Raw genomic sequence first — 144,157 nt, 5'->3', positions numbered from 1 at the left:
CGATAGGTTGAGGATGACACTGCCACAGCAAGTAATGCATGAAATTTTGTTGCATATCACCCTATGCTTGTGTCGTTGTTAACTTTGCGGTATTATTGCTGCTTAAATTAATACCTGATGTTATTTCTCAGGCTACCAAGTACGTATCAACTTTTTTGTGGCAATTAACATCCATGTTCCATCATGTGTGCAGGTTGTTTATTATTATTATTATTGTTATTATTATTTGTTCAAGCAAATTTTGATAAAGTGGCTATGCTTTAACAAGAGAAAGTCAAAATTTATGCTGAAGTTTAAAAGATTAAATCATCACTAGTATGTACAATTATAGCTATTTGATTATGCATATTTGATTTTCAATTATTTTGATTATGGTATGAGGTTTCTGCCTTTTTCTCTCGCCCTGAAATCAATATATAACAAGTAAATTGATAGTGCTTTATTACAATTTTTGCTGTATACTTTCAGATGCAAAAACTGTGTAGCAGTAAGTAAAGCTGTAGAGATTGATGTGAGCAAAGACAAGGGGAAATGGCATCAGAGAAACTAGGAGAACAAGATAATGTAGATCCATCATCACAGCAAGGGTAGTTGGTGTGATCTTGTCCCTGAAGCTGTGCCACAAGTTTTCAACTGGTTGAGTCTTTACTAAGACAAGCTGCTGCGGTGTGAATAGCAATATGTACATTCAGGTTATATGTGGTAGATTTATGACAAAAGAAACCTTCATAATATACTTTAAAGGAGTTATCCTTGCGTCTATGCCTCCTCAAATGTACACAGTTACAGTGACTAGAACATTGTCTGCAAATAGTGAGGCAGTGAAGGCTGCAAGGTGCCATTGTTTTTTCAGTATTAAGAATGACAGTATCTGTTTTTTTTTTTTTTTAATTATTTTTTATTCATTTTTAATGGGAGGGAGATTCACTTTGTTCTTTCTATGCCCATTCAGTTTAGGGTTGGTGGCAATATATGGTAAATCTGTCATGTCTGTATGTAGAATTTCTCTTGCTCAGATTTCTATATTTATTGAGTGCATTATGAAGTTTCCTGACTGATTAATGAGGTTACTTGTAGAAATATCTTTCCTACACACATTTTGTGATATTTTTACTACTTTATACATATGATTATTCACATCTCAGCAGTGGTGTGTGAAAGGAACTTGGTATTTGCATTTTAGAACTGTAGATCTGTGTGCCAGCAGGGTTATATTAATGTAATATATGTTGATGTTTCTAAAAATAAGCTTCATGTATGATAATTAATTGGTTTGAAAAATAAATAGATAAATAATTCAAATAAAATCAATTCATTATATACTTCACATAGTCTGTTTTTATTATTTCTTCTAACTACAGGGTTGCTACTTAATATGGAATATATTTTATCGTTGTTATTTTTGAGTGCTGATTAATTTTTTTTTTTTTTTTGGCTTGAGTCACTTTAAAAAGTATGTCACCTGGTGATAATAACATCCAGTCTTCTGTTGTGAGATATTTTGGTCAATAATATCAAATCTGACATAAGATGCCATTCAAAAGAAAGGAACACCCCCAGAAAACCATATCAACAGTTTGATGTCAGTATTAACTTTAAGATAAGATATTAAACAAAATGATAGCATCCGGACAGTGATATGTTACACAGTCAAAGAACTCACTACAGTAAATCATGAGAAGTAAGTAATTACGGGTATGACCTCCAGCAGCCGCTTGCAGCGCCCTCATCCTACATGGCATACCCTGTGACACCTTTTTTAAAGTTTGGGTGGGGATATCATTCCACGCAGTGATATTTGCCTGTCGCAGTTCATCACTATTTACCGGCCGAGGACCATAGCTATTAAATCTTTGAGTTACTTCCGCCCACACATTTTCAATTTGGGTTCATATCTAGAGAGTTTGCAGGCCAGGGCAATTGCTGAACCCATTGGTTTTGAAGAAAAACAGAGATTCTGCGGCCTCGATGTGGGGTTGTGCAGTCGTCTTGGTACATAAAGTTGTTCCTGAAGATGACTCTTACCAATCGAAGCATTGTTTGCTGTAGAATGTCTCTGTAGGAATCCTGGATGAGATTGCCTCCTAGAAAAACCAACTGGCTCTGGGCACCGACATGAAATGCTCCCCAAACAGAGACGTTACCATCCCCTGCTTGCACCCTAGGCAGTACACAATCATCGTTTTATGCCCCTCGTACACGTCGGTGGACACGGATTCGACGTTCAACCCTAAAAAATCCATATCTGGTCTCATCACTGAAAACAACGTGATTCCAGTGTTTTGACTGCAAACGCACGTGGTCTCCTGCCCATTGCAGACGTCGCTGTATATGACCTGCTGTTAACACACGTTTGAATGACATTCTGCCTCTCTTTTCTGAGGACACTGGTTGTCTTTGTACGACCAGCACGGCGTCCTCTAAGGAGAAGGCGATCCTGTCTTCTTAGTGTGATACGCGGACACCCTGGTCGAGGTATTGGAGTAGTTGCCCCTGTTGCAGCATTTCTTTGGAGGACTTCACAAACGGTTCCTGATAAATGTTGAATTACCTGGCAATGGCTGTCCGTTTCTGGCCATATTCTCTGAGAGCAAGAATCCCATAGTTAGCTGCGTTGCTTAGCTGTCGAGCCATATCTTCACTAAAGTACCTGTCAAGTTTCAGAGCGATCCCGTTGTTGCTTCTCTTAACACACTCCAAAGATTGACCAAACTCATGCGTTTTTGTACAAGGGCAGAAATTGCCGAAAAGACCACCCCTCACATTTCTGACCACAGAACATGCAACTGCATGCATCAATTGTTTCGAGAGTTGTGTGGTACTTAGGTAACACACCTGGCTACACACGGAGTGACGCGTCAGCTTTGGATTTAAAGCAGTTAGAGAGAAATTAAATATTTTGTAGAAAATTTACCCGCCAAAAAATAATATTCCATATTAAGTGGTAACCCTGTAAGCATAACAGCTCCCATCATTATACTGTTATTGTGTAATAATATTGAAAGGTTCCAAGTTTTTATTAACAGGTTAATGCTAACGTATTACAAATAAATATAAGCATCACAGCATATTTCCCTACTGAAATATATCAAACACACCACTGGTATAATACCGGTAGAGATACAGGTAAAGATGGCAGCATTGATAACTGGGTTTACAGCGCTGTTAGTGTCAGATTGTTATCTGATAAAGTTTGCTACTAGGACCTGGGAACAAAAGGTCTGGCACTTGACAATCAAGTTGATAAAATCACAAAACGCCTGTAGAATATAGAGCATACCTGCCCAACATTGATTTGTTCAGATTCTTGACTAAGGGGTGCGTTACAGGTGTCAAGGGCCAAGACTTGAATTTAGGGGTTTGGCATGTCACTGGACATTACTCTCGATTTCTCCCCAAATCTAATAAAGCCTCAGTTGCTTAACTTTTGCCAATTTTCCAATATCTATAGATTGTGTTGTTTAATACTTGGGGTCTCTTCTCTGGCGGCGGTCAATTGGGACACCTGTGCGGCCTGTCAATGCACCTAGACCCACTTTTGCCATTGCCACATTTTCCATTGCCGAAAATATCAAATTTGTGAATAGAACAAGGAATAATGACAGTTATGATAAAATGTTTGGAAGTACCTGTCACCTTGGCCACAGTAACCATATGGGCTGTGACGCCCCCCCCCCCCTCCCACCACAAGCGACACCTTGCGGAGCAAGCGCGCGTAATCCAGGGTGCAACTGAAAATAACCTTGTGGCGCGACCCTATTAAAACCCCATTGGTGCTAATATAGAATTGAGGCATTCAACCGCGTTAAAGACCAATCGTTTTAATAAAATCAATCTAAATTTCCTATCCCTAAATGTGAATTATATTTAGATTTGTCAGATATATTTTAGCATATTTTATTGACATTATATAGTGTTTCTGTGAGCGTTAGAGTCAGTGGCGGTTAGTCAATCTGATAGTGGTCACCACATAGTCAGATATACCACGCTGTGGGGATACAAGAATATTATGTGGACTATATAAAACCAATCATTCTGTTTAATTTTTAATATTATTTTTATTATTATTCTTTCAGTTGCCGCCTGGAGCTCTTAGGCACCTTATAGCTGTTACAAAGGCGTCAACGGTTCAGATGGATGTGGGCAGCCAGGGCCGTAGCCTCCGGGGGGGGGGGGGGGGCAGGGGGGCAGCGGCCCCCCCCCCCCTGGGATTTAGAATTTTCCACACTGGTAGGGGGTCACCCCCTCCCCCCTCGGGGGCTTGGCCCCGTCGTGTTCGCTTACTGCCCCCCCTGGCATTTTGCTCAGGCTACGGCCCTGGCAGCACGGCCTAGAGGTGGCGACACGGTCTTGTAGACTTCGCGGAAAACGTGTCTCAGAAGAGCAGTGCGGAGGTGGAATTGGAGCAAACACGTCACTTGGGAAGTGCATGAAAACATGCACCAACTGTAAGTAACATGTACATGTACCGAGGAAAACAGAAAGCTTCATTATTGTATTGCTTTTGACTAATAAGCCTTGAAATTGGGGTGATGATGTGAAAAAAGAGACAGGAGAAACATTTGCAAACTCTTTGTCAGTGGTCGACAATGTATCATTTGTACTCGTATATTAATATTTCTTCATTTCTTAATATGTCAATTCAAAAAAGTTGATGTAACAATGGAGGCACCTGCGTCTTTAACGACGACGATGGACCAGTTTGCAGGTATGTAAGTCAGCTCACCAAACACAATACAGAAGAGAGAACACAAATGAAAAAAAAAAAAATATATATATATATATATATATATATATATATATATAATTAGTATATAAATTCAGTATATATACAAGCCGCTTAATTGTTTTTTTTTTTCTGTCTTTTTTTTTTTTTTGTTTTTTGTTTTTTGTTTTTTTTTTTTTTGGGTGATATCTCTTACATTTGTATAAAACTATTCATCACCGTATTTTATATTTGCTGCAGCTGTAGAAGTGGTTTCAGTGGTGAAGAGTGCATGACACGGCTGACCAATGAATGCCGTAAAAAGTGTGGCAATGGTGGCATGGCGTGATGACCTTGATTGACGACTACTGCGAGTGCCCGGATGGCTACAGGGGAAAACTTCTTGAAAAAAAAAAAGGGTAAAGACAGCAACTGGTACTTGAAATGTTTCAAGATAATGTTCGGTTCTTCTGAATTCTTCATATTGGTCATTTCAAAATGTGTGCTGGTGGTTGAATAAATAGTGACTCAGGTTTAAATCTGCTTATCACTCACCAATGCAGGGCTTTGTAATTTGTTGAAAATCGCACACGGACCTACCCATTACTTGATTCAGAACAGCAGCCCTCTAAACATGTAGCAAGTAATTTTTTTCTTATTGGATATCTGAATTTTTCCTAATTATTATTATTATTATTATTATTATTATTATTAGTAGTAGTAGTAGTATTTTTCATTATTATGCACGTTTAAGTTTATTTTCATATCAAGATCATTTTTGCGATGTGTGTTTGCTACAAAGTAGAAATTTAAAAGAATAGAGATAAATTTCTATAAAAATGAAATGTGTTTGAAAAACTTACTTTCAGTGTTTTTCTGTTTAGTTTTTAATCACTAAGCATGGGGATGAATACTGTGAAATCTGTATTTGGACACTACATTAAAGAGTTTAAAACATCCAAAAATACTACTGTAATAAATATTTCTAAGCGAGGCATTTGACAAATAATGAAAAAATCTATACTTATAATGTAGAAAACATTAGCAGTACCACATCCCATGATTATGGAATGATCTACAACATTTGTGAAAGAAACATTGGTATTTCAACTGTTTTTAATACGCGGGGAGAGGCGCATTAAGCATTCAAATGATTTCCAACAACAACGTTAACAAAGGCTTAAAGCTTTGGCTATGCAGTAAATACAGCGTGTTTACTACAAGCTTTATTATGACCACTTATTGTTGAACTCTAAATTCACAAAAATGTCCAAATACACCAGCTTTACATTTAGCTGAGTGACTAGTTTCTTGTTTTCTTCTGTATGTTCAACTGGTCAAGCTTCCTCTCGACGAGAGGCTGGCTATTCTGAAAAAACAAACAAACAAACAAACAATATATATATATATATATATATATATATATATATATATATATATATATATAGTAAAATAATAAGCCGTTGCATTTTTAATTGCTTAATTGACTGTACATTATAAAGTTTGCCTTATATTACTTTACAAAAGAATCGGAGTATCGACAATCGGATATGACAATACGCACGCACAGCTTGGTTCTCTCTTTCTCCTCGCATCTCCCTCTACCTTCCCAACATCTCTCTTTCCCCCGTCCCTCTTTCTCTCTCTCTCTCTCTCTCTCTCTCGTTTTTAACACACAAACACACACCCACTCACACTCGCACGCACGGACACCACGTCTCACCACGTCTCTCTTTCCCTCTCTAAAAGACTTTTCTGTCTTTATGTAAACTGATACCGTTGAGCAAACTGTATTTGATAGTTTAGAAAGTTTTCTGTGGTGCTGATATCCCATGTTTTTATGAGCCAGTAACTCATTCTCACAATTTCTCACAACAATATCACTCAATTGACTTGTAGAATTGACTACTCGGTTTAGCAGTCTTAGGTTAGCACAATAATCAACATCTTTATGTAGAACAGGTAGCTGGTCAGAATATGTATTAGTGAAAATACTGCCATGAAATATGTGATAACAGAACCTTTTATTTCGTGTGATCGATTGCACCACAGCGGCAGTTGGGGTACGTTCCGACGCAGTAGCAACTCCCATGGTCGCTACTACAAGTCTGACCACAGCAGTTGCACGTAGCTTCATACGCAATTTGCCCGGCTGTGTCTACATAAAAATAAAAAGAATACAAAGATAAACATGTGACTTTTCATTTTTGTGGAAGTTCTAGATTCAAATATCAGGAAAGTAAAGTAACACAATGGAAATAAAATCCAGATTCTTACCAATTTCACTTAAAAATAATGCCAGTTATTCCCGGCACAATCAATGCCCTTTCCGAACCCAAAATACATGTTTTTGGTCAAGAGTCTTCTTCATTCTTTACTGCCGTTTGTACAGGGGTTGGGGTAGGGGGGACAAAAGTAATGCACCATTTTGCTTGAAGGAGAAAAACGGCTGGGTTTGTCAGGTTTTTTTCAATTAGTATTTTGTTGAAAACCGGCTATGTGAAGTAAACTACTTGACTACAAGATTACAGACCAATGTCCTTACATAATGCATGTCATTATGGAAGTATAACTTGTTTCACTCACCTTCTATGGCAACACTGGCAAAGAGCACCAAAAGCACAAGAACGGCGCACGACATCATTTTTCTCCAATGAAGCAGTCCTAGCAAAAGATTGAAATCTCTGAAATAAGTTCTCCACTAAGAGGCTTGCTATCTTACGCAACCCAAGCCGCTATTTATACGATTCTGTGCGAACAAAGGAAACATATAAAGTAGTATCGCCATGAAATATGGTCCCAGTAAGATATTCCCTGTTTGAAAAATTTCCTGAATCATAAATAGACAGTGTTATGCAATAAAACCATTATCATTAGTCAAAGCGTCTTCCAACAGTAAAAGTGCACCCATTTTTTATTATTTTTCTCTTTTTGTAGTTTTTCAACCCAAATTACTTTGCAATCATGGTTTATCTTCATCGATGACAGGAGTCATTCAATTCTCGTTGCATTTTTAAAATTAATATTCAAAAAAGGTTTACTCGTTTGGTGAAAGCAATCTTGTTCTCTAGAAATTAACTATAAAATAAACAATTCAGAAATTTGCAAACATATCTGTAAATTATTTTTTTGAAAAGTAATTCCTGCAGCACATTTACCTTAATTCAAAACACCTACCGTATTCCCATTATTTGTTTAATTCTTTAAAAGTTCCAACTAAATATCTTAAACTGAAGTAAATGAAATGTTGGTCAAAATGCTTAGCCGACATTTCGTTTTCTCTCCATTGTTCTCAATCTTTAAATTTTTATTATCTTTTTTTATTTTTCAGATTTTTTGTCAATAATTTCATTCATTTTATTGCTTTTTTAATCTTATTAAAAGCCAGACCAAGTTTCAGCATTTTGTCTTTTAGAAAAATCTAGAAGATTCATTGCATTTGATTATTGTACATGGCGCTGTATTTGATACACACCAAGCATCAAACAAAAGACATGAATATGTCCTATCGCTAACTTTCTGCCTGATGATACATGCCTTTATCTTTAAAATATATCTAATTCACTGGAGTTTTCATTTTGAACTATTGATGTCAGCAACAGCTCATGTACTCATTTATGTACCTATTGGTTTTTCTACTCTCCTAAAGTTCGGATTTAAACAGCTTTTTTTTCTTTCAAATAGTAGTCGGCAGTGATGTAAAATAAGGATATAATACAAATCACGATGAAATATGGTCCCAGCAAGATATTTTTGTTTCAAACATTTCCTTAACCATTATATATACAGCGTCACGCAATAAAACCATCACCAATTTGTCAAAGCAACTTTATTTAACAAAACGTAGAAAATTGATCTTAACACTGAATAACGTGAAAGTTATCAGACTGGGTTGTTTTAACATCGAATCTAAAATACCCAAATAAGAGGACTATATGATATCTCGTAGCACTTATATTAAAACTGTTCATCATACTGCTTTACTTTAAGAGCAGCTGTAGAAGTGGTTTTAGTGGAAAACTGTACATGACGCAGCTGTCCAATGAATGCCGTAAAAGGTGTGTCAATGGTGGCACGTGCGTGATGACCTTGATTGACGACTACTGCAAATTCGGATGGCTACAGCGGAAAACTTTGCATGAAAAGAATTAATACGGCATCTCGTACATGGAAGCTCCAAGATAAAGCCTCAGTCACAACCGGACGCCCGAATTTCAAGACCGTACGTCCCCTACGAATTTTGGGTGCAGTGGAGGCCGTGGAGTTCCTAGAGGTAGAGAAAAATTTTCAATGAAAAGGCATACGTCTGCCCTGCGAGTCGAAGGGGCCACTTCAGATGCCCTTCCAAGCAAGAACGCTAATTTCAAGGTGAGATGACCGTAGAAATTGTACTCATTTCTTGAGTTTGTCTTGCTTCCTGCGTACGTGGAACTCACTTGTAAACATGTACAAAGATAATGCAACGCACGGCGAAAGTAGTTCCTTTTTGCGTGACTTTTGCTTCACACCTGCCTCACACGCCTGTTCTTCTCTGATTTATTCTTCCTCCCTTCTTTCTGCTCTCTAAGCTTCTACCTCTTGCTTTTTGGAACCAAATAAAACATTCATTCTTTGTTGTTGTTGTTATTCGCATGTTAAAGTGTAACATAAATTTAATATTATTTATATTCATATTATAAAAATGTTAATTGCTGCTGACTTAAAATAATTAACGGTGTCACAAACTTGGGTCTTGATGACGACATTTGTGGCGTCTTGCCACCAAATGATTGGTTTTTAAGCCTGCCGTTCGGATAAAATTGCATAATTATCATATTTTGAAATATTTATCGCCGATACTATAAACTTGTCTCGTCATGACAGCTGTACTGGAGCCATGCCACCCAGTGACTAAAGTAAACGATTTCGTAACCTGGAACGACTATCATGTCGGTGAAAATAACAACTAGCATCCTGTGAGTGATATAAATAGCGTGATGTTAATAGAATAACTCTAGCAGACTGACGAAATGAGAATGAATGAAATAATTATGACATTTAAGGTGCAATAGCCCTGCACCATCTCTAGGAAAGCTCCCATGTCTTGGTGCTACTTACAGAGAAGAATCACGCCTAAGAAGCTGCGGGAGAACCAGGGCACAGTAAGGTGAGTTTTTTACCACGATTATTATTGCTTCCCGATACTGAATTTGGATGCAGCGTTTAAACAAATATTCAGAGTTAAAAAATATTAAGAGTTAAGAAATACAAAATCGCGGTTGCTTTATAAATATGTGAAACACGTGCAAACGCCTCACATAAAGATTATTTCAGTTGCCGCCTGGAGCCCTTGGGCACCTTATACATGTAGCTGTTACAAAGGCGACAACGGTTCTGAGGGATGTGGGCAGTACGGCCTAGAGGTGGCAAAATGGTCTTGTAGGCTACGCTGAAAAGGTGTCCCAGAAAAGCAGTGCGCTGGTGGAATTGGAGCAAAAACGTCACTTGGAAAGTGCTTGAAAACATGCATCAATTGTAAGTGGAGGAATACAGAATGTTTCATTCATGTAGTGATTTTAACTAATAAGACTTGAAATTAGGATAATATGATATGTAACATCCGTATTTATTTATCTATTTATTTGTTTATTTATTGAAACTTGTTTCTTTTAATTTGCGGCTTCATCTTTCATGTTGAAAAAGATGAGAAGTTTAAGAAGAGATATCCCTGGTTAGGGGGCGGCTGTTACCTTTAATGTAACAATGGAGGCACCTGCATCTTTAACGACGATGATGAACCAGTCTGTAGGTATGTTAGTCAGTTCAATAAACATAATGCAGAAGCTGGAACACAAATAAAAATAAACGTAATTGAATATATATAAAAATATGTATACATTAAGAATCAGAATATAGAATTCCATGTGATATCTCGTAGCACTTTCATGAAAGCTGTTCATCACATTACTTTATTTTACTGCAGCTGCAGAAGTGGTTTCATTGGAGAACAGCGCATGGCGAGGCTGACCATTGAATGCCGTAAAGCGTGTGTCAACGGTGGCACGGTGGCACTTGATTGGCGACTACTGTGAGTGCCCAGATGGCTACAGCGGAAAACTTTATGAAAAAAAGAGAATAAAGACAGCAACTCGGACTTGAAATGCTACAAGTTAACATTTGGTTCTTATGAATTCTTCATGTCGGTTTTTTTCAAAATGTGTGCTGGTGGTTGAATGAGTAGTGACTCAAGTTTAAAGCCACTTTTTATCACTCACCAATACAGGGCGTGGTAATTTAGTACATATCCCCCACGGACCTACCCGTTACTTGGTTCAGAACGGCAGCCCACTAAACTTGTAGAAACTAATATTGTTTTTATTGGATATCTGAATTTTTCCTTATAATAATAATAATAATAATAATAATAATAATAATTATTATTATTATTATACACGTTCATGTTTCTATCCATATTAAGATATCATTATTTTTGCTATGTTTGTTTGCTGCAAAGAACAAATTTAAAAGAATTGATATAAATTTCTATAGTCATGAAATGTGGTTGATAAACTTACTTACAGTCTTTTTCTGTTTAGTTTTTAATCGCGAGACACTGGTATGAATACTGTGAAATTTGTCTTCGTGTTTGAGTTAAAAACAGCCAGAATTACTACTGTAATAAATATTTTTAAGCAAGGCATTTGACAAAAAATTAGAAAAGAATTATATATTCATAATACAGGAAACAAATTGATACTTTATGTGCTTTGGCAGAACCGTATTCCATGTGGAATGATCTACATTGGTCAAGAAACATTGGTATTCCAATTTTTTTTCTATTATTTTTTTTTTTATACGCTAGCAGAGGCGTAGAAAGCATTCATACCATTTCCAACAACAACAAATGTTTAAAACGTTTACTATACAGTAAATACAGCGTATTTTAATACAATTTTTATTATGACCACTTATTGTTGAACACAAAATTCACAAAAAAATCCAAATGCAGCAGCTTTACATTTAGCTGAGTAACAAGTTTCCTATTTTCCAACTGGTCATGCTTCCTCTCGACTGGAGACTATTCTGAAAACATATATATATATATATATATATATATATATATATATATATATATATATATATATATATATATATATATATATATATATATATATATTGTAAGTATAAACTGAAAAATAATAAACCGCTGCATTAAACTGACCATTTAGAATACAGATGGATTTTTTTGAATTTGCTTATTTGAATGCACATCACAAAGGTTGCATTAGATTATATCAAAAAGAATCGGAGTATCGACAATCGGAGTATATGACATGCGCACACACAACCTGGTTCTCTCCTTCTCCTCCCACCTCCCCTTACCTACACAACCCCTCTCTCTCTCTCTCTCTCTCTCTCTCTAACAAACAAACCCACACGCACTGACACATGCACGAACAGACACCATGTCTTTCTCTTTCTCTCTCTTTCCCTTTCTAAAAAAATTGAAAAGACCGTTCATCTTGTTCATCAATTGATAACTTTGAGCAAACTGTATTTGTTAGTTTAAAAATTTTTCTATGGTGCTAGTATCCCTTGTTTTTATGAGCCATTATCACTCTCACAATTTCTCACAACAATACAGATGTACCATGAAAATCTGACTCCCCTAAAATATGACTCCCCAGTCAGCTTTTCATTATGAAAATCTGACTCCCATGAAAGATTTTCATAATGAAAATGTGACTCCCCCCATGAAAATTTGACTCCCCCTCAAAAAACATTCATTAATCTAATTTTATTTGAGTAAATTACTATGATCTTGTAGTATGCATAATGGAGGATACATTGGCACTTTTTTTATAGTTTGCAGGTGTAAATTTTCATGAAAAAATAAGAAAATTAAAAATGTGCACATAATGAAAATCTGACTCCCCCGTGAACATTTGACTCCTTCCAACAAAAATGCCTAAATCTCATTTTATTTGAGTATATGACTGTGATCTTGTAGTATGTAAAATGGAGGATACATTGGCACTTTTTTGTAGTTTGCAGCTGAAAATTTTCATGAAAAAATAAGAAAATTAAAAATGTGCACACAATGAAAATCTGACTCCCCCACGAAAATTTGACTCCCCCTAATTGCAATTTACCAAGTACCACAGGTAAGGCCTGGAGCACTGGAATGCCTGTGGTCATTGCTTTATTGCAATCAACTTGAGATCACAAGGCTACTACCAAACATCTCACAGCCCTGGCAGCTACCTAATTGCAATTAACCAAGTGCCACAGGTAGGACCTTGAGCACTGAAATTATCTAATGCGAAAAAAAGAAATGTAGAAAATGTCAATCCAAATCCTACAGGTAGTAAGATGAATGCCTTTTGAAAACATTCTCAATTTTGACAAAGGTTTTCACCACCAAACTTTCAAATGTGATAGGGATGTGACATGCTTGGTGGTAGCTTATTCATATGTCGTAGCTTAAAAGAAAAAATATTCAAATATTAAATATAAACAATTGATTTGTAAGTTGGGTCGTCAAAGTCCTATGGCCGCAAGAATGCATACTTATTATCCTCTTTGCTTAATTAATCCCCATTTTTCATTCAGCTTTGGGGAAAATAATGGGAAAACAACAGCAAGTGTTTAGTTGCGTATGCTATATAAGAAGAATTAAATAAAAAGGCGATGGGCCAATTTCTTGAGTAAAAAATGTAGCGTTTTTACAGAGTGCAAAACCTACAGGAAGTAAGATGGATACTTGTTTTAAAAATATTCACCAAAATTTTCACCATCAAACTTTCAAATAAAAACAAAATATTCATCTCTATGCAAACTATGTGGAAAGCAATGGTATGTTGACTGAATATAAAATAGGTCCTTTTCTTCATGGGAGTCCAAATCTCGAGGGTATAGAAATGAAGATTTTCATGATTTCTTTTTCATTCTTTCACTCACAATTTTATCATCAAACTTTAAAATATTTGCAATATATTTTTCATAAAGTATCCTAAAAGGAAAGGTGTTGAAATGATCATCAAATATTAAATAGATAGCTTTTTCAATGGGGAGTTATTGGGTGATAAAATGCACATTTTTAATTTTCTTATTTTTCATGTTTTTTTTTTTCTTTTTCACCCAATATTTTACTATCAAACTTTTAAATATTTCCAATATAATCTTCATATAGTAAAAGTTAAGAAAAGGTGTTGAAATGATCATCAAATGTTAAATAGATAGCTTTTTCATAGGGGAGACAATGGGCGGTTAAGTGCACATTTTTAATTTTCTTATTTTTTCATGAAAATTTTCACCTGCAAACTACAAAAAAGTGCCAATGTATCCTCCATTTTACATACTACAAGATCACAGTCATATACTCAAAATAAATTAAAATTTAGGAATATTTGTGGAGGGGGAGTCAAATTTTCATGGGGGAGTCAGATTTCCATTATGTGCACATTTTTAATTTTATTTTTTCATGAAGATTTTCACCTGCAAACTACAAAAAAAAAAAAAGTGCCAATGTATCCTCCATTTTACATACTACAAGATCACAGTCATATACTCAAAATAAAATAAGATTTATGAAGTTTTGTGGAGGGGGAACCAGATTTTCATTGTGTGCACATTTTTAATTTTCTTATTTTTTCATGAAAATTTTCACCTGCAAACTACAAAAAAGTGCACTGTATCCTTCATTTTACATACTACAAGATCACAGTTCTATACTCAAAAAGAAAAATTATGAAAATCTGACTGGGGGTGTCAGATTTTCATGGGGGTCAGATTTTCATGTTACACAGGTACCACCAAATTGACTTGTAGAATTGACTTATAAGTTTAGCAGTCTCAAATTAGCACAGTATTCAACAACTTTTTGTATACAGATAGCTGGTCAGAATATGTATTATTGAAAAAACTGCCTTGAGCAATGTCATCACAGCACCTTTTATTTTGGGTGATCGATTGCACCACAGCGGCAGTTGGGGTATTTTCCGACGCAGTAGCATCTCCCATGAACGCTTCCACAAATATGACCACAGCAGTCGCACGTCACAAACGGTGTACTTTGCCCGGCTGAGTCTACATAAAATAAAAAATATAAAGATAAACATGTTACCGAAAGACCATTGGAATATTAATTTTCGTGAAAGTTCTAGATTCAAATATTTGTGAAGTAGCACAATGGAAATAAAATCCAGGTTCTTTCAATCTTCACTTAATAATGATCCTAGTTATTCCCGAAACGGCTGATGCCCCTTTCCGAACCCCATCTACATGTTCGTGATCAAGATTCTTTACCATTCTTTACAGCTGTGTGTAGGGGGGGGGGGGGATGAGGGTGGCATGAGAATGCACCATTTTGCTTGAAGGAGAAAAACGGCTGGGTTTGTCAGGTTTTTCAATAAGTATTTTTTTGAAAACCGGGTATGTCAAGTTAATAACTTCACTACAAGCTTACAGACCAATGCGTTGCCCATACATAATGCATGTTATTATGGAAGTATCACTTACCTTCTATGGCAACAGTGGCAAACAGCACCAAAAGCACAAGAACGGCGCACGACTTCATTTTCTCCAATGAAGCAGTCCTAGCAAAATATTGAAATCTCTGAAATAAGTTATCCACTAAGAGACTTACGCAACCCAAGCCGCCATTTAAGCGATTCTATTGGAACAAAGGCCATGCAATCTTCTGCAAGGAAACACACAAAATATTATCGCCATGAAATATGGTCCCAATAAGATATTTCCTGTTTCAAAAATTTCCTCAATCATTAATAGACAGTGTTATGCAATGGAATCATTATCATTTATCAAAGCGTCTTCCAACAGCACACGTGCACCCCTTTTTTTATTCTTTTTCTCTTTCTTTAGTTTTTAACACAAATTACTTTGGAATTATGGTTTTATCTTAATCGACGACAAGACAAGAGTCACTACAATATTTGTTTTTTTTTTCAATTAATATTCAAAAAAGTTTACTCGTTTGATGAAAGCAATCTTTCTCTCTAAAAACTAACTATAAAGTAAACAATTTAGAAATTTGAAAAGTAGCTCCTGCAGCTCACTAAATATTTACCTTAATGCAAAACACCTACCGTCTTAAAATCATTTGTTGAATGTTTGAGTGCCAACTAAATATCTAAAACTGAAATAAATGAAATGTTGGTCAAAAGGTTTAGGCGACATTTCGTTTTCTCTCTATTTTTTTATTCTTTAGTTTTTTTATTATTTTTTTATTACTTTTTAATTTTTTCAATAATTTTTATTCTCTATATTTCTTTTCTTATCTTATTAAAGGCCAGACCAAGTTTCAGCATTTTGTCATTTAGAAAGCTAGAAGATTATTTGCATTTGATTATTGTACATGGCGCTGCATTTGATACACACCAAATATCAAACAAAGACATGCATATGTCCTATTGCTAATTTTCTGCCTGATGATATATGCCTATATCTTCAAATAATATGTAATTTACTGGAGTTTTCATTTTGAACTATTGATATCAGCAACAGCTCATGTACTCATTTATGAATCTATTGGTCTTCTACTCTCCTAAAGATCGGATTTAAACAGCTTTTTTTTCAAATAGTAGTCGGCAGTGATGTAAAATAAGGATATAATACAAACCACGATGAAATATGGTCCCAGCAAGATATTTTTGTTTCAAACATTTCCTTAACCATTTATATACAGCGTTACGCAATAAAATCATCACCATTTGTCAAAGCAACTTTATTTAACAAAACGCTGCACATACTGTAGAAAATTGATCTTAACACTGAATAACGTGAACGTTATCAGGTTTCTTTCTTATGTTTCTGTTGTTTTTCTGATTATGCATTTCATCCCCTGCACTTCATAAAAAAAAAAAAAAAAAAACAGACACAGTCGTTGGGTTTGTCTTTTACAGACATCTAGAAGAGTCACTGCTTTTGGAAACCTGCACATGAAACTGAATTTAGCACACATCAAATATCGCTGCAAAAGGCAAGAATTTGTTATTTTGCTTATTTCCTGCCTTGTTATATGTGCCTACAATTTCGTTTACTTAAACTTTAAAACAAAGAAACATACAGAGTGAATTAAAATGAAATATGGTCCCAGTAAGGTATTTTCAGTTTCCTTAATCATTTATTAACAGCGTTACGCAATAAACCAATTATCATTTGTCAAAACGTCTTCCAAAGTCAAGCATTTTCATTGTTCTACCAAGAAACGGCCATGGTTCTCATTCCATTATCATACGACAATGCTTTCCATTTGGCTTCCTCAGAGGTCGGCTGGTATTATAGCCTGCCAAATCAGTCTGGTGTTCGCTAAGGGCCTTGTTATACGCGTTCTGATGGCAATTTACCCCTCATTCAGAAGAAATGGGCGGTCTTTTTTTAATGGCAGCAGCATTTCAGTAAGGACAGTGAGTCCTGTATCCAGGGCCCGGTTTCATCAAGGCTGGATAGGCTATCCTATGGATAACACCACCCATGGTATATATCTCTTACATGTATCATCTGGACAGTTATCCACTGTATACATTTGTGTTTCAGAAAGGCTGGAAAAACAGCATGATAGTAATCCAGTGGATAAAAATTTATCCAATACCATATTTGGAAAAAAGACATTCCCATAATGCAGTTGGTTGCTATAAACATTACAAAAGCCTTGATATTTGCTAACAAAAAAGTGATCTATACCATATTTGGAAAAAAAAATTACCCATTTTAAACAATATTTTAAGTATATTTCAAGATGGTACATTCATTAAAATAATGGGAAAAATATCTATAGGATATTTTAGTGTCAGTGTCAAAAACACATTACGTTGCATTAGTTATGCCTCACTTTGTATGTTTCTTTGCTGAAGAATGAATGGCCTTTGTTCGCACAGAATCGTATAAATAACGGCTTGGGTTGCGTAAGATAGCAAGCCTCTTAGTGGAGAACTTATTTCAGAGATTTACAGTTAAAGGGCAAAGTCGTGACATACTTTCTTACAAAATGGCTGACTTGGTACATTTGGCAGATTCAGTGTAGTATTTTTTCGTCGATTTAAAATGTATGTTTTAGTAAAATAAAATATAATTGGTCTCTCACGGAGATTGCATGGGTTCTGTTCGTAGCAGGCGCGATGTCAACTTTGATAAAGTCTGTTATGTAATCTATTGATTCTGTATCACTTAAAGCATCAACAACAAACACACATCTTCTAAAATTTTCTTTCTAATCATTCTACGCCTGTGAAATCTCAAAGGATTAACTCCCAAAGCGATCAGGTTAGCAATTTTTGATGATTTAAGAGCATGATTGCAGATTTATCCCATCTATTTCGAGCTGACAACTTTATCCTCTGGATAAGCTGATTTATTCCCTGGATAGGAGAGAACCATGCTCACCAAAACCAAGCTTTGACCAGCCCAAAGTAACACTACCCAATTAAATCACTGCATATTACGCAGTGCAGCAGGTTAAAGGCATGGTAGTCTGTTAATTGGTATCAGCACACCTGATTATACTCTTCTCCAATCACATATCTTATATGATATTTTTTATTTATTTATTTTTTTTTTGCCTAGGCATACCATTGAAACTAAAATATTCCAATTTATTTTTTGTAATATCATTTTTTTTGAAAATTTTGTTCTTTTGATTAACGATTTCATCTGTCATGAAAAATAAGATGAAAAGTTAAAGAAAAGATACTCGTGGTTAGGGGGAGACTGTTACCTTCAATGTAACAATGGAGGCACCTGTGTCTTTAACGACGATGGTGAACCAGTTTGTAGGTATGTAAGTCAGCTCACCAAACACAATGCAGAAGTTAGAACACAAATGAAAATAAATGTACATGTATATATATATATAGATAATGAGACTACTATATAAGCGCGCCGCTTTATTAAATTTTGTTTAATAGTATCATTCTATTTAATTGAGAAAACTAACTGATATCTGAAAGGGTAGCACATATAGAATAAAAAAATTAAGAATTAAAGAATAAAAACGGCAGCTCGTAGTAGTGAAGGTGCACTTGGGCCCAAACTGTTTTGAAACCATAGCAACAGCAACATAGCAACCATTTTGGGCGCAAACTGTTTAGAAACCCTAGCAATAACAACATAGCAACCATTTTGGGCGCAAACTGTTTAGAAACCATAGCAACAACAACATAGCAACCATTTTGGGCGCAAACTGTTTAGAAACAATTGCAACAACAACATAGCAACCACTTTGGGCGCAAACTATGATGAAACCATAGCAACAGTTTTAAAATTAAAAATCAAACTCTTTTATAGCAGCCTTAGTGCATCTGCACTAAGGTTGAGGGATGTAAATAGCCGGTGACAATGGAGAGTGGAATGCCACGAACAATTGGGGTACAAAGGTCACGCGTCTTATTAAAAGAGAACGAACAATGATGGCTGGCACGTAGAGTGTTATGGTACTGACCGCCCTATGGCGAAAGTTGTTTATTGTAATGTCGCACGTAGCAATGCTACGGATCAGTCTGTTTCTCGTGGCAATCCGATGCCTCAATTTGTTTATTGCATTGTCTCACGTAGCAATGCTACAGATCAGTCTGTTTCTCGTGGCAATCCTATGCCTCAATTTGTTTATTGCATTGTCTCACGTAGCAATGCTACAGATCAGTCTGTTGATCGTATTGTCTTAGCGTACGAATGATTGCTGTCTGGTGCGCAAAGAAGAGAGTATTTAAGGTTGCGTTGTTTGAGAGAGCTTCACTCGCAGCTGAAAGTTGTGAAATCTGATAAAATGGCAACTTTTATAAAGTTACAAGGTGGCAAACTTATAACAGTTTGCAAAAACTTACAAGGTAACGATTTGGTGGTCTTTAGTGATCCCACTTCTAGAAGCAAGATACGCATGTCATTGGACGCCTGGGGAAAGTTTAAAGAAGAAATTCCACGAATAGAAGAGGCGATTACTGCGAGTAGACGACAAGATGTGAGCTTCGGCGATAGATATGCGGTAAATGTGAACTTTGACGGGTTCATCAATGATTATCGCGTGGTGTTGACCTACACATCCGCCAGTGATGCTTTGTATGACATAGCATTCGACAAACTCAGTTGGGAATCTCTGTTGTCCAATACGTCAAATATAGATGACGCTTTGGACATGGATAAGAAAATGACGAAGAGGACGCGTTCCCCTTCACCGATGAGAGAGGATAAGAAGAAGAAGAAACAAATGGCTAAAGAACAAGACGCTGAAAATGTACAGTATGACATAACTGTTGTTAAGCTTATCATGATTAATTTCATTGTGCGAAAAATTTTTGATCTGCTTCGAAAGTATTGTCATGGCTGCATCATAGATCATGGCTCCCAGAAACAGCATTTTGAGGGGTGCATGGCTGATTGGACGTACGGAGTGTGTGCGTACTTCGAAAAAGCTAAAAACATAATTTCACCCAAGGTTGTGATGGACGCCTACAGAAAAGTCAAGCGAAGGTTGAACGAATCCGCAAACCCCTACATATACTCCATCATTATGTCTGTAGAACTTATGGAAGACATTCGAGACGAGGTTGAAAATTTCGATCATGACGCCGAGTTTAAGTCGGAGATTGAAAGAGCCGTCTATGACGTCTATGACATTGTTTGCGCCGAATTGTGAATACAAGGTAGCTGCACGCGTGTATTTTTGTTGGCCATTGTATACATATTTGATTGTGCGGAACTGTAAACACGTGGACGATGACAATAGAGTGCTATTATAGAGTAACTGCACTGCTGTGAATTTGATTTCATTTTGCTTTACTCCTTGTACAGAGCTGTAAATGTATGGATGACAACAAAGAGTATTTTGCTATTAAGTACTTGTATTGCTGTTTGGCTAGATGTGTATTGTGTTTGAAAAAAAAGTGAATAAATAAAAAAAAAAATTAGGTAGAAATGATGCGTTTGTTGTTTATGTGATTTTACACGTAATAGAAATTGATTGGTCAACTTTTTAATTTAATATACAACTGAGACTTTGATATAAAAGCGAGAAAGTGAAACAAAGATAGTCATTTTCAACCGATCTAACGCACAAGTGAGAATGGATGATTACGACGTTTCTGTAGACGGTGATCACGTAGATTACCTAGTACCCTTTGCAAATGAAGAACAAAGAATATTAAGCTTCATCAACTGGCCGGGTAAAGTTCTCATCAATCCTATTCCATTAGCTATCGGTGGGTTTTACAGGGACCCTGACACTGCATTCACTGACGATACCGTCAAGTGTTTTTATTGTCGTTTAAGCCTGAAAAATTGGGATCCGTTGAGAGACGCGGTAGACCCCGAGCACGAGAGACACAACCCTCACTGCACCATGAATTCTGTAGAGGGGAGATTAAAGAATCGTTTCAATGTTCCACTAACACCCGAAAAACGCAAAGAGTTTGTTAATCTCTTTGTCGTATCCAGTAATAAATCGACTTCTGTGCGCGTTCCCAGTACCGTTAAGACGCTGCTCCACAGCCTTACCGAAGCAGAGCCATGGCCGCCAGCGCCGAAGTACTATTCTCTATTTTAAAAGCCGTTTATTTGTTTTTAAACCATTTAACGTTGTGCATGCAAAGAGTTAAGATATAATGGCTGGTGTAGGTCCATCTGCTGGACTCGAATGTGGAGATATAAGATTTCTTATTGTGTGTTGTCACGGAAAAGCTGATGTTACTGTAAAATCTGACCAAGCGGATGGAATCATTGCTCCAGAAAAAGCGTCGCCATCTAATGCATTGTCGAAACTTTGGAAGCACATAAAAAACCTGCTTTGCTGTGTGAATAAAAAGAATCAGTCACGTAAATCCTCTTTGTAACCAGGATGAAAAACGAAAAGACAAAAACGTACCTAAACGAAATATATTACGATGCGAACAATCCAGCCAGCTACGGCGGCGTTTCAAAACTGTACCGTGCGGTTAAAAAAGACAACAAGAATATTGGTATCGATCAAATAAGAGATTTTTTATCCAACCAAGATACTTACACATTGCATGCCCCTGCGAGAAAACATTTTAAAACAAACCGTGTCGTTGTCAGTTACATTGATGACCAATGGCAGGCAGATTTAGTCGATTTAAGCAAATTATCAAAATACAACAAAGGAATGAAATTCATTTTGACCGTCATAGATGTGTTTTCTAAATATGCTTGGGCAGTTCCTATGAAGTCAAAGAGTACGGAAAGCGTTTTGAGGGCATTTAAGAAAGTTTTAGGCGAAGGAAGAAAACCTAATACGCTTCAAACGGATGCTGGAACAGAGTTTACCAATAGGAAATTTCAAGCTTTTCTCAGAGAACAAAAAATTCATTTTTTCAATACAAAAAGTGAAAGAAAATCGTCAGTAATAGAGAGATGGAATCGAACTTTTAAATCGAAAATGTATAGATACTTCACAGCTAATAACACATTAACGTATGTGACAGTTTTAGCCAAATTGATGAATGGTTATAATCATGCAGTACATCGTAGTATAAAAATGCGTCCTGTCGATGTAAACCCTGGAAATGCCGATATCGTATGGAATAACTTACATAGACAAGAAAAAAGAAAGATAAAGTTTAAATTCAAAGTTGGTGATACTGTGAGGTTGAGTACGTACAGGTCCCCTTTTGCCAAAGGATATGAACGGGGTTGGACACAGGAATTGTTTACCATAACACGACGTATTGATAGAACACCCCCCGTTTACAAAGTGATGGATTACAATGGGGAACAAATAGCAGGTGTTATGTACGAGCCTGAAATGATTAAAGTTTTAAAAACAGACGACGTGTATCGTATTGAGAAAATAATTAAATCTAGAGGCAAGGGTAAATCCAAACAGATTCTTGTGAAATGGGAAGGATACTCACAGGAATTTAACAGCTGGGTGAGAGCAGCGGATTTGAAAAAAGTATAAGTGATTTTTCACTTTGTCCACAGCATCATTTGAAACGATGGCGTCGTCTTTTCATGTTATCTTACCTTCCAACAGCAGCTTCAAGTATTTTCCTAACAATAGACCTGAGTCATTTCAAACAAAATTGTCATCGACTTTGCGTTTAGATGGTGACTACGAAGTCGCATTAGTCGAGCTGCAATATCCGAAAACGTGGAAAAATTTAAAAGACAGTTCCATAACTTATTTCGACGGCCACGGAACACAAACTTTACTCGTTCAAGGAGGATATTATCCTACGGTAAACGATCTTATAACGGCGATCCATGACGGCATGATTAAACTGGGTCAGTCGAACGTGACACTCGGCTATAATATCACTTTAAGAAGAGTGACGGTTCATTTACGTTCAGGTGCGAGTATTAATTTTACCGACGATATCGGAAAAATGTTAGGTTGGTTAAAGGATACTCGGGTTACATCGGACACTATAGCCCCTCACCCCCCAAACATGACGCTAGGTTTAAATGCTCTCTACGTATACGCTGATATCATACAAAACCAGTTGGTGGGAGACGCGTCTGCAAATTTACTGAGGATCGTAGGCATCAATGGTAGACAGGACGAAGTTGTAACAAAGACATTTGATTCGCCTATTTACATCCCTTTGAATCGGCGTGAGATCGATACTATTCGAATAGATATAAGTTGTGACACTGGTGAACTTGTGCATTTTGATAGCGGGAAGGCTATTGCGACACTTCATTTTCGTCGAAAAAGTTTACTGTAACCATGGATCCGGTTTACGTAGCACTATTGAAAAGATACGAGGCACAGGCAGGTGGGAGTTCTATTAACAAATTCCATGGTTCACGAACTCAGAGAGGGGGGAGTAGATTAATTCCATCCCGACACGGTGAAATACTCCAAGTAAAAAGGTCTACCAGTCCAAAGAATACACAACGATCTGTTGTAAAAAGAAAAGCTATTAAGAGACCTGCATCAAAGGCTAAATTGTATGTTAACGGTGACGTCGTGAGGAAAGCTTTAAACTCTATGGCTATAAAAAAACATAGCACACCTAAAGTGACCAGAAGCACTAAAGTAAAGAAGACAAAGCGGACGCGTCCAACAAAGACACGAAATACAAACTTTTAGACATGGGTGACCCAATCGTGAAGACAGAACTGGATTTATTCACGAATTTTAGAAATTACCAGTCAGATATTTTAGCAGACTCGGTCGAAGAAGTAAGACCGGTTACTTTTATAAATCAGGAATCCCAAGTCGTCGAATTTGTCATCAAAGGCACGCCCGACGAATATATTGATCCGTCTCATATAAACCTGTTCGTGGATGGAAAAGTCGTGAAGGCAGACGGAAGTGATATCAATATTGGTCAAAATACATGCGTCGTGAACAACACGCTTCACTCGTTATTCTCATCCGTGGACATAGAGCTGAACGATCATTTGATAACCCTGAGTCAAAACACCTATCCCTATCGAGCATATCTAGAAAATTTATTGTATTATGGGAAAAATGCTAAAGAAACGTGGATGAGGAGTGAGATGTGGTACCAAGACACGCCAGGACAAATGAACGCTACAGATGTCGACGGTGACCCCGGAAATGATGGACTGTCAGATCGCTACCGATGGTTTCAACGCAGTAGAAGCGTGGAGATGTACGGACGACTGAAATTCGATTTGGCAAACCAAGATAAACTACTCCTAAATAACATAGACATGCGAATAAAATTGAGGAGAACACCGCAGGCATTTTGTTTGATGTCGGAAACACAGGAAAAAGACGAGAAGTTTTTTATCAATAACATATCTCTATTTGTAAGGAGAGTCAAGGTGTCTGATAGGCTTAAGTTGGCCCACGAGAGTATTTTAACCAAACATGTGGCGTGTTATCCCATGGCTCGAAGAGAATTAAAAGTCATCAATTTTCCAAATGGAAACAGAAATGTAAATTTAGACAATGATTTCATCGGAAAAATGCCGAAACGCATTGTCCTTGGACTTGTTGACGATGATGCTTTTAGCGGCGATTATGAAAAAAACCCGTTTAATTTTAAAAACAATGATTTGAGACAGCTACGCTTAACGGTGGCAGGGGAGCAAATACCTTTTAAACCTTACAATCTAGATTTTAACGTAAACGGAGGCTTTGGTTGCATTAGGCCTTACTTCGACCTATTAAAATCCGTTGGTGCAGCAACCGGAGAAGAAAATGTGGGTTTTGATAGAATGGACTACTTGTACGGGTACACCCTGTTTGGCTTTGACCTGACATCAGATAAAAGTTTTGAAAATTACGTGACACCAACTAAACAAGGGAGCCTTAATATTTCCATGGAGTTTGGGAAGGCTGTTTCAAATAGTGTATTAATTGTAATGGCAGAATTCGATTCTGTCATTAAGATAGATCAACGCCGCAGCGTTTACGTCGAATATTGAAAATGAATACCAGACAGATTGAGTATATTCTTAAGGCTGACGCAAGTACAAGTACTCGTTTTCAGGGAGTGTTTGCATCGGACACGTTGCCAGAAAAAATACAGCATTTTCCCGCCTGTTTTATTTGTAATACAGATCCACATTACAAGCCCGGACAACATTGGGTCGCCTTTTACTTTGATGAAAACGGAAGTGGGGAATTTTTTGACTCCTACGGCAGTGCTCCGTATTATTATAATGACGCTTTTAAACGTTTTTTAGACAAAAACTCTAGATCTGCCTGGACATTTAACACCAGAACATTACAGAGCGAGTATACCAAAGTGTGTGGACAGTACTGTATATATTACGTAATGAACCGTTCTCGCGGGAAGAAATTAGATCAGATTCTAAGAAGTTTTACTAACGATAAGCAATTCAACGATATATTGGTGTATGATTATGTAAATACAAATTTTACCATACCCTGCATTGTAAATACGAGTTTCCAAGCGTGTCGATCAAAGAAATCACTTCGAATTATGTACTGAACACATTTATTCAACTAAAATAAAGTAATTATATTGTAACAATATGCCTTATTGTAATGTTTTCTTTCAATATATGTTGAATTTTGACTTGAAATTTTTTCCCGAACCTCTCTGGGTTTGACTGGAAGATGCGTCCCCCGTCATAAGCTGTTTACGGCGCTTTATGTTCATGATGTTACTTAACGGCACATTAATACGTTTTAAACCTTGTAAAAAGAGAGAAAGCCCAGGTGGGTTGAAACTCTTGCGCGGTACATATAAATCGTGGACCAAATCTATTACATTTGTCCCCTGAACGACTCTACCGTTGAATTTTAACTCCCCCTGTTCATTATATGACAACACATTAGGATTTTTAGACATATCTCAACACTACTTCAGCCTTCCTTCTCATCTTTTGCGGAACCGAGTCTAATATTTCTTCGTTAAGTCTGACGGGAGGTTTTTCTGTCTTGATGGTAGGGCTGAGAGGCGAGTTTTGCAGAGGGCGTGTGTCTGAAGACACTGACGAATTCTGCACCACCACGGCAACCGGGTCCTTCTTCCGTGCAATCTTCAAATATTGCACTTGCAAATCATTGTACATTTTCATTTTTTGGTCAAAAGGTATGTCACTTCTTTGCATAGTCTTTGTCATTTCATTTTGCAACTGCAGTGTCTCTTCCCGTAGAGGTGAATAATTGCTGTTTACCCTCTGTTTCAAGGCGTTTAATTCACCTTCGCTAATTAATACCATTTTTTTAAAGACTGACATGTTTTGATGCAGGGTTTAATATTGCTTTAACAGCAGAAATGTTTCGTAACAAAAGCCTTTTCTTTCTTTGTATGGAGACTCTCTTATCAGCCAGTTGAAGGATGGTGTACCTATTTCGGCGTAACAACAATTTGTCCTTCGAGTTCAGTTTAATATGCTTGTTGTACAGTAAATTAGCAGCGTAATTACATAAGATTCGAACGAGGTCGTAGGGAGAATTCTCTATGACAGCTTTTATCAATTTCTTGTCAGCTGATGAAAGCAACTTTACATGAACGTTAAATATCTTCCTGGTCTCAGCTTTCATGTTACAGCCACCGTTAACACTCACGCTAGACGCATGTAAGCGTAATGAGTTTCTCCGGGAAATATATTTGTGCGTAGACGAATCTGATCCGGGCAAGCTTGCGTGAGGTCTATTAACAAATAAGCGTGTGCATCGGATGTAACCTCTTTATAAACATTTAGAAATTCCTTAACGTCGTTCGGGTACATTTGTATTCCCAACGTTTTGACTTGCAAAGAGTCTCTAGGATTCTTGAACAAAACTAAGTAATGACAGTTCAGCGATATAGTTCTGGCATGTTTTTCCTTGGGAAATAAGTTTTGTGAAATCAGCAGAACACTGACATTACGATGATGAGAGCCCTTTGTGAAAAGGTCTCGTATTCGAGTATCATCTCCCCCCTCAGCGTACAGATCATCCAGTACAATGAGATTATTTGTTAGAGGATTAAAAAAACTTGCGTCATCTAAATCGGACGGAATGCCTTTAAGGAACGTAATCGTATCAGGGTATTCACTCTGCATTTCGGCGTACAGCGATTGCCATATGTCGTAACAATACACGATCTTCTGAGGTGGGGGAAAAATCATCGCTTGAGCATTGACCAAGAGTTTTTTTACCCATACTGTTTTACCTGATCCAGTGGGCCCCGCTACCAAAGCTGTAAAGGGATGTTTAAGTCTCAACTCATACATTTCAGACTATTAAGAAAGTAAAGTGACACATGTTGTCTGTTACACGTTCATTTATATCAACATTTTTGACTAACTTTGAAAGAAATAAAAACAAAAAAACTCGTTTGTCTTTGCTATTGTTTACATCACGTGATATATGTGCACCTTTATTGACAGATTGATCAAGTTATATCAAGACAATCCACTTCTGATTTTCCATGTTGTATTAAGCAGTAGACTGTTTCAAATTTCGGTCACCAATTTAATCAGTGAATAACGTGTATTTAATGTGGTGTAACAGCGTATTGGGTGGTATTTAAAAACTTATTGCCATTGATGTTCAAGATAAACGGCTCTTTTGAACTCTAATGAATTGAAGCGTCTAGTTGAAAGGTAGTATTTAGGCTATCAGGCACTTGGGGTTTGAACCGGATTAAAATGTTTCCCAAGTCTGCCTAACGATCATATTATTTGTCCAGCTTTCTTCGACCGAATTCTAAATTTAGGACCTGTGTCAAATTTCTCACAATGCTATAAACAAAAGGTCTCAGAATCTGAAAACGATGGACTAAGCTTAGCTTATACAGATTTATAACGAGAAATAATATTTCCCTTGGATACGGATCAAACCAAATTTAGTACTTCGATGCTCGTTCAAAGAATTTTTTCACCCACGGAACAAAACGAGGAAAAATTGCATAATATTCTTAATTTTCTGAAACGTTCGTCTTAACTTCGCTAATGCGGATTTATAACGAAAAATAATATTTTCCTTGGCTGCGGACCAAGTCAAAATTTGTACTTCGTTCTTACAAGAAAAAGGGGGTGGGTCTTACCAATTATTTTTCCGATTGGTCAAGAACAAGATCGTCCGATACTATATAACATGTAGTCCTTTGAGTTTGCTGTCACTCACAAATTTTCTTATAAAAAGAGCGATTTTACATTACTTCAGTATATTGCTTTTCCCAGGCAGCGCTGAAACTAAACTACGTTCTCCTCCAGCCGAATTTAGCAAACAGGTAAGTCATAATTTAGTGGATTCAACGAGTAAGGACAGAATTTTATTAAAATTTGCATTACAGATATCATATAGAACATTTTGACCATTTCGATTTTTTTTTTCTGTGTTTAGGGAATGTACGACGATAGCGTATGGAAAGAGAACCCGTTCCCCTTGACCGTCCTTAGTTCGGACATAGTGGTTAAAATTTTAGATCATTACAATTTAGGACAACTACTAACAATAGCATTAGATTTATCATATAGTCATTTAGAAAACGCTATATGCGATTATTTAGAAAAAAAATATCACACACTGCCTAGAAAAGAGCAAGTAGAATTATTTGAAGTGCACGGACAATATTTGTTAGATTTTTTTGCCTACCGTTTAAGTAGTAAGTATCAAGCACTGCCTAGAAAAGATCAAACACTACTATTTAGAGTGTACGGCCAGTATTTGTTAGATAAATACGCCAAACGATTAAGTAGTATTGCAGAACGTAAAAAGTGATAGATATGAATAGTAATAGCAATACTTGCAGTAGCACTAGTAGTAGTCCAAAAAGATCCCGTAGTTTAACAGAGCTTGGGGAAGATAGTGTTACCGATTCTGTTTTCTCTGACAACGACAACGGTAGCGTAAACGCTAAGCGCGCCAAATCCGATAGTGACAGTGACGTGATAGACGGTCTTTTTAGAGATTTAGACACGGAATTTCCACCCTCGAGCGAAAGTGCTTTGGATGATTTGACAGAGTTACTTAATCAGGACGAACAAACTAATGACGCTGCATGTGAAAACGGGTTGTGGGGAGAGGTTGAGCCTTTAGATCCCGACAAAAAAGCAGAAAACGGAGTCAGTGGCACCAATCTTCTTGACGACAACGTGATAGACGATCTTTTTAATAACTTAGACACGGCGCTTTTACCCCCTGACGACAGTGATTTAGACGATATTGTATCGTTTCTTAACCAAAGTAATGATGATGGTGTAGGTGAAAATGGTTTGTGGGGAGGGGGAGCCCCTACAGATAGCGAAGGAATGGTCGGTGAATTTGATGGTAATTTTAACCCAAATGATTATTATGTGATAACAAATGTGAAAGAACGTAAAAATAAAAAATTTGCCACAACTTGTACCGATTACGATCTAGCATTTCAACACCTCGAACATGCTCCGCTTAATTCTGCAATAGAACTGGTGCACAAAATATTTGATAGCATTTTTTCCGAAATCACGAGAGCTATGAGCCCGGACGATCTCATTAGAGTGGTTATGCAATCTACGTCTCTAGATCACCCCATTTCTATTCGTTTCGTTCGAGTTTCAGAGCTTACAACTTCGCTTTTTCTTCACGAATTAATGAGAGTAATCCAATCGCACGAAGAATTTCGCCTAGATTCCACAATAGTATTGACAGTGTGCCATATTCAACTTCCAGAACCGGGGTCGGGGAGGGTTCGTCGCGAATCAATGGGAATGAAACAATGGTTACAAAGAAAACGTTCCATTGTTCAAATTCATAATGGCGCGAACGATCAGCTTTGTTTAGCGAGAGCACTCGTTGTTGCAAAAGCAAAGTTAGAGAAAGTACCCAATTTAAAAACGATACTTAACCGCAACTGTTACGAACAGCTCAAATTAGCCAAAGAGTTACATAGGCTAGCAAATGTACCCGAGGGACCTTGCGGTTTACCGGAGGTAAAAGCTTTCCAAGATTTTATCACCGATTACCAAATTTTTGTGTATTCGGGAGAGCATTTTATGAGTGCAATTTTTAAAGGACCGTCCAGGCAAAAACAAATATTCCTGTTTTACTATAAACGTCATTTCGATGTCATATCGTCAGTGACTGGGTTTTTGTCGACAGCTTTTTTTTGCACGAAATGTGGAAAAGGATACAATAATAAATATTTGCACATGTGTGCAAATAGCTGTCCATATTGCAGGGGTACGTCCAAATGTGAATTGCAAAATTGGACCCCATGCAGATCGTGCAACAGATTTTTTGTCTCTGCTCACTGTTACCGCAATCACCTCGCAACGAACGAAAAGGGCATCTCAACATGCCAGTTATTTTTCGCTTGCGAAATATGCCATGCATTTGTCAACAGGCAAAACAAAAAGACGCACATTTGTTTTTCATACAAATGCGAGACTTGCAAAAGACAGGTGCGAAAAGGCCATCTGTGCTACATGCAACCCTTAAAGAAACAGTCTAAAAGTTTTCTTTTCCAAAACGTTCGTGAAAATGACGAGTCCGAGCAAGCGTCTTCGACATCCGAAGAAGAAACAGATCACCCGTCAACCTCTACACGTAAAAAGAGAAAAAAGAAAAATCTTAATAACAGTACAAGACGGCCATTTATTTTCTTTGACTTTGAAGCCATGCAGACTAACAATGGTTTGCACGAAGCTAATTTAGTTGTGGCACACAGGGTATGTCTTTACTGTTTAGATTCCGAGGTGACCTCCGAAAGCGTCTGTGAAAGATGCGGAGATCGAGAACACATTTTTAAAGGGTCCGATTGTCGTGATAATTTTTGCGAATGGCTTTTTGGTTCTGAACAAATGTTTCCGCAAGACGGACTACAAGGAGAACCTATCGATGACGGAGCCGTTGCCATTGCGCATTATAACAGCGGTTACGATTCTTATTACATCCTTGCATGGTTGCGCGATCAGGGCATAAAGCCCAAGGTGATAATGCGAGGAAGTAAAGTCCTTTCCATAAGCGTAGGCAAAATCAGTATCATTGATTCGTTCAATTTTCTTCCGATGGCACTCAGTAAGTTACCCGATGCCTTTGGATTGAATCGATCTTTATGTAAGGGGTATTTCCCTCATCTTTTTAACACACCTGAAAATCAAAATTACGTTGGAAACATGCCTCCCGCACACTACTATGGCGTTGCATCAATGTCGTCAGACGCAAGGAAAAAATTCTTTGTGTGGTACAATGAGCAGGTGACAAAAGAACATACGTTCGATTTTCAAAACGAGTTACTTATTTATTGTATCATGGACGTTGTTATACTGCGCAAAGCTTGTCTCAAATTTAGACAAATATTTATAGATATTACGGAACAAAAGGGACAAAAAATTGAGGTTTTCCATTCAGCAATTACGATAGCCGGTGCCTGTAATTTGGTATATCGAACCCTTTTTTTAAAGGCAGATACAATCGGTATAATTCCACGAGGCGGCTATGTAATAAAACACAAAACATCAGCAAAAGCACGAAAATGGTTAGGTTACGTCGCAAACCGCGATGATGTTTTCATACAACACTCGCACAACGGTGGAGAAAAACGATTTGGGATGTACAGGGTTGACGGCTGGGCCGCTGCAACAAACACAGTCTATGAGTTTCACGGTTGTTTCTATCACGGCTGCCCGCGGTGCTATTCCTCTGATTATCAAAATCCAATAAGTAAATTGTCTATGAGTGCGCTTTTCGAAAAAACGGTGCGAAAACAAACGTATTTAGAGAACCTTGGAATGAACTACGAAGAAATATGGGAATGCGATTTTGACCGGTTCGTGAAAGAAAACGCTGAAGTGTTGCATTTCGTTAACGGTGTAGAAATTCAAGAAAGAATTGACCCCCGAGAAGCTTTTTACGGTGGACGAACAAATGCTATCAAGTTATTTTGTCAAACGAATCGAAATGAAAAGATAAGATACATTGATGTATGTAGCCTTTATCCTTTTGTTAACAAATACAAACCATATCCCCTACAGCACCCCGAAATTATTACTGAAAATTTTGGTGACCTTGACGACTACGAAGGACTGATACTTTGTACCGTTCTTCCCCCGAGAAAGCTCTTCCATCCTGTATTACCACTCAGGATTAACAAAAAGTTAGTATTCACTCTGTGTAGAACGTGTGCTACTAACTGTGAACAAAAAGCATGTCGCCATACTAATACAGAACGTAGCTTAACAGGTACGTGGGTTTCTGCAGAATTAAAAAAGGCGGTCTCAAAAGGGTACACCATAGTTCGTTTCCACGAAGTATGGCACTATCGTTTTACCAGCACGTACAATCCCGAACGCCAAGAGGGTGGTTTATTCGCTGAGTACATCGACACTTTCCTCAAACTTAAACAAGAGGCCAGCGGATACCCTTCAAGTTGCGAGACACCCGAGAAAAAACAAAGTTACGTCCACCAATATGCTGAAAAAGAAGGGATACATTTGAACCTGGAAAACATAGAGAAGAACCCAGGCTTAAGAGCTCTCTCAAAATTGATGTTAAACAGTTTTTGGGGTAGGTGGCATCCTTCTTTTATTTGTTTGTTACCCAGTAATTTTTCCATTGTTTTAAAGTTACAATGCAGCCGATGTTGAGCGTTGTACACTATCGTGCACGCATATAAAAATTTATGTCATTGTGATCGAACTATCTTTTCAGGTAAATTCGGACAAAGAACCAACATGGTCCAGTCCAAATACGTCAGTGACGTAGAGATGTACTTTAACATACTGCTGAACAGATCTCTAGACGTCACAAATGTACTTTTCCTGAACGATGATATGGTTGAAGTCCAATATCAACATCACAGCGGATTTGAGCCTCAATCGTCAAATACGAACGTGATCGTTGCAGCATACACAACTGCACATGCACGGATGGTATTATATGAGGCATTGGAAGTCCTAAATGAAAAAGTGTTGTATTTTGATACGGATTCAATCATTTTCCTCGATGACGGAAACCCCGAAACAGAAAAGTATTTAAACTCCATCATGGGGTCATATTTGGGCGACTTCACCGATGAACTAGACCAGAACGATTACATAACCCACTTCGTGTCTGGGGGGCCAAAGAATTATGCCTACGTTACGAAAAATGGGAAGACCGTTTGTAAGGTAAAAGGCATCAGTCTGAACTATACATCAGCTCAAACTGTTAACTATGAAACCATGTTGAACATGGTTCACGGCACGGGGCCAAGTAATGTTGTTGTATCTTCTAATACGATCAAGAGAAACCCTCAATCAAAAACTCTCCATTCCATAAAAGAGACAAAGACTTACAGATTCCAATACACAAAGAGACAAATTCAACCGGACGGCGTTACGACACTACCTTATGGATTTTAAAGAAACTAACTTGGACTTGTTTTGTTTTCTAGGTTCTATTGTTTAAGTTGTTTAAATTTAATTTCATTCCTTTTAGTGCAATATTAAAGAATTTGCATTTACATATTAGGGCATTATTAAAGAAATTCGCATTTACATATAAGGCGTTGTTTCTTTGCTTAAGCTCTATTGTTTGAAGACGATCAAGAGGAATCTTCAATCAAAAAAGATACAAAGACTTTCATATTTCAATACTCAAAGAGACAAATTCAACCGTACAGCGTTACGACACTACCTTATGGATTTTAAAGAAAACTAACATTGAGTTGTTTGAAGAGATGTTGCCTAGTCTAAAGTATGATTTCAATAACCTAGGTGTTTGTTTAAACGGTGTCGCTATAAACAGTTTGAGTCGTAATTTCTGCACTTGGGTGGTGGTGGGTTACAAGCCTAATAATAATAAACAAACAACAGGCAGTGTTGTCACGAGACGATCGTTGTTCGTTCTCTTTTATTAAGACGCGTGACCGTTGTTATTATTACGCATGCACCCCCATTCACACAAACGCTATATAACCTTTGCGTCTACAGCAACACCCCAATTGTTCGTGGCATTCCACTCTCCATTGTCACCGGCTATTTACATCCCTCAACCTTAGTGCAGATGCACTAAGGCTGCTATAAAAGAGTTTGATTTTTAATTTTAAAACTGTTGCTATGGTTTCATCATAGTTTGCGCTCAAAGTGGTTGCTATGTTGTTGCTGCAATTGTTTCTAAACAGTTTGCGCCCAAAATGGTTGCTATGTTGTTGTTGCTATGGTTTCTAAACAGTTTGCGCCCAAAATGGTTGCTATGTTGTTATTGCTATGGTTTCTAAACAGTTTGCGCCCAAAATGGTTGCTATGTTGTTGTTGCTATGGTTTCAAAACAGTTTGGGCCCAAGTGCACCTTCACTACTGCTCGTATTTGAAAGCTCCATCAACTGAACTTAATAAGCATCGGTTTGCTGATTTTTTTTAATTTTAATTTTTATTTTTTTTATTATTTTTTTTTTTTTGTGTTTGATAAGTTTTAATAATTTGCATTTAATTATTTCATTGTTTTGCAAGTAAATGTTTAGTTCTTAAGAATTCTTCACGCAAATGTGTGCTGGTGGTTGAATGAGTAGTGACTCAGGTTTAAGCCACTTGTTATCACTCACCAATACAAGGCGTCGTAATTTGTTGAAAATCACGGACCTACCCGTAACTTGGTTCAGAATGGCAGCCCACTGAGCTTGTAGAAAGTAATATTGTTTTTATTGGATGTCTGCATTTTCGTTACAATTATTATTATTATTATTATTATTATTATTATTATTATTATTATTATTATTATTATTATAACACACGTTTATGTTTAAGTTCAATTGAAAACTTTTTTTTCGATATCAAATTGCAACAAAATTATTACATGTAGAGCTGTATTTCTTTTAAAAATTTAATTTGTTTGGCAAACTTTTTATTTCTGTTAAGTATTTAATCAAAAAACATTGAGAATACAGTAAAATCTTTGTACATGACATCAAAAGAGTAGCTTAAAAGTGTCAGAAATACAACTGTAGGCACCATTTACAAGGAATTTGACAAATAATGAGTAAGAATCTATATTAATAAAACAGGAAACATTTTGATACTCGAAATGCTTTGGCGGCACTATATTCCATGAAAATGGAATGATCTGAACTTTACTGTAAGAAACATTAAGACTCATGTGCACGGCATAGCCGTCCAACCTTAATTTTTTAAATTGTGTAGCAATATTTCTGATGAATTTATTTAACATATGGTGTATAATTGTTTGAAAATACTGAAAAGATTTAGTTCTAATTGAAAATTGGCTATAAGAATTTCAAAAAAGGGTGTCTCATAGGCTTTTTATTTATTTATTTATTTATTTATTTATTTATTTATTTATTTATCATGTGGCTTACTTCTAACGTGTGGGTAAAATTGTCCTAGCCTATGACTGATGATAATGCATTTAATTCTAATGAAGCGAACTTGACAAGTTTACTTTTCTATTCATGTTTATGAAATAAATGAAAGAGCCTCAACATTTCACAGAGATGGGTAATTTGTGCAATGTGCGTATGAAGCATACCAACATCGACAAAGACAGTAGAATTCGAGCTTTAACAATGCAGTAAATACGGCGTATTTACTACAAACTTTATTGTGACTACTTAAAATTCAAAATTCACAAACAAAGTCCAAATACAGCAGCTTTACATTAAGCTGAGTGACTTGTTATCTGTTTTGTTCCCTAGTTCAACTGGTCATACTTCATCTCAACGGAGGCTATTCTGAAAACAAAATATATTGTAATTATAAACTGTTAAATAATGAACCGTTGCATTAAATTGACCATTTACAGCTACTGTTTTCATTTTTTATTCACTTATTTGAATGTTTATTATATAACTTGCATTAGCTTATATCACAAAATAAAATGGAAATAAATGCCTATAGAAACATATGACATACGCAAGCGCAACCTGGTTCTCTCCCTTTCCTCCCACCCTTCTCCTTCCTCTCTCTCTCCCTCTCTCTCTCCCTCTCTCCCTCTCTTTCTCTCTCTCTCTCTCTCTCTCTCTCTCTCTCTCTCAAGAATTGAAAAGACCGTTCCTCACGTTTTTATTTTCGATTTTTATACTTATACCGTCGGGCATTAAAGAAGTTTTCTGTGATGCCAGTATCCCAGTTTTCCTTTGCTTTATGAGCCATTATTATAATTCACTCTCAAGACAATGTCACCCGATTGACTTGCGGAATTTACTACTTGGTTTTAATAATCACCGTGTGGCACAATAATAGTATCTTTTATGTGAAACAGGTCTCTTCTGTGGATTTGCATTTTCTTTGTACACTCTGAACACAGCACCTTTTTATTTTGGGAGATCTTTCGCAGGACAGTGGCAGTTTGGAGGTCTTCCGGAACAAAAGCATCTCCCATGAAAGATGGGACACCTGTGACCACAGCAGTTGCAAAATGGAGGGTTAGGTTGCCCGGATGTATCTATTTGAAAAATGAATGGCAAAGATTAGCATATTTTTGAAAGACACAAGGAAAGTATTTTAAGTGAAATTTCTAGATGCTAATGATATAAATTTACAGAGAGGAACAAATATTTATTGTTCAAGTCCATGTGTTCAATTTCACGCTTTGACATACATGCCACAGCGGTTGCAAACACTGCAGGGTTAGGTTGGCTGGATGTTTCTATATAAAATATAAATAATAAAGGGTAACAATGAGCATGTTACTTAAAGTCCACGGGGATTTATTTTGCATGAAATTGCTAAATCCAAATGCTAGTGAAGTCAAGTAACACGAAACAAAACTCGCGGCACCAGTTTGAACTCCAGTCACATTTTCCTGGTCAAGGTCCCTTGAAATTTCTTAGTATCATTTTTGGCTGGTGACAAAGAAAAGAAAAAAAAAAACATTTGTTTGGATTTAACTAATTTCTGAGAATGATCTGCAACGAACAGATTCACCGTGTAAAAAAAAGAATAAAATTATTTTGAACACCTATCAAGCTATCTTTTAACAACAGTATCAAAATGATTTATAGAAATGTAAATGAATGTACACTTGTTTGTGTCAAGTAACGTTTAAAAAGCATAGGATTGACCCATTATATTAAGCATTCACAACTGCCTATCTGCAATGTTTGAATTACCGAATACTGTCACGTCATTCCCTTGGATGCTATAATTTATGTATCATATATGTTACATTTTAAGAATATCTTATTTGATGCCTTTCTAGCCACGGCCTCTTCTGGTCAGGTTTCGTAAAATGTAACATTTCTAAATAAATCTCGCTTAAGCGGAGGTACTGTCTGCCTGGATCTCGGTCTCAATTGTGAGTTATTTCTTTACTCTTACTTTTCATATCATCTTAAGTGCTTCATATCACTCACCTTCTATGACAACAGTGGCAAAGAGCACCAAGAGCACAAGAAGAGCGCACGACTTCATTGTTCCAATGGAAGTTGTCCTAGCAGAAGAATGAAATCTTCTTTTCTAAGAGACTTGCTATCTTACGCATCCCAAGGCGCTATTTATACACTTCTGTGCAAACAAATGACTGTTTATCTCCAGCCAGTAAACAAAAACAGATCACCATGAAATATGGTCCCAGCAAGATCTTTTCTGTTTCAAACTTTTCCTGAATCATAAACACGCAGCGTTATGCAATAAAATCATTATCATTTGTCAAAGCGTCTTATTTGATGAAAGCAATCTTACTCTCTGGTATCTAATTGTCACATACAAGATAAAATTTGCATTCACATCTGTTAATTTCTTTAACTTCAACTGAAGTAAATGAAATTTTGTTCAAAATTTTTTTTTTCCTTAATTTCCTCAACTTTTAGTTTTATCATATTTCATTTATAATTTATTTTTATTTTAATTAATCAGTATTTTAATTAATTTTATTTCATTTCTTATCTTATTAAAAGTCTCCCCTGTCATCCATTGTGAAAACCAGACCGATTTGCCGTGTTTGTCTTTTACAGAAATCTAATAAGATTCATTGCATTTGAATATTGAGTAAAAAATTCACATAACGCTGTGTTTGACACACATCAAACACTGCTATAAAAGACATGCACTTGGCATATCGCTAATTTTCTGACTGGTAATACGTGCTTACTACTTACTATCTATTAGTTTTCTTCCTCTCCCAATAATCGGATTAATACAGTTTGTTTATTTTTCTTTCGAACAATCGTCAGTACGGAAACATATACTATAAATTACAATGAAATATGGTCGCAGCAAGATGTTTTCTGTTTCAAACGTATCCTTAGTCATTTATACAAAGCATTACGCAATAAAATCATAATCATTTGTCAAAAAGCAAAAGTGTTTACTCACACTATTTTGTAACCGTGGTTGGATACTGTTTTCTCGGTATCGCGAGCAATCAACGGAACAACGCAGCAGCCAGTGTTAAGATTTAAAGTCTTTATTCTTGCTTACGGGCTACAGGTTCGGCACGCAGGCAGGAGCAGTGTCAGCGGTCTCTCCGGGGTCTCTCCCCCTCTCTATCTGAGAGGCCTGATTTTTAAAGGGAACCGAACTAATTCCTGCGTGCATCAAATCTATTTAGCGTGAATAATGATACAAAAGTCTGTGAATTACATCTGTATACATGTACACGGGCTTAAAGTTGTTTTTATTCTATTCTGCTCATGTCCTTCTAATGATGCTCGACCGGTAAATAATGTTACTAAACCTGAGTGCTGGCAGGCTATATTTACATTAGGTGCCCTGAACATGAATATATTCTCTGAGTCGGAAGGTTACATAACGTTCAACCCTGGGAATGGGTAAAACCAGATCATCTCAGGTATGGTAAGTGTTTTTGTTGGAAGAGATCAAAAGAGCCAAATGACGGTAATGAAGCATAAGTATGTCCATGATTTTGGAGTCTCCAATGTGTCTACTTTCACTCCCGCCTTCTAAAATGGGTGGGCATTTATCATCTAGATTTATTGCTTTACTGTACCATTGTTACTACATGTAATCTAGCTTCTCTTCTTTGATTTTAGATTTGATCAAGACAAAATGTATAACACTACCGTGTTCTTATTTCATTTTATTCTTTTCAGTGCACTTTTATTACGAAACACAAGCCAAAGTCTCACAAGCTTTACGCTGCCTGGAGCTCTTGGACACCTCACAGCTCTCACAAAGGCGTCAGCGATTCTGAGGGATGTGGGCAGTACGGCCTAGAGGTGGCGACACGGTCTTGAAGGCTTCGCTGACAACGTGTCTCAGAAAAGCAGTGCGGAGGTGGAATTGGAGCAAAAGCGTCTCTTGGGAAGTGCATGAAAACATGCACCAACTGTACGTAACATGTACATGTACCAAGAAATATAGAAGGTTTCATTAAAGTATTGTTTTTGACTAATAAGACTTTGAATTGGTGTGATAATGTGAAAAAAGAACCAGTAAAACCACTGCAAAATGTGCTGACACGTTGACAAACTCTTTGTCAGTGTTCGACAGCATGTATATGTACTAGTATAATTCTCCGTTTCTTCAAGTGTCATTTGCATCAAATCATTTTTTCATATTACCTCTTGACATTACGTATTATTTATTTATTTATTCATTTATATATTGAAACTACATCTTTTAACATACGATTTTATCTTTCCTTTTGAATAAGATGTGGAGTTTAAGAAGAGATATCCATGGTTAGGGGGAGGCTGTTGCCTACAATGTTATAATGAAGGCACCTGCGTCTTTTACTGACGTTAGTCAGTTTTTCAAATATTATGTAGAAACTAAAACACAGATGAAAGTAAATATGCATGTATATTTAAAAAACAGACTACTACATATGTAGAAGTGGTTTCGGTGGAAAGCGGTACATGACGCGGCTGTCCGATGAATGCCATAAAAAGTGTGTCAAAGGTGGAACGTGCGTAATGACCTTGATTGACGACTACAGCCCAAAACTTTGAAACTTAATTATCATACTTTCGATGTGTTATTGAAACAAAGTGGAGTTTTTTTCTAAATAAATTGAGATTAGTTTTTAAATAAATGAAATATTATTGACAAACTTAGTTTCCCTCTTCTTAGTCTTTAATCACGAGGCACTGGGATGAATAATGTTTTTTTTTGGAATTCACATTAAAGAATTAAAAAATACAAGGAATATTACGGTAGTCATTATTAATATGCCAGCAATTTAACAAATGATAAATTATATATATATATATATATATATATATATATATATATATATATATATATATATATATATATATATATATATATATAGTGCAGGAAACATTTTGATACTCGAAATGCTTTGGCGAGTTTTCTGTGTAGCAAGATTCCTCATTAATTTAAGTATCACAAGTTGTTTAAAATTTTTGATCAAAAACACTTAACATATTTTGGTCCTATTTAGTATTGGCTACTAGAATTCCATAAAACAAGTTTATCGTAGGCTATCTATTATTTATTTATTTTTGATATGACTAACCTGTGCACAAAAATGTCCCACCCTAACTATAACTGAAGTTAATGCATTCGATTATAATAAAACGGAATTGATAAGTCTACTTTTTTCATTCATGTTTATGAAATAAAACTTGGGCCTCTAAATTTAATGCATTGCCTTTTGGTGTAATATACGTATTAAGGATTCAAACGATTTTCAACAACGACAAACGCAGTAAAATTAGAGCTTTGACAATGCAGTAAATACAGCGTATTTACTATACTCTTTATTATGACCACTTATTGTTGAACTAAAAATTCACACAAAAATGTCCAAATACAACAGCTTTACATTTAGCTGAGTGATTAGTTTCCTGTTTTCTTCTTTATGTTCAACTGGTCATGTTTACCGTCCAGGAGGGGGTCTTCTGCAAACAAAAAATATTGTTATTATAAACTGTTAAGCAATGAACCATTGCATTAAACTGACCATTTACAAAAAGATATCCAATTTTTCTATTTACTTATTTGATTGAACATTGTATAGCTTTCATTAGATTATATCACAAAAGTGAATAGAAATAAATGCTTCATATGACAATCAGAGTATATGGCATTCACACGTACAGCCTGGTTCTAATTCTCCTTCAACCTCACCCTCCCTACCCTGACCTCTCTTTCTCCCTCTTTCTCCTTCTCTCTCCTTCTCTCTCTAAAGATTTACAAAACCGTTCATCTCAACAATATCATAAAAATTGACTTGCAGAATTTACAAATCGGCTAGCAGTCTAAGGTTCGGACAATAATCAGCATTTGTTTTTTATGTGTAACAAGTATTCGGTCTAGAATGTATTTGTGAAAATACTGATATGAACAATCTCATCACAACACCTTTTACCTTGTTGTGTGATCAATTGCAATACAGTAGCAGTTGGGTGCAACTCCGCCGCACCTGCAAATCCCATGGTCGCTGCTACATCTGTGACCACAGCAGACGCATGAAGCACGCGCTATCATTTGCCCGGCTGTATCTATTTCAAAATAAAAGATGGAAATATAAGAGTAATACTAAAAGTCCATGGTCATTTATTGTGCGTGTAGCTTCTAACTTCAAATATTAATGAAAGAAAGTAAAAAAGTGGATCTTAAAAGGAGTGTTGTTTCTAATTTTGCTAAGGAATGATGTTAACAATGCATGTCGCAATCTATGCCCTTTCTGAACTCCTGGTCTAGAACCATTCAATTTCTAACTGGAATTTGTTGGTAATTACAAATAATCTTTTGGATTTTTTTTAGCATATTTTGAGAGTGATCTAAAGAAAGACAACCCACATAGAAAAGACTAAAATGGATATATATTAAGATATTTTCTAACTTAACAGGACCAATATAATTTATGGAAATAGAAATTAAGGCACAATAATTAGTTTCACTGTGTGTTTCAAAAGGAAGCAAAATAACAATCTCAGTAAGCACTCACAACTGCCTATCTGCAATTATTGCATTACTTAACACTCCACTTTATTTAGTTGGATGCAGTAATTTATGTATACACTATTTTCCATTTTTACTGTATCTTATTCGGTTTGATTTTGATCACGACGTCTTTTGGTCAAGTTACAGCATACTGATGTATCATTTCTAATTAAACCTCGCCCAATCGGATATACCATCTACCTAGATTACTGTCTCAGTTCTGACGTACTGTTTTTCTTTGCGTCAGTATTTAAGCTTCAAGTCTTTATAAATACTTTGTGTCTCTTAACTTCTATGACAACAGTGGCAAAGAGCACCAAGAGCACAAGAAGAGCGCAAGACTTCATTGTTCCAAAGGAAGTTGTCGTAGCAGGAGACTGAATCAGTTCTCTACGATGAGGTTTGCAACCCAAGCCGCTATTTATACGTTTCAGTGCAAGCAAATCCCTATCAATCTTCAGCAAGGAAACACAGAATAAAATTGTCATGAAATATGGTCCCAGGAAGGTATTTTCTGTTTCCAACTTTTCCTTAATCATTTGTTCACGGTGTTATGCAACAAAATCATTATCATTTGTCAAAGCAACGTCTAAAAGCAGAAGCGCTCTCTCATTTTTTTTTCTTTTTCTCCTTTTTTTAGTTCCTAACCTAAACATTTCTGCAACCATTACCCATTTTGTCGTGGTAAAAATCCAATTTTATTACATACAACTGATAACCAAAACTTAATTTAATTTGCATTTTTTCATTATTTAAATTTACATTCTAAAAAGGGAATCTAACTCTCTAATATCGAACCGGTACGCATAAGATAAAAGCACGCAAAGATTCATTTGCAATAGACCAGTCGTATTCAAATATTTCGTGCATCATCAAAAAAGAGCTGTGCATTTACCTTAAACTAAATAAAGATTTTTTTAAAAATTAATTATTGTTGTTTTTAACTTTCATTTTATTTTACCCATAAGTTACAAATTTGGACTTTTAATTTTCACTATATTTTATTTCTTATCTTACTGAAAACGGAACCCTGGATTTTGAGAAAATTAGATCGTGCCGTCATGTATTATCTTTAGATCACATGTGATAATATTCGCAACATTTCTAAAATATGCCTAAAACTTTCAAAATTAAGATAATTCACCCCAGTTTTCCATTTGTATTCTCTCTGCTACCAGGCAAATATCATCAGTCTTCAACAAGGACACATACGGAATAACGTCGACATGAGATATGGTCCCAACAAGGTATTTTCTGTTTCAAACATGTCCTTAATCATTATTACACAACTCAACGTAATAAAATAATTATCTTTTGTTGTAATGACAAATACTACCTGCTTGTTAATAGTCCTTCCTGTTTAATGCATTCTACGAGCACATTTATATCTGCATTTCTTTTTTCTACAAGTGCACATGCTTCCTTCTGTCTTTAATACACACTGAATAATATCAAAAATAAAAACGACCCTTTTTCGTCTTTGTAATAAAACCGTCACTTACACACAATGATAATTTTACTACAATTCATTTTTAAACATCTGCTGTTGATTGGTGAATGAAGAATAGAGGAATGAACAATATTTGGAAATCGACAACAATAAGCACACAACTGAAGACACGCCTTTATAACGCAGTAGTACTACCGACTGTACTTTTTGCTAGCGAAAAATGGAAAAGCACTGTGAAAGTGAACAAAAGATTGGATGTTTTTCATCAGAGGTGCCTACGTCGAATAATGAAGATTTCATACACAGACCATATCACCAATGAAGAAGTGCTTAGGAAGGCAAAGCCAAGACCATTGCATGAAACAGTCACCATTCGTCGGATAAAATTAGCAGGACACATTATTCGATTACCAACTGAGAGGCATGCAAAAACGGCTATGACTTGGGTACCACCGGGAGGCAAGCGCAAACGAGGTAGACCGAGGATAACCTGGAGGAGAACCTTCCAGAATGATCGGCAAAGAGGCAACATCAGGTGGGAGGAGATAGAGACGGCCGCTGCCGATCGGACAAGTTGGAAAAAGTTTGCCGCCCAATGTCCTACGTTGGACAGGAGGTCCTAAGTAAGTAAGTTGAATGGTGAGGAGGATTATACCTTCTAGCTAAGGAATTTACCACGTACATGATAAACAACATTGCAAATTGAGTTGAAATTAATTAGTTTGTTTAGTTTAAAAACAATTAAATAACGACCGCTAGAAATGCTAAGCAAGTCAGGTCAGGTTTTGCCTGCTAGTGGTAACATGTAAAGGCCCCTTTACACTGGACGGCGTCCTTTCCGCGTCCTTTCTGCGATCAAAAATGTGATCAGGACACTCAACGGTCGCTATGCGTCCTTTGAACGACCGAATCTTGATTTTATCTGTAAAACTGCGAGCAACCTGTGCATCCATTGAGCGACCGGCCTGCCTCCCCTGTGCATCCCACGGCGTCCATTGCGTTGTTTGAGCGACCATTGAGCATTCTTGCTGCGTCCTCTGTACCTTCATCGGCTATCACGATTCATTCTACGATCCTGCTTGACCGATGAGCGTTGTTTGGGCGTCTGTCGATATGTTCTAACTCATATTTTTTCATCGGTTCTAAGCAGGTCATCCAATTTAAAACATTTCTAGAAAACAAAACAAATGAATGGGAATAAACTTTTTTTAAACTACAGTGAGGCAAGGTCTGCATGGACTGTTATAATCAGCCAGATGCTCATTGTTATCCTTATAAGAAGGATGGACAGGCGCTGATAACGAGAAAGTATGACTGATACAACATCAAATGTTTGAATCCGTTTTCAGATGACGTATTCTGCAAAAAGTTTTGACAATTACTGCATCTTGTAAAAAGGCAAAATATTCGTTTTATAATTACCTTCAAAAAAATGGATCGGTTCATGAATTTTAGGGAAAAAACAATTGGAGGCTGATATGAGACCGCTGTTGCCCTAAGAATTCCTGTCGGGTGAAAAATATTTCAGCACGGCCCCGTTTGAGAGTGAAAAATAACATTATTCGTGTCGAACACTGGACTATCTTTGGGTTTTCATTTTGCAACAAAAGCCTTGCTTGTGCCTCTCTGCGAAGTCGGCGATGCCTGCGCGTCCTCTCTGCGTCCATTGAGCGACCTTGCATCGTAGTTTTCAAATGCTTTATTCATTATTGGTATCTTTAATTCTTTTATTTTAAAGGGATAACAACTATTCGCATAAGATCTATATTTCACAATAAAAACATTGTAAATAACTCATAGAAATATAATATATTCTGATTTACCACAAAAACGGCATTTATAGATATTATTCTGATATCTGAGCTTGTCTTTAGACCCCGTGGCCTCCATTAATGGCTATACAGTGTTAAAATATCTTAAGAGGTTTAAAAAACCCAAACCTTTTAGAAAAAAAAGAGGGACTAACTTTGAATGTAAAAATGGCTTCATTGGTAAGTATGGGAATATTGTTGTTTACTCCAGGAAATTCATTTTTTGGCCAAAACGTAGAGTTATTATCCCTTGAATCTTATTTGAAACCAGAACAAAAAAATGACCGTTACGTAATCCATTGTCTTTCATTTGAAATCTATAATCTTCACTTTGTTTATTGGTAAAAAAAAAAACTGTTACAGACATAAATAGGCTTCATGACCCCCTAATGGATTACCCGTGGGGATTTAGGTGGCAAGTTTTTAAGTGGGTCGCGCCATATTTGATCTCCGGCTCAGATTATATATATATATATTTTATTATGTATATATATATACAAGGCGTGTATGGCTGCATGTTGGACCTACTTACAGGGTTACTACTTAATATGGAATATTTTTTATCATTGTTATTTTTGAGTGCTGATCAATTTTTTTTTTTTTTTTTGGAAGGGGGCGGCTTGATTCATCAAAAAAGCATGTCATTGAGTGATAAAAATATCGAGTCTTCTGTTGTGAGATATTTTCGTCAATAATATCAAATCTGACATAAGTTGTCATTTAAAAGAAACGAACACCCCCAGAAAACCATATCAACAGTTTGATGTCGGTATTAATTTTAAGCTAAGATATTAAAGAAAATGATAGCTTCTGGACAGTGATATGTTGCACAAGCAAAGAGTGCATTACAGGAAACCATGAAAAGTCATCAATAGCAGGTATGACCTCCAGCAGCCGCTTGCAGCGCCCTCATCCTTCTGTGACAAGTTTTTTTAGAGTTTGGATGGGGATATCATTCCACGCAGTGATATTTGCCTGTCGCAATTCATCATTATTTACCGTCCGATGACCATAGTTATTAATTCTCTGAGTTACTTCCGCCCACAGGTTTTCAATTGGGTTCATGTCTGGGGAGTTTGTAGGCCAGGGCAGTTGCTGAACCCATTGGTTTAGAAGAAAAACAGTGGTTCTGAGAGCTCGATGAGGGGTTGCGCAGTAGTCTTGGTACACAAAGTTGTTCTTGAAGATGACTCTTACAAATCGAAGGATTGTTTGCTGTAGAATGTCTCTGTAGGAACCTTAGTTGAGGTTGCCGCCTAGAAAAACCAACTGGTTCTCAGCACCGGCACGAAATGCTCCCCAAACAGAGACGTTACCACCCCCTGCTTGCACCCTAGGCAGTATACAATCATCGTTTTATGCCTCTCATACACGTCGGCCGACACGTGGTTTCCCTACTGGTCTTCGTGCAAAATGACCAGATTGCAGTAATATCTTCTTCACGAGGGACCTCTTTTCTGAGGACACTGGTTGTCTTTGTACGACCAGCACGGTCCACTCTAAGGAGAAGGCGACCATGTCTTCTTGTTGTGATACGAAGACACCCTGGTCAAGGTATTGGAGTAGGTGCCCCTTTCTTTGGAAGGCTTTACTAACGGTTCCTGATAAATATTGCATTGCCTGGCAATGGCTGTCCGTTTCTGTCCTTTTTCTCTGAGAGCAAGAATCCCATAGTAAGCTGCGTTGCTTTGCTGTCGAACCATATCTTCTCTAAGGTACCTGTCAAGTTTCAGAGCGATCCCTTTGTTGCTTCTCTGAATACTCTCCAAAAATTGGCCAAACCCATGCGTTTTTATACAAGGACAGAAATTGCCGAAAAGACCACCCCTCACATTTCTGACCACAGAACATGCAACTGCATGCATCAATTGTTTCGAGAGCTGTGTGGTAATTAGGTAACACACCTGGCTACACATGGAGTCACACCCCAATTTTGGATTTAAAGTAGTTAGAGAGAAAATAAATATTTGTAGAAAATTTACTCGCCAAAAAATAATATTCCATATTAAGTAGCAACCCTTTATGTTCGTCCTTTTAATTGATTATAGTAATTATCTATTTATTACATACACTAGGCTTAGATATCGAGTTATCACCAGTATTACATATATAACAACTGGGGACTTCATATATGTTTTTTTTTTTTTTTTCATTTATGTTTTCTTTATTTCTAAATGAATTTGTATATATGTTAAGAGATGATTAAAACTGTAAAGGGATTTTTGTAAATGAAGATGCACCAAACATCTCACATTTGCTCTTTGCAGACGATGCAGTAGAAATAAGTGACACGGTTGGTAGCTTGCAAAAGCTTATAGTAAAACTAGAAAACTTCTGCAAAAAATATGGCATGATGATCAACATAGAAAAAACAAAAGTCATCGTATTCAGACGAGGTGGTTATTTAAATAAACATGAAAAAATGGCTCCTAAATAATAAGGAGGTAGAAATTTTTAGCCATTATAAGTACCAAGGGCTGATATTCTCAGCTTTTTGGGGGCTGAGTTCAAGGACTTCAAATGTCGTGGTCCTCGGAGAAACTGGTAGATTACCATTGTATCCAGTTTACACCATACGATGTATTAAGTATTGGCTGAAATTGATTAGGATGGAACCAGAGAGGTACCCCAGATCTTGCTATAATATGTTCCGTACACTAAATGAACATTGAAGGGCTAACTGGGTGACTAAAGTGAAACAAATAATTCATATGTATGGTTTTGGTAATGCATGGATAGCACAAGACGTGGGTGATATAAATACCTTTTTAAGCCAGTTTTTACTTTGGCTGAAGGACTGTACTAGACAAAATTGGGTTGAAAGTATACAAAATACTCCAAAACTTTGTGAAGACTATGCATCATTTAAGAGTTTGTTAGAACCTGAAAAATATTTATTTGATGTTAATATTAAGAAATACAGAGTAGCATTTTCAAGATTCAGGGCTTCAAATCATAGACTTGCAATAGAAACTGGTAGACATGAAAATTTACAAAAAAATAAATTGTGTAAATATTGCTTAGACAAAAATATTTATGGAATTGAAGACGAGAAGCATTTTTTACTAGTTTGTCCACGTTATGAGGCATTGAAAGCTCGGTTCATTCCTAATTTGAATACTAACAATACATCTTCAAATTGTTATATTACTATGATGAAGACAAAAAATCCTGATGCTCTGAACAACCTTGCTAGATTTATTTATCATGGTTTGATTGCTAGAGAAAAATGATGTGAACCTTGTGATGTATTTGCTATGGACCGGTGGCCTTTATCAATTGAATAAAGTTGAAAGTAAACCTGGGATTTCATGCTTTTTTTCTACGCAGTTTTACTACATGGCCCATCGCAAAGGACTTACGGTATATAAAAACTGGTTCATCATACTTTTGTTTTTATTTTTGCCGCAGCTGTAGGGGTGATTTCGGTGGAAATAGACGTGTCCCTCAAACAAAAATCCCGCGTTTCCCAATTTTTTGGCCGTAGATGCCCGTAGGTTGGGTTAGGACCCAGGCTTAAAAGTGGCCGCACGTGCGGACAACGACATTTTTTTTTTTTTTTTGATGTGTTAGTGCAACAAAGTAAATTTTTCTAAATAAATTAAGCTGAAATTCTAGATCATAGTGCAGCAAACACTTGGAACTAGAAATGCTTTGGCAAGTTTTTTATTTGTGTGTAGCAGGATTTGTCATTAATTTAAGTAACACAAATATTGGCTATAAGCATTTCTGAATTTGGAAGATTTCCACTCTATTTTGATATTGCAAAACAGACACAGAGATACAGCGCCAGACTAAAAGAGCTACCTTCCAACAGATTGGTCAAAAACATTTATGAACAGGAGCAAAAAGAAAAAGGACCCTGTTGGTCTGAATCAATAAGAACATTTATTCAGTGTTGGGGTCTGGGCCATAAAACTGATACAGAAACACTAGATAACTTTGAAAACCTAAGAGATGCTATCAACAATAAAATTGAGGAACTATTTTGGAAAGACCTGGAAAGTGATAACCACAGTAAACTCAGGACATACAGATTACTTAAAAAAACTTACCCCCCTGAAAAATATCTATTAATGAAAGTCACCCCATCAGAAATGAAGACTATTGCAAAAATGCGGATTAGTGACCACGAATTAGAAATTGAACGTGGCCGGTATACGTCTCCTAAAACCCCTACTGAAAATCGCAAGTGCCCCCACTGTAATAAAATTGAAACAGAGATCCACTTTTTACTGAAATGTGAAGAACATAGTGACAGAAGAATTAGATTAATGATAACTCCTGAGCAGAAAACAGATCATGAAAAAATTCAGTGGCTGCTCAGTCCAAAAAGTGAATCATGTTTGAGAACATTATATCTTTATATAACTGAAAGTTTGAAAAAACGACACACCCACCAATAGCAATAGTCGTTTTATTCTGTGCTGCTTCCCAGTAAACATTCAATACGTATTTGTATAGATTTGTATAATTGTTGCTAATTTGTTATGACTAGTGTAGAGAGCCTGTGAAATGTAATATGTATGCATTTTAGTGCTCAATAAAGATTATTATATAAAGTTTACTTTTTCATTCATCTTTATAAAATAAATGATAGAGCCTCTACTTTTCAATATACGTATTAAGCATTCAATCCTATTTTCAACAACGACAAAAGCAGTAAAATTAGAGCTTTGATAATGCAGTAAATACGGCGTATTTACTACAATCTTTATTATGACCACTTCTTGTTGAACTCAAAATTCACAAAAAAAAAAAAAAAAAAAAAAAAATGTCCAAATACAGCAGCTTTACATTTAGCTGAGTGACTAGTTTCCTGTTTTCTTCCACATGTTCAACTGGTCATGCCTACCCTCGACCTGGGGGTTTTCTGAAAACAAAAATATTGTTGTTATAAACTGTTAAACAATAAACCATTGCATTTAACTGACCATTTACAAAAAGATATCCGTTTTTTTCTATTTACTTATTTGATTGCACATTATATAGCTTTCATTAGATTATATCACAAGCGTGAATGGAAATATGACATGCACACATACAAGCTGGTTCTAATTTTCCTTCAACCTCCCCCTCCCTACCCCGACCTCTCTTTCTCCCTCTCTCTCCTTCTCTCTCCTTCTCTCTCTAAAACTTTACAAAACCGTTCATCTCGTATCTAAACTATTAAATTTGGGCAAACTGTATTTGTTATTAAAAGTTTTATGCTGTGGTGCTTTTTATAATCTCTTTATTCAATCTCATGATTTTTCACAACAATATCATAGAAATTGACTTGCAAAATTTACAAATCGGCTTAGCAGTCTAAGGTTCGGACAATAATCAACATTTTTTTTACGTGTAACAAGTATCTGTTCTAAAAATGTATTTGTGAAAATACTGCTATGAACAATTTCATCACAACTCCGTTTACCTTGTTGTATGATCAATTGCAATACAGTAGCAGTTGGGTGCAACTCCGCCGCACCTGCAAATCCCACTGTCGGTATGACAAATATGACCACAGCAGGTGCATGTAGCACGCGCTATACCTTGTCCGGCTGTGTCTAATATCAAAATAAAAAATGCAGAATATAAACGTGTTACTGAAAGTCCATATGCATTTATTTCTCAATTCAAATGATAATGAAGGAAAGCAACATAGTGGAACTTAAAATTTGCGTTCTTTCCAAATTTGCTTAGGAGTGGATAATGCGTGGCACTATCCATGCCTTTGTGAACTCCAAATACATTTTTCTGGTCTCCATTGCATTCAATTTTTAGCGGTATTTGTCGGTAGTGACAAATAATCTATTTGGCTGTTTTAGCTTATTTTTGAGAGTGAAATACAAAGAGCAGACATTCCTCATAGAAGATACTAAAATGGTTTTACATATATATTGAGATATTTTCTATCTTGACAGTGTTAAGATAATTTATGGAAATACAAATTAAGGCAGAATTATACGTTTCACTTTGTGTTTCAAAAGCAAGCAAAATACCACTGTCAGTAAGCACTCACAACTGCCTATCTGCTAATTTTGAATTACTGAACATTGCACTTTATTTAGTTGGAAGCTGTAATTTATGTTTCAACAATTTTACAATCTTATTGGGTGTGATTTTGATCACGACCTCTTGTGGTCAAATTACGACATACTAATGTAACATTTAAGATTAAATTTCCCCCTAGCGGAGATAACGTCTGCCTAGATTACGATTTCAGTTCTGACGTACCCCTTTTCTTCGCTTCAGATTTTACACTTCAAGTCATTATTAAATACTTTTAATTAAATACTTTGTGTCTCTCACCTTCTATGACAACAGCAACAAAGAACACCAAGAGCACAAGAAGAGCGCAAGACTTCATTGTCCCAAAGGAAGTTGTCGTAGCAGGAGACTGGATCAGTTCTCTACGATGAGATTTGCAACCCAAGTCGCTATTTATACGTTTCAGTGCAAGCAAATCCCTATCAATCTTCAGCAAGGAAACACAGAATAAAATTGTCATGAAATATGGTCCCAGGAAGGTTTTTTCTGTTTCCAACTTTTCCTTAATCATTTGTACACGGTGTTATGCAACAAAATCATTATCATTTGTCAAAGCGACGTCTAAAAGCAGAAGCGTTCTCTCATTTTTTTTTCTTTTTCTCCTTCTTTTATTTCCTAACCTAAACATTTCTGCAACCATTTCCCATTTTGTCGTGGTAAAAATCAAATTTAATAACATACAACTGATAACCAAAACTTAATTTAATTTGCATTGTTTCATTATTAAAATGTACATTCTAAAAAGGGAATCTAACTCACTAATATCGAACTGGTACGCATAAGATAAAAACACGCAAAGACCCATTTGCAATAGACCAGTCGCATTCAAAATTTTCGTACATCATCTAGAAAGAGCTGTGCATTTACCTTTAACTAAATAAAGATATTTACTTATTGTTGTTTTTAACTTTCATTTTATTTTACCGATAAGTTACAAATTTGGAATTTTAATTTTTACTATATTTTATTTCTTATATTACTGAAAATCGAACCCTGTATATTGAGAAAATCAGATCGTGCCGTCATGCATTATCTTTAGAACACGTGATAATATTCGCAAGATTTCTAAAATATGCATAAAACTTTCAAAATTAAGATAATTCACTCCAGTTTTCCTTTTGAATTCTCTCTGTTACCAGGCAAATATTATCAGTCTTCAACAAGGACACATACGGAATTCCGTCGAAATGAGATATGGTCCTTACAAGGTATTTTCTATACCAAACATTTCCTTAATCATTTTTACACAACTTAACGTAATAAAGCAATTACCATTTGTTGTAATGACAAGTATCACCTGCTTGTTCAAAGTCCTTCTTGTTTAATGCATAACTCGAGCACATTTATATCTGCATTTCTTTTTTCTACTAGTGTACATGCTTCCTTCTATCTTTAATAGACACGGAATAATATCAAAAATAAAAACGACCCTTTTTCTTCGTTGTAATAAAACTGTCACTTACACACAATGATAATTTTACTACAGTTCATTTTTAAACATCTGCTGTTGATTGGTGAGGAGGATTCTAACTTCTGGCTAATGAATTTACCACGTACATGATAAACAAAATAGCAAATTCAATGGAAATTAGTCAATTTGTTTGGTTTAAAACAGTTAATTAACGCCTGCTAGAAATGCTAAGCAAGTGGTAACATGTAAACCAGTAATGCCTGTTCCATGGTCGGGTTGTCGGCGGCTAAACCATCTCCCCCCACTGGGCTTGTCCAGCGAGGAGGGTGCGTGAACACTCAGCAGGACTAAAAGCAAAACCTGTCAAAGGGCGGATGGGTTAAATAATCTGGAGAAGGAACATGGGTCACCCACTCCAGTATCTGGCCCAGCATGGGCATTTTGGCAACAAGTTTTCTTGTGGGTCGCGCCATTTTTGATCCCAAGCTAAGATAACACACGGATCAACTTAGTTGTGAACAGAGCTTTAGTTTGAAACCGATTCACTTATGTCGTCAATCTAGAAAGCTGTTAAAACAGCCAAAAACGCTCACAGGTTGCTTAACAGAGCTTATAAGTCGAATGCTTAGCTGAGAAATTTACCTGTTATACGATCAAATGGAACCACTGCTAATTGTTATCTAGAAATATTTTGTTTGGGTGCTTTGAAATGTCAGAAAATAGTGTTTTTGTAACATTTTCCGATCACGCGTTACATTTGTAAGCATGCCGCCATTTTGATTCAAAGTTCTGGACAGGTCCCTAGCCTAGTGATGCCGAGTAGGGTGTCAAGGAAGTGTAAAAGGAAGCGGTAGAAGATTCTCTGAATATTGAGTAAAAGTTACACGACGCTGTATTTGACACACATCAAACACTGCTATAAAAGGCATGCATTTGGAAAATCGCTAATTCTCTGACTGGTAATATGTGCTTATTACTTTCAAAATATAAATAATTCACTGGGGGTTTCATTTTGAAGTCCAGACGCCAATTGTATACGTACTCAGACATGTAACTATTGCTTTTTTTTTTTTTTTTACCTCTCCTAATAATCGGATTAAAACAGTTTGTTTATTTTTCTTTTGAATAATAGTCAGCGTTGAAACATATTCTATATATTACAGTGAAATATGGTCCCAGCGTAATACTCTTTGTGATTCCATAAAACAGTGCATCAAATAAAAAAGGTATTGAGTTATTTTCTTTGACGCAATACAAATGTCGTCTTCACATTATTACTTCCGTCTTAGACTATATGTAACCAGTCATTCCGGTGTACTATTATTATTATTATTATTATTATTATTATTATTATTATTATTATTATTATTATTATTTGAGACAGACTTTGATGGCAGCATGTTCAGATAATACATCTTTTACAAGATTTCAGAGTTAAAAATTACTCAATAAAGGTGTACTTTTATTACGCAACACATGCTAAAGCCTCACAAGATGTAAGCTTGGGAAGTGCATTAAAACATGTGCCAGTTGTAAGTTTCGTGCACAGGTATCGACGAAAACAGCAGGCGTTATAAATGTACTGCTTTTAAATAATAAGGCTTCAAATTAGTGTGAGAATGTGAAAAAACAGGGAAAAACACTGCAAAATGTGCTGACACGTTGACAAACTCTTTGTCAGTGTTTGACAGCATGTATCTATGTACTAGTGTATTTTTTCCGTTTCTTCAATTGTCATTTGCATTTATATATTTATCTATTTGTTTGTTTGTTAATTTTCTTTTAACATATAACATTTCATCTTTCATTTTGAATAAGAAGCAATATGTAAGAAGAGATATCCATGGTTGGGGGGGGGGGGGTGCCTACAATGTACTAATAGAGGCACCTTTGTCCTTTACGACGATGATAATCCAGTCTGTAGGTATGATAGTCATGTTTTTTTTATAATGCAGAAACTAGAACTCAGATAAAATAATAATGCATGTATATATAAAGAATAAGAGTACTATATATGCTCGCCGCTTCATTATTTTAATAGCGTCGTTCTATTTTTGTCAGAATTCCAGGTTATTACTAAAAGCACATATAAAAAAACTGTTTATCATACTTTTTTTTAATTTCTGCCGCAGCTGTAGAAGTGGTTTCGCTGGAAAACAGTGCATGACGCGGCTGTCCAATGAATACCGTAAAAAGTGTGGCACGTGCTAGACTACCTTGATTGACGACTACTGCAAATGCCCGGATGGCTATAGCCCAAAACCTTGCAACCTATCATATTTTCGGTGTGTTATTTCAACAAAGTAGAATTTTCCTAAGTAAATTGAGCTGAATTTCTAAAAAAAAAAATGAAATGTTTTTGACAAAATTATTTTCCCTTTTACCTTTTGGTCTTCAATCACGAGACACTTGGGTTAATAGAGTTTAATTTGTTTGGACATCACATTAAAGAAGAAGATAAGGATGCAAGGAATATTACTGTAGTCAGTATTTATATGCCAACAATTTAACAAATGATAAAAAATTCTATATCAAATTAAATATCTGCATTTTGGAAAATTTTGGTACTCGAAATGCTTTGGCGAGTTTTCTGTTTAGCAAGATTTATCATTAATTTAAGTATTACAAGTTGTTAACGGATTTTGATCGAAAATAATTAACATCCTTCTGTCCTAGTGAATATTGGCTACTAGAATTTCATAATGGAAGTTTATCGCAGGCCATGTATTGATTCATTTTTGATAAGACTAACATGCCCACAAAACTGAACCACCTTAACTATAACTGAAGTAAATGCATTTGATTCTTACACAGCGAAAGTGATATATTTACTTTTTTCAATTATGTTTATGAAATAAAACTAGGGCCTCTAAATTTTAGTGCATTGTTCATTGGTTTAATATACGTATTATCATTCAAACGATTTCCAACAACGACAAAAGTGGTAAAATTGGAGCTTTGATAAAGTAGTAAATACAGCATATTTACTACAATCTTTATTATGACCACTTATTGTTGAACTCAAAATTCACAAAAAAATGTCCAAATACAGCAGCTTTACATTTAGCTGAATGATTAGTTTCCTGTTTTCTTCTTTATATTCAACTGGTCATGCCTACCCTCGACCTGGGGGTTTTCTGAAAACAAAAATATTGTTGTTATTAACTGTTAAAAAATAAACCATTGCATTTAACTGACCATTTACGAAAAGATATCCATTTTTTTTTCTATTTACTTATTTGATTGCACATTATATAGCTTTCATTAGATTATATCACAAGCGTGAATGGAAATATGACATGCACACATACAAGCTGGTTCTAATTTTCCTTCAACCTCCCCCTCCCTACCCCGACCTCTCTTTCTCCCTCTCTCTCCTTCTTTCTCCTTCTCTCTCTAAAACTTTACAAAACCGTTCATCTCGTATCTAAACTATTAAATTTGGGCAAACTGTATTTGTTATTAAAAGTTTTATGCTGTGGTGCTTTTTATAATCTTTTTATTCAATCTCACGATTTCTCGCAACAATATCATAGAGATTGACTTGCAAAATTTACAAATCGGCTTAGCAGTCTAAGGTTCGGACAATAACCAACATTTTTTACGTGTAACAAGTATCTGTTCTAAAAATGTATTTGTGAAAATACTGCTATGAACAATTTCATCACAACTCCGTTTACCTTGTTGTATGATCAATTGCAATACAGTAGCAGTTGGGTGCAACTCCGCCGCACCTGCAAATCCCACTGTCGGTATGACAAATATGACCACAGCAGGTGCATGTAGCACGCGCTATACCTTGTCCGGCTGTGTCTAATATCAAAATAAAAAATGCAAAATATAAAGGTGTTACTGAAAGTCTTTATGCATTTATTTCTCAATTCAAATGATAATGAAGGAAAGCAACATAGTGGAACTTAAAATTTGCGTTCTTTCCATATTTGCTTAGGAGTGGGTAATGCGTGGCACTATCCATGCCTTTGTGAACTCCAAATACATTTTTCTGGTCTCCATTGCATTCAATTTTTAGCGGTATTTGTCGGTAGTGACAAATAATCTATTTGGCTGTTTTAGCTTATTTTTGAGAGTGAAATACAAAGAGCAGACATTCCTCATAGAAGATACTAAAATGGTTTTACATATATATTGAGATATTTTCTATCTTGACAGTGTTAAGATAATTTATGGAAATACAAATTAAGGCAGAATTATACGTTTCACTTTGTGTTTCAAAAGCAAGCAAAATACCACTGTCAGTAAGCACTCACAACTGCCTATCTGCTAATTTTGAATTACTGAACATTGCACTTTATTTAGTTGGAAGCTGTAATTTATGTTTCAACAATTTTACAATCTTATTGGGTGTGATTTTGATCACGACCTCTTGTGGTCAAATTACGACATACTAATGTAACATTTAAGATTAAATTTCCCCCTAGCGGAGATAACGTCTGCCTAGATTACGATTTCAGTTCTGACGTACCCCTTTTCTTCGCTTCAGATGTTACACTTAAAGTCATTATTAAATACTTTTAATTAAATACTTTGTGTCTCTCACCTTCTATGACAACAGCAACAAAGAGCACCAAGAGCACAAGAAGAGCGCAAGACTTCATTGTCCCAAAGGAAGTTGTCGTAGCAGGAGACTGGATCAGTTCTCTACGATGAGATTTGCAACCCAAGTCGCTATTTATACGTTTCAGTGCAAGCAAATCCCTATCAATCTTCAGCAAGGAAACACAGAATAAAATTGTCATGAAATATGGTCCCAGGAAGGTTTTTTCTGTTTCCAACTTTTCCTTAATCATTTGTACACGGTGTTATGCAACAAAATCATTATCATTTGTCAAAGCGACGTCTAAAAGCAGAAGCGTTCTCTCATTTTTTTTTTCTTTTTCTCCTTCTTTTATTTCCTAACCTAAACATTTCTGCAACCATTTCCCATTTTGTCGTGGTAAAAATCCAATTTAATTACATACAAGTGATAACCAAAACTTAATTTAATTTGCATTGTTTCATTATTAAAATGTACATTCTAAAAAGGGAATCTAACTCACTAATATCGAACTGGTACGCATAAGATAAAAACACGCAAAGACCCATTTGCAATAGACCAGTCGCATTCAAATTTTTCGTACATCATCTAGAAAGAGCTGTGCATTTACCTTAAACTAAATAAAGATATTTACTTATTGTTGTTTTTAACTTTCATTTTATTTTACCGATAAGTTACAAATTTGGAATTTTAATTTTTACTATATTTTATTTCTTTTATTACTGAAAATAGAACCCTGTATATTGAGAAAATCAGATCGTGCCGTCATGCATTATCTTTAGAACACGTGATAATATTCGCAAGATTTCTAAAATATGCATAAAACTTTCAAAATTAAGATAATTCACTCCAGTTTTCCTTTTGAATTCTCTCTGTTACCAGGCAAATATTATCAGTCTTCAACAAAGACACATACGGTATACCGTCGAAATGAGATATGGTCCTTACAAGGTATTTTCTATACCAAACATTTCCTTAATCATTTTTACACAACTTAACGTAATAAAGCAATTACCATTAGTTGTAATGACAAGTATCACCTGCTTGTTCAAAGTCCTTCTTGTTTAATGCATTCCTCGAGCACATTTATATCTGCATTTCTTTTTTCTACTAGTGTACATGCTTCCTTCTATCTTTAATAGACACGGAATAATATCAAAAATAAAAACGACCCTTTTTCTTTGTTGTAATAAAACTGTCACTTACACACAATGATAATTTTACTACAGTTCATTTTTAAACATCTGCTGTTGATTGGTGAGGAGGATTCTATCTTCTGGCTAATGAATTTACCACGTACATGATAAACAAAATAGCAAATTCAATGGAAATTAGTCAATTTGTTTGGTTTAAAACAGTTAATTAACGCCTGCTAGAAATGCTAAGCAAGTGGTAACATGTAAACCAGTAATGCCTGTTCCATGGTCGGGTTGTCGGCGGCTAAACCATCTCCCCCCCACTGGGCTTGTCCAGCGAGGAGGGTGCGTGAACACTCAGCAGGACTAAAAGCAAAACCTGTCAAAGGGCGGATGGGTTAAATAATCTGGAGAAGGAACATGGGTCACCCACTCCAGTATCTGGCCCAGCAAAGGCATTTTGGCAACAAGTTTTCTTGTGGGTCGCGCCATTTTTGATCCCAAGCTAAGATAACACACGGATCAACTTAGTTGTGAACAGAGCTTTAGTTTGAAACCGATTCACTTATGTCGTCAATCTAGAAAGCTGTTAAAACAGCCAAAAACGCTCACAGGTTGCTTAACAGAGCTTATAAGTCGAATGCTTAGCTGAGAAATTTACCTGTTATACGATCAAATGGAACCACTGCTAATTGTTATCTAGAAATATTTTGTTTGGGTACTTTGAAATGTCAGAAAATAGTGTTTTTGTAACATTTTCCGATCACGCGTTACATTTGTAAGCATGCCACCATTTTGATTCAAAGTTCTGGACAGGTCCCTAGCCTAGTGATGCCGAGTAGGGTGTCAAGGAAGTGTAAAAGGAAGCGGTAGAAGATTCTCTGAATATTGAGTAAAAATTACACGACGCTGTATTTGACACACATCAAACACTGCTATAAAAGGCATGCATTTGGCAAATCGCTAATTTTCTGACTGGTAATATGTGCTTATTACTTTCAAAATATAAATAATTCACTGGGGGTTTCATTTTGAACTCCAGACGCCAATTGTATACATACTCAGATATGTAACTATTGTTTTTTTTTTTTTTTACCTCTCCTAATAATCGGATTAAAACAGATTGTTTAATTTTCTTTTGAATAATAATCAGCGTTGAAACATATTCTATATATTACAGTGAAATATGGTCCCAGCGTAATGCTCTTTGTGATTCCATAAAACAGTGCATCAAATAAAAAAGGTATTGAGTTATTTTCTTTGACGCAATACAAATGTCGTCTTCACATTATTACTTCCGTCTTAGACTATATGTAACCAGTCATTCCGGTGTACTATTATTATTATTATTATTATTATTATTATTATTATTTGAGACAGACTTTGATGGCAGCATGTTCAGATAATACATCTTTTACAAGATTTCAGAGTTAAAAATTACTCAATAAAGGTGTACTTTTATTACGCAACACATGCTAAAGCCTCACAAGATGTAAGCCGCCTGGAGCTCTTGTACACCTCACAGGTATTGCAAAGGTGTCAACTGTTCTGAGGGTAGTACGGCCTCGGCCTAGAGGTGGCGACACGGTCTTGCATGCTTCGCGGAAAACATGCCTCAGAAGAGTGGGGCAGTGGTGGAATCGAAGCAAAAACGTCACTTGGGAAGTGCATTAAAACATGTGCCAGTTGTAAGTTTCGTGCACAGGTACCGACGAAAACAGCAGGCGTTATAAATGTAAGGCTTCAAATTAGTGTGAGAATGTGAAAAAAACAGGGAAAAATACTGCAAAATGTGCTGACACGTTGACAAACTCTTTGTCAGTGTTTGACAGCATGTATCTATGTACTAGTGTATTTTTTTCCGTTTCTTCAATTGTCATTTGCATCAAATAATATTTTAATGTTATTTTTTGATATTACATGTCATTTATATATTTATCTATTTGTTTGTTTGTTCATTTTCTTTTGACATATAACATTTCATCTTTCATTTTGAATAAGAAGCAATATGTAAGAAGAGATATCCATGGTTGGGGGGGGGGGGGGGGGGGCTACAATGTACTAATAGAGGCACCTTTGTCCTTTACGACGATGATAAACCAGTCTGTAGGTATGATAGTCATTTTTTTATAATGCAGAAACTAGAACACAGATAAAATAATTATGCATGTATATATAAAGAATCAGAGTTCTATATATGCTCGCCGCTTCATTATTTTAATAGCGTCGTTCTATTTTTGTCAGAACTCCAGGTTATTAGTAAAAGCACATATAAAAAAACTGTTTATCATACTTTTTTTTAAATTTCTGCCGCAGCTGTAGAAGTGGTTTCGCTGAAAAACAGTGCATGACGCGGCTGTCCAATGAATACCGTAAAAAGTGTGGCACGTGCTAGACTACCTTGTTTGACGACTACTGCAAATCCCCGGATGGCTATAGCCCAAAACCTTGCAACCTGTCATATTTTCGGTGTGTTATTGCAACAAAGTAGAATTTTCCTAAGTAAATTGAGTTGAATTTCTAAAAAAAAAATGAAATGTTTTTGACAAAATTATTTTCCCTTTTACCTTTTGGTCTTCAATCACGAGACACTTGGGTTAATAGAGTTTAATTTGTTTGGACATCACATTAAAGAAGAAGATAAGAATGCAAGGAATATTACTGTAGTCAGTATTTATATGCCAACAATTTAACAAATGATAAAAAATTCTGTATTAAATTAAATATCTGCATTTTGGAAAATTTTGGTACTCGAAATGCTTTGGCGAGTTTTCTGTTTAGCAAGATTTATCATTAATTTAAGTATTACAAGTTGTTAACGGATTTTGATCGAAAATAATTAACATCCTTCTGTCCTAGTGAATATTGGCAACTAGAATTTCATAATGGAAGTTTATCGCAGGCCATGTATTGATTCATTTTTGATAAGACTAACATGCCCACAAAATTGAACCACCTTAACTATAACTGAAGTAAATGCATTTGATTCTTACACAGCAAAAATGACATATTTACTTTTTTCAATTATGTTTATGAAATAAAACTAGGGCCTCTAAATTTTAGTGCATTGTCCATTGGTTTAATATACGTATTATCATTCAAACGATTTCCAACAACGACAAAAGTGGTAAAATTGGAGCTTTGATAAAGTAGTAATTCCGCATATTTACTACAATCTTTATTATGACCACTTATTGTTGAACTCAAAATTCACTAAAAAAAAGTCCAAATACAGCAGCTTTTTATTTAGCTAATAGAATAGTTTCCTGTTTTCTTCCGTATGTTCAACTGGTCCTGCTTAACCTCGAGAAAGGGGTCCTCTGCAAACAAAACATATTATTATATACTGTTAAGCAATGAACCATTGCATTAGGCTGGCCATTTTCAAAACGATATCCATTTTTTATGTACTTATTTGATTGCACATTGTGTAGCTTTCATTAGATTATATCACAAAAGTGAATGGAAATAAACGCCACATATTACAATCAGAGTATAATATAACATACACACGTACAACCTGGTTCTAATTCTCCTTCAACCGCCCGCCCTCCCTACCCCGACTCTCTTTCTCCCTCTCTCTTCCACTCTCTCAAAAAATTTACAAAACCGTTCATCTCGTATCTAAAATTAACTTTGGGCAAGCTGTATTTGTTTTTAAAAAAAGTTTTATGTGGTGGCGTTTTTTATAATCTGTTAATTCACTCCCATGATTTCTCACAACGATATAAAAAAATGACTTCCAGAATTTGCAAATCGGCTAGCAGTCTAAGGTTCGGACAAAAATCAACATTTTTTTTTATGTGTAACAAGTATCTGGTCTAAAAATGTATTTGTGAAAATACTGCTATGAACAATCTCATCACAACACCTTTTTTACCTTGTTGTGTGATCAATTGCAATACAGTAGCAGTTGGGTGCAACTCCGCCGCACCTGCAACTCCCATGGTCGCTGCTACGCCTGTGACCACAGCAGGTGCATGAAGCACGCAATGCAATTTGCCCGGCTGTGTCTATATCAAAATAAAAAAAAACGAAAAATATATAACTTTTCCTTAATCATTTATACACGGTGTTACTCAAGAAAATCATTATCATTTGTCAAAGCGACGTCTAAAAGCAGAAGCACTCTCTCTCTCTCTCTTTTTTCTACATCTTTTAGTTCCTAAACTAAATACTTTTGCCACCATTACCCTTTTTATCGTGGTAGAAATCCAATCTTATTACATGCAAGTGATATCCACAACTTAAATTAATTTTCATTATTTCGTTATTTAAATTTGCATTAAAAAAATGGGAATCTACCGCAAGAAAATGCAGTAGATACTCCAGCGCAGTAGACGACTGCAACCATACTGCAAACCGCAGTAGACTACTGCAATCATACTGCAAACATGCTTCAAATCTGCTTCGATTTGGGAGCTAATTAGCATATTTGAAACATGCTTCTATCATGCTGCTAATCTACTGCATTAATGCTCCTCTCTGTACAAACCTATGTACTTTTTGGAGTAGAATTGCAGTAGGCTATGCTGCATTTCTACTGCAAATATGCTCCACACCACTACTGTGTTAATGCTTTTTTGCTACTTCGATACTACTACAATTTCATGCGGGTTAGAACTTTTTAATATCGAACTGGTACGCATAAGATAAAAGCACGCAAAGATGCATTTGCATTAAACCAGTCGTATTCAAATCTTTCGTACATCTATAAAGAGCTGTGCATTAACCTTAAACTTAATAAATAGTTTGTTAATTTAATTATTAATGTTGTTAGCCTTTATTTGGTTTTACTCATAACTTACAATTTTGGAATTTTAATTTTTTATTATATTTTATATCTTATCTTATCGAATATCGACCCCTGGTAATTGTGAAAACCATATCGTGCCGCAATGTATTATCTTTAAATCGCAAGCGAGAAAATTCACAGCTTTTCCAAAATATGTCTTAAACTTTCAAAATGAAGAAAATTCACCCCAGTTTTCCATTTGTTTTTCTCTGTTACCAAGCAAAAAATATCAGTCTTCAACAACGAAACATACAGAATAACGTCGACATGAGATATGGTCCTAGCAAGGTATTTTCTTTTCAAACATTTCCTTAATCATTATTAGACAACTCAACGTAATAAAACAATAACCATTTGTTAAAGCGTCTTTTAGTGACAAGTATCACTAGTTTCTTCAAAGCCCTTCCTTTTTAATGCAATCTACCAGCACATTTATTTTTGCACTTGTTTTTTTTTCTACAAGTGTACATGCTTCCTTTATTTTTTAATAGACACGGGACAATTTTGAAAATAAAAAGTCGACCCGTTTTTTTCGTTGTAGTAAATTGCAAATTCAATCGAAATTAGTATTTTTTTTTTGTTTACAGACAGTTAATTAACGCCTGCTATAGAGATGCTATCTGTCCTCATTACAGTATTGTGCTCCGCATCCGAGATGAAATATAGGCAATTTAGTTTCAAAATTTCAAAGAAAAGTAATTCGTTAGACCATTATAAAGCCTAAGTTCACTTTCCTTGGAATTGTCAGGAGATATGCCTTGAATCGATCACCAACGTGACAACGTCACAATTTGTGAACACGTTTTCAACTTATAAAATATTCATATTTCCACATTCCAATTACAAAATATAAATAAATTTGGAATTTATAGACAAGGTTTGAAATTTACAGTATTTTTTTTCATTTACAAAATAAAATAAAAATTCGAAATTTACAGTAAATATTGTTCTTATGTATAGACTAAGGTTTAACGTTTATTTTGCTACCTAAATCAGATACGAAACGTCGTGCAAAAGGCAAATTGTCTCTTTAAGCATTATGTGCTTAAATAGCATTACATGCATCGTGTTGTAAAGACACTTATTTTGAAACAACTGGAAACGTCTCGCAGAAATATCCTTTTAGATCGTGCTTTATGGGCATGTTATAGCTGTAACATGCACAAAGGTGTCAACGGTTATAAGAGTCGTGGGCAATACGGCCTAGTGGTTGCAACACGCTCTTGTAGGCATCGCCAAAAACAGGAGGCGGCCAAATACCGTGGCAGTGAAATTGAGGCAAACTTTTAATACGCAGAGTGGAGCACAAATCATTCCAACTGCTTATAACAGCAGCACGTGTTGAAGGAATCATAACGCTCCATGCAGTGCTACCGTCCTCGATTTTCGGTAGGTGTATGACAAAATGCCAATAAAAATGAAATAATGCAAAACATTTTGTATTGTGTGTGTACAAATTTAATCACCCTAAATCCCATGTGTTTGTTTACAAATGATGATCTCACATCTGTTCACCATTTTCACCATTTTCACCAGCGATTTTATTCTAGATGTCATATTTAACATGACTCATGGCAACTGAGTCCAATTATGGGGGAAGATGTGAGGTTTGCATTTTTAGAGTGCTTTTCCCTTTTTTAATATTTCTTTATTCATTAATTAACGGAACATTTTGTCTGGTATATAAATAGACTTCCATTTTATGAATGCTTGCATCGTTGTTGTCACAAAATGACATTGCTAATAGTTCAGAACAATGATTTCTTTTTTAAGGTAGACCTGAATTCTAAACTGAATTTTACAGGATTTGGGTCAAATAGAGAGCATTTACATCGAGAAGAGCCGAGGTCTAGCAAGGACTAGACCTAAATATGTCGGACCTACATGAAAGAAAAACCGCGTAATCCTTTAATTGTCTTTCCGCCTCTCACATGCCTCCGCGTGCGTCGTCTCTGCAGGGGCACACTAATTAAATCTCTTCTCAATTCAACCGGTCGAGGGACGACGCGTGGGGAGCCGTATGAGAGGCGGAGAGACCATTAAATAGTCCGTTTCTTCAAGTGTCATTTGCATCAAATTATCTTATAATATTATTTCTTAATATCATATGTAGTTAGAAGAGAAACCCTTGGTTAGGGGGAAGCTAATACTTAAAACAGGGGCGGATTTAGTCAGTCTTCTTGGTCTTTCGGAAAAAAGGTCAGATTTTCAAGTTTAGATTGACGGGTATCTATTTTTCTGTCAGTAGACGGTCAAAAATGTAGGATGGACCAACAAAAATAATTTAGAAGACTTTCAGAAAATATCTCTGGATCCTCCTCTTCTACAATGTAACAATGGAAGCCCCTGCGTATTTTACGACGATGATAAACCAGTCTGTTGGTATGTGAATCAGTTTATCAAATTTAATGCAGAAGCAAGAACACAGATAAAAATAAATATGCACGTATATATGAAGAATCAGACTACTAAATATGATAAATATGCTTCATATTTTTTAATATTATCATTATAGTTTTGTCAGAATTCCGGGTGATATCTTATGTCACTTATATAAGCAAGATATCTCCCTTATTTCAGTAACACAAATTGTTTTAAAAAATGTCATCGAAAATACTTCACATCTTTTGGTCCTAGCAAATATTTGCGATTATAATTTCATTAAGTAAGTGTATCGTAGGCTAATTATTTATTTATCACTCGAACACACGCACGCATGCACACCATGGCTCACTCTTTTTAGCTTTGGTCATTAAACTTATGCCTTTCGGCAAACGGTAATTGTTATGAAAAAAAATGTTTTTATTTTTTTTTCTGCGGAGCCAGTAGCCATTGTTTTAATGATACATAAATACATTTTTAATAAATATCAAAACAATGGCCCCAAAAAATTTGATATGACTAACCTGTGCACAAAATTGCCCCACCATAACTACATCTGAGGGTAATATATATGCATTCCGTTTTAATAAAGCGAACTTGATGAATTTACTTTTTCATCCATTTTTACGAAATAAATGATAGAGCCTCTAATATTAATGCTAATGACCCATTGGCTTAATACACATATTAAGCATTCAATCGATTTCCAACAACGACAAAGGCAGTAAAATTAGAGCTTTGACAATGCAGTAAATACAGCGTATTTACTACATTCTTTATTATGACCATTTATTGTTGAACTCAAAATTCACAAAAAAAAGTATAATACAGCAGCTTTACATTTAGCTGAGTGAGAAGTTTCCTGTTTTCTTCCGTATTTTCACTGGTTATGGAGTCGCTGGAGAAGGGGGTCCTCTGAAAACAACAACAACAAAAAAAAAAAAAACTTTAATGTATACCGCTATATAATGAACATTGTATTGAAGACTGGGTTCCCATGCCTAGATCAATCTAACCGGATCGATCCATCTCCAAGGGTTTTGTCGCTGAATTGCGCTTAGCTTAAACGACTTATGTCTGGCACGCCTACTGAAGCCGCTAAACGATAGTAAATTACCCTCTAACAGCTCCAGTGGGCATGTGAGACACCTAAGCCACCTAAGTTGATAGGTTGATCCAAAGTTAGTACGATAGCCTCTGGGGATGATCTCTAACTGATTATTTACAACACGATATTCATTTTTTCTATATACTTATTTGAATGCACATTAGTTTGAAACCAATTTTTTCTATATACTTATTTGAATGCACATTAATGAAACCAATAGTTTGCATTAGATAAATTCACAAAAGTGAAAGGAGATAAACACCACATATGAGTATCAGAGTATATAACATACAGCACTCCCCATCCCTCCCGCAATTTCTCTCTCTCTCTAAATGATTTAAAAGACCGTGTATCTTGTTCTTTTTTGGTCTATAAACTACTAACTTTGGGCAAAATGTATTAGTTATTAAAAAGGTTATATGTGGTGGTGCTTTTATCAGCCATTAATTCATTCTCATAATTTCTCACAATATTATTACCAAATTGACTTGCTGAAGTTACTAAAAATCAACATATTTTCAAGTGTAACAAGTATCTGGTCTAAAAATGTATTTGTGAAAATACTGCTATGAACAATTTCATCACAACACCGTTTACCTTGTTGTGTAATCAATTGCAATACAGTAGCAGTTGGGTGCAACTCCGCCGCACCTGCAAGTCCCACTGTCGGTATGACATATCTGGCCACAGCAGGTGCATGTAGCACGCGCTATACCTTGTCCGGCTGTGTCTAATATCAAAATAAAAAATGCAAAATATAAAAGTGTTACTGAAAGTCCATATGCATTTATTTTAAGCGTAATTTCTCAATTCAAATGTTAATGAAGGAAAGCAACATAGTGGAACTTAAAATTTGCGTTCTTTCCAAATTTGCTTAGGAGTGGGTAATGCGTGGCACTATCCATGCCTTTGTGAACTACAAATACATTTTTCTGGTCTCCATTCCATTCAATTTCTTACCGGTATTTGTCGGTAGTGACAAATAATCTTTTTGGCTGTTTTAGCTTATTTTTGAAAGTGAAAAAAAAAAGAACAGACATTCCTTATAGAAGATACTAAAATGGTTTTGCATATATATTGAGCTATTTTCTATCTTGACAGTGTCAAGATAATTTATGGAAATACAAATTAAGGCAGAATTAAACGTTTCACTTTGTGTTTCAAAGGGATGCAAAATACCACTGTCAGTAAGCACTCACAACTGCCTATCTGCTAATTTAAATTACTGAACACTGCACTTTATTTAGTTGGATGCTGTAATTTATGTATATCTTATTGGGTGTGATTTTGATCACGAACTCTTTTGGTCAAATTAGGACATACTAATGTAACATTTAAATTTCCCCCTAGCGGAGATAACGTCTGCCTAGATTACGATCTCAGTTCTGACGTACCCCTTTTCTTCGCTTCAGATTTTACACTTCAAGTCATTATTAAATACTTTTAATTAAATACTTTGTGTCTCTCACCTTCTATGACAACAGCAACAAAGAGCAAAAAGAGCACAAGAAGAGCGCACGACTTCATCGTTCCAATGGAAGTTGTCGTAGCAGGAGACTGGATCAGTTCTCTACGATGAGATGTGCAACCCAAGCCGCTATTTATACGTTTCAGTGCAAGCAAATCCCTATCAATCTTCATTAAGGAAACACAGAATAAAATTGTCATGAAATATGGACCCAGGAAGGTATTTTCTGTTTCCAACTTTTCCTCAATCATTTGTACACGGTGTTATGCAACAAAACCATTATCATTTGTCAAAGCAACGTCTAAAAGCAGAAGCGCTCTCTCATTTTTCAACCTAAACAATTTTGTCACCATTACCCTTTTTGTCGTGGTAATATTCCAATTTGTTTTACATACAAGTGATAACCTCAACTTAATTTAATATGCATAGTTTCATTATTTTAATTAAATTTTACTCTCTGACATCGAACTAATAAGATAAAGGCAAGCAAAGATGTATTTGTAATAGACCAGACGTATTCACATCTTTCGTACAACATCTTCAAAGAACTGTGCATTTACCTAAAACTAATTTAAGATTATTTTTATTTAATTATTGTTGTTTTTAGCTTTCATTTTATTTTACTCATAATTTATAATTTTGGAATTAAATTTTCACTATATCTTATTTCTCATCTTATTGAAAATCGACCTCTGGATATTGAGAAAACCAGATCGTGAGAAAAGCGAGAAAATTCACAGAATTTGTAAAATATGCCTAAAACTTTCAAAATTTAGATAATTCACTCCAGTTTTCCTTTTGAATTATCTCTGTTATCGAGCAAAAATTATCAGTCTTCAACAAGGAAATATACAGAATAACGTCGACATGAGATATTGTCCCAACAATATATTTTGTTTCAAACATTTCCTTTAACATTATTACACAACTCAACTTAATAAAGCAATAACCATTTGTTAAACCGTCTTCTAACGACAGATATTACCTGCTTGTTCAAAGTCTACCAGCAGTGCACCATCACACACACACACACACACACACACACACACACACACATATCACTTCTTTTTTAAGTGTACTTGCTTTCTTCTATTTTGAATACACACGGAACAAATTCGAAAATAAAGTCAACCCTTTGTTGTTGTTGTTGTAGATTTATTCTAAAACATTTACTGTTGATTGGCGAGGAAGATGTCACTTTCTAGTAAATAAATCTACCACGTACATGATAAAGAAAATTACAAATTGCATGGAAATTAGTCTATTTATTATGTTTATAAACAGTTAATTAACGCCCGCTAGAGGTGCTAACCATCTGTCCTCGTTACATTATTGTGCTCCGCATCTGGGGTGGTATGTAAACAATTAAGTTTCTAAATGTCAAAGACAAGTGGCGCATGTTTAACAATTATAAAACTCAAGATTAAACTCGGTGGTAATTTCAGCAGATATGCCTTAAAACGATCACCAACGGGACTTCATAATTTATGAACCCGTTTTCAACTTAAAAATATTATATTGCCTGATTCTATTTACAAAACATGATAAAAAGTCTGGGATTTATGGAAAAGTTCTGATATTTCCAGTAAAATTAGTTTCCTAATATAAAAAAATAAGGTTTAACGGCCATTGCGTGTGTTAATTCAGTTTCCAAGCGTCGTGCAGAAGGGTAATTATCGTGTATTTTTAATTGGTTTGTTTATGTAGCATTAAATACAGGTCGGTGTAAAGACACTCGTTTTGAAACACATGGAAGCATCTATTAGATGCTGCTTTATGGACACGCTATAGCTGTTACATGCACAAAGTTGTGAGCGGTTGTGAGGGTTGTGGGAAAGTGGTGACAATGATAGTCAAGTGGTTCCCAGATTATTCCTTTATTTGATCTAGTTCAGGTTTTCGCCGATGACTACCATTGGTGTTTTGGCACCAATATGGTATCCACTCCATATACTGATGCTGTCAACGACTTTTGTCACTTTAGACGCGGCACAAGCTTCGTCGTAAGCTTCTTCTGGCTAGTTGAGTAGTTCAGGTGAAATCTGACCTCAGTAAAATAAGCCTCGTACGTGGTTTCAGTGTTCTACCCAGAAACGGCCATGGGCTCCAATTCATTAGAGAAACAGACGACGGTGTTTTACTGTTCACAGTGGGTTCCTCGGAGGTCGCCTGGTATTCTAACTTGTTAAAACCAGTAACCTGTTAAAAGCAATTTAGTGTCCACTATCGTCCTTGAAAAACGCGTTTTGGTGGCAATTTACCCCTCATGAACGGACTGGGTGCTATTTGTTTATTTGCAGCAGCATATCCCGAAAGACAGTGGTTCCTGTATCCTTCTGGTAAGATTTTGATAAATTGGCCGTAGCCTCTGTGTAGGTACACCAGTCTGGACATTACTCTGTTAAACTGTGCAGACTGTTCCTTTTGGAGCAACAATCTGTCTGCCAATGTTTGCCTTTTCGCAAAATTCTGCTACAGATCAACAATTTTGTAAAGCACTGCTTAGCTCATTTTATGCACTGCAAATCCAATCTCTTGTAGCTTCTATATAGTAGTTGCCGACATATGGATAATTTTTTTGACAGAACCATGCTTTGCCAAAGCGGTGTTTTGACCTACCCAAAGGAGCACCATCCAATATCCACTGGATATTACATAATACAGCAGTGCAACAGGCATAGTAATCAATTAATTGGTAGCGCCTCTCTATTCACATATCTTATATGAGAACGGGTGTTTTCGGAAAAAAAAATAATGCATTTTTATCTAGGTTTATCTTTGAAATATCCCACATTAAAAGTCAAGTCTGTGCATTGCTATTTATATAAATTATAACAAACAGCACATGTGCTGATTTTCTGCTCAGATTGAACGCCTCGTTGAAAAGGGGCAACGTGTATATCTTTCGGTGTTCCTTAAATTAGAGCAAACTACATACATACGTTTATGATTTAAAAACTGTTCTTAAAGTCACAAATCCACGGAGCTTTCGGGCTTTTTAGCACAGATGTATCTCAAATACATTCGGAACGACTTCTTATGTCTTTATATGGCAAAATTGAAGACGGGCACCAAATTTTTAATGGATAAAGTGAAGGCGGTTCAAAGGGATGTGGACAGTACGGCCTAGAGGTGGCGACATGGTCTTGTAGACTTCGCGGAAAACGTGTCTCACAAGAGCAGTGCAGTGGTTGAATTGGAGCAAAAACGTCACTTGGGAAGTGCATGAAAACATGCACCAACTGTAAGTTATATGTACCTGTACCAAGGAAAACAAAAGGCATTATCTTTGTATTGCTTTTGACTTATATGATTTTATATTAATGAGAGAATGTGAAAAAAACCAGAAGAAAACATCTGCAAACGTTTTACCAGTGTTCGACAGCACGTACATATAATTTGCAATAGTATATTTTTTTCGTTTCTTGTAATGTCATTTTCAAAGAGTTATCACCTAGCATTATTTCTTGATATATAATGTGATAACTGTAATTATTTTATTTTTATTTTTTGATATGACCAACCTGTGCGCAAATTACTAATCGTTACTATAACTTAAGTTAGTGCTTTTGATTTCAATAAAGCTTGGTAAGGTTACTTTTTCATTCATGTTAATGAAATAAATGATAGACCTCTAAATTCAAGTGCATTGCCCATCGGTGTAATAAACGTACTAAGCATTCAAACGATTTCTAACAACAACAAAGAAAATAAATTCTGAGCTTTGACGATGCAGTAAATACAGCCCATTTACTACAAACTTTATTATGGCAACTTATTTTTGAATTCAAAATTCCCAAAAAAAGTCCAAATACAGCAGCTGTACATTTAGCTGAGGGACTAATTTCCTGTTTTCTTCCGTATGTCCAACTGGTCATGGTTACTTTCGACGGGTGGCTATTCTGAAAACAAAACAAAAAATGTAATTTTAAACTGTAAAATAATAAACCGTTGCATTAAACTGACCATATATTATTCAATATGCATTTGTTCTACTCAGTTACTTGAATGAACATAATGTGGTTGCATTAGATAATATAATCTCTCACACACACACACACACACACACACACCATGGCTTTCTGTGTCCCAGCTCACTCTCATTTTCTCTACTCTCTCTCTTTCTTTCTTGAAAAAAAAAATCAAGAAACGTTTATCTCGGTTTTCTATTTCGGTCTTTAAACTAATGCATTTGGGCAAACTTAATTTGTTATCAAAAAAAAAAAAAACTTTTCTGTGGAGTCAGTAAACTTTGTTTAAATGAGCCATTGATTCCTTCTAATAATCTCTAACAACAATATCACCAAATTGACTTGTGGAATTTACTAATAGGTTTTATCAGTCTCAGATAAGCACAGTTATCAACATATTTATGTTAAACAAGAAGCTGGTCTGAATATATATTAGTGAAAATACTGGCATGAACAATGTGATCACAGCACCATTTATTTTGTGTAATCGCTGGCACCACAGCGGCAATTTGGGGGCTTTCCGACGCAGTAGCAAGTCCCATGGTCGGTATGACAAATTTGGCCACAGCAGGAGCACGTAGCACGCGCTATACCTTGTCCGGCTGTGTCTAATATCAAAATAAAAATGCAAAATATAAACGTGTTACTGAAAGTCCATATGCATTTATTTTACGCATAATTTCTCAATTCAAATGTTAATGAAGGAAAGCAACATAGCGGAACTTAAAATGTGCGTTATTTAAAATTTTTCTTAGGAGTGGGTAATGCGTGGCACTATCCACGCTATAGTGAACTCCAAATACATTTTCTGGTCTCCATTCCATTCAATTTCTTACCGGTATTTGTCGGTAGTGACAAATAATCTTTTTGGCTGTTTTAGCTTATTTTTGAGAGTGAAATACAAAGAACAGACATTCCTCATAGACGATACTAAAATGGTTTTGCATATATATTGAGATATTTTCTATCTTGACAGTGTCAAGATAATTTATGGAAATACAAATTTAGGCAGAATTATACGTTTCACTTTGTATTTCAAAAGGAATCAAAATACCACTGTCAGTTAGCACTCACATCTGCCTATCTGCAAATTTTGAATTACTGAACACTGCACTTTATTTAGTTGGATGCTGTAATGTACAGACTTGACATTTAATATGGAATATTTTTTTCCAAATCATTTTTCAATTGTTTTTTTCCTATTTTGCATACTGATAAATGAAAATAAGGATTAAAATCGTGTTTTTATAACTTTTAATTATCTCTTTGATGTCATTGTGGCATCAGTTCATTAATGGAATTCGCCAGAGGAGCAAACAAAAACACATTGCCTATTCTATGTCATACGACAACCATTAAAAGGGATATTTTGGACCTCCATATTTTCCAAATTATTGTCTGTAAAAGAGTTAAACGCTCCACAAAGGACCCTCATGTCAGTGTCTAGTCACAGTAACGGTCGCTGTTATGCCTGACTTCTTCCGGCTGCTACCAGCGCTGTCAAGTGGCAAGGCATACCTTGGGAAAGGTTTTTCAAGTTCAATCTGGAATAACTTTCCAGGCATCGGTCAAAATCTGCCCAATTTGGTCCAGTTTTGTTGTAGGACATGTAGTCCATTGATTCAGAGAGAAATGGCCTACCCACATATTGTCTATGTGGTTCAAATATGGCGATTTTTATGACCAAGGTAGCTGCTCATTCCCTTGGTTCTGTAAGTAAACTGCTATTAAAAGTGCTCTGTGTGAACCGGCAATCTCACCGTGCAACATAAAATTGTTCTTAAGTTGTCCCCTATCAAATGATAGCCAAGTGGTTCCCAGATTATTTCTTTATTTGATCTGGTTCAGGTTTTCGTCGATGACTACCATTGGTGTTTTGGCACCAATGTGGTATCCACTCCATATACTGACGCTGTTAATGACCTTAGTCACTTAAGACGCGGCACACGCTTCGTCGTTGGCCTCTTCTGGATGTCTGTAAACTCTGTTTTGACTGTTGAGCGGTACAGGTGAAATCTGACCTCAATAAAGAAAGCCACGAGATTTCAGTGTTCAGCCCAGAAACAGTCAAGGTCTCCAATTCAATAGAGAAACATACAACGATGTTTTGCTGTTTATAGTGGGTTCCTCGGAGGTCGTCTGGTATTCTAACCTGCTAAAACCAGTTTGGTGTTCGCTAAGGGCCTTGAAAAATGCGTTTTGGTGGCAATTTACCCCTCATTCTGAACAGACTAGGTGGCTTTTGTTTAGTTGCAACAGCATATCCCGAAAGACAATGGGTCCTGTACCCTGGTGGTAAGATTTCAATACATAGGGTGTGGCCTCTGTGTAGGTACATCAGTCTGGGCATTACTCTATAAAACTGTGCGGACCGTTTCGTTTGGCACAATTATCTGTCTGGCAATGCCTGTCTTTTTCGTGCCATTCTGCCACAGATTAACAAATTTGTAAAGCACTGCATAGCTCATTTTACACACTGCAAACCCGACCACTTGCATGCAAAATTTCAAATTCTTCTATGCAGTAGTTGCCGACATATGGAGAGTTTTTTGACAGAACCATGCTTTGCCAAAACCAAGCCTTGACCTGCCCAAAGGAGCACTACCAAATTAAATCACTGCATATTACATAATGCAGCAGCGCAACAAACCTGGTGTTCAGTTAATTGGTAGCGACACACCTGACTACACACTTCTCCATTCACATATCTTATATGAGATCGGAGTTTGTGAAAAAAGAACGCATTTTCACCTAGGCATACCTTCGAAACTGAAATATTCCATATTAAATGTCAAGTCTGTATGTATAAACAATGGTGTGATTTTGATCAAGACCTCTTTTAATCAAGTTACGACCTACTAAATTTCACTCCAGCTGAGATAACGTCTGCCTAGATTACAGTCTCAGTTCCTTTTCCTCAATCATTTGTACACGGTGCTATGCAACAAAACCATTATCATTTGTCAAAGCAACGTCTAAAATCAGAAGCGCTCTCTCATTTTTCAACCTAAACAATTTTGTCACCATTACCCTTTTTGTCGTGGTAATATTCCAATTTGTTTACATACAAGTGATAACCTCAACTTAATTTAATTTACATTGTTTCATTATTTTAATTAAATCTAACTCTCTAATATCGAACTAAAAAGATAAATACAAGCATAGATGTATTTGTAATAGACCAGACGTATTCACATCTTTCGTACAACATCTTCAAAGAACTGCGCATTTACCTTAAACTAATTTAATATTTTTTAATTAAATTATTGTTGTTTTTAGCTTTTATTTTATTTTACTCATAATTAATATTTTAGAAATCTTAATTTTTACTATATTTTATTTGTCATCTTATTGAAAATAGACCACTGGATATTGAGAAAATCAGATCGTGAGAAAAGCGAGAATATTCACAGAATTTGTAAAATATACCTAATACTTTTAAAATTTAGATAATTCACTCCAGTTTTCCATTTGAATTCTCTCTGTTATCGAGCAAAAATTATCAGTCTTCAACAAGGAAATATACAGAATAACGACAACATGAGATATTGTCCCAACAAGATATTTTGTTTCAAACATTTCCTTTATCATTATTACACAACTCAACGTAATAAAGCAATTACCATTTGTTAAAGCGTCTTCTAACGACAGATATTACCTGCTTGTTCAAAGTCTACCAGCAGTCCACCATCACACACACACACACACACACACACACACACACACACACACACATATATATATATATATATATATATATATATATATATATATATATATATATATATATATATAGATAGATAGATAGATAGATAGATAGATAGATAGATAGATAGATAGACTTGACATTTAATATGGAATATTTTTTCCAAATCATAAATCATCAGTTTTTTCCTGTTTTGGTGACTGATAAATGAAAATAATGATTACAGTCGTGTTTAAATAACTTTTAATAATCTCTTTATTGTCATTTTGACATCAGTTCATTTATTGAAATCGCCAGTGAAGCAAACAAAAATACATTGCCTTTTCTATGTCATACGACAACCATTGAAAACGATATTTTAGATCTCCATATTTTCCAAACTATCGTCTTTAAAAGAGTTAAACGCCCCACAAAGGACCCTCATATCAGTGTCTAGTCACAGCAACAGTCGCTGTTACGCCTGACCTCATCTGGCCGCTACCAGAGCTGTCAAGCGGCAAGGAATTCCATGGGATAGGTTTTTAGAGTTTAATCTGGAATAAAATTTCAGGCAACGGTCAAAACTTGTTCAATTTGGTTCAGTTTTGTTGTAGGGCAGGTGGGCCGTTGTTTCGGCGAGTAATTACCCACCCACATATTGTCTATGTGGTTCATAAATGGCGATTTTGATGACCAAGGTAGCTGCTCATTCCCTTGGTTCTGTAAGTTATCTGCTATTAAAAGTGCTCTGTGTGAACCGGCAATCTCATCATGCACCCTAAAACTGTTCCTAAGGTGTCCAGTATCAAATTATACCACATGGGTTCCCATATTATTCCTTTATTTGGTCTGGTTCAGGTTTTCGTCGATGACTACCATTGGTGCTTTGGCACCAATGTAGTATCTACTCCAAATACTGGTGCTGTCAATGACCCTAGTCACTTTAGAAGCAGCACACGCTTCGTCGAAGGCCTCATCAGGATGTCTATTTACTCTGTTTTGACCAGTTGGGCAGTACAGGTGAAATCTGACCTCAATAAAGAAAGCCACGCAGTTTCAGTGTTCTACTCAGAAACGGTCATGGCCCTCAATTCATTAGAGAAACAGACGACGCTGTTTTGCTGTTAACAGTGGCTAACTCAGAGGTCGTCTTGTATCCTAACCTGCTGAAACCAGTATGGTGTTCGGTAAATGCCTTGAAAAACGCGTTTTGGTGACAATTTGCCCCTCATTCTGAACGGACTAGGTGGCTTTCGTTTAGTTACAGCAGCATATCCAGAAGGACAGTGCGTCCTGCACAGTGGTGGTAAGATTTCGATACATTGGGCGTGGCCTCTGTGTAGGTACATCAGTTTTGGCATAACTCTATAAAACTGTGCGGACCATACCGTGTGACACAATAGTCCGTCTGGCAAAGTCTGTCTTTTTCGCTCCATTCTGGCATAGATCAACAATTTTTTAAAACACTGCTTAACTCATTTTACGCAATGCAAAACCGTACGCTTGCATGCAAAATTTCAAATTCGTAGATGCAGCAGTTGCGGACATATGGATACTTTTTTGGCAGAACCATGCTTCGCCAAAGCCAAGCTTTGGCCAGCCCAATGGAGCACTACCCAATTAAATTACTGCATATCACACAATGTAGCAATGCAACAGACAGACTTGTCAGTTAATTGGTAGCGACACACCTGACTAGACACTTCTTCAGTCAGATATCTAATAGGATATCTTAGTTAAAAAAAAAAAAAAAAAGAACGCATTTTACCAAGGTATACCTTTGAAATTGAAATATTCCATATTAAATGTCAAGTATATATATATATATATATATATATATATATATATATATATATATATATATATATATATATATATATATATATATATATATATATCACTTCTTTTTAAGTGTACATGCTTTCTTCTTTTTTGAATGCACACGGAACAAATTCGAAAATAAAGTCAACCCTTTGTTATTGTTGTAGATTTATTCTAAAACATTTACATTGATTGGCGAGGAAGATGTCATTTTCTAGCAAATAAATCTACCACGTACATGATAAAGAAAATTACAAATTCAAAGGAAATTAGTCAAATTATTTTGTTTAGAAACAGTTAATTAACGCCCGCTAGAGGTGCTAACCATCTGTCCTCATTACATTATTGTGCTCCGCATCTGAGGTGGTATGTAAACAATTAAGTTTCTAAATGTCAAAGACAAGTGGCGCATGTTTAACAATTATAAAACTCAAGATTAAACTCGGTGGTAATTTCATCAGATATGCCTTAAAACGATCACCAACGTGACTTCATAATTTATGAACCCGTTTTCAACTTATAAATATTATATTGCCCGATTCTACATGTATTTACAAAACATGATAAAAAGTCTGGGATTTATGGAAAAGTTATGAAATTTCCAGTAAAATTAGTTTCCTAATATAAAAAATAAGGTTTAACGGCCATTGCGTGTCTTAATTCAGTTTCCAAGCGTCGTGCAGAAGGATAATTATCGTCTTTTTTTAATTGTTTTTTTTATGTAGCATTAAATACAGGGCGGTGTAAAGACACTCGTTTTGAAACACATGGAAGCGTCTCTAAGGAAGATCCTTTTAGATGCTGCTTTATGGGCACGCTATAGCTGTTACATGCACAAAGTTGCGAGCGGTTGTGAGGGTTGGGGGAAATATGGCTTAGTGGTGACAATGATAGTCAAGTGGTTCCTTGATTATTCCTTTATTTGATCTAGTTCAGGTTTTCGCCGATGACTGCCATTGGTGTTTTGGCACCAATGTGGTATCCACTCCAAATACTGATGCTGTCAACGACTTCAGTCACTTTAGACGCGGCACACGCTTGTTGTAAGCTTCTTCTGGGTGTAAACTCTATTTTGGCTAGTTGAGTAGTTCAGGTGAAATTTGACCTCAGTAAAATAAGCCTCGTACGTGGTTTCATTGTTCTACCCAGAAACGGTCATGGTCTCCAATTCATTAGAGAAACAGGCGACGGTGTTTTACTGTTCACAGTGGGTTCCTCGGGGGTCGCCTTGTATTCTAACTTGTTAAAACCAGTAACCTGTTAAAAACAGTTTAGTGTCCGCTAACGTCCTTGAAAAACGCATTTCGGTGGCAATTTACTCTTCATGAACGGACTGGGTGGTTTTTGTTTAGTTGCAGCAGCATATCCCGAAAGACAGTGGTTCCTGTAGCCCTGTTGTAAGATTTTGATACTTTGGCCGTAGCCTTTGTTTAGGTACACTAGTCTGGACATATCTCTGTTAAACTGTGCAGACTGTTCATTTTGGAGCAACATTCTGTCTGCCAATGTTTGCCTTTTCGCAAAATTCTGCTACAGATCAACAATTTTGTAAAACACTGCTTAGCTCATTTTACGCAATGCAAATCCGATCTCTTGTAGCTGAAATTCAACTTCTTTTATGAAGTAGTTGCCGACATACGGATAATTTTTTGACAGAACAATGCATATCTTATATGAGATCGGGTGTTTTCGAAAAAAATATCATGCATTTTTACCCAGGTTTATCTTTGAAATATTCCATATTAAATGTCAAGTCTGTATATTGCTAGTTATATATACTATAACACACAGCACATGTGCTGGTTTTCTGCTCAGATTGAACGCCTCGTTGAAAAGGGGCAACGTGTATATCTTTCGTTGTTCCTTGAATTACAGCAAACCACATACATATGTTTATGATTTAAAAACTGTTCTTAAATTCATGAATCAACGGAGGTTTCGGGCTTTTCATCACAGATGTATCTCAAATACATCCAGTACGAATTCCTTATGTCCTTATATGGCAAAATTGAAGACCGACACCAAAAATTTAATGGATAAAGTGAAGGGGGCGAGGTATAAAGGCTGTTCAAAGGAGTGTGGGCAGTACGACCTGAAGGTGGCGACATGGTCTTGTAGACTTCGCGGAAAACGTGTCTCAGAAGAGCAGTGCGGTGGAGGAATTGGAGCAAAAACGTCACATAGGAAGTGCATGAAAACATACACCAACTGTTAGTTACATGTACGTGTATCAAGGAAAACAAAAGGCATAATATTTTTATTGCTTTTGGCTAATATGATTTTATATTAATGAGAGAATATAAAAAAAGCCAGAAGAAAACATCTGCAAACTTTTTGTCAGTGTTCGACAGCACGTACATATAATTTGCACTAGTATACTTTTTCGTTTCTTGTAATGTCATTTCCAAAGAGTTATCCCCTAGCATTATTTCTTGATATATAATGTGATAACTGTAATTATTATTTTTTTTTTTTTGATATGACCAACCTGTGCGCAAATTACTAATCGTTACTATAACTTAAGTTAGTGCTTTTGATTTCAATAAAGCGAACTTGATAAGTTTACTTTTTCATTCATGTTAATGAAATAAATGATAGACCTCTAAATTCAAGTGCATTGCCCATCGGTGTAATAAACGTACTAAGCATTCAGACGATTTCTAACAACAACAAGGAAAATAAATTCTGAGCTTTGACGATGCAGTAAATACAACGTATTTACTACGAACTTTATAATATTCACTTATTGTTGAATTCAAAATTCACAAAAAATGTCCAAATACAGCAGCTTAACATTTAGATGAGTTTGGAGTTCCGTATGTCCAACTGGTCATGCTTACTTTCGACGGGTGGCTATCCTGAAAACAAAACAAAAAATGTCATTTTTAACTGTAAAATAATAAACCGTTGCATTAAATTGACCATATATAATTCAATATGCATTTGTCCTATTAAGTTACTTGAATGAACATAATATGGTTCCATTGGATAATATAATCTCTCTCTCTCTCTCTCTCTCTCTCACACACACACACACACACACACACACACACACCATGGCTTTCTCTGTCCCAGCTCACTCTCATTTTCTCTTTTCTCTCTCTCTCTTTCTTTCTTGAAATAAAATTTAAGAAACGTTTATCCCGTTTTTGTTTCTCGGTCTTGAAACTGATGCACTTGGGCAAACTTTTGCAAACTTTGAAAAAACTTTTCTGTGGAGTCAGTACACTTATATTAAATGAGCCATTAATTCCTTCTTATAATCTCTCACACAATATCACCAAATTGACTTCTGGAATTTACTAATTGGTTTTATCAGTTTCAGATAAGCACTGTTATCAACATTTTTTATGTTTAACAAGTAGCTGGTCTGAATTTATATTAATGAAAATACTGGCATGAACAATATGATCACAGTACCATTTATCTTGGGTAATCGCGGGCACCACATTGGCAATTAGGGGGACTTCCGACGCAGTAGCAAGTCCCACTGTCGGTATGACACGTTTGGCCACAGCAGGTGCATGTAGCACGCGCTATACTTTGTCCGGCTGTGTCTAATATCAAAATGAAAAACGCAAAATATAAACGTGTTACTGAAAGTCCATGTGCATTTATTTTGTGCGTAATATCTCAATTCAAATGTTAATGAAGGAAAGTAACAAAGTGGAACGTAAAATTGTGTTTTTTTCCAATTCCGCTCAGGAATAAGTAATGCGTGGCACTATCCATGCCCTTGTGAACTCCAAATACATTTTCCTTGTCTAGATTCCATTCAATTTCTTACTGGTATTTTTTTCTTTTTTGTTTTAGTGATAAATAATCTTTTGATTCTTTTAGCATATTTTTCAGTGTGATATATATATATATATATATATATATATATATATATATATATATATATATATATATATATATATATATATATATATATTGAGATACTTTCTAACTTGACACCGTCACGATAATTTATGCAAATACAAATTAAGGCATAATTATACGTTTCACTTTGTGTTTCAAAAGGAAGCAAAATACCACTGTCAGTTAGCACTCACGTCTATCTGCAAATTTTGAATTACTGAACACTGCACGTTATTTAGTTGGATGCTGTAATGCACATATAAACAATGGTGTGATTTTGATCAAGACCTCTTTTAGTCCAGTTACGACCTACTAATGTAAGATTTAAAATTAAATTTCACTCTAGCGGAGATAACATCTGCCTAGATTACGGTCTCAGTTCTGACGTACCTCTTTTCTTTGCTCTAGATTTTACACTTCAAGTCATTGTTAATACTTTGTGTCTCTCACCTTCTATGACAACAGCGGCAAAGAGCACCAAGAGCACAAGAAGAGCGCAATACTTCATTATTCCAATTGAAGCTGTCCTAGCAAGAGACTGGATCAGTTCTTTACGATGAGATTTGCAACCCAAGCCGCTATTTATACGTTTCTGTGCAACCAAATCCCTATCAATCTTCAGCACGGAAACACAGAATAAAATTGTCATGAAATATGGTCCCAGGAATGTATTTTCGGTTTCAAACTTTCCCTCAATCATTTATACACTGTGTTATGCAAAAAAATCATTATCATTTGTTGAAGGGACGTCTAAAAGCAGAAGCGCTCTCTCATTTTTCAACCCAAACAATTTTTCAACCATTACCCTTTTTTGTCGTGGTTGAATTCCAATTTGTTTTGCATACAAGTGATAACCACAACTTAATTTAATTTGCATTGTTTCATTATTTTAATTAAATCTAATATCGAACTAAGATGATAAATGCAAGCAAAGATCTTTCGTGCAACATCTTCAAAGAACTGCGCATTTACCTTAAACTAATTTAAGATTTTTAAATTTAATTATTGTTGTTTTTAGTTTTTTTTTTATTTAATTTCACTCATAATTTATGATTTTGGAATTTAATTTTCACTATATCTTATTTCTCATCTTATTGAAAATCGACCTCTGGATATTGAGAAAACCAGATCGTGAGAAAAGCGAGAATATTCACAGAATTTGTAAAATATGCCTAAAACTTTCAAAATTTAGATAATTCACTCCAGTTTTCCAGTTGAATTATCTCTGTTATCGAGCAAAAATTATCAGTCTTCAACAAGGAAATATACAGAATAACGTCGACATGAGATATTGTCCCAACAATATATATTGTTTCAAACATTTCCTTTATCATTATTACACAACTCAACGTAATAAAGCAATTACCATTTGTTAAAGCGTCTTCTAACAACAAGTATTACCTGCTTGTTCACACACACACACACACATACACACACACACACACACACATATATATATATATATATATATATATATATATATATATATATACACTGATGCTCATAAGTTAAGTAACACCCAGATTTTTTCAAAAATTTCTTCTATCATAATCATTATTTCATTTGTTAGGGGAATTATGCATATGTCTTTCATATTTTATAAATAACCTTTTCAAATTGAATATTTCTGTTAATAAAATACACCACATAGCTTACTGTAATAATCAAAATAACTTTATTAACCAAACGGTACCAAAATAGGCCAAACCATGTGTCTAAAAAGTATGCTCACACAGCATAAAGTACGTGCTGATTAAAACAGCTTATCATGAAAAAATAAAGTTCAATCATCTAAGAATTAGTTTTAATAAAATAAGAATGTAGATAATAAATGATTAATCGTCTATTATCCAATAAATATTGGGTGTGCCTTCCCTATTTTTGAACAACAGCTTCACAATATCTCCTGCAATTTGCCAACAAATTCTGTCAATCTTGCATTGTGAGCCTGTTCCATTCCTCAATTACTGCCTGCTGGAGCTTTCTTATGTTTCCGACTGGAGGTTTTCTCTCATTAACTGCTCTGTCAATCATATCTTTAGCATGTTCAATTACACTGAGAATTGGCGAATATTGCAGGGCCATCCAAATTTGGAATACCATGCTGTTGCAGCGCGATTTGCACGGACCGTGCTTTATGGATGGTCAAATTGTCCTGCACCAAAATGATATTTCTTCCCTGTATCGTTGACCAGTGTATCTCCATTGCATGACGTACAGTGGCAATTTTTCATCATATGAGAAAGCGCACCATACTATGACGGGTACTCCGCCATCCTGAATACGTGGGTGATCACAATCATCCTGAAACGCTTGGTTTGGACCTCTCCAGACTCCCAGCCAACCATCCGCATACATCAAAGTGAATCTGCTCTCGTCAGTCCACAGGACCCTTCACCCAGTCCTTAGATTATATCTTTCTCGGCATCTGGCTTATGCCAAACTTATCGGCTTGTGTCTTTTGGTCGACGGTGGCTTTTTAGGAGGTTTTTAGATGAAAGTCCAGCTTCTAAATGATGCCTGTTGACTGTCTGCCTACTGCCTCGAGCTCTTCCTAATCCAGGCCAGATGTTTCTCAGTTGTTTGGTCGACATGAACCGGTTCTGGTGGCGTAGTCGAACCTAACATCTTCTAACACTTGCGTAGGTTAATCTCGGTCTACCAGAAAGATGTTTGTCCAATACATGATGCGTTTGGCGCCATTTTGCTACCAGCTTGGACACTTGACTTGGTGCTACTCTCTATTGCCTTGCAATCTGTCTCTCTGGCACCCCAGCACGATGGCTTCCTATAATTTGCCATATGATTACCTCGTTGAGTCTTCTTCTAACCATTGGTTGGTACAATATAACAAATTGTGCCCATGAAACTAGCCAAATTGGAAGCTCCGCATGGCATGTCCAAACTGTGTTTTTCACAAGTGGCACCCCTATTGCATATTCTACCCTGCCCAACAGTAAAAGGAAACTCTAAGGGCGGCGGTTTATACAAAAATGCAAAACACGATTAGTCGTCATCGTTATCAGATCAGTCGAAATGAAAACACGATTAGTCGTCGTCGTTATCAGATCAGAAGGCAAAATACGACTAGTAGTCGTCAAAACGCAACTAGTCATCAAAACGCAACTAGTCATCAAAACGCAACTAGTCATTATCAAAACGCAACTAGTCATCATCAAAACACAACTAGTCATCAAAACGCAACTAGTCATCAAAACGCGATTTGACGCCAGATGGCGCCCATTGTACGAAAATCTAGGCCAAGTCACATGATCCACAGTGATAAAAATGGCGGACGTTATTGAAGCAGCATTATCATATTCCTCGCTCGAACTCGAGAATTATCTCTACGCGTACAATCTAATAATGATATTATATATATAATAATATCTCGAACTCGAGATAATTCTCGAGTTCGAGTGAGGAATATGATAATGCTGCTTCAATAACGTCCGCCATTTTGATCACTGTGGATCATGTGACTTGGCCTAGATTTTCGTACAATGGGCGCCATCTGGCGTCAAATCGCGTTTTGATGACTAGTTGCGTTTTGATGACGACTAGTTGCGTTTTGATGACGACTAGTTGCGTTTTGATGACTAGTTGCGTTTTGATGACTAGTTGCGTTTTGACGACTACTAGTCGTATTTTGCCTTCTGATCTGATAACGATGACGACTAATCGTGTTTTCATTTTGACTGATCTGATAACGATGACGACTAATCGTGTTTTGCATTGTTGTATAAACCGCCGCCCATAAAACTCAAATGTCACGGTCCACTAGTTCAAAGTAAGAACGAGATACATGTCTAGCTACTGTACAAATTTTGCCTCAATACAAAGCTTGGTTGCAAACAAATTTGAAAAATTAGAAAGTGTTGCTTAACTTATGAGCATCAGTGTATATATCACTTCTTTTTAAGTGTACATGCTTTCTTCTTGAATACACAAGGAACAAAAGACACTCGTTTTAAAACACTTGGAAGCGTCTCTAAGGAAGATCCTTTTAGATGCTGCTTCATGGGCACGCTATAGCTGTTACATGCACAAAGTTGCAAGCGGTTGTGAGGGTTGTGGGCAATATGACTTAGTGGTGACAATGATAGTCAAGTGGTTCCCAGATTATTTCTTTATTTGATCTAGTTCAGGTTTTCATTGATGACTACCATTTGTGTTTTGGCACCAATGTGGTATCCACTCCAAATACTGATGCTGTCAATGACTTTGGTCACTTTAGACGCGGCACACGCTTCGTCGTAAGCTTCTTCTAGGTGTTCGTAACCTCTGTTTTGGCTAGTTGAGTAGTACAGGTGAAATCTGACCTCGGTAAAGTAAGCTTCGTACGTGGTTTCAGTGTTCTACCCAGAAACGGTCATGGTCTCCAATTCATTAGAGAAACAGAGGACGGTGTTTTACTGTTTACAGTGGGTTCCTCGGAGGTCGCCTGGTATTTTAACTTGTTTAAACCAGTAACCTGTTAAAACCAGTTTAGCGTTCGCTAACGTCCTTGAAAAACGCGTTTTGGTGGCAATTTACCCCTCATGAACGGACTGGGTGCTATTTGTTTAGTTGCAGCAGCATATCCCGAAAGACAGTGGTTCCTGTATCCTTGTGGTAAGATTTTGATACATTGGCTATAGCCTCTGTGTAGGTACACCAGTCTGGACATTACTCTGTTAAACTTTGCAGACTGTTCCTTTTGGAGCAACGATCTGTCTGCCAATGTTTGCCTTTTCGCAAAATTCTGCTACAGATCAACAATTTTGTAAAGCACTGCTTAGCTCATTTTACTCACTGCAAATCCGATCTCTTGTAGCCGAAATTTCAAATTCTTCTATGCAGTAGTTGCCGACATACGGGTAATTTTTTGACAGAACCATGCACATATTATATGAGATCGGGTGTTTTCGAAAAAATAATGCATTTTTACCCAAGTTTATCTTTGAAATAATCCATATTAAATGTCAAGTCTGTATATATAAATATATATATATACAGGTATGTATATTATAACAAACAGCACATGTGCTGGTTTTCTGCTCAGATTGAACGCCTCGTTGAAAAGGGGCTACGTGTATATCTTTCGGTGTTCCTTAAATTAGAGCAAACTACATACATAAGTTTATGATTTAAAACTGTTCTGAAAGTCATGAATCCACGGAGCTTTCGGGCTTTTTAGCACAGATGTATTTCAAATATATTCGGAACGACTTCTTATGTCCTTATATGGCAAAATTGAAGACCGGCATCAAAATTTAATGGATAAAGTAAAGGGGGTGAGGTATTAAGGCGGTTCAAAGGGATGTGGGCAGTATGGCCTAGAGGTGGCGACACGCTCTTGTAGGCTTCGCGGAAAACGTGTCTCACAAGAGCAGTGCGGTGGTGGAATTGGAGCAAAAACGTCACTTGGGAAGTACATGAAAACATGCACCAACAGTAAGTTACATGTACCTGTATGTGTACCAAGGAAATCAAAAGGCATTATCTTTGTATTGCTTTTGGCTGATATGATTTTAAATTAGAGAAAATTTAAATGAGAGAATGTGAAAAAAGCCAGAAGAAAACATCTGCAAACCTTTGGTCAGTGTTCGACAGCACGAACATATAATTTGCACTAGTATATTTTTTTCGTTTCTTGTAATGCCATTTTCAAACAGTTATCACCTAGCATTATTTCTTGGTATATAATGTGATAACCGAAATTATTTATTTATGTATTTATTTATATGACTAACCTGTGCGCAAAATTAGCCCATCATTACTATAACTTAAGTTAGTGCTTTTGATTTCAATAAAGCGAACATGATAAGTTTACTTTTTGATTCATGTTAATGAAATAAATGATAGACCTCTAAATTCAAGTGCATTGACTATTGAAGTAATAAACGTACTAAGCATTCAAACGATTTATAACAACGACAAAGAATATATTCTGAGCTTTGACGATGCAGTAAATACAGTCTATATACTACAACCTTTATTGTGACCACTTATTGTTGAACATAAAATTCACAAAAATGTCCAAATACAGCAGCTTTACATTTATCTGAGTGACTAGTTTCCTGTTTTCTTCCGTATGTTCAACTGGTCATGCTTCCTCTAGACGGGAGGCTATTCTGAAAACAAAAATATTGTAAATATGAACTGTAAAATATTAAACCGTTGCATTAAGCTGACCATATACAATTCAATATGCATTTGTTCTATTAAGTTAATTGAATGAACATAATATGGTTGCATTAGATAATATAATCTCTCTCCTTCACACACACACACACACACACGCACACCATGGCTTTCTCTGTCCCTCGACACTCTCATTTTTCTCTCCTTCTCTCTCTCTCTCTCTCGAAAAAAAAAATCTAAAAAGCACAAGAAGAGCGCAAGACTTCATTGTTCCCAGCAAGAGACTGGATCAGTTCTTTACGATGAGATTTGTAACCCAAGCCGCTATTTATTTAGTCTTCAACAAAGAAACACAGAATAACATTGTCATGAAAGATGGTCCCAGCAAGGTATTTTCTGTTTCAAGTTTTCCTTAATCATTTATACACGGTGTTACGCAAGAAAATCGTTATAATTTGTCAAAGCGACGTCTAGAAGCAGAAGAGCTCTCTCGTTTCTTTTTTTCCTTTTCTCCTCCCTTAAGTTTTCAACCTAAACAGTTTTGCAACCATTACCCTTTTTTCGTGTAAAGAACAGTTTTATTACATACAAGTGATAATCACAATTTCATTCAATTTCCATTGCTAGGACCACATCTCAAGTCGACGTTATTCTGTATGTTTCCTTGTTGAAGACTGATAATTTTTGTTTGATAACAGTTTTCAATAAGATAAGAAATAAAATATAGTGAAAATTAAAATTCAAAAATTGTAAGTTATGAGTAAAACAAAAGTTGTTGGGCACACAATTATTCCCTACGCATTACCTTTGAAGGCCTATATCATCATACTGCTATTATTATATTGTTATTTATATACATTTTAACTACCAGCACATGTCCTGGCCTCTGCTCAGACTGATTGCTGCTATCAAAAAACACCTCGTTGAAAATTGGCTACGTGTATTTCTTTCGGTATTCCTTGAATCAAAGCAAGCTACATACATTAGCTTCTAACTTAAGTACTGTTGTTGTAGTCACGAAAATATGAAATTTTCGGTCTTTTTAAAGCAGATGTGTTTCAAATACTTCTGGTACGACTTCTTAAGTCCATATATGGCAAAATTGAAGACAGGCACCAACAACTTAACGGCCACAGTGCCGGAACGAGGTAGAAAGGCGGTTATAAGGGAAGTGGGCAGTACGGCCTAGAGGTGGTACATGTACCACGGTCTTGTAGACTTCGCGGAAAACGTGTCACAGAAGAGCAGTGCGGTGGTAGAATTGGAGCAAAAACGTTACTTGAAAATGCACCAACTGTAAATTACATATACATGTACCGAGGAAAACAGAAGGAAAGGAAAACAGAATACTAGTCCACAAAATCTTTGTCAGTGTTCTAAAGCACGTACATATATACTAGTATATTTCTTCAAGTCTCATTTGCATTAAAATATCTCATAGTATTATTTCTTGGCATAAAATGTTATTTTTATTTATTTATTTATTTATCTTTTAATTTCATATTTTATCTTTCATGATGGAGAAGATGCCAAGTTTAAGAAGATATATCCGTGATTAAAATAAGCTGTTACATACAATGTAACATTGGAGGCACCTGGTTTTTATGACAATGATAACTCAGTCTGTAGCTATGTTAGTCACTTTATCAAATAAAATGCAGAAACTAGAACAAAGATAAAAAAAATAAATGTGCGTCTATACAAAGAATCAGAATACTATGTATGCTCTGTGCTTCGTTTATTTTAATACTATCATTCTATTTTTGTCAGAATTCCAGCTGATATCTAATAGCACTTATAAAAACTGGAAATCATATTTTGTTTTAATTTTTGCCGCAGCTGCAGGAGTGGTTTCGGCGGAAAATAGTGCATTACGCAGCTGACCAATGAATCCCGTAAAAAGTGTGATATCGGTGGCGCGAGCGTGATGACCTTAATTGATTGACGAATATGGCGAATGCCCTGTTGGCTACAGCCAAAAATTTTCATTAACTGATTGGTTATTGCAACAAAGTAGATTTTTTCTTATTAAATTGAGCTGAATTTCGACAAAAATATGAAATAATTTTGACAATCTTTCACTTTTTCTGTTCAGACTTAAATCTCGAGGCACTTGGGTAATAATGTTAAATTTGTATTTGGACATCACATTCACGAAGTAGATAAAATGCAAGAAATGATAATGTAGTCAGTATTTTTATACGAGGAATTTGACAAATAATGCAAAAGAATCTTAATAGTTCTGGAAACATTTTGGTACTCGAAATGCTTTGGCTAGTTTTCTGTGTATCAATATTTTTTCCTGTACAGCAATATATTTAAGTTACACAAATAACTATAACACAGGATAAAGCATTCTGTTCTAATAAAGAGATCTTAATAAGTTTACTTTTCATTCATGCTTATGACATAAATGATAGAGCCTCTGATTTTCAGTGGTGGATTGCCCATTGGTTTAATATACGTATTAAGCATTCAAATGATTTTCAACAACGACAAAAAGAGTAAAATTAGAGTTTTGATAATGCAGTAAATACAGCGTGTTTACTACATTCTTTATTATGACCATATGTTGTTAAACTCAAAATCCACAAAAATGTCCAAATACAGCAACTTTACATTTAGCTGAGTAACTAGTTTCCAATTTTCTTCATTATGTTCAACTGGTAATGCTTACCCTCGAGGGAAGGGTCTTCTGCAAACAAAACATATTGTTATTATTAACTTTTAAATAATGAACCATTGTATTTAACTGAATATTTACAATACGATATTTATTATTTTTTCTATTTACTTATTTGAACGCACATTATATAGATTGCATTATATTATATGAAAAAGTGAATGGAAATAAACGCCACATATGGCAATCAGAGTAAATGGCATACACACGTACTGCCTGGTTCTTGAATGCTCCTGTCACCTCACCTTCCCTCCCCCATGTCTCTCTCTCTCTCTCTCTCTCTCTCTCTCTCTCTCTCTAATAGAATTTACAAGACCGTCTATCTTGTTATTTCTTTTCGGGCTCTAAATTAATAGCTTTTGGCAAACTATATTTATTATGAAAAAGTTTTATGGTGGTGTTTTTACAAGTCATGATTCACTCTCATGGTTTCTCACAATAATATCACCAAATTGACTTGCAGAATTTACTTATCGGTTTAGCAGTCTAAGCTTTGGACAATAATCAACATTTATATGTGAAACATGTAGCTGGTATAAAAATCACTGTTATGAACAATCTCATCACAACACATTTTACCTTGTGTGATCAATTACAGCTTGCGGACAGTAGCAGTTGGGTGGCCTTCCAAAGCACTTGCAAATTCCAAAGCTGGTAGAACACACGTTACCACAGCAGATGAACGTAGGTTCACTACATTGCCCGGATGTATCTAAACCTAAATATAAATGGCAAAGATAGGCATATTTTCAAAAGACCTGAGGAATATATTTTACGTAAATTTTCCAGATGGTAGTGATATAAATTAACTTGCTTTGGATGCTTTGAAACAAATTATCAGAGCAGATGTAAATGCTACATGGTTAGGTTGCTTGGATATTTCTGTATAAAATATAATTAAATGGCAACTATGAGCACGTTACTCAACAACCATTTGTGTTTATTTTGAGTGAAATTTCTAAATTCTAAATGTTAGTAAAGTAAAGTAATACAGTGGAACAAAAAAAGCATGTTCTTATCAATTTCACTATGGAATGGTATCAGTAATTCGCTGACTGACTAGTTTTCGGTCTCAGTTCTGACATATCTCTTTTCTTTGCTTCAAGTCATTATGAATACTTTGTGCCTCTCACCTTCTATGACAACAATGGTAAAGAGCACCAAGAGCACAAGAAGAGCGCAAGACTTCATTGTTCCATAGAAGTTGTCGTAGCAGGAGACTGGATCAGTTCTCTACGATGAGATTTGCAACCCAAGCCGCTATTTATACGTTTCTGTGTGAGCAAATCTCTATCTGTCTTCACCAAAATACACAGAATAACATTGTCATGACATATGGTCCCAGCAAGGTATTTTCTTTTCAAACTTCCCTTAATCATTTATACACGGTGTTACGTTAGAAAAGCATTATCATTTGTCAAAGCCACGTCTAAAAGCAGAAGCGCTCTCTCATTTTTTTTTCTTTTTCTCCTCCCTTTAGTTCACAACCTAAACAGTTTTGCAACCATTACCCTTTTTGTCGTGGTTTTTTTTTTTTTTTTTATTTTCAAAATTGTCCCGTGTGTATTACAGAATAAAGGGAGCTTGTATACTTGTATATAAAAAGAAGTGCATTTATAAATGTGCTAGTAGATTCCATCAAACAGGAAGGACTTTGAACAAGCAGGTAATACTCATTGGAAGATGCTTTAACAAATGGTAATTGTTTTATTGCGTTGCGTTACGTAATAATGATTAAGGAAATGTTTGAAACAGATAATACCTTGCTAGGACCATATCTCAAGTCGACGTTATTCTGTATGTTTCCGTGTTGAATACTGATAATTTTTGCTTGGTAACATTTTTCAATAAGATAAGAAATAAAATATAGTGAAAATTAAAATTCCAAATTTGTAAGTTATGAGTAAAACAAAAGTTGTTGGGCCTATGTTTGTCAACTGATTGTAGTAGTTATATATGTATTACCTATGCTAGACTAAGAAATCGAGTTATTACCAGTATTACATATACAACAACGGCGGATCTCATGCTTTTTTCCATGCAGATTCAGAAGCTGCCCCATCGGAAAAAGCTGATGTGCACACAATTATTTCCTACGCATTACCTTTGAAGGCCTATATCATCATACTGCTATTATTATATTGTTATTTATATACATTTTAACTACCAGCACATGTCCTGGCTTTCTGCTCAGACTGATTGCTGCTTTTAAAAAACACCTCGTTGCAAATTGGCTACGTGTATTTCTTTCGGTATTCCTTGAATTAAAGCAAGCTACATACATTAGCTTCTAACTTAAGTACTGTTGTTGTAGTCACGAAAATATGAAATTTTCGGGCTTTTTAAAGCAGATGTCTTCAAATTCTTCTGGTACGACTTTTTAAGTCCATATATGCCAAAATTGAAAACAGGCACCAAAAACTTAACGGCCACAGTGGCGGGACGAGGTAAAAAGGCGAATATGAGGGATGTGGGCAGTACAGCCTACAGGTGGCGACACAGTCTTGTAGGCTTCATGGAAAAGGTGTCACAGAAGAGCAGTGCAGGGGTAGAATTGGAGCGAAAACGTCACTTGAAAAGTGCATGCAAACATGCACCAACTGTAAAGAACATATACATGTACCGAGGAAAACAGAAGGAAAGGAAAACAGAAGACTAGTCCACAAAGCATGTATACTAGTATATTTCTTCAAGTCTCATTTACATTAAAATATCTCATAGTATTATTTCTTGACATAAAATGTTGTTTTTATTTATTTATTTATCTATCTTTTTATTTCATATTTTATCTTCCATGTTGGAGAAGATGCAAAGTAAGCTGTTACATACAATGTAACATTGGAGGCACCTGGTTTTATGACAATGATAACTCAGTCTGTAGCTATGTTAGTCACTTTATCAAATAAAATGCAGAAACTAGAACAAAGATAAAAAATAAATGTGCGTCTATACAAAGAATCAGAATACTATGTATGCTCTGTGCTTTGTTAATTTTAATACTATCATTCTATTTTTGTCAGAATTCCAGGTGATATCTTATAGCACTTATATAAGTAGGTGAAAAGAAGCTGGTTGATTTACGCAGACTTTTTTTCTGGATTTGTTGCAACTTCTGAACAGTGGAGACATTTGAAATTTGATCAACATCTTTCTAAGGTGACTGGGGTCTATTAGAAGTGCATGCCACGTCTTTGCGAGGTATTGTGGACGAAATATTTGAAACTTTGTCTGTTCTTTGTTGACCCTAGCTGGAAGTGATTTCTATTCACCAGCTACCTGTGTACATCTACTCACCTGCATTGTAATAACGTTACCTGCATAGTAACTGTTCACTCAATTATCAGCACAATGAGATGCGAAGGTCTATCTGAGGGTGAATGCCCAGGAAGGAGAAGCGGCGATTGCGTAAAACTTTGCCAAGGAGACTTGATGCTGTGCAAACAATGCGAACAGACACGCTTCCCCATAATCGCAAAAGCCCCACAAGCTGAAGTATCACCTATTGATTTGACACAAACCTCAGAATATCCGGAGGAAGATCTAGATACTTTGAGTTTCGACGAAAACTCTGATTTTAGTCAAGACATCACAGATAAAAAACAGGTAGCAAGAAGAAAGAACCCACCGCCAAACGCAGAGGACGTCCCCGTAAAATTATACAAACGCATACGAAAACGATAAACAATCGGGCAGAAAGCAATCAGATTGATGCCTTAATAAATAATATCAGTTCCTTAACCAGCGAAATAAAAAACATGAAGGACGATTTTGATAAAAGGATTGATTCTCTCGCTAATACATTGGAGGCCCGCATTGTTGACCACGTCACACGAAGCGTCAAGCAAGTAATAGAAACAGAAGTAAATCAATTTAGGACCGATTTTGATCTGGAAATTGAATCCATGAAGCGAGACATACATTCTCTTGAAAAATCCTATGCGGAAGCTGTAAAAGAGAACAAAAGCGGTCGGGACCGATCAAAAAACATTGTCATCCGTATTCACCTACTGGAGAAAACGAAAACGTGACAAATAAAGTAAATGATTTAATAAGAGATGGTTTGAAATTGAGAGATGTGACCATATTATCTGCAATGCGAAAAGCCCCTTTCAATGAAAATAAACCGGGGGTTGTGATAGCAACATGCCCTTCAGTTGAAGCTAAAAAGAAAATTCTGACAAATAAAAGATACTTAAAAGATTCAAGGAACATTAGAAACGTCTTTCTTGACCACGATCTGCCCAAGGAAGAAAGGATTCTGACCTCAAATCTAAAGGCAATAGTGGATGCAGTTGGCAGAGATAAATTGAGATTATCGGGAAATCGGATACAGAAAATAACCGCAAATCCAGACCAACGCCCTAATCCAGCCCCCTACAATAACCGCAGCCAAAATGGACATCGTCAAAAACCCGCGAATCCGAATGAAAGCAGCAGACGTAATCACGGAGGAAATAACCCCCGTAATGGGAATAATAGTAGTCGCCACTAGGATTCTCTCCGGCTAGGTTTCTGGAACGTCAACGGGTGGTCTCCGCATATGAACGAAAATGTTGATTTTAGACAAACCGTATTGAAGAAAATGAAATTTGATATCTTATGTTCCTGTGAAACCTTTCTGAGGAAGGAAGAAATAATTAATATTGACAATTTTATCTGTCTTAGTAAAAACCGTTCATCATCCCACATTAGAGCCAGGCGGGGCGCTGAAAGTAGCATGCTTGATAAAGCGTTCATTATTATCCATATTTAGCGTTAGTATTCTTGATGATAGTGTAGATGATATACTCTGGGTTAAGTTTCAAGCAAAACAGTCTGATCTTGTTATGTGCTCGTGCATATGTTACCTACCCCCAGTTGGGAGCTCTAGACTTTCAGACTCCCACTTATTCTTTACAACGCTCACTCGCCAGCTCTATGAATACCAAAAAGTGGGTTTTATAACCATCTGAGGTGATTTTAATGCACGAACAGGCAATCTTAGTGATTTTATAGAAGGGGTGGATGAAATCCCTCACCGAGAAAATGTTGACTGCACCGAAAACGGCTTTGGTGACCAATTAATTGATATTTGTGTGGACTGTAATATATGCATGTTAAATGGCCGAATTGGAAAAAGCAACACATTTACTTGTATCTCCACGAAAGGGAGGTCAGTCGTGGACTATGTGTTAGCACCTCATGAACAATTATCCCTATACGAGGACTTTCAGATACATACAATGTCAGACTTAATATCAGAACTCCAGCTTTCAACGCCTCTATCAGTACCTGATCATTCTTTGTTAAACTGGACGATTGACCTGAGAAAATCTGGTGTAAAACTACCAGTATTAGATGAACCAAATGAAGAAAATCCCTGTGTTATTAACATTAATAATTTCCCCGACAATTTCTTATGCACAAGAAAAGGAGCGTGCGAACAACTTCACGAATGTATGAATCGCATCGAGTATCAACTAGAAAATCGAAACGATGTCAATGCGGCGTACGCAGAATTTGAACACTATTTACACGATGAATTGAAGAAAAGTGGTTTGTTACGACAAAGCCATAGAAATGCAAAACGTCACAAATCGAAATCAAAACCCTATTGGAATGATGAATTACAAAATCAGTGGAATAAAACCTGCGATGCGGAACGAGCTTGGTTAAAATGTCCGACGCCTCAACGTAAAAATACTTTGAAATCTGTATGTTGTATCGAGCGCAAGAGTTTCGACAGGCTCCATAGAAAATACAAGCGTAATTACCAACGGAATAAGCAGATGGAGATGCATGATACATTAATTTCTAACTCTCAGGGATTTTGGAGAGACATAGGGAAAATCGGCATTGCAAATAACAGAAAATGTAAAATCCCAACTGAGGTGATAGACCGCGACGGCTCTCTCCTAACAGGAATGGATAATGAACGAATGGAGATCCCAGTATGAGTGTTTATACAATGTAAATAATAATACCACGGATTTTGATGAAAATCATTACAGTACAATTCTCAGCATGCTTAAAAACGATGACTTCCATCCCATGTACGATGCAAATATCCTGAACCAACCAATACGACGAGATGAAGTTGCGGAGGCAGTAAAGAATACTTAAATGCGTAAGGCTGCCGGCATTGATGCAATCCCGGCAGAAGCATTAGAGAATGAAGTTTGCGTCGAGATTTTGCATAAGATAATCAGTGCATGCTTCGAAAAAGGCGTAGTCCCAGATATTTGGAAAACCGGATTGCTGAATCCAATAGTAGAACCAAATGGGACGGACCCACATAAACCTCTAACTTACCGAGGTATAACACTAATTTCAGTACCGTGCAAGATTTACGGCGATATATTTAATAAACGCTTAACTACGTGGTTTGAGAGTACGCCCTACTTGGCGGATGAACAAAACGGCTTCAGAAAGGACAGGAGCTGCGAGGATCATGTCCACACCTTACATAGCATCTTAGATAACAGAATAAAATCTAACAAGCAAACTTTTGCCTGCTTTATTGACCTGCAAAGGGCGTTTGACAGTTTAAATAGGGATTGCTTGTGGTTTAAACTGAAACAACTGGGGATAAATGGTTGCTTTTTCCAAGCAATCATATCCATGTATGACGATGTCACCGCCCGTATACGACTAAATGGGTCATTAACCGAACCTTTTAAAATTACACGTGGTGTCATGCAAGGATGTTTGCTGTCGCCAGCATTATTTGGGATTTATATAAATGACCTAGCAGACTCTTTGCGTGAGGCAAATCTTGGTATTGACATCGATGGAACAACAATTAACCTTCTTATGTATGCTGATGATATTGTTGTCGTAGCTGAAAATGAAGACAATCTTCAGAAAATGCTGGACCTTGTTTCTGCTTGTTGCTACAAATGGAAACTTCAGCTTAATTCATCAAAAACGAATGTGATTCATTTTCGTGCAAAATCATTTGAAAAATCTAACTTTGAGTGGAGTGGAAAGCAAAGACTTGAAATGGTCGATAAATATGAATATCTTGGCATTTGGTTAACAGAACACCTGGACTTAACGTATGCTGTAAGGGAACTGGCCAAAGCAGCCAGTAGATCACTTGGCGTCTTGACAGCAAAATATTTTGAAAGCTGTGGCATGACTTATGCCGTTTTCACACAACTATATAAGTCTTCAGTAGAACCAGTTTTAATGTACTGTGCGTCATTATGGGGACAAAAAGAATACCGATTTGTCAACAATGTTCAAACTCGCGCAATGCGTATCTTCCTTGGCGTAACCAAAACGACGTCTAATGTGGCAAAGCAGGGTGACATGGGGTGGATGCCTAGCCTAGCTATTCAACACATAGAAGTGTTCAGATACTATTGTAGACTTAAAAATATAAACATCGGCCGCTTTTTAAGTAAAGTTTTTAATTGGTCAGTAAAGTAGAAACGCTCTTGGGGTGTGAAAACCATTAAACTTCTCACACAGTATAAACTGAACAGCATGTTAAGCAATGAGTCTTATGTATTTAAAAACACTAAAAAAGAAATTAGAAGGTCTCTTTTTCAATTTTACGAACAGAAATGGTTTTGTAAATTGTGGAATGACAAAGGAAACCCCAATGGAAATAAACTGAGGCATTATAGATCCTTCAAAAAAGATTTGAAAACGGAGACATATCTTCACTGTGCAATGCCGAGACCTTACCGTAGCGTTTTAGCTAAGTTGCGCTGTGGCAGTCTACCTTTACATGTAGAATCTGGCCGTTTTATACGAACCCCTTTTAAATGAAAGACTATGTTTTTATTGCGATAGAAAAAATACAGAAGATGAGATTCACTTTCTGTTAATATGTCCTTTTTATTCATATTTACGACAAGAACTTTTAGATCAATGTCACTATCTTAATCCATGTTTTAGCAATTATAGTGATACAGAAAAATTTGTTTTTATTATGAATTGCGAATACCAGTTTTTATTAGCTAAGACAGTTTTTAAAATGTTTAAAAGACGGAAATCTTTTAACTGTGTCTCATAAGCCAAATATGGCTGGGTATTCTTTTAATTAGTAGTTTACTTTATATTGTTTTTGTATTTTATGTTTTAAGAATATGCGACACTTTAATAAATAAACTATATATATAAATTTATATTTTGTTTTAAATTTTGCCGCAGCTGCAGGAGTGGTTTCGGTGGAAAATAGTGCATTACGCAGCTGACCAATGAATCCCGTAAAAAGTGTGTCATCGGTGGCGCGAGCGTGATGACCTTAATTGATTGACGAATATGGCGAATGCCCTGTTGGCTACAGCCAAAAATTTTCATTAACTGATTGGTTATTGCAACAAAGCAGATTTTTTCTTATTAAACTGAGCTGAATTTTGACAAAAAATATGAAATGATTTTGACATACTTTCGCTTTTTCTGTTTAGACTTTAATCACGAGGCACTTGGGTAATAATGTTAAATTTGTATTTGGACATCACATTCAAGAAATAGTTAAAATGCAACAAATGTTACTGTAGTCAGTATTTTTATACGAGAAATTTGACAAATAATGCAAAAGAATTTCAATAAATATATATATATATATATATATATATATATATATATATATATATATATATATAGTCCTGGAAACATTTTGGTACTCGAAATGCTTTGGCTAGTTTTCTGTGTATCAAGACTTTTCCTGTGCAGCAATATTTTTAAGTAACACAAATAACCATAACAGAGGTTAAAGCATTCCGTTCTAATAAAGAGATCTTGATAAGTTTACTTTTTCATTCATGCTTATGAAATCAATACCCTGAGTTTCAGAGCAACGTAAAAGCTAACTAGCTTAAATAGACCTTGTGATGGAGTCGCTTTTACTAGCTCTGACGAACAGCGACAATCTGAGGGCGTTCTTCTTCAAAATTTGCCTGGGGCGCTTCCATATTTGGAAGTCACACGTCACAGCTGTGTCCGCCTGGATCCATATTTGGAAGTCATAAGTCTCGTACGTCACAGGTTTGGCCGCCTGGAGCTGCCTTTCCCGCCTCGCGATGATGTTATCTCGTGCAGACGAGGCAAGAAGCAAAGTGCCTGACGAAGTTTGAATTGAAAATATCTTGCAGTCGAAGGTCAGTGCCACAATAGAAGCAAAATTCTGCCTTAAAAACTGATTTTGGTGTAGCCATTGCGCAGCCCTTATAGTGGTATCGGGCATACAGTGTAGCTGTCAAATTTGGCACACGGCAAGCACGTGTATTGCGCACGTGTACATCTCAGGACTAAATGTTCTTTGATAAGCAAAAAATACAAAAACATTGGATATATCTTTTCTGTTCGAAGAATATTATTTATCTTTTCACTTTACATCTTAAATACAGCAAATAAAATTAAATAAAGCAGAATTAAATCTGTTTTACGTTTCATTTTGGTCTGATGACATTCAACTGCAGATTCACTGCGGAGCAGTTCTATTTGATTGACGGAAGTGAAACATGGCCGCTGTTCACTAGAGCCGGTATTGTACATATGGGTTAAATATGAAATCAAGATCGAACTGGCAATACCGGAATCTAGAACCTAGGGTAGAAATAAACGATAGAGCCTCTAATTTTCAGTGGTGCATTGCCCATCGATTTAATATACGTATCAAGCATTTAAACTATTTTCAACAACGACAAAAGCAGTAAAATTAGAGTTTTGATAATGCAGTAAATACAACGTATTTACTACAATCTTTATTTTGGCCACTTATTGTTGAACTCAAAATTCACAAAAAAATGTCCAAATACAGCAGCTTTACATTTAGCTGAGTGACTAGTTTCCTGTTTTCTTCTTTATGTCCAACTGGCCATGCTTACCCTCGAAAGAAGGGTCTTCTGCAAACAAAAAATATGTGTAAACTGTTCTTAACTGTTATTATAAACTTTTAAATAATGAACCATTGTATTTAACTGAACATTTACAATACGATATTTATTTTTTTTCTATTTACTTATTTGAACGCACATTGTATAGCTTGCATTAGATTATATGACAAAAGTGAATGGAAATAAACACCACATATGACAATCAAAGTAAATGACATACACACGTACAACCTTATTTTTTAATCCTCTTTTCACCTTCCCCTCCCTCCTCCACCCCTCTCTCTCTCTCTCATTCATTCATAGAATTTCCATCTCGTTATTTTTTCGGTCTTTCGGTTTTTTGGGCAAACTGTATTTGTTATTAAATAGTTTTCTGTGGTGGTGTTTTTACAAGCCATTAAGTCACTCTCATGGTTTCTCACAACAATATCATAAAAATTGACTTGCAGAATTTACTAATTAGCTAGAAGTCTAAGGTTCGGACAATAATCAATATTTTTTTTTGTGTGTAACAAGCAGCTGGTCTAAATATGTATTTATGAAAATACTTCGATAAACAATCTGATTGCAAAACCTTTTACCTTGTTGTGTGATCAGCTGCAGCACAGTAGCAGTTGGGTGGACTTCCGCGGCATTCGCAACTCCCATGGTCGCTGCTACACGTGTGACCACAGCAGGTGCACGAAGCATACGCCAGAGGTTGCCCGGATGTGTCTACATCAAAATGGAAAAATGGAAAATATTAGCCCTTTACTAAAATTCCGTGGTCAATTATTTTGTGCGAGGTTTCTAAATTCAATTGTTAATGAAAGAAAATAACAAATTGGAACTTAAAGGATGTGTTATTTGCAATACTTAAAAATGGTGTCAGTAATGTGTGTCACCATCTATGCCCTTTCTGAACTCCAGGTGCATTTCTTGGTCTACATTAAATTCAATTTCTTCCTGGTATATTTTCTTAGTGACAAATACTTTTTGGATTGTTTTAGCTTATTCTTGAGAATGATCTTCAAAGAACAGACACCCCTGATAGAAGAGACTAAAATGGTTTTAAATACATATTAAGATATTTCCTAACTTGACAGTGCCAATATAATTTATGGAAATACTAATTAAGGCACAATCATTAGTTTCACTGTGTGTTTCAAAAGGTAGCAAACTAACAATCTCAGTAAGCATTCATGTCATAGAAGGTATCATTTCTTATTAAATCTTGCCTGAGCTGAGATACTGTCTGCCAAGAGTACGGCCTCACTTCTGACATACCTCTTTTCCTTTCGGCAGTACTTACGCTTCAAGTCATTATAAATACTTTGTATCACTCACCTTCTATGACAACAGCGGCAAAGAGCACCAAAAGCACAAGAGGAGCGCACAACTTCATTGTTCCAATGGAAGTTGTCCTAGCAGGAGACTGAAATCTCAGGAATTTGTTCTCTTCTAAGAGACTTGCTATCTTACGCATCCCAAGCCGCTATTTATACAGTTCTGTGCAAGGAAATATCTATTGATCCTCAGCAAGGAAACCGAAACAGATCGCCATGAAATATGGTCCCAGCAAGATATTTTCTGTTTCAAACTTTTCCTGAATCATTAATACGCAGTGTTATACAATAAAATCATTATCATTTCTCAAAATGTCTTATTTGGTGAAAGCAATCTTACTCTCTAGCATCTAATTGCCACGTACAAAATAAGCGATTCAAAAATTTGCAAACACATCTGTTAATTTGGTTAAAAGGTAGCTACTGCACGCTAAAGGTTTACCTTGAAGCTTTCATAATATCTTCAACTGACCCTGACCTTTATTGCGAATATTGAGGAAAATTGCACATGACGCTGTATTTTACACACTAGAAACATTGCTTTAAAAGACATGCCTTTGGGCTAATTCTAATTTTCTGGCTGGTAATATGTGTCTAAACCTTTCAAAATATGAATAATCCACCGGGGTTTGATTTTCAACTCCAGACGTCACCAACTGTATACAGACTCAGTCATATATCTATTGGTTTTTTTACCTCTCCTAATAATCGGATCAATACAAATTGTTCATTTTTCTTCCAAATAATCGTCAGCACGGAAACATATACTATAAATTACAATGAAATATGGTCGCTTCAACACATTTTCTGTTTCAAACGTTTCCTTAATCATTTATACACAGCATTACGCAATAAAACAATTATCATTTGTCAAAACTACTTTAAAAGCAAAAGTGTACTCACAATATTTCTTTTCCTGCTTTTTGCAGTTCTAAACTTAAATACTTTTGTAAACAATACTCACGGTCGGCTGTCACCTTGATTGGATAGTAAACGATTGTTGTAAAATCGCTAAATGATATTAAAACCGGGTGCATAAACTTGAAAACCACATAGGACAACCTTGGACTGCCACATTAATCTAATACAATGCAAAAATAAACTATAACAAGTGGTTAAAGCCTTCAAACCGAATGTCGTAAAGTCCCCATATACCTCCATAGAGACAATAAAATAGAGTAAGCTTGTGAAACAAGATTCCACAATTTTAAACATAATAATCGAAATAAAATACTGCCGGGCATCGATGCGTTCTAAAACTTGGCACGCTTACCGCTAATACTGCAGGCTGCATCATCCCGTCGCTCGTTTGTAAATTCCGTGCATGGCATACGCACAATCAAACCGTAAATCCAAAGTCCCCCTTTGACGCTTGAGTCGGTCCACTCCACAATCATATTCAGGAAATGACGTAACCGCAGAGGTCGCATTGTCCAATGGCATGGCTTCTTTTTCGTAAAGGGGGGTTAGAGAGGACCGACTCAAGCGTCTTGGTTAATATCCAATATATCCAATATTATTGGTTCTGTCTTGGTTAATATCCAATATTATTACACACAAATTATAGGCACAATTTGCATTGCTTCTTAAACTTGAAGGCATAACAACTTTTCGTTTGAGATTCAATATTCCACAATTAATACATTGTTAACAACATACGAAAATATTATAAATTGAGTTTCACCACCAAAACGGCAGTTATCGTAGTCATTATGAAATCTGTGCTTGTCAATGGGGCTTTCGATGCTCTCCTTACCGCCGTCACGCAATGCGTTGCCAATGACGTTTTGATGTCCTATGGATTGTAGCGTTCATTCGAGACCAAAACAATTAACAATGGCGGCGCACTTCTGAAAGCGCGTGATTTAGTTTTGAGTTATTTATACATTATGTCACGTAATAAAAAGTCTAGCGATGCGCATTTTATGCATATGTTTCCGATAAGTATACGTTGCGTATAACGAGACGCAAATGTCTTGAGGAACGTCTATATTATCAGACTTGCTTAGTCTCCAAGTCCAGACAATTTAAAAATGAATAAATCACGTTCGGATATTAGCTTATATTACATGTACAGATAATAAAACGATGTAAGCACATGTTTTTCGTGTACGGGTGACCTCACTCTTATCGAGGAAATAGATATCACATAAAATAATTCCATTATCCAAGTTTGCTGGATAAAATGTTGTTTTGTAAATGTTGATAGCGTGAGTTAGTTGAAGTGTTTCAGATAATATGACTAGTAGAGGGTTGAGGAATATGTTATATATTTAGACTAATGTTATTTATTTATTTTGACTATGTAATTGGTTTATTCAGGGGAAAGAAGCTGAAGATCTTTCACCAGTTGGTCGGAAAGCTAGTGGGAGCAACAAAGCTCAGGGCAGGTAGGCTTGCTGATGCATCATATTTTTAATGGCATGCAAAATGGAAGCATTTATGATGAAGAAATATAAATAAGTCCCTTATGCCAAGGACTGTTGTGCTGCATAATTTGAATGAACTATATATTAGAGTTTGAAATATTTGTACATGATGGGATCCTTTTCTTTTCAGCAAACCTGAAATGAGCACAGTGAGACCAAAAAGGAACAAGAAACAAATTGCAGACCAATAAAGATCACAGTATTCAGCCAACACGGTGTGTATGCAGTTGTTTCCACCAGTTGTTTTTATCAACATAATGTTTTTCTTTACAATGTCTCCCTAAAGTACTAGTATAAACTATCGGTCTACCTTTATAGTATTGGACACAGAAACCAATAAGTGGAGTATATTTTACGAACATTTACCCTGTGCAAGTTATTTCCAGATTAATTTAGAGGAAATACAAAGACAGTGCCCATTAGAAAAAGACAATACCAGTATGCAACAAAGATGGGAAAAAGACAATACCAGTATGCAACAAAAGTGCATATATTATATCCTGACAATACCACCGACTCCCTGTGGGAGATCACAGGGTAATCCTTACTTGAAATTGGAAAATCACAGACAAATTTATCTTCCTCTATAGGACGATGTACACGTTTTATTTCTTAGATGTTGGTCACAAATTAGAGGACAGGGAGCAGGCCATCTCCCACTCACTTAATGTTTTTTTTTTTTTTTTTAAATTTTTGTCAGCATTTGTATCTCTACTGATTTGATATTACTATACCATAAACTAATGCTACCATTAACTGGGAAGATTTCTTCTGACTAGTGGCAGTACTCGTCTTATAACCTGTTTAGCTACAGGATTAAAACACTTTTAAACTGAAAAGCAACTTTTTGTTCTTATTATAAATGTGCATTTTATACTTTCCAATAAAGATGTGCATTTATGGATTTTTCTTACTTTTGTGCACGGATATGGCGTTGAAGGAAAGTAATTTTCTTTGCACATTTATGAACATATGGTAGAAGTTGGATGGGTTGTACTATTTCAATGGATGTGCTATGTACAGCTCTGAAAAATCATTTTATTTCTGCCAAACAATTATCAAAGCTGCCATTTTTTTATCCATACTAACTGACCAGTATTAGGTCTTGTTTTACACATCTAGTTTACATCTTTGCATTCTTTTTGATCGGTATCTTGTATATATATATATATATATTATCTAGTATGTAAACATCCAGAAAAGGTTTTGGAAAATCATATCAACAATGGCTAATGAACATGGCAGTAAATATTATAGTAACCTTATCACACTGGAGAATTTTTGTGTTATTCTTCATTAACTCTCAATCCGCAACTGATACTTTTCTGCCCCTTTATTTACCATGATGGTACAAATTAAAATCATGCATGTCCTGTATTACAATAACTGAAGGGATAATTCAACAATAATGTGTATACCTTCAAAAAAGTAGCTGCCTGCAGTCGACTTCAAAATCTATATTTCCTCAAATCCTTCACAAAGAGCAATTTGTAACCTGGTGACTGCAATTCCTTCTGACCTCGTCTGTTCCACGTCTTCTAAAGGTACGTTTAAATTCATAACTATTAAAAGTGAACATACTTATATTGTGCGGTGTGAACGGAATGCAGGTCCTACAGACCACCGTTCCTGAGGAATAGTAGTCCTAATGGGACCTGCATTCCTGATATAATAAAGGGTAGGACTTCTATTCCTGGCGGACCTGCATTACGTTTACATTAGTCAACGGAATGAAGGTCTGCCCTATAACTATGTCCGACCATTTAAACTAGTGGATAATGACTATTGGCAGTAATAGTATGCTTTAGTGAGCACATATAAGTACCCCGTAAAATCGATGGTTTGCCAGTTCGTCTCCCTGGTGTAGTGGTCAGGCTGTGCAGTGTAATGGATGTTATACAGAGTAATTGTGTAAGTGGATGGAGGTTCGAATTTCGTTTACAAATATAAAATTATGTTTACTTTTCGTGTGAATTTTTTTTCTTTTGTTTTATCCTGGTCGTCATTTTTGCCACTTAGCAAATTTTTGATTGGTTACAGACATAACTAGATGTCACACGCTACCTTGTTCTACTATAAAAACCGCTCATATATGAATACCACCCCCTCTAGACGTTTGATATGGAAGGGACAAGCAGCACCCGGACCAGGCCCGAAGTTGAAGTTATTTTCCAATATCTTCAGGAGGGCACGTACCCTATCGAGACAACAGCAACTCAGAATAATAATAATAATAATTTAATAATAATAATTTATTGTCATATTTATACAAATATAAAATGAAAATTGGTATGATCTGTCGATAAAATGTGATACAGTGGAATTATTAAAATACATTTTGTTCATTAAAAATACGTACTGCTGATGGATAAAAACTATTCTTAGTGCGCGTGGAGGTTGCTTTTAATGACCGCAGTCGGCTTGTTGACATATGCATAAGTAGGCTATTCGCTGGGTGACCAGGGTCACTCGTGATTGACTTTACTTTCTTGAGCACTTGTCTCGTATACAAACATTCAATAGACGGCAGGTCCCTACCTACAATGCGCCTGGCAGTTTTTACTACGCGATTCATGCGATTCTTGTTCTCTACTGAAGCACTACTGTACCAGACGGTAAAAGATTGTGTTAGCACACTCTCAATCACAGCCCGGTAAAATTTTGCCAGCAGTTCTTGGTTGACATAGAATGACCTCAATCGTCGTAGAAAGTAGTCTTTGCTGAGCTTTGCGGACAAAATCATCTATGTTAATGTGCCATTTAAGATCATCAGATATATGTATGCCAAGAAATTTGAAATGTCTGACTATTTCAACCTCAGAACCATTCAGCGTAAGATGGCTAATTTCTGTTGGGTTTTTCCTAAAATCTACAATAATTTCTTTTGTCTTTTTAACATTAAGCTCGAGGTCGTTTTCAGAGCACCATGAAACAAGGGCCGAAACTTGATTTCGATAGTCAGACTCGGAAGTGCTAATAAGGCCAGCGCAGGTGGTATCATCCGCAAACTTAACAATCAAGCAATCAGGATACGAAGCAACACAGTCGGATGTAAACAGAGAATATAAGAGAGGCGTGCCAGTATTTATCTCTATAGTCTTGGAAAAGTTATTGCCGACTTTGACCTGTTGAGTACGATTAATTAAGAAATTTAAAATCCAATTACTAAGTGATTTACTAAAATGGAGAGAGTTAATAAGTTTTTCGTGAAGTTTAAAAGGCGATATCGTGTTAAAAGCAGAACTATAGTCAATAAAAAGTAACCTTGCATAGTTAGGGATTTTACGATCCAAAAAAGTAAGAACATTATGTAGAGTAATGGAGTTATTCGGAGAACAAGCAAGTCTAATTATAAAGTAAACTTTCAATTTTTATGATGTTTAATATGCAATATTATTAGACGTCACACTACGTTATACGCAGATATATAATTCCAGGGATGTGTGTACAATGGGCCTATGTACCTTGAATAAATGGCCTATAAGGGAATAATTTTTAATGGGTATTTATGCCCGGGGGACTACCATTTCTGGGATTTTAGGTCCGGGGGACTACCATTTATAGAATTTTAGGTCCGGGGACTACCGTTTCTAGGATTTTAGGTCCGGGGACTACCGTTTTTAGGATTTTAGGAAGGAAATGAATGAAATAATATTCAAAGTGCAATAACCCTGTCCCACCTCCAGGGAAGCTTTCTTGTCATGGTACTCACTAAAGAGAACCATGCTTACGAAGCTGTGGGAGTACCATAAAAACAGTTAGGTGAGATGAGGTATTTATTATTATTATTACACGCGTTTATGTTTATATTTATTTCAAGAAATCAGCATATTTTTCAATGTGTACTTGTAACAAAGTGCAAATTTAAAAAATAAATTGAGCTGAATTTATAGAGAAGTCAAATCTGTTTTTCAAATTTACTTTCTTTTTTTCTGTTTAATTTTTAATCACAAAGCACTGTGTTTAGCCACTCTATTAAAGGAGTAGTTTAACAATACCAATATGCCTGTGCAATTGTATTTATAATTTTTAAAACACCCTAAACATTTCTTTGTCCAAGCCAGATTTGGCTGTTAGAAGTTAATAAGGTGTTTCGTAGTATTTATTTATTTATTTATTTATTTATTTATTTATTTATTTATTTATTTTAGATATAATTAATTTTAAGCAAAAGATTCCCAACGCATCGGATCGAAAAGAAACGTCAAAGACAAGGGCAGCAAAATGAGACCTTTGACAAAGCAGTAAATACGCATTTACTCAATCTTTATTATGACCACTAACTGTTGAACTCAAAATTCACAAAAATATCTAAATACAACAGCTTTACATTGAGCTGAGTGACTAGTTTTCTGTTTTCTTCTTTAGTTTCAACTGGTCATGCTTACCCTCGATGGAAGGGTCAACTGCGAACAAAAAAAAAGCATTGTTATTATAAAATATTAAATAATTAACCATTGTATTTAACTGATCATTTACAACACGATGTTCATTTTTTTTCTATTTACTTATTTGAACGCACATTATATAACTTGCATTAGACTTTATCACAAAATTGAATGGAAATTAACGCCACATATTACAATCAGAGTATATGGCATACAAACGTACAGCCTGGTTCTCTAATTCTCCTTCCACCCCCCTCCCTCCTCTCTCTCTCTCTCTCTCTCTCTCTCTAATAGAATTTACAAGACCGTTCGTCTTGTTATTTTTTTCGGGCTCTAAATTAATAACGTTGGTCAAACTGTATTTGCTATTAAAAAGCTGTTGTGTGGTGGTGTTTTTACAAGCCATTAATATACTCTCATGATTTCTCACAACAACATCACCAAATTGATTTGCAGAATTTACTAATCAGTTTATCAGGCTCAGCCTTGGACAATAATCAACATTCTTTATGTGTAACATGTAGCTGGTCTAAAATGTAGCTTTTATTTGTGAAAACACTGCTATGAACAATCTCATCACAACACATTTTACCTTATGTGATCTAATCAATTATCGGACAGTGGCAGTTGGGTGGGACTCCAAGGCACCTGCAAATTCCAATTCCAAGGACGTTATTACACACGTTACCACAGCAGATGCATATAGGTTCTGTACATTGCCCGGATGTATCTATATAAAAATACAAATGGCAAAATTAAGCATCTTTTCAAAAGACCAGAGGAATATATCTTACTTAAATTTTCTAGATGGTAGTGATATAAATTAACAGAGAGGAAACAATTTTTTTTTTTTTTTTTTTTTTTTTTTTTTTTTTTTGTTCATGCCCATTTGTTCAATTTCATTCTTTGAAACAAGTGATCATAGCAGATGCAAATGCTACATGGCTAGGTTACTTGGATGTTTCTGTATAAAATATAATTAAATGGCAACGATGAGCATGTTCCTCAAAAACCATTTGTGTTTATTTTGAGTGAAATTTCTAAATCTAAATGTTAGTGAAGTAAAGTAATACAGCGGAACAAAATAGCCATGTTCTTTTCAATTTCACTACGGAATGGTACCATTAATTCGCGGCATCATCGAGGCCCTTTCTAAACTCCAATTACATTTTCCTGTACGAGATACTGTGGAATTTTTCACAATTATTTGTTGTAAGTGTTAGATTTTAGCTTATTTTTGAGAGTGATCAACAAATATCTACTGTGGAAAAGAGACCCTTGAAATCGTTTTGAATGTATATTAAGATATAGTTTAACTTACGTCAACAGTGAGAAGATAAGTTATAGAAATGCAAATACATTTAAATATTACAATTATTTTATAATACTCCAGACATTGAAAGACATTTTTGCTCTGTTTATTTTTTACATGAAAACTTTTGTGGCGAGGAGTCACAGGAATCACAGGAATACTGTACGAAAGGGGCAAGTAAAGATGATTATGCGATAAGGATAATAAATTATAATAACGTCATGAAAATTAACTGAAAAGAAAGATGTAATTATTTAAGATGGGCGCTTGATATATCACATACAGTTTTAAAACGAAGGAATGACCAATTTCTAAGCACTCACAACAGCCTATCTGCACATTTTGAATTGCTGATCACCGCCACTTCATGGATGCTAAATTCAATAAATCATATTTTTCTAAATTTAAGTATATCTTATTAGATATGTTTCTAACTACGGCCTCTGTAAGTCAGGTTTTGATATATCAACGTAAAATTTCTAAATCAATCTCTACTAAGCCGAGATATATCCTCTGCCTGAAGCTTGCACTCAACTGTGAGTTTATTTCTATACTTTGCTTCAGAATTTACTGTTTATAACACCTTAAGTGCATGGTATCGCTCACCTTCTATAGCAAAAGTGGCAAAGAGCACCAAGAGCACAAGAAGTGCGCAAGACTTCATTGTTCCAATGGATGTTGTCCCAGCAGGAGACTTAATAAGTTTTCAACTATAAGATTTGCAACCCGAGCCGCTATTATACGTTTCTGTACAAACAAATCCCTATCAATCCAGTAAACACAGAATAACATTGTCATGAAATATGGTCCCAGCAAGGTATTTTCTGTTTCAAACTTTACCTTGATAATTTATTCACGGTGTTTTGCATGAAAACCATTACCATTTGTCGAAGCGACGTCTGAAAGCAGAAGCACTCTCTCATATTTTTTTCTTTTTCTCTTTTTTATTTTTATTTTTTTTTTCTATCCTAAACAATTTTGAAAACATTACCATTTTCTGTAGTGGTAAAATTCCAAATAAATTGCATACAAGTGATAATCACAATTTAATTTAATTTCTTTGCTTTATTATTTTAATTTTAAGCCTAAAAGGGGAACCTAACTCCCTAATATCAAACTGCTACGCATAAGATAAAAGCACACAAAGATGCATTTGCAATAGACCGGTCATATTCATATCTTTTGTACTACATCTGGAAGGATTTGCATTTACCTTAAACTAAATATTGATTATTTAGAAACTTAATAATTGTTGTTTATAGTTTTTATTTTTCTCATAACTTACAATTTGGGATTTTAGTTTTCACTATATTTCATTCCTTATCTTATTGAAAATAGACCCCTGGATAGTGAAAAAATCAGATCGTTCCAAAATGTTTTATCTTTAAATTGCAAAAGAGAATATTCACAGCATTTGTAAAATACGCCTAAAACTTTCAAAATTCAGATAATTAACTCCAGTTTCCATCTTTATTCTCTCTTTTATGAGGCAAAAAAATTATCAGTCTCCAACAAGGACACATACAGAACGATATATGGTCCCAGCAATGTATTTTCTCTTTCAAACATTTCCTTTATCATTATTACAAGCTGAACGTAAGAAAATCATTATCATTTGTTAAAGCGTCCTCTAGTGACAAGTATTATCTGCTTGTTCAAAGTCCTTTCTATTCAGTGCAATCTACGAGCATATTAATTTATATCTTCATTTCTTTTCTCTACAAGCGTGCAAACTTCCTCCCAACTTTAATACACACGGAATAATTTCAAAATTGAAAAAATAAATGTTCGTCATTATAGTAAAATCGACACTGACACAAAATGATAATTTTACTACGGTTTATTCTTAAACGTCTGCTCTTGATTGGCGAGGAGGATGTTACTTTCTAGCAAATGAATCTACTGCATGCATGATAAACAAAAGTACGAACTAAATGGAATTTAATCAATTTGTTTTGTTTATAAACAGTTAATTAACGCTCGCTAGTGATGCTAATTATCTGTCATCATAATATTATTGTACTCTAAATCCGAGGTGGTTTGTAGGTAATTAAGTTTCTAAATTTCAAAAAAAGTTATACATATTTAACAATTACAGGTATAAAGCCGAAGATCACCCTCGGTGGAAATTTCAGCAGATATGCCTTTAATCGATCACCAACGTGACTTATGAACCTGTTTTCAACTTATAAATATCCATGTTTCCCCATTCCATTTACAAAATATAAAACAAGTCTGGGATTTATGGAAAAGTTTTAAAATTTCCGGTAAAATATCTTTTCTCATATATAAATCAAGGTTTAACGTTTAACTTAAATCTAATGTGTTTGTTTTCAAATGATCATCTCTTATCTATTAACCATTTTCACCAGTGATTTTATTCTATGCGTCAAATTTTACATGACTCATGGCAATTAAATACAAACTATCAGTGAAGATAGGAGGCTTGAATTTTTAGTTCTTTTCTATTTTCTATTTTTTTAAATTTAATCTTATTTGAAACCAGAAAGAAAACCTGATCGTAAGACAATGCATTGTCTTTCATTTTAAATCTAGAAGCTTCACCAACTATGTTTATTGGTGAAAAATTGATCCCCGGATCAGATGATAAACTTAGTTGTAAAGAGAGTTTCAGTTTAAAGAAAGGGTTGCACACAGCTGGTATAGTACTTTGATTGTGTATGTTCGTCCTCTTTTAATTTATCTATGTATTTCGTATTCTATCTAGTTATTACCAGTATTACATATACAACAGTGGGGCATCTCATGCTTATTTCTATGCAGTTTCACTAGCTGCCCCATCGAAAAGGGCTGATGTGCACACATTTTTCCTACGAATTACCTGTGTAGCATGGAAGAACGCCAACATGATCATAATGTTCAAAAAGGGCAATAGGAAAGACATCAAGAATTACAGACCCATCTGCCTACTTTCTAATTTTTACAAGATTTACACGAAAATATTGACCGAAAGGCTAACAAGACAACTAGATGAAGCGCAGCCAAAGGAACAAGCAGGTTTCAGAGGCCAGTACACCACTTCTGATCATATGCACACTGTCAACCAGCTCAAAGAGAAATGTCTCGAGTATAACATTCCACTATGTGTAGCATTCGTTGATTATGAAAAAGCCTTCGACTCAGTAGAAACCCAGTATATACTGGCATCCCTGCAAGATCTAGGGATCGAAGATGGATACATAGACGTCCTCAGAGACATAAACACCGATAGCTCTGTAACAGTCAAACTACACAAGACCACCAATAAGATCAGGATCAAGAAAGGTGTACGCCAAGGAGATACAATCTCTCCTAAACTGTTCACAGCAGCATTGGAACGTATATTCAGGGATCTAGACTGGCAAGACAAGGGCATAAACATAGATGGTACCAGGCTCAATCACCTTAGGTTTGCAGACGACATCATAATAGTAGCAGATGATGCAAAAGACCTAGAAGAAATGCTACAGGCGTTAGCAGATGAAAGCGCAAAAAATGGGCTAAAGATGAACACCAGCAAGACAAAGGTGATGTTTGGACCACTAACCACCCCTTGCACAGTGAAAGTCAACACCAAAGAGATAGAAGCAGTGGAAGAGTATATATATCTTGGGCAACGGTTCAGCCTTAGTGATCGAACACTGGAGAAAGAAATCCAACGAAGGATAAAAGCAGGATGGGCAGCATATGGGAAGCACAATGACATCTTCAAGAGCAACCTTCCTACCCGCCTGAAAAAGAAAGTGTTCAATGCTTGTGTGCTGCCGGCAATCACCTATGGTTCAGAGACCTGGGCACTGAATGCCTCGATGGAACACAAGCTACAAGTAGCTCAGAGAAAGATGGAAAGAATTATGTTGAACATCAATCCAAGAGAGCGGAAAACGAATGTATGGTTACGTGAACAGACCAAAGTGAAGGACGTACTGCTCACAGTTAAAGAAATGAAATGGAGGTGGGCAGGACATGTCAAAAGAATGAAGGACAATAGGTGGACAATCAGGCTTACAGAATGGACCCCAAGGTATGGACAAAGAAAAAGAGGAAGGCCAGTGAAACGATGGAGGGACTACTGGAAGTCGTGGAAGAAGAAACCTTGGCCAAACTGGAAATCTGAGGCTCAGGATAGGAAACAATTGAAAAAGCATGCTGAGGCCTTTGTCTAACAGTGGAACACTATAGGCTCTAAATGATGATGACCTGTGTAAACCTATATCACTATACTCTATCACTATATTGCTATTCATTTAAACTATAATTACCAGCACGTGCTGGATATCTGCTCAGATTAAATACTGCTATTAACATATGTTTCGTTGAAAAGGGGCTACTTATATATCCTTGGTTTCCCCCCAATTAGAGAAAATTACATACATAATTTTATGACTTAAGCGCAGAAATGTTGTTGAAGTCAAGAATAGAGGTTTCGAAATAAACGCCAAATATGACAGAGTAAATGACATACACACGTACAACCTGGTTCTCCTTCCGCCTCACCTTCCCTCCCCCACATTTTATCTCTCTCTTTAATAGATTTTACAAGACCGTCCATCTCATTATTTTTTTCCGGTCTCTCAACTAATAACTTTGGGCAAACTGTATTTTCTATTATAAAGTTTTCTTTGGTGGTGTTTTTACAAGCCATTAATACATTCTCATGATTTCTCACAACAATATCACCAAATTGATTTGTAGAATTTACTAGTCTAAGGTTTGGACAATAATCAACATTTTTATGTGTAACTTGTAGCTGGCCTTAATGTATTTGTGGAAACACTGCTATGAACAATCTCATCACAACACCCCTTACGTAATTTGTTGTTGTCTGATCAACTGCAAGGCAGTAGAAGTGGGGTGGCCTTCCGCCGCACCTGCAACTCCCATGGTCGCTGCTACACGTGTGACCACAGCATGCGCACGAAGCACTAGCTACACTTTGCCCAGCTGTGTCTATCTTTAAAAAATGAAAATAAAAACGTGTTACTGAAAGTCCATGTGCCTTTATTTTGCGCGTAATTTCTCAATTCACATGTTAATTGAAGAAAATATCACAGTGGACATAAAACGTGTGTTCTTTCTAATTTTGCTTAGGAGTAGTGCCAGTAATTGGTGGCACCATCTTTGCCCATTCTGAACAAATACATTTTCCTGGTCTAAATAAAATTTATAACTGGTTCTTGTTTGTAGTAACAAATAATATTTTGGATTGTTTTAGCATATTTTTGAGAGTGATTTACAAAGGACAGGCACACCTCATAGAAGAGACTATAATGGTTTTACGTATATATATATATATATATATATATATATATATATATATATATATATATATATATATATATATATATATATATTTTCTAACTTGACAGTGTCAAGATGAATTATAAAAATGCAAATTAAACTAAACAAATTGACTAGTTTTCATTGAATTTGTCATTTTGTTTATCATATACGTGGTAAATTCATTTGCTAAAAGGTAACATCCTCCTCACCAATCAACAGCAGATGTTTAAGAATGAATCATAGTGTGTAAGTGACTGTTTTATTTCAACGGCAAAAAGGCTCGGTTTAATTTTTGATATTATTCTATGTGTATTAAAGAATAAAGGAAGCATGTATACTTGTAGAAAAAAAGAAGTGCAGAAATAAATGTGCTGGTAGATTGCATTAAGCAGGGCGGACTTTGAACAAGCAGGTAATACTTGTCATTAAGATCGCTTTAACAAATGATAATTGTTTTTTTACGTTGAGTTACGTAATAATGATTAAGGAAATGTTTGAAACAGAAAATACCTTGCTGGGACCATATCTCATTCTGTATGTGTCTTTGTTGAAGATTGATAAAATTTTAATACATTTACATATTGTATTTATGCAATCATTAGGGGCGAGAATATTTCTTTACCAGCCACAAAATAGTCCATATAATAAAGGAATATCTTTTGCAGCTGTGTTTGGCGAGTGCAGAATACAGAATCAAGGGGAAGTTTTTCATCATTAAAACGAAAGTTGTGAAACTTCTCAATGGCGATTTAAAGTTAAAATATTGCTGGATGGTCTGATTTTCTCAAGAAAGTCCAGAGGTCAGTTTCCAATAATATAAGAAGAAAATATAGTGAAATTTATAATTCAACAAATATAAGCCGCGAGTAAAATAAAATTAATCTTTAAAAGTAGCAATAATTAAATTATTGTTTTTATTTATTCAGTTTAAGATAAATTCACAGCATTTTTTCAGATGTTGTACGAAAGATGCGAATACGACGGGTCTACTGGAAGTGCATCTTTTGCGTGCTTGTATTTTATGCATATCTTATGTATAGATATTAGAGAGTAAGATTTCCCTTACAAAATAAACTTTTTTTCAGAATTTGAATTAAAATAATGCAACAATGAAAATTATATTAAGTTTTGCCTATCATTTGTATCACGACAGGAAAAGGGCAATGTTTGCAAAATTGTTTAGGTTAGGAACTAAAAAAGGAGAAAAAGAAAACAAAATTAGAGAGCGCTTCTGCTTTTAGACGTCGCTTTGACAAATGATAATGGTTTTCTTACGTAACACCGTGTATAAATGATTAAGGAAAAGTTTGAAACAGAAAATACCTTGCTGGGACCATATTTCATGACATTATTATTCTGTGTTTCCTTGCTGAAGATTGATAGGGATTTGCTTGCACAGAAACGTATAAATAGCGGCTTGGGCTGGAAATCTCATCGTAGAGAACTGATCGAGTCTCCTGATAGGACCACGTCCATTGGAACAGTGAAGTCTTGCGTTCTTCTTGTGCTCATAGTACTCTTTGCCACTGTTGTCATAGAAGGTGAGATTCTCAAAGTTTTTATAATGACTTAAAGCGTAACGGACGCAAAGACAAGAGATACGTCAGTACTGAGACCGTAATCTAGGCAGATATTATCTCCGTTAGGGGCAAATTTAATTTTAATGTTACATTAGTATGTCATAACTTGACAAAAAAGGTCGTGATCGAAATCACACTCAATAAGATAAACTAAAAAAGTAATTCAAAATTTGTAAAGTAATTCAAAATTTGCAGATAGCAGTGTATGAAATTCAAGGAAATTACTAGCCAGACCGCCGGGCAGGTAACTCTGAAAAGTTACCAGCCCGGCCATGTAGTTACCTGCCCTAGGTATAATAACCCCTAGAGTTAAGAGAGGTATGCTGAGGGGGTATAGAATGCATTCTTGGGAGAGTAATTTGGAAATGAAAGGGCAATATCATGCCTTATGCATGGAAATTTAGAAATTGGTTGGATTTTCTACCGAATGATACCTTGTCAGTGTTGGATTTAGAGGGGGGTCAGGGGGCCCTGACGCCCCCCTTTTAATTTCTGCAAAAAAAAAAACTCACCTCTTGAAATAAGACTTTCACTAGTTGAATCATAGTTCTAAACCATACCAAATGGCACCATTCACCATCTAAAATACCAAAAATTTTCAGGGCCCTTTAGTGGGCGGGGGAGGGCGGGGGGGGGGGGGTAGTCAATTCAGTTTATGTTCACCTTGCAGGCTGTCTCATTTCTTCTTCAATAATTCATTTATAACTATTATTCCGATTTCATGATCATAATTTTTGCTTTTCTGTGTAGCAACAAGTATGACCAAATATATATATATTGTTGTCAAATAAATCGATCTCTTTGCTGACAATAAAGAAGAAAGAATTCAGCATGAGGGTCCCTTTGAATATCGATTTTAAGCTTCAAAAAGCAGTCGGGAACGGTCCTGCACGCTAATCGCCCATAGACAGTCCTGAGGGAGGGCGGGGGGGGGGGGTAGTCAATTCATTGCTTATTGAGAATAGCTATATATATATCACATAGAGGCTACAATATATTATATGGGGCGAGTATGGGCGAGTTATTGGATCGAGATGCTTGCGCTCGGTCGCAATGCGTGATACTTTCGAGTTAGGCCTACCACAAAAAATGTTGCCGCTCGACTATTTGCAAATTGAAGTCACCTTAATTTCCATGGGTCCCAATTTGTTCTGGTTCTGTCGTAATCTTTGTTATTTTTATTTCTTTCCTCAATTGTTTTTCTTTTGTGAACTTCTCTATCGGACTTGATAGAATTTTTTTCATTTTTGACAGCCCAGGATGAAAGCACGTGGGAAAAGAACTATATCTGACGCACGGCGTAAACTCGCACGTTCACTCATAATTTTGGGATTCAAATTTTTGTAAAATTCTCCTTTAATTTGCCTCCGTTGCCTTTATTACTGTTGATTATAAGCACTTCATGTACCTATAAGTCTATTTAATCAATATCGTAACTTTTTATACTATCACATTTTTATTACTCTCAACCTACAAATTGCTACTCGCGGTATCTCCTCTACACAAAACAATGACGTAACGTTATCTGCTGTGCACTGAAGCTGGTTAAGAACAATGTGCCTCGTTTCAAATTGTCTTTCAACTTCATATCACACAGACGGAACTTCGAAAACGAGGCCACTGAGAGGGAGACTGTTGGTTACATTTCGATACGAGCGTTCGATTGCAAGCTATGGTTAGTTCTTTGCTTCTGTGAAAGTGGGTGAAAACAGTGAGTTTATTTTGCTGAAATCGCTTGTGAACATAGACAAAATAAAAGGTGAAAATAGGCTGTAAATTAGCCAGCCCGTCGGGCGGGTAATTTGCAAATCTTACCCGCCCGGCCTGAAAGTTACCAGCCTCGGGCTGGCGGGCAGGCGGCCATTTCATACACTGCAGATAGGCAGTTGTGAGTGCTTATACTTACAATGGTATTTCGCTTCCTTTTGAAACACACAGCGAAACTAATAATTGTGCCTTAAAACGTTTAATTAAAGCCCGCTAGAAATGCTAAGCCAGTCAAGTCAGTTTCGCCTGCTAGTGGTAACGTAAACCAGTACTACCTGTTGTCTGCGGCTAAAACGGCTCCCCCACTGGGCTTGCCCAGCAGGACTAAAAACAAAACCCGACAAAGGGCGGCTAGCTCCTTTAAGAGCCAACGGCCATTTACCCCAAACATAGGTTAAATGATCTGGAGAAGGAACATGGGTCACAAACTCCAGTATCAGACCCAGCAAACAATGATGTCAAATCAAAGAAAAATAAAGAGAAACAGCATTAAAGATGCCTATTGTGTTGTTACAGGTGTCTCGCTCGGTAACGACACACCGTTGCTACAGGGTCATCGCAATAGTCATCCAGTGACTGTAGCCAACACACATTACAACAGCCAAAGAAGTTAGATCATAACTGTCAAAGAATGGCAAAATTGCGTGGCAGTGAAACTGAGGCAAAGTTTTCACTTGCAGAGTGAACCACAATACATTGCACGTGTCGAAGGAAGCATAACGCGCCATGCAGTGCTACTGTCCACTGCTATTTTCGGTAGGTGAATGAAAAAATACCAACATGAATGAAATAATGCAAAATATTGGATATTGCGTGTGTACAGACTTGGTCAAAAATGTTGTCCCACCCTAAATCCCACGTGTTTGTTTACAAATGATCATCTCACGTCTGTTAGCCATTTTCACGAGTGATTTTATTCTAGATGTCATATTTAACATGACCCATGGTAACTAAATACAAACTACCAGTGTATATTTGATTTTTTTTTTTTAGTTTTTTCTCTTTTGTAATATTTCTTTATTCATTTATTAATTGACGGAACATTTTGTCTGGTTGCTAGATATAAATTCAAATTATATTCTTATATAAATACCGCACTGTTACTTGTTCAGAATAATGATTTCTATTTTTAAGTGGACCTGAATAAATCTATTTTAACTGAATTCAACAGGATTTTGGTCAAATAGTTTATTATTACTTTATTCAATATTGTTATCTTTATTTATTTATTTATTTATTCATTTTTTTTTATTTTTGCATTAAAAATGGGAATATAACTTTTTAATATCGAACTGGTACGCATAAGATAAAAGCACGCAAAGATGCATTTGCATTAAACCAGTCGTATTCAAATCTTTCGTACAACATCTAGAAAGAGCTGTGCATTTACCTTAAACTTAATAAATATTTTTTTAATTCAATTATTAATGTTTTTAGCCTTTATTTGGGTTAACTCATAACTTACAATTTTGGAATTTTAATTTTTCATTATATTTTATATCTTATCTTATCGAATATCGACCCCTGGTAATTGTGAAAACCACATCGTGCCGCAACGTATTATCTTTAAATCGCAAGCGAGAATATTCACAGCATTTTAAAGTTTTCTTAAACTTTCAAATTAAAGAAAATTCACTCCAGTTTTCCATTTGTTTTTCTCTGTTACCAAGCAAAAAGTATCAGTCTTCACCAAGGAAACATACAGAATAACGTCGACATGAGATATGGTCCTAGCAAGGTATTTTCTTTTCAAACATTTCCTTAATCATTATTACACAACTCAACGTAATAAAACAATAACAATTTGTTAAAGCGTCTTTTAATTACAAGTATCACTAGTTTCTTTAAAGTCCTTCCTTTTTAATGCAATCTACCAGCACATTTATTTCTGCACTTCTTTTTTTTCTACAAGTGTACATGCTTCCTTTATTCTTTAATACACACGGGACAATTTTGAAAATAAAAAGTCGACCCTTTTTTGTCGTTGTAGTAAAACCGTCAATGGCACGCAATAATAATTTTACTATTCTAAATCATCTGCTGTTGATTGGTGAGGAGGATGTTGCTTTCTAACAAATGAATCTACACAATAAACAAAATTTCAAATTCAATCGAAATTATTTATTTATTATTTTTTTTTATTTTTTTTAATTTTGTTTACAGACAGTTAATAAACGCCTGCTAGAGATGCTTTCTGTCCTCATTACAGTATTGTGCTCCGCATCCGAGATGGAATATAGGCAGTTTAGTTTCAAAATTTCAAAGAAAAGTAATTCATGTTAGACCATTATAAAGCCTAAGATCACCTTCCTTGGAAATGTCAGCAGATAAGCCTTGAATCGATCACCAACGTGACAACGTCACAATTTGTGAACACGTTTCCAACTTATAAATATTCATATTTCCACATTCCAATTACAAAATATAAATACATTTGGGATTTATAGACAAGGTTTGAAATTTACAGTATTTTTTTTTCCATTTACGAAATAAAAAAAATCGAAATCTACAGTAAATATTGTTCTTATGTATAGACCAAGGTTTAACGTTTATTGTGCTACCTAAATCAAATACGAAACGTCGTGCAAAAGGCAAATTGTCTCTTTAAGCATTATGTGCTTAAATAGCATTACATGCATCGTGCTGTAAAGACACTTATTTTGAAAAACATGGAAACGTCTCTCAGAAAGATCCTTTTAGATCCTGCTTTATGGGCATGCTATAGCTGTTACATGCACAAAGGTGTCAACGGTTATAAGAGTCTTGGGCAATACACCCTAGTGGTTGCAACACGCTCTTGTAGGCGTCGCCGAAAACAGGAGGCGGCAAAATACCGTGGCAGTGAAATTGAGCCAAACTTTTAATACGCAGAGTGGAGCATAAATCATTCCAACTGCTTATAACAGTAGCACGTGTCGAAGGAATCATAACGCTCCATGCAGTGCTACTGTTCTCGATTTTCGGTAGGTGTATGACAAAATGCCAGTAAAAATGAAATAATGCAAAACATTTTGTATTGTGTGTGTACAAATTTAATCAAAACGGTTGTCCCCCCTAAATCCCATGTGTTTGTTTACAAATGATCATCTCACATCTGTTAAGCATTTTCACCAGTGATTTTATTCTAGATGTCATATTTAACATGACTCATGGCAACTGAGTCCAATTACGGGGGAAGATGTGAGATTTGCATTTTAGAGTGCTTTTCCCTTTTTTTAATATTTCTTTATTCATTCTTTATTAATTAACGGAACATTTTGTCTGGTATTTAAATAGACTTCCATTTCATGAATGATTGCATCGTTGTTGTCACAAAATGACATTGCTAATTGTTCAGAACAAATTTTTTTTTTTTTTTTTTTTTTTTTTTAGGTAGACCTGAATTCTAAACTGAATTTTACAGGATTTGGGCCAAATAGAGAGCATTTACATCGAGAAGAGCCGAGGTCTAGCAAGGACGAGCCCTAAATATGTCGGACCTACATGAAAGGAAAACCGCGTAATCCTTTAATTGTCTTTCCGCCTCTCACATGCCTCCCCGCGCGTCGTCTCTGCAGGGGCACACTAATTAAACCTCTTCTCAATTCAACCGGTCGAGGGACGACGCGTGGGGAGCCGAGTAAGAGGCGGAGAGACCATTAAAGAGTCAGTTTCTTCAAGTGTCATTTGCATCAAATTATCATATAATATTATTTCTTGATATTATATGTAGTTAGAAGAGAAATCCTTGGTTAGGGGGAAGCTAATACGTACAACAGGGGCGGATTTAGGCAGTCTTCTTGGTCTTTCGGAAAGAAGGTTAGATTTTCAAGTTTAGATTGACGGGTATCTATTTTTTTGTCAGTAGACGGTCAAAAATGTAGGATGGACCAACAAAAATAATTTAGAAGACTTTCAGAGAATATCTCTGGATCCGCCCCTTGTACAATGTAAGAATGGAAGCCCCTGCGTCTTGTACGACGATGATAAACCAGTCTGTTAACAATTGGTATGTGAATCAGTTTATCAAATTTAATGCAGAAGCAAGAACACAGATAAAAATAAATATGCACGTATATATGAAGAATCAGACTACTAAATATGATAAATATGCTTCATATTTTTTTAAATATTATCATTACAGTTTTGTCAGAATTCCAGGTGATATCTTATGTCACTTATATAAGCAAGATATCTCCCTTATTTCAGTAACACAAATTGTTTTAAAAAATGTCATCGAAAATACTTCACATCTTTTGGTCCTAGCAAATATTGGCGATTATAATTTCATTAAGTAAGTGTATCGTAGGGTAATTATTTATTTATCACTCGAACACACGCACGCATGCACACCATGGCTCTCTCTCTCTCTCTCTCTCTCTCTCTCTCTCTCTTAAAAAAAAACATTTCTGTCGCTATTTTTGCTTTGGTCATTAAACTTATGCCTTTCGGCAAACGGTAATTGTTATGAAAAAATGTTTTTTTTTTTCTGCAGAGCCAGCTGTAGCCATTGTTTTAATGATACATAAATACAGTTTATAATATATCATAACAATGGCCACAAAAAATTTGATATGACTAACCTGTTATATGCACAAAATTGCCCCACCATAACTACATCTGAAGGTAATATATATGCATTCCGTTTAAAGAAAGCGAACTTGATGAATTTAGTTTTTCATCCATTTTTACGAAATAAATGATAGAGCCTCTAATATTAATGCTAATGACACATTGGCTTAATACACATATCAAGCATTCAAACGATTTCCAACAACGACAAAGGCAGTAAAATTAGAGCTTTGACAATGCAGTAAATACAGCGTATTTACTACATTCTTTATTATGACCATTTATTGTTGAACTCAAAATTCACAAAAAAGTCCAAATACAGCAGCTGTACATTTAGCTGAGTGACTAATTTCCTGTTTTCTTCCGTATGTCCAACTGGTCATGCTTACTTTGGACGGGCGGCTATCCTGAAAACAAAACAAAAAATGTAATTTTAAACTGTAAAATAACAAACCGTTGCATTAATATGACCATATATAATTCAATATGCATTTGTTCTACTAAGTTACTTGAATGAACATAATGTGGTTGCCTTAGATAATATAATCTCTCTCTCTCTCTCTCTCTCACACACACACACACACACACACACACACACACCATGGCTCTCTCTGTCTCAGCTCACTCTCATTTTCTCTCCTCTCTCTCTTTCTTTCTTGAAAAAAAAATTCAAGAAACGTTTATATCGGTTTTCTGTTTCGGTCTTTAAACTAATGCATTTAGGCAAACTTAATTTGTTATGAAAAGAAAAACTTTTCTGTGGAGTCAGTACACTTTGTTTAAATGAGCCATTAATTCCTTCTCATAATCTCTAACAACAATATCACCAATTTGACTTGTGGAATTTAATAATCGGTTTTATCAGTCTCAGATAAGCACAGTTATCAACATATTTATGTTAAAAAAAGTAGCTGGTCTGAATATATATTAGTGAAAATACTGGCATGAACAATGTGATCACAGCACCATTTATTTTGTGTAATCGCTGGCACCACAGCGGCAATTCGGGGGCTTGCCGACGCAGTAGCAAGTCCCATGGTCGGTATGACATGTTTGTCCACAGCAGGAGCACGTAGCACGCGCTATACTTTGTCCGGCTGTGTCTTATATCAAAATAAAAAATGCAAAATATAAAGGTGTTACTGAAAGTCCATGTGCATTTATTTTACGCGTTATTTCTCAATTTAAATGTTAATGAAGGAAAGCAACATAGTGGAACTTAAATTTTGCGTTCTTTCCAACTTTGCTTAGTAGTGGGTAATGCGTGGCACTATCCATGCCCTTGTGAACTCCAAATACATTTTTCTGGTCTCCATTCCATTCAATTTCTTACCGGTATTTGTCGGTAGTGACAAATAATCTTTTTGGCTGTTTTAGCTTATTTTTGAGAGTGAAATACAAAGAACAGACATTTCTCATGGAAGATACTATAATGGTTTTGCATATATAGTGAGATATTTTCTATCTTGACAGTGTCAAGATAGTTTATGGAAATACAAATTAAGGCAGAATTATACGTTTCACTTTGTGTTTCAAAGGGAAGCAAAATACCACTGTCAGTAAGCACTCACTTCTATCTGCAAATTTTGAATTACTGAACACTGCACTTTATTTAGTTGGATGCTGTAATTTATGTTTAAACAATTTTACATTTTTAGTATATCTTATTGGGTGTGATTTTGATCACGACCTCTTTTGGTCAAATTACGACATACTAATGTAACATTTCAGATTAAATTCCCCCCTAGCGGAGATAACGTCTGCCTAGATTACGATCTCAGTTCTGACGTACCCCTTTTCTTCGCTTCAGATTTTACACTTCAAGTCATTATTAAATACTTTTAATTAAATACTTTGTGTCTCTCACCTTCTATGACAACAGCAACAAAGAGCACCAAGAGCACAAGAAGAGCGCACGATTTCATTGTTCCAATGGAAGTTGTCGTAGCAGGAGACTGGATCAGTTCTCTACGATGAGATTTGCAACCCAAGCCGCTATTTATACGTTTCAGTGCAAGCAAATCCCTATCAATCTTCATTAAGGAAACACAGAATAAAATTGTCATGAAATATGGACCCAGGAAGGTATATTCTGTTTCCAACACCGACTGTTCACGGTGTTATGCAACAAAATCATTATCATTTGTCAAAGCAACGTCTAAAAGCAGAAGCGCTCTCTCATTTTTCAACCTAAACAATTTTGTCACCATTACCCTTTTTGTCGTGGTAAAATTCCAATTTGTTTTACATACAAGTGATAACCTCAACTTAATTTAATTTGCATAGTTTCATTATTTTAATTAAATCTTACTATCTGATATCGAACTAATAAGATAAAGGCAAGCAAAGATGCATTTGTAATAGACCAGACGTATTCACATCTTTCGTACAACATCTTCAAAGAACTGTGCATTTACCTTAAACTAATTTAAGATTATTTTAATTTAATTATTGTTGTTTTTAGCTTTCATTTTATTTTACTCATAATTTATAATTTTGGAATTTAATTTTCACTATATCTTATTTCTCATCTTATTGAAAATCTACCTCTGGATATTGAGAAAACCAGATCGTGAGAAAAGCGAGAATATTCACAGAATTTGTAAAAAATACCTAAAACTTTCAAAATTTAGATAATTCACACCAGTTTTCCATTTGAATTATCTCTGTTATTGAGCAAAATTATCAGTCTTCAACAAGGAAATATACAGAATAACGTCGACATGAGATATTGTCCCAACAAGATATTTTGTTTCAAACATTTCCTTTATCATTATTACACAACTCAACGTAATAAAGCAATGACCATTTGTTAAAGCCTCTTCTACCGACAGATATTACCTGCTTGTCCAAAGTGTACCAGCAGTCCACCATCACACACACACACACACACACACACACGCATATATACATATATCACTTCTTTTTAAGTGTACATGCTTTCTTCTATTTTGAATGCACACGGAACAAATTCGAAAATAAAGTCAACCCTTTGTTATTGTTGTACAACATTTACTGTTGATTGGCGAGGAAGATGTCACTTTCTAGCAAATAATCTACCACGTACATGATAAAAAAAATTACAAATTCAATGGAAATTAGTCAATTTATTTTGTTTATAAACAGTTAATTAACGCCCGCTAGAGGCGCTAACCATCTGTCCTCATTACATTATTGTGCTCCGCATCTGAGGTGGTATGTAAACAATTAAGTTTCTAAATGTCAAAGACAAGTGGCGCATGTTTAACAATTATAAAACTGAAGATTAATCTCAATGGTAATTTCAGCAGATATGCCTTAAAACGATCACCAATGTGACTTCATAATTTATGAACCCGTTTTCAACTAATAAATATTATATTGCCTGATTCTATTTACAAAACATGATAAAAAGTCTGGGATTTATGGAAAAGTTCTGAAATTTCCAGTAAAATTAGTTTCCTAATATAAAAAATAAGGTTTAACGGTCATTGCGTGTCTTAATTCAGTTTCCAAGCGTCGTGCAGAAGGATAATTATCGTCTATATTTAATTGGTTTGTTTATGTAGCATTAAATACAGGGCGGTGTAAAGACACTCGTTTTGAAACACATGGAAGCGTCTCTAAGGAAGATCATTTTAGATGCTGCTTTATGGGCACGCTATAACTGTTACATGCACAAAGATGTGAGGGTTGTGTGAAATATGGCTTAGTGGAGACAATGATAGTCAAGTGGTTCCCAGATTATTCCTTTATTTGATCTAATTCAGGTTCATGCCGATGACTACCATTGGTGTTTTGGCACCAATGTGGTATCAACTCCAAATACTGATGTTGTCAACGACTTTGGTCACTTTAGACGCGGCACACGCTTCGTCGTAAGCTTCTTCTGGGTGTTCGTAAACTCTATTTTGGCTAGTTGAGTAGTACAGGTGAAATCTGACCTCAGTAAAGTAAGCCTCGTACGTGGTTTCAGTGCTCTACCCAGAAACGGTCATGGTCTCCAATTCATTAGAGAAACAGATGACAGTGTTTTACTGTTTACAGTGGGTTCCTCGGAGGTCGCCTGGTATTCTAACTTGTTAAAACCAGTAACCTGTTAAAAGCAGTTTAGTGTCCGCTAACGTCCTTGAAAAACGCGTTTTGGTGGCAATTTACCCCTCATGAACGGACTGGGTGGTATTTGGTTAGTTGCAGCAGCATATCCCGAAAGACAGTGGTTCCTGTATCCGTGTGGTTAGATTTTGATAAATTGGCCATAGCCTCTGTGTAGGTACACCAGTCTGGACATTACTCTGTTAAACTGTGCAGACTGTTCCTTTTGGAGCAACAATCTGTCTGCCAATGTTTGCCTTTGCGCAAAATTCTGCTACAGATCAACAATTTTGTAAAGCACTGCTTAGCTCATTTTACGCACTGCAAATCCGATCTCTTGTAGCTGAAATTCAAATTCTTCTATGCAGTAGTTGCCGACATACGGATAATTTTTTGACAGAACAATGCATATCTTATAAGAGATCGGGTGTTTTCGGAAAAATATAATGCATTTTTACCCAGGTTTATCTTTGAAATATTCCATATTAAATGTCAAGTCTGTATATTGCTATTTACATATACTATAACAAACAGCACATGTGCTGGTTTTCTGCTCAGATTGAACGCCTCGTTGAAAAGGGGCTACGTGTATATCTTTCGTTGTTCCTTGAATTAGAGCAAACCACATACATATGTTTATGATTTAAAAACTGTTCTTAAATTCATGAATCAACGGAGGTTTCGGGCTTTTCATCACAGATGTATCTTAAATACACCCAGTACGAATTCCTGTCCTTATATTGCAAAATTGAAGACCGACACCAAAAATTTAATGGATAAAGTGAAGGGGGCGAGGTACAAAGGCGGTTCAAAGGGATGTACGGCCTAGAGGTGGCGACATGGTCTTGTAGACCTCGTGGAAAACGTGTATCAGAAGAGCAGTGCGGTGGAGGAATTGGAGCAAAAACGTCACTTAGGAAGTTCATGAAAACATACACCAACTTAGTTACATGTACGTGTACCAAGGAAAACAAAAGGCATAATATTTGTATTGCTTTTGGCTTATATGATTTTATATTAATGAGAGAATGTGAAAAAAGCCAGAAGAAAACATCTGCAAACTTTTTGTCAGTGTTCGACAGCACTTACATATAATTTGCACTAGAAACTTTTTTCGTTTCTTGTAATGTCATTTTCAAAGAATTATCACCTTGCATTATTTCTTGGTATAATATGTAATAACAGTATTTTTTTTTATTTATTTATTTATTTATTTATTTATATGACTAACCTGTGCGCAAAATTACCCAATCATTACTATAACTTAAGTTAGTGCTTTTGATTTCAATTAAGCGAACTTGATAAGTATACTTTTTCATTCATGTTTATGAAATTAATTTTAGAGACTCTAAATTTTAGTGCATTGCCCATCGGTGTAATAAACGTACTAAGCATTCAAACGATTTCTAACAACGACAAAGAAAATAAATTCTGAGCTTTGACGATGCAGTAAATACAGTGCATTTACTACAACCTTTATTGTGACCACTTATTGTTGAACTTAATATTCACAAAAAAGTCCAAATACAGCAGCTTTGCATTTAGCTGATTGACTAGTTTCCTGTTTTCTTCCGTATGTTCAACTGGTCATGGTTCCTCTCGACGGGTGGCTATTCTGAAAACAAAAAAAAAAATGTTAAAAAAATGTAATTTTAAACTGTAAAATAATACGCCGTTGCATTTAACTGACCATATACAACTCAATATGCATTTGTTCTATGAACTGACTTGAATGAACATAATATGGTTGCATTATATAATATAATCTCTCTCCTTCACACACACACACACACACACACACACACACTTTCTAGAAAAAAAAACTAAAAAAACATTTATCTGTTTTTTTTTTTTTTTTTTTTTTTTTTTTTCAGTCTTGAAACTGATGCATTTGGGCAAACTTAATCTGTTATCAAGAAAACTTTTCTGTGGAGTCAGTACACTTTGTTTTAATGGGCCATTAATTCTTTCTCATAATCTCTAACAACAATATCACCAAATTGACTTGTGGAATTTACTAATCGGTTTTATCAGTCTCAGATAAGCACAGTTAACAACATTTTTATGTTAAGCAAGTAGCTAGTCTGAATTTATATTAATGAAAATACTGGCATGAACAATGGGATCACAGCACCATTTATCAAGGGTAATCGATTGCAGCACAGCGGCAATTTGGGCGCCTTCCGATGCAGTAGCATCGCCCATGGTCGGTATGACACCTATGACCACAGCAGTAGCACGTAGCACGCGCTACACTTTGTCCGGCTGTGTCTAATATCAAAATAAAAAATGCAAAATATAAACGTGTTACTGAAAGTCCATATGCATTTATTTTATGCGTAATTTCGCAATTCAAATGTTAATGAAGAAAAGCAAGAAACTAAAATGGTTGTGCATACAAATTAGATAACTCTAACTTGAATTATTACACTGGGTTCCCATACCTAGATCGAACTAAAAGGATCGATCCATCTCCAAGGAATTTCTCGCTAAATTGCTTTCAGCTTGGAGGTCTGACACGTTAACTGAAGCTGATAAACGATAATTAATTACTCCCTAGAAGCTTTATTAGGCGTGAAAGACAACTAAGCCGCTTAAGAATACCCTAGGAGATAGATCAACCTACAGTTAGTACTATAGGGTCTGGGAATGGTCCTTTAGTTTCACTGAGTTTCAAAAGGAAGCAAATTACCACTGTTAGTAAGAACTCGCAGCTGCCTATCTGTAAAGTCTGAACTACTTAACACTGTCGCTTACTTAAGTTGGATTCTGTTATTTATGTATAAACTATTTTACATTTTTAGTTTATCTTATTGGGTGTGATGTTGATCACGACCTCTTTTGGTAAAGTTACGTCATACTGAGGTAATATTTCTAATTAAATCTCGCCCTAGCGGAGATACCGTCTGACTAGTTTTCGGTCTCAGTTCTGACATATCTATTTTCTTTGCTTCAGAGTTTACATTTCAAGTCATTATTAATACTGTGTGCCTCTCACCTTCTATGACAACAGTGGCAAAAAGCACCAAGAGCACAAGAAGAGCGCAAGACTTCATTGTTGCAAAGGAAGTTGTCGTAGCAGGTGACTGGATCAGTTCTCTACGATGAGATTTGTAACCCAAGCCGCTATTTATACGTTTCTGTGCGAGCAAATCCCCATTTGTCTTCAACAAAGAAACACAGAATAACATTGTCATGAAATATGGTCCCAGCAAGGTAATTTCTGTTTCAAACTTCCCTTAATCATTTTTACACGGTGTTACGCAAGAAAATCATTATCATTTGTCAAAGCGACGTCTAAAAGCAGAAGTGCTCTCTCATTTTTTTCTCCTTCCTTTAGTTCCCAAACTTAACAGTTAAGCAACCATTACCCTCGTGGTAAAAAAAAAACAATTGTATTACATACAAGTGATAACCACAACCTCATTTAATTTGCATTTTTTTTTTTCATTATTTAAATCTAAATTTTTAACCCCATAGCGCCGGAAACCGCACATATGCGGTTCATTTCAAAAAGTCCTCAGTGCCGGGAACCGCATATACGCGGTTGCTGTGTTTACATACTCGTACTGTCCCCTATCGTGTGTAACAATTCATACTTCCGTCACAAGATTAACCGGATGTTAGTTCTTTGTTTTCTACCGGCTTTTGAAAGACGTGTGACAAGAATTAGAAAATGAAAAAGCGATTCATATGCACCCTTGTCGAGGCGATAGCAAGTCAAGATGGCGGCGAGTAGTAAACATAGAAGTCTTGAGGTGAGAAATGTGCTAGAAATGTTAGAAAATTCTGACTTTGGGGAAGAATCCTTGATAGATTTTGATACGTCTAGTAGCAGTGACTCGGACGACAGTGAAGACGATGTACCTCTTGCTCGTATGAGTCGTCGGAGAGCAGATTCGGACGCGGAGCCTGAGTTAGAAAACGCTGATGATACCAATGACAGCAACCAAGCAGACGATGAGAGTGATTGGAGTGGGGATATTGGTGATAGAAATGACTGCAACCTCCGTTTCCGTGGCAAGCCAGGCTTATCGGAAGAAGCCATTGAAGATCTTGGAGGACAAGAAAATATGAATTCTGCGACACCAGGTAAATTATTTCAGTAGTCTGTATTTGTAACTACATGTACATGTACTGTTGATCTTCAACACTATATTTGAGCGGGGTATCACTTGGTCACTTGAGCATATTTATCGCACTAGTTTGTGTTTTATTGTGAAATAAGTGACATATACACTGTATAAATTTTACTCAGTAAGATTTGCAAACTTTTTGTTTTTATAAATATTATACCAGTGCTGTCTTATTGTGTATTTGTAAAATAATAAAGTGCAAAATTTTACTTTTCATCGATGTCCATGTTAGTTTGAGAAATCTGAAATCTTTTATACTTTGGGATGTAAGTAATATACAGCATACTTATGTTGTATAATTTTACAGCTTTGTCTGTTTTTACTTTTTCATTCTAGGTACATTCTTTAGCCTGTTTTTTACCCAAGCCCTTCTGTTGTTGATCTGTCAACAAACTAACTTGTATGCACAGCAAGAGAGAGCCAACGCCCCAGAGCAGCATAAGTGTGCATGGACAAATATTGGGCTAGAAGAACTGAAAACCTGGCTAGGCATCATTTTCTCCATGGGTCTTGTAATAAAGAGCAATATAAGGGACTATTGGACTAATAACTGGTTGCTTTCTTCTCCGGGTATCAGAAAGGCAATGTCTCGAGACAGGTTTCTGGCTATACTGCGGTATCTTCATTTTACAAATAACCAGACAGCAGTAACAGACAAAAATAACCCTGCATATGACAAACTCTACAAAGTGCGCTCTGTCCTGGATGCTGTTATCAGTAAACTCCGCTCAGTCTACCAGCCAGAAAAAGAAATTGCTTTGGATGAGTCAATGATTGCTTGTAAATCGCGCTTTGGTTTCAAGCAGTTTATGAAGGATAAACCTATACGCTGGGGTTTGAAGGTTTTTATGCTAAGTGAATCTATTTCAGGGTACATTTTAAATATGAAAGTTTATACAGGCAAGGCCAATGACAGTTCTGAAAATGGAGTAACCCATGACGTTATTATGAAAGTGACTGAGCCTTTTTTAGATAAGGGACATAATATCTATATGGACAACTATTATACTAGCATTCCAGCCTTCTGTCAGCTTTTGAGAAGGAGTACTTTAGCTTGTGGGACGGTGCGCCCAAACAGAAAAGGACTGCCTTACACAATGAATGGGAAAGCCACTGTAGTAAAGAAACTTCAAAGAGGCAGCTCGATTCACATGTTCAAAGGTCCCCTCACTGCTGTGACTTGGAAAGACAAGAAGGTGGTTACTCTCCTCACTACTCTCCCTGTCAGTGAGGACTCTGACACCGTGCAGCGTTCTTCCAAACAGAATGGCAAATGGACAAAGGTCAATGTCCCCCGTCCCATTACTGTGGCCACATATAATACCTATATGGGAGGGGTAGATTTGTCTGACCAGTATATCAATGCACACAAGCGATTGATGCGAGGGGTGGTGTGGTATCTCAAGTTGTTTTGGTTTTTGCTTGACATTGCACGGGTTAATTCTTATATTTTATATAAAAAGTCAACTGGAAAAAAAATCAAAATGAAAGACTTCACACTTCTGTTATGTCAGGAATTGATAGGAAATGCAGCCTCAGAAACAAGAAAGCCTCTCGTAACTTTACCAGACTGTGTTCGTCTCAATCGGAATTTAGAACATGCACCAGCAATTTCTGCTGACAGAAAAAGATCTGCCTGTGTTGTACACTTACAGCGTGTTGACACTGCTTACACTTGTAGTGTATGTAAAGTCAGAATGTGTCCTGTCCCATGTTTCCATAGGTTTCATTATATGCGTGACTTTATTTTCAATGACCCAGATAGGGCAGATACACCAAAACAGAGAAAAAAAGCAAAAAAATAAAAATAAAAAAGTTTTAGTTAGAATGATGCTTTTGTGCAATTGGTCACATTTGATAAATATTGTACTGCATACCTATATGTGATATATATATACAGCATTTATTTCTGCCAGTGCACATGTTGAATTTTTCATGTGCTTTATGGTATATTTGCTCAGGAATTTGAATTTCACATCTTGAATGTTTATTTATGATTTTTATTGGGTTACTTTCAATATACATAATAATCAGTCGTGTTTGTTCAAGGAAGTTTTGAAAGTCATATTATGAATATTACATTTGTGTTGAGTGTGTAGCTTTAGGGTTGTGATAAATTGCATTTTGTTATTTATTTATTTTATGTCACAATAACTGTACAGGACATAGTGCTTATGATATTGTTTTCATGAAAAATATTTTTTTCCTTATGATACATACATTGATATTATTAGCAATTGCTGGATCAACATGTCTTTTCCTGCTTGTGTACAAGCATAAATGAAATATGTTTATTAGTGTGCTGCATCAACAGGTCTTTTCCTGCTTGTGAACAGATGCCATATGTTGACTAGTGTGTTGCATCAACATGTCTTTTCCTGCTTGTGTATAAATGCCATATGTTGACTAGTGTGTTGTATCAACATGTCTTTTCCTCATTGTGTACAAATGCCATATGTTTTATGGTGCAGTTTTTATTCATGAAAGTAATATTTGCTCAGGACAATATTTATATTCTTGTAAATGATTTTTGCAATACGTCTTATTACTATAAAAATTATTTTTATTAAATTGTTGGTTCTTGATGATTGATTAAATTGAAAAGGGCAATTTTTTTATAATGTCATGTTTTGTGCAAAGAAGCCAAAATGTGATTCAGTTTTTACTGTATAATTTATGTAACTTTTTGCTCATAGCAAAACATTGGATTTTGAATTATTTTTTGTTCAGTCAGTGGTGCATACATTCTTAGCTTTTCAGTAGGTTTAGACCAATAAAGTTTCTTAGTTTTATATTTGCAGTTCTTGTTTTACTTTTAAAAAAGAAGATATTTTTGGTGTGTTGTCACTCGTATAAAGAAAATATTATGAGTGCATATTGTGTTGTGCATGGAAACACCCCCCCACACACACACACTTGAAAAATAGATTTACCAATATTATTTTATTTTAATTTTGAAAAAGACATATTATTATATAATTGTCTTGTGATTGTAAAATCTCTATATCTGGCTCTGCTTTGGATTAACAAGGCAAATAATTAATTTTGTGGCTTGGAAAGAAAGTAAAAAGGTGGAAGTCTTCAAACCAGCAACCCTTCTTTACCCTGTGCAATGATGCAAGATTTTAGGAACAGCATGCATCCCAGAAAATTTATTATAACTCAAAAACTAAACAAGATATTTTTCTGAAATTTTCTGACATTGTTGGAAACATATTTAGGATGCTTATGTGAAAATTTTAACAAATTATCTGGTAAAATGAAAAAAAAGTGTGCATGCTGAAATTGAAATTTTGTTTTTTACTTCTCTTCAAGAAAAATAAGTCTCATCTTTAAACTTCTGCTTTTTCTACCTTAATTATCTAATGTGAACAAAATTGATATGACATTAAAGCTTATTTATTTGGCTTTCTAACAATGTACAGTTCTTAGGTGTTTTCTGGACAAATGAATACAATATTATTGATTAAATGAGGAAGCCTGTAAAATTGAGTGCATCCAGGTAGATGGCTCAGGACCAAGGGCACTTTCTAGGTCAGATGCCCTCAGGCGCTATGGGGTTAAAGGGGAATCTAACTCTCTTTATATTTGTTTATCATGTACGTGGTAGATTCATTTGCTGGAAAATAACATCCTCCTCGTCAATTAACAGCAGATGTTTTATAATAAATCATAAAATTATTATTATGTGTCAGTTTCAGTTTTACTACAACAACAAAAATGTTGACTTTTTTATTTTCAAAATTGTCCCGTGTATATTACAGAATAAAGGAAGCTTGTATACTTGTAGAAAAAAAAAGAAGTGCATATATATATGTGCTAGTAGCTTGCATTAAACAGGAAGGACTTTGAACAAGCAGGTAATACTTGTCATTAGAAGACGCTTTAACAAATGGTAATTGTTTTATTGCGTTGAGTTACGTAATAATGATTGAGGAAATGTTTGAAACAGAAAATATCTTGCTAGGACCATATCTCAAGTCGACGTTATTCTGTATGTTTCCTTGTTGAAGACTGATAGTTTTTGCTTGGTAACAGTTTTCAATAAGATAAGAATTAAAATATAGTGAAAAAAATTAAATTCCAAAATTGTAAGTTATGAGTAAAACAAAAGCTGAAGACAACTATAATAATAAACTCCAGCTCAGATAATACAACTTAGTTGTGAACAGAGCCTTAGGTTAAAGAAAGGGTTGCACGCTGCTACATGTAGTAGTATTTCGATTGTGAACATGCCTCTGGCAGAACTTATTGTATTAATATTAAAGGTATGTGTATTGCTGCATGTTGGGCTTACGTATTTTTGTCCTCTTTTAACTGATCCTAGTAATTACCTATGTATTACATATACTAGGCTAAGATATCGAGGTATTACCAGCATGACATATACAACAACGGGGAAACTCATGCTTTTTTCTATGCAGATTCACTAGCTGCCCCATCGGAAAAAGCTTATGTGCATACAATTATTCCCTACGCATTACCTGTGAAGGCATATATCATCATACTGATATTATTATATTGTTATTTATATCAACTATAACTACCAGCACCTGTCCTGGCTTTCTGCTTAGACTGAATGCTGCTATTAAAAAAACACCTCGTTGAAAATTGGCTACGTGTATTTCTTTCAGTATTCCTTGAATTAAAGCAAACTACATACATTAGCTTATAACTTAAGTACTGTTGTTGTAGTCACGAATATACGAAATTTTCGAGCTTTTCAAAGCAGATGTATTTCAAATACTTCTGGTACGTCTTCTTAAGTCCATATATGGCAAAACTGAAGACAGCCACCAACAACTTAACGGCCACAGTGGCGGGACGAGGTACAAAGGCGGTTATGAGGGATGTGGTAGAACTGAAGCAAAAACGTCACTTGAAAAGTGCATGCAAACATGCACCAACTGTAAATAACATATAAATGTACCGAGGAAAACAGAAGGAAAGGAAAACAGAAGACTAGTCCACAAAATCTTTGTCAGTGCTCTACAGCACGTACATGTATACTAGTATATTTCTTCAAGTCTCATTTGCATTAAAATATCTCATAGTATTATTTCTTGGCACAAAATGTTGTTATTTATTTATGTATTTATTTATCTTTTAATTTCATATTTTATCTTTCATGTTGAAGAAGATGCGAAGTTTAAGAAGATATACCCATGGTTAAAGTAAGCTGTTACATACAATGTAAAAATGGAGGCACCTGGTTTTTTTACGACAATGATAACTCAGTCTGTAGCTATGTTAGTCACTTAATCAAATAAAATGCAGAAACTAGAACACAGATAAAAAATAAATGTGCGTGTATATATATAAAAAAATCAGAATACTATGTATTCTCTGCGTTTCGTTTATTTTTAAAAGTATCATTCTATTTTTGTCAGAATTCAAGGTGATATCTAATAGCACTTGTATAAAAACTGTTCATCATGTATATATATATATATATATATATATATATATATATATATATATATATATATATATATATATATATATATATATATATATATATATTCTTTTAATTTTTGCCGCAGCTGTAGAAGTGGTTGCGGTGGAAAATAGTGCATTACACAGCTGACCAATGAATGCCGTAAAAAGTGTGTCATCGGTGGCGCGTGCGTGATGACCTTGATTGACCAATATGGCGAATGCCCTGTTGGCTACAGCCAAAAACTTTGCAACTTTTCATTAACTGATGTGTTATTGCAACAAAGTAGATTTGTTTCTTAATAAATTGTGCTGAATTTCGACAAAAAACATGAAATGATTTTGACATACTTTCGCTTTTTCTGTTTAGACTTTAATCACGAGGCACTTGGGTAATAATGTTAAATTTGTATTTGGACATCACATTCAAGAAATAGTTAAAATGCAACAAATGTTACTGTAGTCAGTATTTTTATACGAGGAATATGACGAATAATGCAAAAGAATCTTAATATATATATAGTGCTGGAAACATTTTGGTACTCGAAATGCTTTGGCTAGTTTTCTGTGTATCAAGATTTTTCCGGTGCAGCAATATTTTTAAGTAACACAAATAACTATAACAGAGGTTAAAGCATTCCGTTCTAATAAAGAGATCTTGATAAGTTTACTTTTTCATTCATGCTTATGAAATAAATGATATAGCCTCTAATTTTCAGTGGTGCATTGCCCATTGATTTAATATACGTATCAAGCATTTAAACTATTTTCAACAACGACAAAAGCAGTAAAATTAGAGTTTTGATAATGCAGTAAATACAACGTATTTACTACAATCTTTATTATGGCCACTTATTGTTGAACTCAAAATTCACAAAAAAATGTCCAAATACAGCAGCTTTACATTTAGCTGAGTGACTAGTTTCCTGTTTTCTTCTTTATGTCCAACTGGCCATGCTTACCCTCGAAAGAAGGGTCTTCTGCAAACAAAAAATATGTGTAAACTGTTCTTAACTGTTATTATAAACTTTTAAATAATGAACCATTGTATTTAACTGAACATTTACAATACGATATTTATTTTTTTTCTATTTACTTATTTGAACGCACATTATATAGCTTGCATTAGATTATATGACAAAAGTGAATGGAAATAAACACTACATACGACAATCAAAGTAAAAGACATACACACGTACAACCTGGTTCTTTAATCCTCTTTCCACCTTCCCCTCCCTCCCCCACCTCTCTCTCTCTCTCTCCTTCATAGAATTTACAAGACCGTCCATCTCGTTATTTTTTCGGTCTTTCGGTTTTTTGGGCAAACTGTATTTGTTATTAAATAGTGTTCTGTTGTGGTGTTTTTACTAGCCATAAAGTCACTCTCATGGTTTCTCACAACAATGTCATAAAAATTGACTTGCAGAATTTACTAATTAGCTAGAAGTCTAAGGTTCGAACAATAATCAACATTTTTTTATGTGTAACAAGCAGCTGGTCTAAATATGTATTTGTGAAAATACTGCTATGAACAATCTGATTGCAAAACCTTTTACCTTGTTGTGTAATCAACTGCAGCACAGTAGCAGTTGGGTGGAATTCCGCCGCACTCGCATCTCCCATGGTCGCTGCTACACCTGTGACCACAGCAGGTGCACGTGGCATACGCTACAGCTTGCCCGGATGTGTCTATATCAAAATGAAAAAATGGTAAATATAAATCCGTTACTGAAATCCCGTGAGCATTTATTTTGCGCGTAGTTTCTAAATTCAATTGTTAATAAAAAAATAACAAATTGGAACTTAAAAGATGTGTTCTTTCCAATTTTACTTAGGAATGGTGTCAGTTATGTGTGTCACCATCTATGCCCTTTCTGAACTCCATGTACATTTCTTGGTCTCCATTAAATTCAATAATTTTCTTACTGGTATACTTTGGTAGTGACAAATAATTTTTGATTGTTTTAGCTTCTTCTTCAGAGTGATCTTCAAAGAACAGACACCCCTCATAGAACAGACTAAAATGGTTTTATATATGTATTCAGATATTTTCTAACTTGACTCAAGATAATTTGTGGAAATGCAAATTCAGGCACAATTATTAGTTTCACTGTGTATTTCAAAAGAAAGCAAAATACCACTGTTAGTAAGCACTCATGTCATAGTTTGTTAACATTTCTAAATAAATCTCGCCCGAGCTGAGATACTGCCTGTCTAGAGTACTGTCTCACTTCTGACATCTCTTTTCTTTTCGTCATTACTTACGCTTTAAGTCATTATAAATATTTTGTTTCTCACCTTCTATGACAACAGCGGCAAAGAGCACCAAAAGCACAAGAAGAGCGCACGACTTCATTGTTCCAATGGAAGTTGTCCTAGCAGGAGAATGAAATCTCAGGAATTTGTTCTCTTCTAAGAGACTTGCTATCTTACGCATCCCAAGCCGCTATTTATACAATTCTGTACAAGGAAATATCTGTTTACCCTCAGCAAGGAAACAGAAACAGATTGCCCTGAAATATGGTGCCAGCAAGATGTTTTCTGTTTCAGACTTTTTTCTGAATCATTAATACGCAGTGTTATGCAATAAAATCATTATCATTTCTCAAAATGTCTTATTTGGTGAAAGCAATCTTACTCTCTAGTATCTAATTGCCACGTACAAAATAAACAATTCGAAAATTTGCAAACACATCTGTTAATTTCGTTAACAGTTAGCTACTGCACGCGTAAGGTTTACCTTTAAGCCTTCATAATATCTTCAACTGATATAAATGATATTATGGTCAAAAAATATTTTTTTTTTTATTTTTTAACTTTAAATTTATCATATTTAATGTATTACTTATTTTTATTTAAATGAATCAGAATTTTCATTAATTATATTTCATTTCTTATTTTATTACAAGTCAACCTCTGGCCTTCATTGCAAAAATAAGACCGATTTGCAGGAATCTAGAAGATTCACTGCATTTGAATATTGAATGCACAGGACGCTGTATTTTACACACAAGAAACATCGATTAAAAAGGCAAGCATTTGGCCTATCGCTAATTTTCTGGCTGGTTATATGTGTCTATAACTTTCAAAATATAAATGATACTCTGTGGTTTGATTCGTCACCAACTGTATATGTACTCAGCCACTGAGAATAAAATCGGAGTCCAAGTGACTCCAAACTTGGAGTCCAGCAGTGGTGCCTAAAATAACTCCCAATTGGAGTCAAGTTGACTCCGATGAAGAAATGCCAGCCCAGACCCCAAAGGAGGGTCACAATTAACTCCATTCACACATCACTTCATCCCTTGATCTATCTCTACAAAAGAGTCACCATGACCCCATTTTAAGGATTTTTTTACTCCTAGGCACATCATGAACAAAAACAACAACATCGCCAAGGGGAGAAAGAGCAAGTAACGTTCATTTCAGATTGTTGTGTCCCCGGACGGCCTTGAACCCCAGAGGCAGACACCCTAACCACTAGGCCATGCGGTCACATGTGGTGTTGAAACAGCAATAACAAACAGTTTGTAAATCTGGTAATAAACAGCATATATATATATATATATATATATATATATATATATATATATATATATATATATATATATATATATATATATATATATATATATCACATTGGTGGGTCAAACCTACAACCTGTATACCAACATATCACATAAAGGGTGTGGCAACTGAAAGCCGGGGCCAGTAATAATTAAGCGCACGAGTTCTGCATGCAGAAACACACAGAAAACCACTTGTTTATGCATAAAACCAACTATGGCCAATAAAGTAATGTTTATACTGACAAAGGATGATGAAAACTGTTCTCTCCACGCCGTCTGCACACTGCCATCACAAGTAATGAATCAAACCTTACTGTCCAGCGAGCGAAAAAAGTCGGTGAAAGGGGTCAGCCAGACACTGGCCCCCGATAATTTGACTCTGATTTTAGAGTCAGATTGACTCCATGAGAGCCAGGGGGTGATTGACTCTGATAAGAGAGTCTAAAGCTCTGGTAGTGAGGTAATTTGACCCTTATAGGAGTCAAATTAACTCCATGAGGGTCAAGGGGTGCTGGACTCTGAGTAGAGAGTCAAATGACTCCAATTTCTTCTCAGTGAGTCATGTATCTATTGGTTTTTTACCTCTCCTAATAATCGGATCAATACAGATTGTTCAATTTTCTGCCAAATAATCGTCAGCATGGAAACATATACTATAAATTATAATGAAATATGGTCGCTGTTTCAAACGTTTCCTTAATCATTTATACACGGCGTTACGCAATAAAACAATTACCATTTGTCAAAACTACTTTAAAAGCGAAAGTGTACTCACAATATTTCTTTTCCTGCTTGTCGCAGTTAAACTTAAACACTTTTGTAAACAATACCACTTTTCCTTCGTGATTAATATCCATTATTATTACACACAAATTATAGACATTTGCATTGCTCCTTAAACTTAAAGGCATAACAACTGTTCGTTTGAGATTCAATATTCCACAAGAAATACGTTGTAAACAACATATGAATATATAATTAATTGCATTTCACCACCAAAACTGCAGTTATCGTAATCATTATGAAAACTGTGATTGTCAATGGGGCTTTCGATGCTCTCCTTGCCGTTCGTCAAGCAATGCGTTGCCAATGACCTTTTGATGTCCCGTGGATTCTCGCTTTCATTCGAGACCAAAACAATTAACAATGGCGGCGTAATTCTGAAAGTGTGTGATTTAGCCACCGGCGGGTAAGTTTTGAGTTATTTATACATTATGTCACGTAATGAAAATTCTAGCGATACGCATTTTTTGCATATGATTTCGTTATGTATACGTTGTGTATAACGAGACGCAAATGTCTTGAGAAACGTCTATATTATCGGACTTGCTTAGTCTCCAAATCCAGACAGCTAATAAATGAATAAAGTAATAAAGCGATGAATAAAGCGATGTAAGCATTGTTTTTCGTGTACGGGTGACCTCACAATTATCGAGGAAATATATATTACATGAAATAATTACATTATCCAAATTTGCTAGATAAAATGTTGTTTTGTAAATGTTGATAACGGGAGTTAGTTGAAGTGTTTAGGATATTATGACTAGTAGAGGGTTGAAGAATATATTATTTATTTAGTAGTTAGAATCTGAGGTGGGGCATATGTGTTCGTATTAATGCATGCATTATTAGGTTGACTTTCCTCATTGGTTTATTCAGGAAGAAGAAGCCAAAGATCTTCCACCACTTGATGGGAAAGCTAGTGAGAGCAACAAAGCTCAGGGCAGGTAGGCTTGCTGATGCATCATATTTTTAATGGAATGCAAAATTGAAGCATTTATGATGAAGAAATGTAAATAAGTCCCTTATGCCAAGGACTGTTGTGCTGCATAATTTAAATGAACTATATATTACTGTCATTCTTTGCTAGTGGTTACAAAATGTTGAATTTGACCGAAAATTTCAAACTTTCTCTGGGAAGCTGTAATTTTGCGATGTGATAGCTACACCATCACAGTTTATCATTTCATAAAAAGGGAAACAGCAGCTGCCCTTTTTATGGCACACAGGACAGTTGAACAGCTATATCCACCAAATCCAAGACGCGTTACCCTGGGTAATATATTTTGCACAAACTAATGAAAGTCTAATGGAATGTTATCAGTTTTAGTTTAAATCATAAGGGGGTGTTGTCTCAGTGCTTCAAAACTGGGTTTGAAGAATTAAATCCACATTTCATAATTAATAAAAATAGTGAATATGGGTCAAAACACGGTAACGGTGCCATGGGTGTCAAATTTTTTTTTTGTTTCATTGAAATTTAAAACTTTTACATTTTTGTAGAAAAGAAATCAAATTTTCAGACAATGTAAGTTTCATTGATATACTCCCAGTACTTTTTCTGTGAGCCACTGGGAAACATAAAGGAAAAAAAAATTGTCTCTGACGGGACACATGGTCATATTGGCCTGAGTCAGATATAAGGTTGTTTTTATCACCCAAATATGGTAAACTAATCAGAAGTAATAGTAGAACATAGAAAATTGCCACCTTTCACTTATTTTGAGTAAAAAATTATTTAGCACTAGGAGTGGTGTGTCCCGTCAGAGACATTTGACTTCGAAAAGTTTTCATATTTTCCACATCTGGTAGGTTGTATAAATGAAACTTAAAATCCTCTTTTAAATAATGATAAGTAATGATTATAGCTAAAGATTACAAAATTAAAACAATTAACAGTGAATTTATTGCCACATTTTATCATTGTCTCTGACGGGACATTTTCTGTCTCTGACGGGACATTTTCTGACAGATGTGAAACACAAGGTTTTTCATCTTCAATTGAATCATTTTCAAGTGTTCTGGTGTGTTACATTTCTTATTTTTCTTTTGCAACTGATCATTACTGGGTAATTCATTAACCATTACTGATTATTAGCTAGGTTGACTGTCAGTGATAAGGTGTTGACATGTGCCGCCAGAGATCATGTCAGAGCACTAGAACTGTGAGCAAGTCATTCTGTTCACTGCATGTGCATGATTTAGAACAGTCTGAAGGAGACCTCCAGCTCCAACCATATGTTGTGGTATCTGATGATCTGCACCATAACAAACAGTCCGTCTTCACTTGTAATAAGGCCATTCTCGAAGACCTCCAACACCAGCAATCATTCAGCAAAGTCCATTACTGGTCAGATGGATCCGGAACCCCCAGTCAGTTAAAAAGTTGGTTTTTACTGTCTAAACATGGTACTATCATGAAAGAGATTTTGGTATGGAAGCGCAGTGGTACTTTTTATACCACTGCCCATGGCAAAGGGCCAGTGGATGGGATCGTAGGGGAAATGAAACATCAGGTTTGGAGAGCAGTGCTCCGGAGAAAAATGGTTGTAGATACACCTTATCAATTCTATTTGGCTGGCAAAGAATTATGCCCCAATGTCAACGTAATGTACCTGTCTGTCAGCAAACCTGAAATGAGCACAGTGGGACCAAAAAGGAACAAGAAACAAATTGCACACCAATAAAGATCTTAGTATCCAGCCATCACGGTGTGTATGCAGTTTTTTCCACCAGTTGTTTCTATCAGCATAATATTTTTCTTTACAATGTCTCCTTCAAGTACTAGTAAAAACTAACGGTCTAAACCAACCAATAAGTGATGTATATTCTATCAACATTTACCCTGCGCATGTCATTTCCAGTTTAATTTAGAGAAAATACAAAGGCAAGGCAGTGACCATTACCGACAAGAGGGGAAAAAGACAATACCAGTATGCAACATATATTATATCCTGGAAATACCACAGACCCCCTGTGGGAGATTACAGGGTAATCCTTACTTGTATTTGGAAAATCACAGATAAATTTATCTACATCTATAGGACGATATACAAGTTTACTTTCCTAGATGTGGGTCACAAATTAGAGGACAGGGGACAGGCCATCTTCCACTCACTCAATTTTATTTTGTCAGCATTTGTATCTCTACTGATTTGATATTACTATATTATATACTAATGCTACCATTAACTGGAAAGATTTCTTCTGACTAGTGGCAGTACTCGTCTTATAACCTGTTTAGCTACAGGATTAAAATACGTGTAAACTGAAAAGCAACTTTTTGTTCTTATTATAAATTTGTATTTTATACTTTCTAATAAAGATGTGTATTTACAGCTTTTTCTTACTTTTGTGCAAGGATATGGCGTTGAAGGAAAGTAATTTTCTTTGCACATTTATGTACATATGGTAGAAGTTGGATGGGTTGTACTATTTCAGTGGATGTGCTATGTAAAGCTCTGTAAAATCATTTTATTGAATTAAGAAAACCTAATATACAGGTGCATTTACTCAA

The 144,157-nt window shown here is 35.7% G+C and overlaps 2 protein-coding genes and 13 long non-coding RNA genes across 17 annotated transcripts; 3 read left to right on the top strand and 12 right to left on the bottom strand.

Annotated features, from left to right (window-relative positions):
• Window positions 1-5,885: 5,885 nt before the first annotated feature.
• On the bottom strand, window positions 5,886-7,447 carry LOC106176604 (uncharacterized). The gene is made up of 3 exons (XR_001239771.3): window positions 7,292-7,447; window positions 6,727-6,863; window positions 5,886-6,074 (listed from the first exon to the last, which is right to left on the bottom strand). It is a non-coding gene; the product is annotated as an uncharacterized LOC106176604 (long non-coding RNA).
• Window positions 7,448-11,604: 4,157 nt separating this feature from the next.
• Window positions 11,605-15,355, bottom strand: LOC106176593 (uncharacterized). The gene is made up of 3 exons (XR_001239767.2): window positions 15,206-15,355; window positions 14,637-14,773; window positions 11,605-11,767 (listed from the first exon to the last, which is right to left on the bottom strand). It is a non-coding gene; the product is annotated as an uncharacterized LOC106176593 (long non-coding RNA).
• Window positions 15,356-23,749: 8,394 nt separating this feature from the next.
• Window positions 23,750-25,057, top strand: LOC147760464 (uncharacterized protein F54H12.2-like). Its single transcript, XM_087018780.1, has one exon. The coding sequence runs from the start codon at window positions 23,750-23,752 to the stop codon at window positions 25,055-25,057; it is 1,308 nt and encodes a 435-aa protein (XP_086874906.1).
• A 3,399-nt stretch (window positions 25,058-28,456) lies between these two features.
• Window positions 28,457-34,347, top strand: LOC147760463 (uncharacterized). The gene is made up of 2 exons (XM_086994505.1): window positions 28,457-32,579; window positions 32,724-34,347. The coding sequence occupies exons 1-2, from the start codon at window positions 28,820-28,822 to the stop codon at window positions 33,413-33,415; spliced, it is 4,452 nt and encodes a 1,483-aa protein (XP_086850631.1). The 5' UTR covers window positions 28,457-28,819; the 3' UTR covers window positions 33,416-34,347.
• Window positions 34,348-35,560: 1,213 nt separating this feature from the next.
• LOC106176603 (uncharacterized) lies at window positions 35,561-37,522 on the bottom strand. Its single transcript, XR_001239770.2, has 3 exons — window positions 37,363-37,522; window positions 36,318-36,452; window positions 35,561-35,739 (listed from the first exon to the last, which is right to left on the bottom strand). It is a non-coding gene; the product is annotated as an uncharacterized LOC106176603 (long non-coding RNA).
• A 12,291-nt stretch (window positions 37,523-49,813) lies between these two features.
• On the bottom strand, window positions 49,814-51,532 carry LOC106176601 (uncharacterized). The gene is made up of 3 exons (XR_001239768.3): window positions 51,440-51,532; window positions 50,562-50,694; window positions 49,814-50,018 (listed from the first exon to the last, which is right to left on the bottom strand). It is a non-coding gene; the product is annotated as an uncharacterized LOC106176601 (long non-coding RNA).
• Window positions 51,533-55,539: 4,007 nt separating this feature from the next.
• On the bottom strand, window positions 55,540-57,295 carry LOC106166237 (uncharacterized). The gene is made up of 3 exons (XR_001238774.3): window positions 57,148-57,295; window positions 56,270-56,402; window positions 55,540-55,726 (listed from the first exon to the last, which is right to left on the bottom strand). It is a non-coding gene; the product is annotated as an uncharacterized LOC106166237 (long non-coding RNA).
• An 8,892-nt stretch (window positions 57,296-66,187) lies between these two features.
• LOC106168921 (uncharacterized) lies at window positions 66,188-124,599 on the bottom strand. Of its 2 annotated transcripts, none has more exons than XR_015330954.1 (3): window positions 124,513-124,599; window positions 67,163-67,295; window positions 66,188-66,372 (listed from the first exon to the last, which is right to left on the bottom strand). It is a non-coding gene; the product is annotated as an uncharacterized LOC106168921 (long non-coding RNA). The 2 variants fall into 2 exon arrangements; XR_015330955.1 differs by lacking the exon at window positions 124,513-124,599 and adding an exon at window positions 68,035-68,125.
• On the bottom strand, window positions 71,749-81,910 carry LOC106159068 (uncharacterized). The gene is made up of 3 exons (XR_002886233.2): window positions 81,822-81,910; window positions 72,476-72,612; window positions 71,749-71,935 (listed from the first exon to the last, which is right to left on the bottom strand). It is a non-coding gene; the product is annotated as an uncharacterized LOC106159068 (long non-coding RNA).
• LOC147760462 (uncharacterized) lies at window positions 87,305-91,446 on the bottom strand. Of its 2 annotated transcripts, none has more exons than XR_015330956.1 (3): window positions 91,314-91,446; window positions 90,760-90,898; window positions 87,305-87,487 (listed from the first exon to the last, which is right to left on the bottom strand). It is a non-coding gene; the product is annotated as an uncharacterized LOC147760462 (long non-coding RNA). The 2 variants fall into 2 exon arrangements; XR_015330957.1 differs by lacking the exon at window positions 87,305-87,487 and adding an exon at window positions 90,023-90,192.
• On the bottom strand, window positions 99,833-101,492 carry LOC147760461 (uncharacterized). Its single transcript, XR_015330881.1, has 3 exons — window positions 101,337-101,492; window positions 100,592-100,724; window positions 99,833-100,019 (listed from the first exon to the last, which is right to left on the bottom strand). It is a non-coding gene; the product is annotated as an uncharacterized LOC147760461 (long non-coding RNA).
• Window positions 108,014-108,878, bottom strand: LOC106162193 (uncharacterized). The gene is made up of 2 exons (XR_015335648.1): window positions 108,745-108,878; window positions 108,014-108,170 (listed from the first exon to the last, which is right to left on the bottom strand). It is a non-coding gene; the product is annotated as an uncharacterized LOC106162193 (long non-coding RNA).
• LOC147760460 (uncharacterized) lies at window positions 116,211-120,594 on the top strand. The gene is made up of 4 exons (XR_015330937.1): window positions 116,211-116,288; window positions 118,611-118,850; window positions 119,765-119,832; window positions 120,258-120,594. It is a non-coding gene; the product is annotated as an uncharacterized LOC147760460 (long non-coding RNA).
• A 3,549-nt stretch (window positions 124,600-128,148) lies between the features above and the next one.
• On the bottom strand, window positions 128,149-129,873 carry LOC147760459 (uncharacterized). Its single transcript, XR_015330958.1, has 3 exons — window positions 129,718-129,873; window positions 128,854-128,990; window positions 128,149-128,334 (listed from the first exon to the last, which is right to left on the bottom strand). It is a non-coding gene; the product is annotated as an uncharacterized LOC147760459 (long non-coding RNA).
• Window positions 129,874-137,084: 7,211 nt separating this feature from the next.
• Window positions 137,085-138,743, bottom strand: LOC147760458 (uncharacterized). Its single transcript, XR_015330906.1, has 3 exons — window positions 138,590-138,743; window positions 137,848-137,980; window positions 137,085-137,271 (listed from the first exon to the last, which is right to left on the bottom strand). It is a non-coding gene; the product is annotated as an uncharacterized LOC147760458 (long non-coding RNA).
• Between the last annotated feature and the right edge of the window lie 5,414 nt (window positions 138,744-144,157).

This window comes from Lingula anatina, chromosome 8 (assembly GCF_051362555.1).
Source record: "Lingula anatina isolate TDL-2025a chromosome 8, LinAna3.0, whole genome shotgun sequence".
Taxonomy (NCBI): Eukaryota; Metazoa; Brachiopoda; class Lingulata; order Lingulida; family Lingulidae; genus Lingula; species Lingula anatina.
The sequence above is the reverse complement of the archived record's forward strand: the minus strand, read 5'-3'. Positions and strand labels throughout refer to the sequence as shown.

What these genes read in the sequence shown, in the direction of transcription:
- LOC147760463 (XM_086994505.1), top strand. Translation starts at nt 28,820, where the DNA reads ATGAATAGTAATAGCAATACTTGCAGTAGCACTAGTAGTAGTCCAAAA. An exon ending in GATGTTAAACAGTTTTTGGG is followed by an intron (nt 32,580 to 32,723) that starts GTAGGTGGCATC and finishes CTATCTTTTCAG; the next exon opens with GTAAATTCGGACAAAGAACC.
- LOC147760464 (XM_087018780.1), top strand. Translation starts at nt 23,750, where the DNA reads ATGGGTGACCCAATCGTGAAGACAGAACTGGATTTATTCACGAATTTT.